We start from the raw sequence: 144,179 nt of genomic DNA on the forward strand, positions 1-144,179 counted from the left end.
TTTGCCCAGTATGTAGAAAATCCAACAAGAGAGGGAGCAGTTTTAGACTTAGTTTTAGGAAATGAAGATGGGCAGGTGGAAGGAGTGGCAGTGGGAGAGCATTTTGGTGATAGTGATCATCATTCAGTCAGTTTTAAAATAATTATGGAAAAGGACAAAGATAGAATAGGAGTTAGAGTTCTCAATTGGGGCAAGGCCAATTTTACTAAACTGAGGAGTGATTTAGAGAAAGTGGACTGGAAACAGCTACTTGAAGGTAAATCAGTGTCAGAACAGTGGGAGGCATTCAAAGGGGAGATTCAAGGGGTTCAGAGTAAACATGTTCCCACAAAGAAAAAGGCTGAAGCGGCCAAATCTAGAGCCCCAGGGATATCAAGGAGCTTACAGGGTAAGATAAGGCAGAAAAGGAAAGCTTATGTCCGACACCGAGAACTCAATACCACAGAAAGCCCAGAGGCATATAGAAAGTGCAGGGGTGAAATCAGAAAGGAAATTAGGAAAGCAAAGAGAGGGCATGAAAGAATATTGGTAAGCAAAATCAAGGTGAACCCAAAGATATTTTATCAATACATTAAGAGTAAGAGGATAACTAAGGAGAGAGTAGGGTCCATAAAAGACCAAAAAGGTAAATGAGGTGACCGGATCTGCTAACTACTGCAGCCTCAAAGGGAGCCTCAGAGCAGGGCAAGGATGGCATCACCAGTGGCTGTGAAGGTGATGGTGACCTTTTACCTATCTGGCTGCTTTCAAGCTGGAGCAGGCGACATTTCCAATATCTCCCAGTTTGCCATCCACTGTTACATACAAGAGGTCACTGAGGCTCTGTATGCAAAGAGAGATGAATACATTTCAGATTAGAGATGCAGGTGGAGCGAGCACATGGCTTCGTGAGGGTTGCAAGCTTCCCCATGGTGCAGGGTGCCATTGACTGCATGCACGTCACTTCGCAGGTGCACATGTCAGTTCTGAGATATACCACAACTGAATGGGATTCCACTTCCTCAAAACCCAGTTGGTGTACCACCATACACAACATAACCCACAGGTTGATTCCTGATATCCTGGCAGCAGTCCTGACACCTTCATTCTATGGCAGTCCGCTGTACCATCTGCATTTCACCATGACAAACCAAAGGGTGGCTACTTGACGACAAGGGCTATCTATTGGCCACCTGGCTCATAGCTCCAAGGCACAACCCACACACACGTGGGCAGTATGCATGTAACGAAACCCATGCTGCCAAACAAAATGTGACAAAGCAGATGATTGGTTTTCTTAAGAAATGCTTCCACTGCCTCCACCGTGCTGCAGGAGCCCTGCAGTACTCAGCAGAGCACCTGCCAAGATTCACGGTGGTCTGCAGCATGCTGCACAACCTCGCCATCATGAGGACACAACCCTTGCCATCAGCTATCTGGTGACCTCCAAGTGATCGGTGGTGGGGGGTGGGGGCGGGGTGGCCTGAGGGCAAAGAGTGGACAGTAGTTCGCCAATTAGTGGTGCTGCAGAGGTCCCAGAGAGAAATATTAAGAATGGCCCATGAGACTACAGTGGCTGTACATGTCAGTATATGAAAAACCAAAGCCCGCATAAGACAGCAGTTTGACCTGCCAAAACTCCATAAAGATGTCGTGGAGTACTGTAGGAGTTGCCACATGTGCCAGGTTGAGGAGAAGTCCCAACCTATAGTGATATCTCTACCCCTCATTGCTGTATCGGTTTTTGAGAAATTCTCCAGCAGAGGGCTGGTGAATTGTGAGGGACCCCTGCCGAGAACAAAAAGGGACAGACAGGCACAGGGCTGGCAAAAGGTTAGAGAGGCAAGGGGAAAAAGGGACAAGGAGGACAGGTTACAGGAGTCCGGTGGGATTCCCAAATAAAAACCCCTACTGTCCGGTCAGCCAACCCCGAAATGTTTGGAAAATTAGACCCCACATCCTCCTATGTAAATGCAGACATCAGAAGTACCCCACTAGGGTTGCTAACAGTATTTACAGAAACCTGCAGTGACAAAGAATGTCCTCAGAGGGCAGAGAAACCATGAGGGTGTTGCCTCACCTAGGCGAAGGGCCACAAAGGAGTGCAGTAGAATCTGGACAAATACCTGCAAGCAGGAATGTCCCAGAGGACAAAGGGAAGATTAGCAAAGAAGCCACCCCCACAGTCAGGAGAAAGGAAACCAATCATCCCCTAAAGTGAAAAGCACTTGCATGACTTATCAAAGCAATGAAAGAGAGATCAGAGTGGATCCACCCATTACCAACTCCCATGATCAGAACTCCAAACTGGGGCTAATTAAATCTAACCCTCCCACTGAAGACTCCAACAGGAACAAAGGCATCCTTGACAATCATGGAAATGTGCGAACAGCAAACCTCCCCAAAAAATCACATGTTTATTGGGATGCCCATTCCCAATGTATTTCAGGCTGATAGTGAAGAAACTTTAAACCCCTCAGGCAACACATAACTATCTCGGGCCCACATCAAGGGAAAAGGGCAGTGTAAAGCAGCACTGCTACAAAGGAAAGGCAGGCTGTAACAATGTTAAGATTTCTGCATGAATGAAAATGAATGAGAGAAATACATGTGTGTTTTCTTGTAGTTTCTCTTCTTTCTATTTTATAATGAAATGCTCCCTGAATGTCACATTTCATTTGCCCAGATTTGGAGGTGTGACGAAAACCACACCTGCCAAATGGAAACATATTAATTTTGTCATATGCAACATTATTTGAACATTGAAAATAACTTGTTTAAAAAGCCCACAGAACAGTGGCTGAAAACATGGCTGAATATTTGCATTCTGAGAGACAGTTGCACAGAGAGATGATGGAAGTGCTCCCTGAGTCAATTAGCCAGATGGGTTTTGTCAATAGTGATGATCAAAAGACATTGAGAGTCATTGTGTAAGAGCCAGCATTCCACCAATCACCACCCACCCCGCCCCCCCCCCACCCCCACCGCACCCTCCACCCCAACTGAGTGTGTCTAGTAAACTTTGAAGAATCAACAAAGCTCGTAAGCGATGCTGTCTCAAACAAAGAGCTAGTTACATGACTAACCTGCTGGCCAACCTGGAAATTGATTGAATTGTGCTCACAGTAATGTTTTGAGACAGACTGCAACTTTGAAGACCAAAGAAAAGCAAGGTGTCTTTCTCTCTCTGTCTCTCTCTCAAGCAAAGTTTCAGGGACCCATGGTAGTAACTTAAGCCTCAAGACAGAAGACCCCTGCAGCCTTCTGGCACGAGCATAATAAGTTTGAAAGTGTGCACTGGGTCCCAATGTGAAGTGCAAGACTTAACTTCGCTCAGAGATTTTACATCCAACCCAAAAACAGTAACTGAATTCCATCTAGTACTTCAAATCTTCCCCCTTTAATTATTTCTCCTCCTCTGTATCTATCTGTGTGTTACTCATAGTCAAAATATCCCTAAACCAACTGCTCAAAAGCATGAAAGGATTCAAATGCCTCTTGGCATTTCTTCACGGACGAAGATTTTGGGAAGTTTGTCGACATCAGTTGCAGGCCCGCTGGTGGCTAGTCAGGCCTAACCGTGACCAGCAGATTCTCCCACAGGAGGTACAAATGAAGGTGTAGTCACTGGTGGGGGGCAATTGGATCTATCCTTCTCCTCCTTTTCTCTTTCATGCTGGTTCTTCACTCAGTCTCAAATGTGGCTGTAGCCCTCCTGATGTAGCATCTCCAGGCAGCATGATCTATGGCCTGTGCTTCCCACTGGTGATGGTCGATGTGGCACATAGAGAGGGACTTCTTCAGGGAGTCCTTGAAACATTTGCATGGGGCCCCTCTGTTCCTTTCACTCGTGGTCAGCTTTCCATACAACATGATCTTGGGCAGGCGACTGTCGTCCATCCGGGCAACTTGACCCACCCAACGCAGTTGGCTTTGCAGGAGGATGGCCTCGATGCTGGTGATGTTGGCTGTTTCCAGGACTTCAATGTTTGTGATATGGTCCTGCCAGTGGATCTTGAGGATGCTGCGGAGGCAGCGCTGATGGAAGCACTCTAGAAGGCGTATATGACAGCGGTATTGGACCCATGACTCAGCGCCATACAGAAGGGTGGTGAGGACTATGGCTTCGTACACATTGAGTTTGGTCTGTGCTCTGAGGCTGTGGTTGCTCCACACTCGTTTGTAGAGTCTGTCGAATGTACTGTTTGCTTCTGAGAGCCTATTGCCCACTTCCTTGTCTATGGTGGCATCAAACAAGATGATGCTCCCCAAATAAGTAAATTGCTTGATAGCATTCAGCTCGGTTCCCTCGATGACAATGCTTGGTGGTCTATATTCTTCTTGGGGTGCAGGCTGATGCAGGACTTCAGTTTTCTTTAAACTGATTTTTAGTTCGAAGAGTTGTGCTGCCTTGGAAAAATGTGTTGTTATACGTTGCAGGTCTGAGTGACTGTGGGCCAGGAGAGCACAGTCATCGGCGAAAAGAAGTTCATGGATGAGTTTTTCTTGTGTCTTTGTGTGAGCCTGAAGATGCTCGAGGTTGAAAAGACCTCCATCAGTCCGGAAGCGTATGTAAACTCCCTCCTTAAGGTCTTCCATTGCCTGTTGCAGCATCATGCTGGAAAAGATGGGAATATGGTCGGGGCCAGCAAACATCCCTGCTTCACACCATTGGAGATTTGGAAGGGACTCGAGAGGTCACTGTTTTGCTTGGCTTGTCTGTACTGATTTTCATGAAACTACTTCACCATGGCCAGGAACCTGGGTGGGCATCCAGGTTTTTCAAGGATTTTCCAAAGTCCATCTCTGCTCACGGTGTCGAATGCCTTGGTGACGTCTCTGTTTTGCTCACAACACTTCTCTTGTAATTGTCTGAGTGCAAATACCATATCTGTGGTGCCTCTGTTTGCTCTGAAACCACACTGGTGCTCTGGGAGGTTTTCTTCCGCAATGGTAGGCACAAGTATTCTAGCCAGGATCTTCCCAGCAATTGAAAGGAGGGTGATCTGATTTTTCTCCTTTGTTTTTGTACAAGGTGATGATAACGGCAGCACGAAGATCCCGTGGAATCCTGCCCTGTTCCCAGCAGGCCGTGAAGCATTCATGGAGCTTGGTGTACAGGGCAGGGTCACCATGCTTTAAGGTTTCGTGTGGAATTCCATTGGCTCTGGAAGCTTTGTTGAGCTTCACCTGGTTGATGGCGGTCACAGTTTCCTCCAGAGTTGGGCTGTCATCCAGTTCTTCTTTGATGGACTGTTGTTGGATGTGATTGATGGCAGTATCATGCACTGTGCACTTGGTGCTGAAGGGAGTTTCAAAGTGCTCCGACCAGCGATCCAGGACTGACTCCTTGTCGGTTTGTAGGGTTTTGCCATCGGCGCTCCTCAGGGGGTTTTGGGTTTGACGTGCTGGTCCATAGACAGATTTTAGTGCTTCATAGAAACTTCTTATGTCGCCAGTATCAGCGTACAGTTGAGTTTTTTCCGCAAGTGCAATCCACCAGTCATTTTGGATGTTTCTCAGTTTACACTGAAGGGTGCTGCGTGCTTGACGGTCGGCTGTCTTTTTCTCCCGGCTGGTCGGCTGAGCCGGGTGAACCTGATGAACTGACCTTTTTATTTTTAGTAGATCTTGAATTTCCTTGTCATTTTTATCAAACCAGTCCCTATTCTTGTTGCTGGGTCCGATGACATCATTGGAAGTATCCAGTACTGCAGCTTTGATGCATTCCCAGAGTTCTTCTGGAGTGGAATCAGCAGTGAGATCAGGATGTTCCAGTCTAGTCTGTAAGGTTGCTTGATATCTATCTCTGCACGATGAGGTTTGCAGATTGCTGACTCAAAATTTCTTTGGTGGGTTGTCTCTAGGCTTGTTCCTGGGCTTAGGCTTGAAGTGGAAGTTCAGCTTTGAACGAATGAGCCAGTGGTCTGTATGACAGTCAGCACTGGGCATGACGCTAGTATGCAGGACGTCCTTTAGGTCACACTGGCGCACCAAGATGTAATCTATCGGGTGCCAGTGTTAAGAGCAGGGATGCATCCATGTGGTCTTGAAGCAATCTTTTTGTTGAAAGAAGGTGTTGGTTATGGACAGCTGCTTTTCTACACAGAGTTCCACGAGTAAACATCCATTTTCATTACAGTTTCCAACTCCATGGTTTCCGAGCACTCCCTTCCATGCCAGGCTGTCACGGCCCACTCTGGCGTTGAAATCGCCAAGGATGACAATTTTGTCCTTGGGAGGGTCATTCTGGATGAGTTCACGGAGATCTGTGTAGAACTTATCTTTGTTAGCTGGGTTAGCCTTCAGGGTTGGAGCATAAACGCTGATGAGAATTACATGCTGCTGGTCTTGGAGGGGCAGGCACAGGGACATGATGCGTTTGGAAAGGCCAATTGGCAGGCTTGAAAGTTCAGTGGTGATAGTCTTCACCATGAAGCCGACACCAAAGAGGTATTGTTCACCTTGAGGTCTACCTGACCAATAGAGGGCGCAGCCAGCGTTGTGTTCTGTTAGTCTGCCTTGCTCCGAGAAGCGGACCTCACTCAGGGCAGCAATATCAATGTCTAGTCTGGCTAGCTCATTGGCCACCAGGGCTGAGCCTTTGGGGGCGGCTGTTGTCACCAGAGTCGAGCATTGTTCTCACGTTCCAGCAGGCAAGTTTCAGAATTTTTCTTCTTTTCCTACCTTTTGAAGCGAGGTTAGGAGTTCGCGCTTGCTTCTCTGTCATAGTTTGACCGCATTAAGAGATGCCCATTGACCGCGGCAAGCCAACTGGGTGGTGGGGAGGCGAGCATTTGTTCAGGCCATCTTTTCTAGGGCCCTCTCCAATATCGGAGCAAGCAGTGCTGTCCTTCCGAAAGGATGCTTGGTCGCTCAGGGTGCTACCGGGTGATGATTTTGTCTCGGGGTCATCATCAAAATGAACAATATCCTGAGCCGCCTGCATGCAGGATTGGAACTGCGGCTGCCAGTGCCATCTTGCACCTGCCCTTTTCACCCATTTCCCGTCGCTACAGGACTTACTTGTTGAGTTATAATTGGGGTGGGTGGATTTCCTTCCTGCCTGTGCAGTGGTGCTTTAAGGTGGAGTACAGTTTGCACTGACTGACCCCACCCTTTAAGTCTGGAGCTCACCTATCATGGCCCAGTGAACTGGGATGGCAGCAGCGAGGTCTCCAAACCGTAGGTTTTGATTCAGAGTTTCCCTCTCCTGGGTGGGTTGCCGAGCAAGGCTTGAAGGGACCCTCCTTCCCTTGCTATTTTATCCAAAGCTGGTATACCAACAATCGTAGCCCATGCAATATGGCGTGGTACATCTTTGGTGCAGAACAGGGCAGCACAGTGGCGCAGTGGTTAGCACTGCAGCCTCACAGCTCCAGTGACCTGGGTTCGGTTCTGGGTACTGCCTGTGCGGATTTTGCAAGTTCTCCCTGTGACCGTGTGGGTTTCCGCCGGGTGCTCTGGTTTCCTCCCACAGCCAAAGACTTGCAGGTTATTAGGTAAATTGGCCATTGTAAATTTCCCCTAGTGTAGGTAGGTGGTAGGAGAATGGTGGGGATGTGGTAGGGAATATGGGGTTAATGTAGCATTAGTATAAAATGGATGGTTGTTGGTCGGCACAGACTCGGTGGGCCGAAGGGCCTGTTTCAGTGCTGTATCTCTAAATAAATTTTAAAAAACTAAGTAAAAATAAATGATGGTCACTTGAGCCACTTCCGCCCTGGCTGTTACCTTTATCAAGAAAGACATCTGCCCAGGTGGTGTCATGTTCATCATTTCTCCCCTCGCTATGTTTCGCCCGTCAGCTGAGACGGTGTACCGGGGTGTGGCACTTGGAGCCAGCAGTGAGAGCTGGGTGTCGATGATTTCTAGTGCATCCTACGAAATTGGATGCAGCTGACTGAAAATACAAAGGTACTACGTCAGTCTGAAAACTCCATACACACAGTAAAACTATATTAATAATCTACCAATTAGGAACTAATCTTGTAAAGCATTTACGATGTTAGCTTTCCATTTTGAGAGCTGACTCCCACTCTGAAATCATTCTGATATTTAGGGCTTGTATCTAACATTCACTGGGGATATATTGCATTTTGCTATGAGTCACAGGGCCAACAGGAAGTTGTCTGTTCTGCTGAACTTTCGTGAAATAGCAGTGTGCCAGTCTCTTTGGACTGATTACGTTCTGCATCAAAACAGTGCAGGGTGAAACTTTTTGCGAAAAAGATTGTCAGAATGGTGAAGGTTCAGGCAAGATGCATCAAATACTGTCTCATCATACTCAATCTGCTATTTTCAGTAAGTTGGACTTTGTTTATTCATTGTTCTATCTGCTTGCCAGTTAAATTGCTTTTTAATGATACAAATTTTAACAATTTCTAATTTGAATATTGGCTACAATTAGGTCATTGTTGATCCTGGGCTGTATTTTAAGTGTTGGGGATTTTTTTTTTGTTGCTTTTGTTTATTGTATGGTTAATTATATACCAATGTCTATTTCTTTTTATCAAGTTTCCAAACAAGTATGTATCTTGATCATGAACAAGTATGTTTCGTAAAAGCAATTTTTTTGTGTCTTAAAATGGGGATGAAAACAATACCCAATAAGATCTCTCCTTGTTATGGCTGATGCAGATATAGAGCAACAACTATTATTTTACATTTGGTGGTTAAGCCACCAATTGTGTCAAGGGTAACAGAGAGTATCACTGTGATGCCTCCTTCGTATTTGTGAATCGGGAACTGAGTTGTTACAATTTCCATGATCTGTTCTGGGTGATCACAGTTGCACACTAGAGTTTTTAATTCTCCATTTGTGCATCAGATAACCAGATCTGCTATAGTTTGTGCAGATGCAGTTTAGGGTTTACGGAACAATAGCACGGTTACAGCACATAAGGGAGCCATTCGGCTCGTTGTGTCCATGCTGGCTCTCTGCAACAACAATTCATCTAATCCTACGACCCTGCCTTTTCCCCTGAAAACTTTTTCTCTTCAGACAATTATCCAATTCCCTTTTGAAAGCCACGATTGAATCTGCCTCCACCACGCTCTCAGGCAGTGCATTCCAGATCCCAACCACTCGCTGCATAAAAAAAAGTTTTTCCTCATGTCGCCTCTGGTTCTTCCACCAATCATCTTAAATCTGTGCCCTCTGATTCTCAGCCTTTCTGCCAATGGGAACAGATCCTCCCGATCTTCTTTGTCCAGACCCCTCATGATTTTGAACACCTCGAACAAATCTCCTCTCAACCTTCCCTTCTCTAAGGTGAACAGCCCCAGCTTCTCCAATCTATCCCTGGAACCATTCTCAGCCTTCCTAAAGTGCGGTGCCCAGAGATGGACACAATACTCTAATTCAGGCCGAACCAGTGTTTTATGAAGGTTTATCATAACTTCCCTGCTTTTGCACTTTATTCTTCTATTTATAAGGCCCAGAATCCTAACTGCCACATTAATGATTCTCTCAACCTACCCTGCCACCTTTAATGATTTGTGCACATACACCCCCCAGGTCCCTGTAATGTAATGTAGTGGTGACTTCACCTTTAAGTAACTTCACCTTTAAGAGACCAGGCCATTGATGATGACATCATCAGGTATATATATAAAGAGGAGACACTATTTGGAGAGACACATTCAGCATGTGGATGGCAAAGAGCACATACTGACCAGCGAGGAAAAGACCTTTACTTGAGATCATGCAATATATATACGTAAGACAATAAATAGTGTTTGTGTTGAATCCAAATATAAAGCCTTTATCTTATCCTTTAATGAAGACTTAAAGAACACAGTACAACACCACACATTTCTGGTGACGTGTAGAAAATAGAAAAGAAAGGCATAGAAGGATGCAAGGACAGAAAACACAGGGAGAGAAAGTGAAGAGAAAACCAGGACTGTATCAGAGAGAAAACATGGACTGGAATACAGAAAAAAAAATGTTTTGTTCCAGATTTATGCTAAATCACTCACCATGTGTCTGCAACAACTGAAAGTCTTTCCAGCCTTTACAGAGACAGGCAGCAACCCAGGGACACAGTGTAGTAAATGGCTAGCACGATTCAAACACCTAACAGTGGCACTTGATAGCAAAACACCCCAAAGAAATAGAGCACTACTCCTACGCAATGCTGGACCAAACGTTGACAATATCTTCGATACACTCACTGACACTGGAACCGACGATGATTATGACAAAGCGAAGAATGCTCTAACAAGATATTTTCAACCAAAAAGCATATCCTCACTACAAAATCAATGTCTTCAGGCAAGCAAAACAAGATAAATGCAAGATCATTGACTACTGTGTAATGAAACTCAGAAGTCTGAGCCAGAATTGCAACTTCACAGACGTGGACAAAGAAATTATCTCTCAGATCATTATGACCTGCCAATCACCAAGACTAAGAAGGCAAGCTCTGAGAGAGGGCGAATCGTTAAACATGCAAAGGTTACTAGATATTGGCAGAATCCTGGAAGCTTGTGAAAGACAAGCCAAAGTCTTAGAAGGGAAAGAGGCAAATAAAATAAAATTTTAAAAAAATTGGGCCTGGCGGAAAACCCCGAATCGGTCCGAAGTTCAGAAACAACCGTTCCCACTCTCATGCACCTGTCAGCTGCTCTGCTCAGCTTTCCTGCTATCTGCAACTGTCAGAGAGAGAGAAAGAGCAACAGAGAAAGGGGGGTGGGGGAGGAACAGAGAGAGAGGGGAGAGAGAGAGGGGGGGGGGTGGGGGGACAGAGAGGGGGGGCTACAGAGAGTAAGGAAGACCACAGGAGGAATATCACATGGAGGAAGCAACACAGAGAGAAGTGAACACAGAAAGGGGGGAACAGAGAGAGAGATGGATAGACAGAGAGAGGGAGAGAGACTGATCAAGATCACTCCTTACAGATGGACATCTATCCTGAGTACTCCGTGTCTTGAATACAAGTGTACGGGCAAACATGACTACTTGTGCAAGCAAAACAATGCCAGGTATCTCACTAAATCATAGTGACGAGAAATTGTCAATAAACTAATCTTCTCATTTAAAGCTTCTTCACAAAAATGCACATTTGTTGTTGTTTTGATTAATAGTAAGATACATTTTTAATACCTTTATCTTTCTGAAATTGTCTCACCGGCCCCCCTATGTAAGACAAAAATTGTAATGTGCCCCCCACACAAAAACGTTGGACAATCCTGCTCTAAATCTACAGGACAAGTATGAATTTGCATGGACATGAAACAGGCTAACAAAGCGATAAAACAAGAAAGGCACCCAATGCCAATACTAGATGAGATAATTGAAGACGTGAATGGGTCAACAATCTTCAGTAGCCTAGACATTGACTATCTAAATTACATATGTGGTCATGCTGCGCCTAAGGCCATGATGTTTGGAAACGCCCTGATGTGAAAGTATACCAATCATGCAAGGATGAGTTTACAATGCATGACAGACTCATACTCAGAGGCAACAGACTTGTCCTCCGTACATCTTTAAGGAGAAAAGCAATTGAGATCACATATGCAACGCTTCAAGGGATCATAATGTCGAAAGCCTTCTGTGAGAGAAAATATGGTTTCCTGGAATTGACAAAATGGTAAAGTAGTAAGAGAATGCATACCATGCCAAGCAGCCATGAATGAAGGTACAGAGAAGCCTGAACCACCTAGGATGACACCCTTGCCCAAGAGTGAATCTGTGGAATTCTCCACCACAGAAGGCAGTGGAGGTCAAGTCATTAAATATATTCAAGAAGGAGATAGATATATTTCTTAATGCCAAAGGGATCAAGGGATATGGGGAGAAAGTAGGAACAGGGTACTGAATTAGATGATCAGCCATGATCTTTTTTGAACGGCCCCGAAGGGCCAAATAGCCTACTCCTGCTTCTATTTTCTATGTTTCTATGACGCCCTGGAAGGAAGTGTCAGCTGATGTTTTAGGACCTTGTCCCTCTGTTGAATACATTTTAGTCACAATAGATGACTACAGCAGGTATCCAGAGGTAGAAATAGTGACATCGACATCTGCAAGAGCAACTCTACCCAAATTTGATGCTGTCTTCACGAGACAAGGGATACTAGATACAGTAAGAACAGACAATGTGGCCCACCATTTAACAGTCATGAATTCGCCGAACTTGCTAACCATTTAGGATTCACCCATTGAAGAATTGTACCCTTATGGCTGAGAGCGAATGGAAACGTAGAAAGTTTTAATTGCTGAAGGAAAGAGCTGGAAACGACAACTCTTTAAATTTTTAAAGGAAAACCCCTCATTTGACCACAAATATATCACCAAGCTTCGCTGTAAACTGAAGGCAGATAAAGTGTGAACTGCCACAATTCACACTGACTCAACCCTACACACACTCATTGAAGGATAGAGACAATAGTCAAAAACAGAAGATAAAGACACATGCAGACCAACTGGATGCACACAAAAGATAGCGAGACAAAAGAGGGAGACAAAGTCCTGGTTCGGCAAGAGAAAAAATTAAAATCAAAAATTATTTCGCCATTTGACCCAAGTGTATTCATGGTAGTTCAGAGAAAAGGAAACATGATCATAGCAAAAAGAGGAAACTACATTGTGAAGAGAGATGTAACCTTCTTCAAAAGAGTCAATGCTAAAACAATTCCAGAAGGAAGTGACAAAGACGACTTCAATGACTTCACGCCTGCGATACCTCAAGAAGCAACACAGCCAAATTAATCGATACTACACGATCCATTTTGACCTAATTACCTGTCTGATTTAAAGATTATGTCATGCATTGATGATGAAGGGAGACAGGTGGAAAAAAAGTCTGATATTGAGGGTGATGTGCCTGAAACTTCTCCCCTCCCAGTTTTCAAACTTCAGTCCAACTGAGTTGTGTTCAATATAATTTTGCATGATTAAGCAGCTAGAGAGTAATTGTTAGTTTTTTAAAGAAAAGAGGCAACTTTAAATTTAAAAGAAGTGGGTAATGTAATATAGTGTGGTGGCAACTTCACCTTTAAGAGACCAGGCCACTGATGCAACTGATGACAACATTAGACATGTACAAGGCGGAGACACCATTTTGATAGATATACTCAGCACATGGCTTGCAAAGAGCATACACAGACCAGTGAGGAAAAGACCACGACCTGAGATCATGCAATGTAGATCAGTGAGACAATAAATAGTGTTTGTGTTGAATCTAAATATAAAGTCTGCAGTTATCACTTAATTAAGAGTTAAATAACACAGCACAACACTTTGGTCCCTTAGCTCCTGCAACCCCTTTAGAATTGTACCCTTTAATTTATATTGCCTCTCCTCGTACTTCCTACCAAACTGTATCACTTTACACATCTCTGCATTAAATTTCATCTGCCACGTGTCTGCCTATTACACCAGTCTGCAACTTGGTGTTGCAGTCTATCACTATCTTCCTCACAGTTCCAAGTTTTGTATCATCCACACATTTTGAAATTGTGTCCTGTACACCCCAGTCTAGGTCATTAATATAGATCAAGAAAAGTAATGGTCCTAATAAGATCCCTGGGGAACCCCACTATATGCATTCCTGGAGTCTGAAAAATAACTGTTCACCTTGTCTGTCCGTTTCCTGTCACTCACCCAACTTCATATCCATGCTGCCACTGTCCCTTTTATTCCATGGGCTTTAACTTTAACTATGTTGCCCAGGAACTTCACAGAAGAGAGAAGCTAGGTGTCTTCTGTGTCAGATCTTTGACAACTTTTTTTTGTGTGACTTCTTGAGAACTCCATTTGGTTTTTGAAGCTTCAGCGGGATTGAAGTTGCAATATCAAAGGTTACGTTCGTGGGTCCAAAAGGGCTGATGTGGATGCAAGTGGTTTTCAGGGAAGTTACTGAGGCCCTGGTGGATGGGGAGATGTTCATTTTCCTCGATTCGCTGGACTTCCCAGAAGTTTGTGACATCGCAGTGAATGAATGAGTGAGTGGTGTGCAACAGCATGGACAGCCAGGCTCGCTGGGTAGACTTGAGGGTTCCAGTGATACACCACATTTCAGTTGTTATAGCCCGGTGAGAAAGGGGTCTAGGGTTCTCTCTCAGACTTTACCTGGTCTTACCGCAACAGGGTTTAATTTTAAACACCGGGCTGAGTTTTACACCGCCCCAGTGGGTCGGTTGGTGGGGGGGGGCGGTGTAAAATTGAGCGGAGGGCTCTGGGAGGCCTACCCGCCCCGCTCCCACCTCTGGTCAATTTTACTGTGGTCGGGTGGGGTGGGGGGGAAATGGCCCGCCCGAGGCCAATCAAGGCCCTTAAGTGGCCACTTATGGCAGTCAGGGTGCCCAATTGAGGGCCGCCCCTGCCTCCCAACCCAACCCCGGGACCCAAGACACCTCCCTCCCCCCAAACGACCACTCTAGCCTCACCAGGGAAGGACCAATCTGCCTGGTGAGGCATGCCCAACTTACCTGAGGTCCTGGCTCCATGATGTCGGCTGGGCTGCAGTCCCAGCAGTGGCCACCGCTCCCAGTGGCGCTGCTTGGACTAAGAGCTGCCGGCCCACTGATTGACCGGCAGCTCACTGAGGTGGGACTTCCTCCCTCAAGCGGGTGGAGGTCCTGCCTCGGGACAATTAAAGCCTAGGGACCCATAATATATGGGACGTATCCCTGGACTAGGCGGAAGCAGCTTTTATGTCAGTGGTGAATTCCTGTTCGCCTAAGGTAAAATCCAGCCCACTATCTTTTTAGCTCTCCCTTAGTGAATCCTTGTTCACAAACTTCCAATTATAAGGCAAAGAAACTTAGCCAAACAGGTGTTCTTAGGTTTAAAGAAAAAAGGTTGAACTTTATTAAACTTAAACTCTAATTTGGTTAACGCCTACAGATACGCGACACATCCATGCTAGCTTGCATACACGATACACACATGCAGATAGAGACAAAAAAGAGCAGAAGAAATACAGTGGAAAAGTTTGAGGCAATATCTGCAGATGGTTTTGGTTACTGTTTGAGCTCACTGTAGAGTCCTTGATTGTAGGAAGGTCTTGCTTTTCGTTGGAGCCCAGTATCCTTCTGAAACCTTGTTCAGTGTAGGAGACTTTTCTCTCTTAGACGTTCACGTCTCTTCAGTGGGTCCAGAGGCTGGTGAGAAAGAGATGGAGCGCACAGGAGAGGTCTTCTTACTCCAGGAGCAAACTGCAGTTTCTCAGTTCAAACTCTTTGTACAATCCAGAAAAACCCAGGTCACCATGCAGATTAGTCAAGTGACTAGCTGGGCTGACCACATCTGTTTGTGGATTCTCTGGTCTTAGCCGACCCTGGAATGTCTCTTCTTACACACAATACCTGGTGCACAAAGTCCATTGTGAGTTAAATTGGAGCAGGGAATAGCCCCTTTGTCCCTCTAAGCATTATCTGGTAGTATGCAAATGTTTTTTTCCAGCCATGGCTGATCTGTTTAACCAGTCATTTCCTCGCTCCAGCAACAGTTTCAAATCAATATGACAAAATTAATATGCCTCATTCCTGGCAGGTGGGCGGTCTGCATGATACAGTGTTCATTTGGACCATTAGCCTTTTTAATTACTTTTTTGTACCTGTCCACTAGCTTTTGGTAATTTCTGTTCTTGGATTCCTAAATCACTCTGCCCCTTCAGTTCCTAGTTGCTCTCCATGTAGAAAGGATCAATACACCAAGATGTTAGCAGTTGCTTTATTACTGTGTTATTGTATTAACGATGAGTATCAAAATGCAACATAGAAACGAAGGGGACAAAGTTCTATAATATTCCCCTGATGGTCTTCCGTAACTTTGGGAAAAATTATGGAAACCCTATACATACAGCATGTACTAGGCCACACTGTTTTACTGAGATGTCCATGAATTTTCCTCTGAATTTCTGGTAGATGATCAGAAGGATTGAGGTGGATATTCATGCCCAAAGAGCTATAAATTAGTTTTCTTCTGTGTCTCTTTCCTTCCTTTCTATTCCTCTCCCTTTGTGTTTTCATGATTCTCCATTCTGCCCTGTACTTTCTATTATTTTTTAATTACTTTGTTTAAACTTACCTGTTTCCCATTGCCTTGACCAACGCATCATTCACATCACTTATTGTGCACCTCTGATTGGTCAAAAACTGGCTTCAAGGTCAATGTTTTCAGCCAATCAGCAGACTTATTTATAAATGACCTGAGCATATCAACAGAGGGACAATTATTTTATCTGCTTTTAGCAGGCAACTTGGCTGAGTGCAGGAACTAAAAATGTTTTGCTCTCAGGTTGTGGGCGTCACCAACAAGATTAGCGTTTACTGGCTGTGGCTCAGTGGGTAGCACTTTCACCTGAGTTGGAAGGTTGTGGGCTCAAATCCCAGCCCAGAGACTTGGGTATAAAATCCAGACCGACACACTCAGTGCAGCATTATCAGAGGTGCTGTCTTTTGGATGAGACATTAAGCTGAGTTCCCGCAATGCTATTTTGAAGAACAGCCGTGGAATTCATCCTGGTGTCCTGGTCAATATTTATCCCTCAATCAACATCATTAACAAAGCAGATGAACTGTTCATGATCACATTGCTGTTTGTGTGAACTTGCTGCGCGCAAATTGACAGCCGCTTTTCCTACATTACAGTAACTACTTTTAAGTTATTTCATTGGCTGTAAAGCATTTTGGAACATTCTGAGGCCAGGAAAGATACTGTGGAAATACAATTTCTTCCTTCTTTCCCTGAGCAGCTGGTTTTAAGCTTACACCTTGTAATGAAGGTTCTCCCACAAATGGTGTTAAATAGGAAATGCCGCAGTATTGATGCAGAGGTGGTGAAGGAGAAGATAATTGATCTGCCAGAATAGCTTGTCCCATCATTAACTATGGTTTAATAAGTATAACTATATTAACATCTGCCACTATTTCCCATAAAACGTTCAATGTTGACAATGTTGTGGCCTCAAGAATCATCCTTTTATTTGTTGCTTTCCAGTTGCTGGGCCTCATCATTTTGCTACTGGCATTTTGGTTTCGTTTTGATGAGAGAACAAAGAACCTTTATGAAGTTGCTGAACATGGGGAGAAATTCCTTATTGGTGAGTTATTGAAGAGACTTCCTATGTAGTCAGCTGTAATTAAATTCTGAACTCTGGCTGCTTAAAACCTTTGTTTCTCCCAAAATTTATTTCTTCCTCCCCCCCACCCACCCGCTCTCTCCAGGTCCCCCCACTGCTATAACACAAAACTCTGCTGCCCGAATCCCAACTCGCACCAAGTCCCGTTCACACATCACCGACTGTGCTCATTGATCTACATTGGCTCCATCTCTGGCAATATTGCAATTTTAAAATTCTTATCTTTTTCTTCAAACCTCTCCATGGCTTTTCCCTTCCAACCCTGGTAACCTGCTCTTGGTCTTGGGTGATGTGTGAACAGGACTTGGTGCGATTTAGGACATGAGGAGCAGAATTTTGGATGACTTTAAGTTTATATGGAATGGAAAATGGGAGGTGGGCCAGGAGAGCACTGGAATAGTCAAATCTAGAGGCAGGAAAGGCATGGATGAGGGTTTCAGCAACAGATGAACTGAGGTGGGGTAGAGATGGGGGTGCGTTATGGAGGTGGAAATAGGCAGTCTTAGTGATACCGTGGATATGTGGTCAGAAGTTCATTTCGGGATCAAATGTGATGCAAATTGGGGCTGTTCAAGAGGCCGTAATTGGAGGAGTGCAGAGATCTCACAGGGTTGTGGAGCTGGAGGAGATTACAGAAATAGGGAGAGGCGAGGCCATGGAGGGATTTGAAAACAATGAGGAATTTAAAGTTGAGATGTTGCTGGACTGGGAATTAATGTAGGTCAGCGAGCACAGGGGTTGATGGGTGAACAGACTTGGTACAGTTAGAACACAGGCAGCAGAGTTTCAGATACAAGACTTTTTTTGTAATTTATGGAACTACACACGCTATTGATTTATTTACTTATGTAACAGTCGGGTGGAACTAATCCATTTAGTTTTCTATAATAACTAACTTGATATCCTTCTATATTTAAAACTGTGGCAGAGGAAGTTCAAATGTGGGAAAGTGTGAGGTCATCACTTTGGACCGAAGAAAGAGAGAACAAAGTATTTTCTAAATAATAGATGGTAAAAAGCTAGGAACTGTGGAAAAGCAGACCAATTTAGGTGTTCATGTACAGAAATCACTAAACACTAGTGGACAATTACAAAAACATATTTAAAAGGCTAATGGGATCTCAAGGGGGCTGCAGTGCAAAGAGGTGCAAGTTAAGTTACAGATTATAAAGCTTCAGTTAGACTGCATCTGGAGTATTGTGTTCAGTTCTGGGCATTACACCCCAAAAAGGTGCAAACATTCACCAGAATGACACCAGGGTTAAAGGGCTAAGATTATGAGGTCAGGTTGCATAGAACAGGCTTGTATTCCTTTGAGTTTAGAATATTAAGAGTTGATCTAATTGAAGTGTTTAAGATGATTAAAGGATTTGATAGGATAGACAGAGAGAAATTATTTCCTCTGGTGGGGAGGGGGACGGAGGGGGAGAGGAGTCCGGAACAAGGGGGCAGAATCTTAAAATGAGAGCGAAGCTTGTGATGTTCCCGGGACTGGAGTGAGGTTTAGCTGAGTTTAGTAAGAGACATGAGACAGAAACAGAGACACCTTGCTGTTGAACAAAAATGGATTCTTCTTTATTTCTTTTACTTTCACTTTTCTGTTCCTCTGCTAGCATGGATGTGTATAGTGGCCTCAAGTGTACAAAATGCACAATGCAATTTTCAAAACACTACACCCCTTCCCTTCTTAGTAAATGAGAGACATAGTACGTTTCATCGGTTTGTTTCTAAAAGTGCAAACAACAAACTTAAACTTAAATAGTTCACTTCGTAACACAGTCAATTAAGTATGGTGGGTGTTTTCTGTCGCGAGTAGGATATCGTCTGACATCAGGTGTAATCTCATTTGATTCATTTTTCATCTGAGATTTCGATGTCGAAATCGGATTCGATGCTTACAAGTGGTGTTTCCAGTGCTTTGAAGGATGTTACATTTCCTGTGATGATTTGTGAACCGTGCTTAGCAGTGATCATTGATCCTTTTGTGTTGGTCATAACAAATGGTTGGATGTCTTAAGGGGTTGTTTGTTTTCCAACATGACCATTACGTTTCACAAGTACTTTATCTTCTGGCTTAAGCAGCATAGCTCAAAGTTTCATGTTTCGCTCTGCATGTACTTTCATTCGATCCTTCAGTTTTCGATCGTGTTCACCTACATGTTGATCATTAGCTCCACAGGGTAGCTCAGGAAGACTGTGCATAGGATGTGCAAAGATGAGTGTAGCTGGAGTTTTTCTGAAAGTCGAGTGAGGAGTCACTCTGTAATTACACAGCAAATGATATAACTCTTGCTTCCATGATTTGTTCTCAGCTACAGTGTACATTTATCACTTATTTCAAGGTATGCATAAATGTTTTAACTTTACCATTAGCTCTTGGCCAAAGGGGTGTGATTTTCCTATGAGTGAACCCGAGGTAGTTTGCAAATTTACTGAACTCATCGCTGTTGAATGGGGGCCCATTGTCACTTACTGTTTGAGGGATTACAAACAAGGTGAAGATCAGGTCAAACTTTGGGATGACGGCTTTCATTGAAGTTGACATAACTCATTCCACGATTGGGAACCTGCTGCAGTCGTCAGTGACAAAAAGTAGATGTTCACCTGTGGGTAAATCTATGAAGTCAACGCCAACTTCAATCCATGGTCTTGGAGGTAGTTTGGACATCTTGAAAGGATCATGAAGCTTTCACATTGTAGTTGCGTGACATGGCAAACACTGATTGATTTTGTGCTATACCATGCAGTCAATTCGTGGGAACCATATCTTTACCCCAAGGACTTGTTTGGTTTTCACAATTCCCTGGTGTCCTTCATGTGCTATATCAACAACACATTCCCTTAATGAGTGTGGAATGATAACACAATTGTTGCGTAACATGAGATCAGATGTGGTTGTAACCGTGAGCTCATTTTGAACAATGTGAAGACTTTATATGTGTGAACGATTTCATTTGAAGATGCTTTCTCAATCACATCTTTCCAGTTTTGTGATTCCATAGCCTTCATACATAATTGCAAAGCCTCATCTTGTTTTGTAGCTGCTTTGAAGTCAGCTACCTTTAGCAACTTTGGCACTGCATTTATGCTTACGCAGTTAAGATGTTGTTCAGCAACCTTTTCCTCATGACTAGTAGGACTGACTGTCAGTAATGGGTATCGTGAAAGATGGTCCACTGGGTTGAGCTTGCTTGGCTGATACTGAACCTGGAACTCATACTCTTGTAATCTGAGTATCCAACATTCTATTTGGGTGGGTAGTTTGCTAGGTGGATTGTTGAACGAGCTCACTAGTGGTTTATAATCGGTTATTACTTTAAACTCACTTCCATACAAGTAGAAATAAAACTGTAAGATACCCCATGTGATTGAGAATGCTTCACTCTCTGTTTGTGAATTACACTGCTCGACGGGCATTATCGATCTGCTTGCCATCATTGCAATGATTGATGGGTTACCTGTCTTCTTTCTGTATGAGAACTGCACCTAAGCCAACCAGGCTTGTATCCACGACTAGCTGGGTGGTTTTCTCAGCGTCGAAATAGGCACTTGTGCAACTTGCTAACAAATGTCATTTGATCTGGTGTACAGCCTGTTTGTGTGATTTAGTCCATTCCCACTAGGTGGTCTCTTTTGTCAGATCTCGTAGCGAGGTCAGGAATGAAACAACTACAGTACGTGATGAATCCAAGCAGACTCCAGACTTCTTGCACGTTTATAGCATCTATAGCTTTTGCAGTGGCTTCAACTTTCCATGGATCTGGTGATACTCCTTCACCACTGAACATATGACCGAAGAATTCAATTATTTCATTAAACAAGCACTTGCCTTAGTTCAAAGTTAGGTTACATTCTCTGAGACGTTGTCGGTGTGCATTTAGGCATGTCTCGAGTTCACTTTCAGTGCGACTGTAGATGAGAATATCATCACTGATGCTCAACACGCATTTAAGTCCTTGAAGTGCAGACTGAATTGTGCTGAAATACCTCAGCTGCTGAGTTGACTCCAAAGTTGAACATCTTGTATCGAAAATGTCTGATGTGAGTAGAGAATACAGTAAGCTAACTCGATTCTTCAGCAAGCTCGATTTGATGGTAACCTGCATTGAGGTCAAATTTAGCAAAGAGTTTAGCACCATTCACTTTCTCTATGATATCATCAATTGTCGGTGTCAAATGTCTTTCTATTTGTATGGTTTGGCTTGGTGATCGCATAACAACGTAGATTCTAATTTGGTTCTTGCTCTTGGGTTTCTTAACGACTTGTATGGGTGAGACCCAAGGAGTAGGCTCATCCCCAACTTTCTCAACAATGTCAAGGTCAAGTAGGTATTGAAGTTCCTTCTCTGTCTGTTTCCTAACAGGCAATGGTATTAGTCGCTGCTGATGCGCAACTAGGGGCACGTGCAGCTTGCATGTAACAACTTTCAGTTTGCCAATATCAGTGAAGTGAACAGCATACAGTTTGAGAATGTTTTTGTTTTGCAAAAGAATCACATATGTGACTGCAATCATGTGCAGATCTGTTGCTGTGTGGAAACTGATAAGCATGTCACATTCTCCAGATATGACGTGGAATACAGCATTCATTCTATTGTCTTTGAATGAGACTGGCATTTCAGAAGTCCCAAGAGTTTTCAATAGTTTGTCACTGTTGTAAGGGATAATTTTCAGGTTACCTGGTTTGCAGAGAATGAGGCAATCCTGAAATTTGTTGAATGTTTTGTCTCCCATGACATTGACAGAAGCTGCAGTGTCTATGAGAGCATCTACATCCAAGCAGCCAATGGTCACTGTCACACGTGGCTGTTTGCTATGTCTGAGAGAGAGCTCAAAAGTGTGTTCACGGTCATCTGCCTCTATGTTGGTCTTCTGTCGCCTTTTTGCTGTGGTACACATATGTGGCACCCTTCCGTTGGTATTGGTCTTCATAGTTGATTTTGCTGATGAGAGACATACAAGAGCAAAGTGGTCGGGTTTGCCACAGACTTTACACTGCTTGCCAGCAGCAGTACACTCTGTCCCGTGTGGGTAAGCACTGCTGCAGTGGAAATGTTCTTTCGACAAGTTGCAGCTCTGTTTGTGAGATGACTATTGCTGCTTTGGAGGCGGTTTCCTGGCATACGAACGATGAACAGTGTTCACAGGAGTTGAACTTGGATCATGGTTGTTGCTGTTAGCAGCCTCAACTTCATTGAAGGGAGGCGGTGGTGTAGTGATAATGTCACTGGACTAGTAATTGAGAGGCCCAGGTTAATGCCCTGGGGACACGGGTTCAAATCCCACCTTGGCAGCTGGTGGAATTTAACACCAATTAATTAACAAAATTCAATTAATTAGTTAAAAAAAATCTGGAATTGAAAACTAGTCTCAGTAATGGTGCCATAAAACTATCATCGATTGTTGTAAAAACCTATCTGTTTCATTAATGTCCTGTAGGGAAGGAAATCTGCTATCCTTACCTGGTCTGGCCTACATGTGACTCCAGACCCACAGCAATGTGGTTGACTCTTAACTGCCCTCTGAAATGGCCTAGCAAGCCACTCAGTTGTCAAGGGCAATTAGGGATGGGCAAAAAATGCTGGCCTTGCCAGTGGCACCCACATCTCATGAAAGAATAAAAAAAGGTCTGGACTCAGAGCGACAGTGATCTTGCTAACTCCAACAGCTCTGACAGCTTTCTGTCTTTCTCAAATGCTTTTTGGCATAGTTGACTAGAGAGACAGCCTTCGATTATTTGTGTTTTGATTTCCTGGTCGACATGGTCAACATCACCAAAGTCACATTTGGTTGTTAGTTGCCTCAAACATGTGCAATATTGTCAATGGTCTCGTTTGTTTCCTGCTTAGTGCATTGGAAGATAACAGTTTTGTATATAATATTTTTCTTGGTATAAAGTAGGTTGTCAGCACATTTTTTTGCTGAGTTGTAGTCATTTTGCTCAGGCAGAAATGTCTCAAAGATATCTTCTAATTCTTCACCTCCATAGTGAAAAAGTAGAGCCTTTTTCCTTTTGTCATCGGTGAGTGCAAACCCTGTCATCGCTCCTTTGAACCGTCGCAGCCACTTTTGCCAATGTGGGGATACAGATGATGTCTCTGAATGCACATCAAAGGGTGGTAGATTGGGCATAGACAACGCCAGACTGATCATCAATGCAGGGATTGTGCATGATCAAGGATCCGGGATCACGTTCCTTGCAGAGGAAAGTTCTCTGCAATGATCCGAGATTATATATTTCTTTTTAACTGGATGGTTATTTTGGAGAGACCAGTGTGTGTATCCATAAGCTTCCCATGTGTCACTAACATAGCCTCCAACTTAAAATGCTGTCTTCAGAGAGAAAACGAAAACCTTCCAAAATGTTCATAACTGAAAGCAATATTTCCTATTTTTCACCATCCTTCTCCTTTTTACCTTGTCTTCATTGTGATGTTCTCAGGATAGCAGTGAGGTTTAGATGAGTTTAGTAAGAGATATGAGACAGAGTTAGAGACAGCACACTGTTGAACAACAATGGATCCTTCTTTATTCTGTGTTACTTTCACTTTTCAGTTCCTCTGCCAGCATGGGTATGTATAGTGGCCTAAAGTGTACAAAATGCACGATGCAATTTTCAAATAGCGACAGGGCTGTTCAGGGGTGATGTCAGAAAGCACTTCTTCACACAAAGGGCAGTGGAAATCTGGAACTCTCTCCCCCCAAAAAGCTGTTCAGGCTAGAAGAGTCAATTGAAAATTCCAAAATTGAGATTGATAGAGTTTTGTTGAGTAAGGTTATTAAGGGTTATGGGAACAAAGGTGGATAAATGGAGTCAAGATACAGATCAGCCACGATCTAATTGAATTGTGGAACAAGTTCAAGAATCCATGTGTGAGACTTATGTTAGGACCAGTCCACAGGGCATAACACAATGAACCCCAACAGCTCCACCTCTATGCCCATATATCAAGGGTGATATGTGTGGTGATTATCCTTCCTTTTGCACATGCCGTAGACATAAAACTTACACATGTGAAATGAATAGAAAATGATGCAGTTCAGATTTGCAGGAGTCTTGATTGTCCAGGTCAGCTTGTGACTGCCCTAGCTTGAGACAAGCAAGTCAACAGGATGAGGCCACATCCTCTTCATCCTGTCTAAATCATTCACTGATAGTTTTTAAACAATTACAAGGACTTGCTGAGCTTGTACTTCTACCCCTGCCCTTCCTTCATTTGCTTAGCTCTCAGTGTGATTGATATTCACAATTTCTTATTCGTTCATGGGATGTGGGCATCGCTGGCTAGGCCAGCATTTATTGCCCATCCCTAATTGCCCTTGAGAATGTGGTGGTGAGCTGCCTTCTTGAACTGCTGCTGTCCTTGGGGTGTAGGTACATCCAGAGTGCTGTTAGGAAGGGAGTTCCAGGATTTTGACCCAGTGACAGTGAAGGAACGGCGATATAGTTCCAAGTCAGGATGGGTGTGTGGCTTGGAGGGGAAATTGCAGGTGGTGGTGTTCCCATGCGTCTGCTGTCCATGTCCTTTTTAGGTGGTTGAGGTCGTGGGTTTGGAAGGTGCTGTTGAAGGACCTTTGGTGAGTTGCTGCAGTGCATCTTGTAGATGGTACACACTGCTGCCACTGTGCATCAGTGGTGGAGGACATGAATGCTGAAGTTGGTGGATGGGAGTGCCAATCAAGTGGCTGCTTTGTCCTAAATGGTGTTGAGCTTCTTGAGCGTTATTGGAGCTGCACCCATCCAGGTAAGTGGAGAGTATTCCATCACACTCCTGACTTGTGCGTTGTAGATGTTGGGCAGGCTTTGGGGAGACAAGAAGTGAGTTACTTACCTCAGAATTTCCAGCCTCTGACCTGCTCTTGTAGCCACAGCATTTTATGCAAATGATCCAGTTAAATTTCTGATCAATGGCGACCCCCAGGATGTTGATAGTGGGTATTCAGCGATGGTCATGTCATTGAACATCAAGGGGAGGTGGTTAGATTCTCTCTTGTTTGAGATGGTCATTGCCTGTGTTATGACCATGTGAGAGAGGTCTTGGGTTCCCTTTCAGCCTTCACCTGGTCTTACTGTAACAGGGTTTAATTTTAAACACACTGTGTTTTTAGCTCCCACTTGGTGAATCCTTGTTCACCACTTTCCAATTATAAGGCAAAGAAACCAACACAAACAGGCTTTCTTAGGTTTAAAGAAGAAAAGTTGAAATTGATTAAACTTAAACTTAAACTCTAATTCAGTTAACGCCTACAGGTACACGACAAGCCCACACGAGCATGTATACACAATACACACCTGCAAATAGAGACAGAAAAGAGCAGAAGAAAAATAAAGTGGAAAAGTTTGAGGCAATATCTGAAGAGTTTTTGTTACGGTTCTTCAAGCTCACTGTAGATTCCTTGATTGTAGGTAGATTTTGCTTTTCGTTGGGGCCCAGTATTCTTCTTAAACCTTGTTTGCTCTAGGAGACTTCTCTCTCTTGGGGTTCATGTGTCTTCAATGGATTCAGAGGCTTGTGAGAAAGAGATGGGAGCAGACAGGAGATTCTCAGTCCAGGAACATTCTGCTTTCTACCCAAACTGTTTGTACAATTCACAAAAACTCAGGTTTCCCAGCAGGTTATTCATGTGACTAGCTGTAGCTGGTTTGATCATGTCCTTATGTGTATTCGGCCATCTTAACAGTCAACCTGGAATGCAAGCTCCCCCATCTTCAACATCTGGTGATCAAAAGTCAATTGTGGGTTGAATGTGTCAGGGAATGGCTGCTTTGTCCTTCCAAACACTGTCTGTTAATATGCAAATTTTTTTCCAAACACGATCTGGCAATTTTTTTAAAGCAAGTCCTTTCTTCACTTTAACAACAGTTTGAAATTTAATGTCCATGTGGCAAAATTAATATGCCTCATGCTTGGCAGGTGGAGGCCTGCATGACACCTGCTACTTGTGTGGCACAAATGTTACTTGCCACTTATCAGCCCAAGCCTGGATATTGTCCAGGTCTTGCTGCATATTGACATGGGCTGCTTCAGTATCTGAGGAGTCACAAATGGTGCTTAACATTGTGCAATCATCAGCAAACATCCCCACTTCTGACCTTATGATGGAGGGAAGATCATTGATGAAGCAGCTGAAGATGTTTGTTCTTAGGACACTACCCTGAGGAACACCTGCAGTGATGACCTGGAACTGAGATGATTGACCTCCAACAACCACAACCATCTTCCTTTATGTTAGGTATGACTCCAACCAGCGGAGAATTTTCCCCCGATTCTCATTGACTCCAGTTTTGCTAGGGCTCCATAATGCCATACCGGTCAAATGCTGCCTTGATGTCAAAGGCAGTCACTCTCACCTCACCTCACCTCTTGTGTTCAGTTGTTTTGTCCACGTTTAGACCAAGTCTGTTATGCGGTTAGAAGCTGAGTGGCCCTGGGACCCAAACTGAGCTTCACTGAGCAGATTATTGTTGAGCAACTGCCGTTTGATAGCACTGTTGACGGCCCCTTCCAAACTGGCCCCTTCATAATGGCCGAGGGAGTTACTACATCGCTGGTTCATCAGATTGATACTGGGGATAAAAGGTTTAAATTATGAGTACAGTTTGCATAAACTTGGCTTGTAATTCCTTGAGTTTAGAAAGTTGAGGGGTGATTTGTTTGCAGCGTCTAACGTGATTGAAGGATCTGATTTGGTACAGCCAAACTACTTCCTCTGGTAGGGAGAGTCCGGAACAAGGGAACTTAACCTTAATACTAGAACTAGGCCATTCAGGACAGATGCCAGGAAACACTTCTCCACACAAAGATTGTGGAAAGCTGGAACTCTCTTCTCCCAAAAAGCTTTGGATGCTGGGGTTCAATTGAAAATTTCAAGACTGAAATCGATAGGTTTTTGCTGGGTAAGGGGATGAAGGTAAATAGAGCTGAGGTATGAGTCGGCCATGATTGAATAGAATGACGGAACAGGCTTGATGGGATGAATGGCCTGCTCCTGCTCCAATGCTCTTATAAATCCTTCCATGCTTCCCCTGCTCTGCCCACCTCCCCACTGTGTCAACAACCACCCCTCCTGTAAGCTGTACCTGGGACTGTGAGAAACAGTAATAATGGGATGACTGTGAATACTTTCTGCTGATCTTGCGAATCCTTGGGAAATAACTTCCCCTGTTGTTTAGTGGCAATGATGACAGAGATGCATTAAACCTCAGTCCAAATAGAAGGGAGTGAAATGATTAATAATTCTTGTGAAAAAGCTGCTGTTGCTCATCAAGCTTTTGTTATCAGAGAACAATGTGACAATTTTGTGCACTCAGAAATGAAAATAATCTGTTAGGATTGCGCTCCCCTGCTCAGCTGGAGCTCAGATGCAACAAATGTTTATATAGAATATCCGTCCAGCTTGATTCATGCTGCTGTTGATCGCAGTCGGGCAATTAGATACTGAGTGTTGATCCCACTATCTACCATCAGCCTTTCTTCCATCATTCCTTGCCCTCCCATCCTTCCTTCTCTCTTCCCCTTTTCTCCTTCTTCCTTCCCTCCCTCTCTCCTTCCTTTTTCCTTCCCTCCTTCCTTCCTTCATTCCCTCCTTCCTTTCTCCCTTCTTCCTGCTATCGTTCCCTCACTTCTTCCTTCCCTCCCTCCCTCCTTCTTTTTCTCCTTTCCTCCTTCCCTCCCTCCCTCTTTCCTTTTTCACTCCCTGCTTCCTTCCTTCTTTCGTTCTCCTGTTCCTTCCTTTCTTTCTTCTTTCCCTCCTTCTTTCTTTCCTTCCTTCTACCTTTCCTTTCTTCCTTCACTCACTTCTTTCCTTTCTTTCATTCCTTTCTTCCACCCGTACCTTCTTCATTATATGATGAAGTTCGATGAAGAGGAGTGTGAGGAGCTCTGTGTGGAGCATAAACACCGGCATGGACCAGTAGGGCTGAATGTCCTATTTCTGTACTGTACATCCTATGTAATTCTATGTGGGGATGGAGATGAGATGGGGTGGGGTGGTCTGTGGGGGAAGTGGGTTGCGATTGTGGGACTGATCCAAGTGGTGGAGAGAGAGAGAGCTGGGTGCCATCAGTGTGCATATAGGTACAGAAGCTAGCCCATGTCTACAGATGATGTTGCCAAGGAAGAGCACCTACAGAAGGAATTACAAGTTGACCCAGGATGTGTCACATGAGACCCTGGAGATGAGAGTGCAGGAGATGGAGGATAACTGGAGTTATGCTTGCTTTGTCTGGACAGGTAGCAGTGGAATGATGCAAAGCCCGTCCCAAAGAACTGAACAACAGAGGAGAACTGGAGCGGGGGAGGGTTGGTACAGTCAACCTTTTCAAACACTGCGGAGGGATCAAGGAAGACAAGGAGAGAAAACACACCACAGTCCAAGCTGATGATGATGTTATGGACTGGAGCTGTTTCAGTGATGTGAGATGGGCTGGAATTTGAACGGAGAGATGGGCATGGGACGGGGAGGTAATAACACCCTGAAGGGGAAGGGGAGGTAAGGGATTGGAGCAATAATCAAACACAATGAAAGAAAAGATCCTGTGTTTTACAATTTTACAATTCCAATTTCTGCTTTCTCTCTAGCTATTTATGCCATGTGGACAGCGGGAGGCTTGTTGTTGGTTGCAGGTTGCACAGGATACTTTGCTGTAACTCGGGAATCAAAGTGTTTGCTTTGGGTTGTAAGTATTACCAGTTACACTTGAAGCCCTGGAAATGTTGTCAGTACTGGTGCAGGAATATCAATATGATTAAAAAAACAACTTTATTGAAACTTAATTATTCCAGTGAATGTGTAGTCTGGCATATTGACTATGTATATTGTCTGTGTGTACATTGAATGTGTGTGTGTATATTGTCTGTGTGTGTATATTGTCTGTGTGTGTACATTGACTGTGTGTGTGTATATTGTCTGTGTGTGTACATTGACTGTGTGTTTCTCTCTATCTACCCTATCCATTCCTTTCAGAGTCCTAAAAAACCTCAATCAAATCATCCCTTGACTCTCTATACTCCAGGGAATACAGGCCTAGTGTATGTAATCGCTTCTCATAATTTAACCCATGGAGCCCTGGTAACAATAATAAAATAAAAACAAGAAATGCTGGAAACACTCAGCAGGTCTGGCAGCATCTGTGGAGAGAGAAGCAGAGTTAACGTTTCAGGTCAGTGACCCTTCTTCAGCACTCCTGATAACAGTTTGCTGAATCTATGCTGCATTCTTTCCAAGGCCAATATATCCTTCCTAGTGTGCAGTGTCCAGAAATGTACACAGGTGTGGTCTAACCAGGGATTTGTAAAGCTGTAGCAAAACCTCCTCCCTTTTATGTTTTAGCCCTCGAATTATAAAGTCTAATATTTCATTAGCCTATTTGTTTTTTTTGTCCCCAATTACTGTATTTTAGTGATCATTGTACCTTGTAGCCTAAATCTTTTTAAACTAACTTTTCACTATATAAATAATACTTGGATCTTTCCTTTATTGGTCCAAAATGGAGGACCTCACACTTAACTACATTGAAAACTATCTCTCACTGTTTTGCCCATTCACCCAATCTATCAGTAGTTCCATATTTTTATGCCCTTATCTACACTACTTCCTATACTATTAATTTTCATGTCATCGGAAAGCTTGGATATGTGACTATATATTCTGTTATCTCAGTCACAAATAAATATGATGAATAGTTGAGGCCCCAGCGCAGAATAATGTGGGACACCACTGGTCACATCCTTCCAATTCAATTGCCAATTCATTATCTCAACTCTCTCTCCTATTGCCTAACTAATCACCTAATCAGGTTAATAATTCTCCCTTAATTCCATGTGCTTTAATTTTAGCTAACAGCCTCTTATGTGGAACCTTATCAAGTGCCTTCTTGTAGCCCATATAAATACATCCGTAGTCTACTACTTGAGATACTTCCTCAAAAGATTTTAATAGTTCGATATACATAGCCTATCCTTTACATGTTGGCTCTCTCTAATCAGTTTAAATTATCTAAATACTGAGTCACTCTGTCCTTAACTATAGATTCCAATAACGCCCTTGCAACAGACATTAGATTGACAGGTCTATAATTTTCTGGTTTCCCCCTCTCACCTTTCTTAACTAATTAACTCAATTAACATTTGTAACTTTCCAGTATAAAGAGACAATTCCTGAATTGAGAGAACTTTGGAAGATTATAGCTAAAGCATCTACAATTTCCTCACGTACTTGCTTTAAAACACTGCAGTACAAGCCATGAAGTGCTGGGCATTTAGAATCATAGAAAATAAAAGTACAGAAGGAGGCCATTCGGCCCCAGTGCCTGTGCTGGCTCTTTGAAAGAGCAGTCAGGCTTAGTTCCACATCTTCAGTTTTGTCCGTCTTTAGTGCCATTATTTTTTCTAATACCGCTTTCTTGCTTCTGTTAGCTTTAGTGAGTTCTAGTTGTTCATTCATTAGTTTCCCTGTCGTGTTATGCTATCCAATTTCTGTATTGTGAAGATTGACAGACTAATTATTCACAAGTCTTCCACTTCATTATTTTCATTTGCAATATTTTAAAGGGTCACATTACCCTTCACTACCTGTTACCTTCTAATACATTTGAAAAACCTCTTGTTTTAGTCTTGTTTTGGTAATTTTGTACACCTTTTTTGCAGCTCTATCCTCTTAGTCTTCCTTTGCTCTTTTTTAAGCCTCTCCCAGTTCCCAGAGTTGGGTTGAGTGTCCTGTTCTTGTGCTGTACATTTTATATAATTCTGTGTATCAGCAACTTGAGACTTGGCCATTATTTGTGTGTGTGTGCTGTACTATTACCAAACAACCCATCACTTCCTGTTCAGCTGTTCACATTGACTGATTAAAAAATTTATGGAAATATGGCAGATCTTATACAAAAGGGGAACTTATTTTAAAATAGAACCCAATCACGGGGCAGAATCTTACTGCCTTTAAAGGTTTTCAGAGGACAGGACCAAAAGCAGGTCCTGACCCTGCTGGTGATGCCCAGCCAGCTGCTTGCGCAATCTTATCGGAGGTGGCCAATTAAGAGGCCGCCTTCGGGGGTACCGTCCAACTAAAGATGGCTGGTGTGGCAGGCACGGGGCTGGTCCAATCACAGGTTCTGCGGAGGTAGAGGTGGGCGCTGCTGCGGCAGGTAGGAGACGATGAGGGCGCCCCAAGATGGAAGTGCCTTCCGGAGACCTGCAAACTATTTACAATTATTTGCGGCCACAGCTACCAGGGCGTCATTGTGGAGAGGGTCCCTCTCCAGGATGACCTGTGACCGCAGCTGTGGCCCTCTGGCAGAGATGGCTCTGGGAAGGTGGGGGTAGGGGGTTAAATGCACAGGGCCTCACTGGCTCCTCTGGCCTGCTGCCGGAGGCTGCCTGCAGGGTCTTTCCGGGCTTTGCCCTCAGCTGTTTGTCACCAGTAGGATCCCAGCAGCATCCCCACTATGGCCCCAAGTGGCCAGATAATTGCCACGAATTGACTATCCACCGCTGCTGGATGGGTAGCCACTTCTGTTACTCTTCCACCCCCGGCAACATTGGTCGGAGGCGGGAAAGTGTCAGGTGATCGACCTGATGCGATAAATACGGAATTTCCCTCCCTGCCCACCTTCAAAGCTGCCTCTGCACAGCTGGTATGATCCCGCCCAAGATTTCGTCTCAACAAACAGCGACACTGTACAAGAACAAACCTTTGTCTGTGGTTTTATTATAATCCGATGCTCGGTGACTCTCTCTTGAGGGAGTTACAGCTGTGGAACGTCTTATTATCTTCAGTGACAGTTGCTAAAACCTTTTGAACTTGTGAACTAAAAGTGTCAAGAAAAGGAACAATGAAACTGAATGAGTAATGACCCCAGTCCTAACTCATTTATTAGCAGTGCTTACGCGATGTAGTTCGTGGCATCGACTATTCATGACAGCAATACTAACTCTGTGAATACAAGTATTGAGATCACATGACCAATGACAGCGTCTATTACACTTCTTTGATTTGCTGGTCAGAAATGCAATTATCCACATCTGGATTCCCTATAGGCCACATGTGGCTAGTGACAATCACAATGGCCAACATTGGTTTGGTGAGTGGTGCTTTGCCCTTCCACTTGAGGGTTTTCCAGCCCCTTTGAGGCCAGTCTTCAGCTCCCACTGGAATCACTGCAATGCCAGAAAGATTAATTGATCCCCTCTACAGTTGATTACCTTGGTCTAGTAAAGGTTTGGTGATGGCATGAGTTCCATTGAAGCCTTTCAAGAGGATAGAGGAGGTAATTCCCTTAGAACTCCTGGAGACTCCCACCCCTGCCACACCCCCTGAGGGTTGCAGGGACTAAAAATCCTCCCTGTCTGGAATTTAACGATACAGTTTGAATGGCAGCGGAATTCTAGCAGACTTAAATTCCCCAGAATGATACTGGGACTCAAATGGTTAAATTATGAGGACAGGTTGTATAGATAAGGCTTGCATTCCCATAAAGATAGAAGATTAAGAACTGATTTAATTGAAGTATTTAAGATGATTAAAGATAGAAAGAAACTATTTCCTCTAGTGGGGGAATTCAGAACAAGGAGGCATAACTTTAAAATTTGAGCTCGGAGTGATGTCAGGAAGCACTTCTACACATAAGGGGTAGTGGAAATCTGGAACTATCTCCCCCAAAAAGCTGTTGAGCAGGGGATCAATTGAAAATTTCAGAACTGGGATTGATAGGTTTTTGTTGGGTAAGGGTATCAAAGGTTATAGCAGCAATGTAGGTAGATAGAGTTACGATACAGATCATCCACAATCTCATTGAATGGCACAGCATGCTTGAGGGGACGAATGGCCTCCTTCTGTTCCTATGTTTCAACCCAGGAGTTTCAGGACCTGTATCGTTATTACAATGAATTAGGTAAAATCGGACAAGTTATTATGGGGATCCTGGTTACGTGTATCTCACTCGTCCTTCCCTTTCTCTTTCAGTATCTTGCACTTATTGTGCTTTTATTTCTGATTGAAATGGCAGTCGCTATCTGGGCATTTGTACAAAAAGACGAGGTAAGTTTATTTTGTGTCTGACGTAGCATGTTTTTATTTCTGATTTTCTGGCTGTCAGTGTTGGCCATCGGCTGGGTATGAATTCATTTTGCCCAAATAATTGTTGAAAATCCTATCAAAATTTCAATCCTCTGATGGGGATCCCTGAGTGTTGTCTCAGAATATATGAAATGTTGGGATCTCATTGAGTTATGAACAGCAATGTGTCAAACTGATGATGCCACCATCAAGTGCGATATTTATTAAGATGAGATGAACTTACAAAGGATATCTGTTAGATTATGGTGCTGTAATGGGAGGTACTGACTATTTGCCAGTGACGCCCATGTACCGAGAATGAATAATTCATATAAGGGAATGTTTTCATTTGAATAGAAGGTAGGACAGAGAAGTGAGGAGGAGGTGTTGAAAATTGCAGCATGTGACATATTTGGCACGTTCCACAATCTGGACAGTTCACAAAGAATTCCCCATGGCATTCTGTTGGTTCTAGACTGCAACTCCAGCTGGGAATTCTAGCCTCTTGCTTTAGGACCCTCAATGTCACTGCAGGTAAATACTGAGGTGTTGCTAGTGTGTTGGGGATGTCCTGTATGGGGCTGCACCAAATGTGTCACCAACCCTACGGTGCAGTTATCTCCATGGAAGTTTCTCATCCATCACTCCGCATCTCATTGACGTACGTTGGCTTCCAATTATCCCGACACTTGGAATTTAAAATTCTCATCCATTTATTTGAATCATCCATGACCCTCTCCATGCTCTATCTCTGTAACCTCCTCCAGCCCTACAACCCTCACAAAACCTCCATCCCTCTGACTCTGTGTCTTTTATGCATCTCACTTCCTTTTGCCCCGCTATTGGTGGCCGTGCCTTCAGCTACCTAGGCCCCAATCTGAGGGCTGAATCTTTTGTGCCCGCTGCTGATGTCGGCGATGGGCGACAAAAATAAGGTGCCTGCCCATGCGGGCCCCATGTCGCGGAACCGCTGCAATCTTCCGTTCTGCGGCTCATTTAAATAGCCGGGACGGGCTGTCCCCCACCCCCGATCACGTGGAGAGGGCGGGCTGTCCGTCCCCGGCAATGGCTTCAGCTGCTGTGCCCAGGCACTGACGCCATTTTGAAAGGGCTGTCAGCCCTACCAGGAAATTTGAATATTTAAAGATAAAGTGAATACAAATAAATACATTTCTTTTGCCCCTCGCCCATCCCAAGAACAATTAAATTAATTATTTGACCTTTCCCCCCCCAAAACACTTACCTTTACCATCTGACCTCCCCCCCCCCCCCAACACTGCACAAACTTTCAGCTGCAACCCTTCCCACCATCCCCTACAGCCATGACGTTACTTTGACCCCTTCCTCCCCCCCCACCCCCGCACTGAGAAATTTACCTCCTCCCCCCTCCCCACTAGTGTGGCCTCTCATTGCCCCAGACAGGGATCCAAACGCGCGGGAGTGCCGGCCACTGGGCCGAAGATCACAGCGGGACATCAGGTGGTGCCGTTAAGTTTCATTAATTCATTCATTTACATTTTTTAAAATATTCAAATGTGGTTCCCATCACCGAGTGGCAGAGGGGCCGCCACGAAGCCTCGCTACCGCTGGCAATATTGGGCCGGACCCTCCCGGCATCGGAGCACGTGGTGGTCCTCTCCCAGAGGCATCTTCAGGCCCTCCCCACCACGGAACACAACGCCTGGGGGAGAACAAAATCCAGCCCTGAAATTCCATCCCTAAACGAACAGAAATTAGATAAGCAACCAAATAATCTCTTTCTTGTGACGTTGATTGAGGGGTAAATATTGGTCAGGACACTGGGGAGAACTTGAGTTAGTGCCATGGGATCCTTTATGCCCACTTGAGAGGGCAGACGGGGCCTTTGTTCAACATATCACCTGAAAGATAGAACCTTTTACAGTGCAGCACTCCCTCGGTACTACATTGGGAGTGTCAGCCTGGATTTCATGCTCTGGAGTGGGACTCGAACCCACAACCCCTGACTCAGGTGAGAATGCTTCCCACTGAGCTACGGCTGACAAAACTGTAGCAGGAGCAACAGTGCCCCTCCAGGAGGCACAGAAATACTGCCCCTTTAATGCGAACAAGGGTCCGAGGCCGAATTTTGATTGGGCCTCAACCCGCCTTCACTGCTTTGCCACCGATTTTGGGCACAAATCCAAATATGTTGCTACAGTGCTTGTGCTATGTGAAAGGAAATCTTTGCACCAACAGACCAGCAAACTGAGATTGTTTTTTTCCCTATTTCCCATCCAGGTCATTAAGCAGTTGCAGGATGCCTATGCTGGGACCGTTGATTTGAGCAAGGAAGATGATGTTGACTTTCAGTGCATGATCAAAGCACTGCACAAAACTGTAGGTTGAGTATGTTTGTGGGTTACCCTAGTGCAGTGGTTATGTTACTGGGCTAGTAATCCAGAGACTGGATTAATAATCCAGAGAACAAGAGCTTTGAATCCAACCATGACAATTTGAGATTTGAATTCAGTTTGAAAAGCGGCCAAACAATATTACAGCACAGGAGGAGACCATTCAGCTCATCGTGCTTGTGCAGGCTCTTTGCAAGTCCTGTTTAATTTAGTCCCACTCCCCAGCTTTCTCCCCATAGCCCTGGATATTAGTTCTCATCATAAGTGAATGTCCAGTTGCCTTTTGGAATTTCCTATTAATCTGATTCCAGCATCCTTTCAGGTAGTGCATTCCAGATCATAATAACTCTCTGTGACAAAATATTTTGAATCCAAATGGTTTACTTTAAACGAGCCAGCACAGGCACAATGGGTTGCATGGCCTCCTTCTGTGCTGTACCATTCTATAATTCTAATGTCCTTAACCAGTCTGGCCTATTTGTGACTCCGAACTCACACCAATGTGCCTCTTGCTTTAGGACCCTTATTGTCACTGCAGGTAAATACTGAGGTGTCGCTAGTGTGTTGGGGATGTCCTGTATGGGTCTACGCCAAATGTGTCACCAACCCTATGTGCAGTTATCTCCATGGTAACATTCCTGATTGGGTGGGAGAGGCTTGACCAGTGGTCCCTCTCCAGCCTTCAGTGCTCTGAAAGAAAGAACTTCCTTTTATAAAACACCTTTCACAACCTCAGGACCTCCCAAAGCACTTTATAGCCAATGAAACGCATTTTATTGCAATGAGGCAATCAATTAGTGCACAACAAGCTCCCACAGCAATATGATAAATGACCAGATAATCTGTTACAGTGATTGAGAAATGAATATTGGCCCAGGACACCAGCTCTTCTTGGAAATAGTGTCATGGGATATTTTATGGCCATCTCACAGGGCTGGTGCCTCAGTGTAAAGTCTCAACCAAAAGGCAGTACCTCTGACACTGCAGCTGTCCCTCAGTACTACACTGACAATATCCATATGGATTACACACTCAATTCTCTGTAGTAGTACTTGAACCCACAGCTTTCTGGTTTCAGACAAGAGAGAACTTCCCAGTGAGTCACAACCTCTCTATGTAAGTGGGAGACAATTGTGCATTGGATGGGGAATATCAGGCATTGTGCAACTTTGGCAGCAGCAAAACGCTTGTCGGATTTGTCAACTCATGGGCAAGATTTTAGAAAGAAATTTACGGTCTCATTGTCCAAATAGTGAAACATGTTGGTGGTCAGATATGTAAATAACTTCACACTGATTCCAGGATCCCAGATATGTAATTAACAGGAACCATTGGGGACAGAGAGCAGGATTGCTCCTTTATGGAACATAACATAAGAACATAAGAACTAGGAGCAGGAGTAGGCCATTCAGCCCCTCGAGCCTGCTCCGCCATTCAATACGATCATGGCTGATCTCATCTCAGCCTCAACCCCACTTTCCTGCCCGTTCTCCATAACCCTTCAACCCATTACTAATTAAAAATCTGTCCATCTCCTCCTTAAATTTACCCAATGTCCTGGCATCCCCCGCACTCTGGGGTAGTGAATTCCACAAACTCACGACCCTTTGAGAGATGTAATTTCTCCTCATCCCTGTTTTAAATCTGCTACCCCTTATCTTAAAACTATGACCTCTCGTTCTAGATTGCCCCACAAGAGGAAACATCCTCTCTATGTCTACTTTGTCAATCCCCTTAATTATCTTATATACCTCAATTAGATCTCCTCTCATTCTTCTAAACTCCAGAGAGTAAAATCACTGGATGATTTATCCTTAAGGTTATTAACCCTCCAGGATCATGCTGGTATCTCCAGGAATTAAAGATTAATCCCCTGGACACTACTCAGAGCAAAACCTGGGAGTAAAATCATAGTGGGCACAAAACAAAAGTGTGTTTTTTACATTTTCTTTGAACATTTTAATTTATTTTCTTTAGAAGTATTTGAGTTGGGGGGGAAATAAATGGTTGTTTCACTGACAATCAAGATTCATCCAATTGGGTTACAGAAGAGTTTGGTCCTTTCCAATTGGCTTAGAGGTGGGCCAATGGCGAGTGTGGGGGCCGGCTGGATCAAGATGGGAAGTCATGTGATGAAAAGTCCAGGAATACACCCAAACAGAATTGGCGACCCTTGTCAGCCTGGATTACTCAGAGTAACATATGAACAGTGTCAAGCAGGAGAAGACATTCGGTCCATCTAGTCCACCTACCTTCAGTACTCCCTTTGGCCCATCTAGCTCTTCTAGCCACAGTGTTCTGTTGGCGCATTTCTAATATCCCTGAATCTCATTTGTTGACAAGAACCCATCTAATTCCTTCTTGAAACCCATTAATGTTTCTTATTCTACCACCTGTGCTGGTAATCTGTTCCACATACCACCCTTATAATAAAGAAAATCCTCACAGAACCTCCCTGCAAGTCATCTGCTGGTTGACTGAGCAGGATGTTAAGAGATAGTTGGAGAACAGGTCACCTACCTGGACTTTCCACCATCTACAAGGCACAAGTCCGGAGTGTGATGGAATGCTCTCCACTTGCCTGGATGGGTGCAGCTCCAACAATACTCAAGAAACTCGACAACATCCAGGATAAAGCAACTCACTTGATCAGCACCCCATTCACCGACTTAAACATTCACTCCTTCCACCACAGGCATACAGTGGCAGCAGTGTGTACCATCTACAAGATGCACTGCAGCAACTCACCAAGGCTCCTTCAACAGTACCTTCCAAAGCTATGACCTCTACCACCTAGAATGTTAAGGGTAGCAGGCGCATGGGAACCCCACAACCTGCAACTTCCCTCCAAGCCACACACCATCTTGACTTAGGAATACATCGACCGTTCCTTCACTGTCGCTGGATCAAAATCCTAGAACTCACACCACATGGACTGCAATGGTTCAAGAAGGCAGCTCACCACCGCCTTCTCAAGGGCAATTAGGGATGGGCATTAAATTCTGCTGCACTCACATCCCGTTAATGAATAAAAATAATCCAATTAACAATTGGCACAGGATGACTTACAATCTTGTTTTATCTACCTCCCTTCTGGAATCAGCAGCTCCTGCCCCAGTTTTAAGATCTTTCTTTTGAAAATTGGATCTGTATCTGTGGGTCTAATAATGTTATTACCGAACTAAGTAGCCTGGGTACTTCTCTCAACAGGTCAACAGGTTCATGGCAGGTTAATCCCGAGTTAACTGACTCAATGATCCAGCCTCCACAATGGCAATAACTCCAGACTACATCAGGGACAACAAGTTGAAACATTAATGGCAAATTGAATATTTGTTTTGCCAATGGTTGTTAAGATTTCTCTTTTGTGTTGTATGGTGTAAATGTTTTCTTCTTTTGTGCTAACTAACAGAAATATTTTTGGGCTTTAGTTGGACTGCTGTGGTTACAAAGATAAATCGGGGAACACCAGGGGATGTAGCAAAGGTTCACAATATAAGGTAAGGTTCTAACCCTCAATATTGTCTTTGCAGGAGGTGAGATTAGTATATTGTTACGACCCGGTGAGAAAGGGGTCTAGGGTTCCCTCTTAGCCTTCACCTGGTCTTACCGTAACAGGGTTTTATTTTAAACACACCATGTTTTAGTTCCCCCTTGGTGAATCCTTGTTCACTGCTTTCCAATTAAAAGGCAAAGAAACCAGCACAAACAAGTTTTTTTAAGTTTAAAGAAGAAAGGTTGAACTTTATTAAACTTAAACTCTAATTCGGTTAATGCCTACTGATAAGTGACATGCCCATGCTAGCGTGCATACGCGATACGCCCATGCAGGTAGAGATAGAAAACAGCAGAAAAAATAAAGTGGATGAGTTTGAGGCAATATATGAAGATGCTTTAGGTTACTGTTCAAGCTCGCTGTAGAGTCCTTGATTATAGGTAGGTCTTGCTTTTTGTTGGGGCCCAATATTCTTCTTAAACCTTGTTCGATGTAGGACACTTATCTCTCTTGAGGTTTACGTCTTCAGTGGGTTTGGAGTTCTGTGAGGAAGAGATGGGAGCAGACAGGAGAGGCTCTGACGAGCCAGCCAGGAGAGGTCTTTACAGTCTAGGAGCAAACAGTCTCTCTCTCAAACTCTCTGTACAATTCAAAAAAACTCAGGTTGCCCAGCAGGTTAGTCATGTGACCAGCTGGTTTGACCACGTCTGTTTGTGGATTCGGCCATCTTAGCAGTCATCCTGGAATGTGAGCTTCCTCACCTTCTCTGTCTGGTGATCAAAGTCCATTGTGGGTTGAATGTGTCAGTGAATGGTCCTTTGTCTCCACAAGCACTGTCTGTTAGTATGTAAATGATTTTTCCAGCCAGTGCTGATCTGTTTATCAAGTCATTTCCTCACTCCAGCAACAGTTTAAAATCAATGTTTATATGACAAAATTAATATGCCTCAATCTTGGCAGGTGGGGGTCTGCATGGCAGTATAACGGAATAGGCCTGGAGACATACCGCTCACTCACTCCACATCTGTAGAGAAGAGATGGCAAACAATAAGGGGGAAAAATTTAATTAGACAGACTTCTCATTTCAGACCTTCCTTGAGATGTTTTATGTTAGACGTGTTCAATGTTAAAGCGTTCCTGTATCTGACGAGCTGATTTAACTTTGAGCTTGGGGGTGGGGGGGTGGGGGGCGCGGGCGGTGGCACGGTGCAGGGGGGAGGAATCAGGGGACTGAAGCAGGTGGTAAACCTTCTGTCGCTGCCTCCAAACTTCCCCGCCCCCAAAATTCCCCACCCCCCCCTCCCAACCCCCCAGCCCAAACTTTGAATCCCGCTTGAAATTGGCGGGAATGGCATTGCCATCAGCAGGCGGGAGTCAACATTTGTTGGGGTGGGGGGGTGGGTGGTGAAGGGGGTCAGGCTGCTAGGGAAATGCTCCCTTAATCAGGGAGGGGGATGGTGTCAGGCGAGGGAGCTAAAATATATCTGTGGGGCCAGACCTCCTACTCCTCCTGGCCTGAAACCTTGCCTTATTCTGACAGGCCGTTGTCAGCCTTCTGGTAAAACAGCGGGAATGTCTCGACAGAATCACAGGACATGACACTGCCATTTCAATTAGGCGCCCATTCCCATTCCTCTGGGTTAGGGCTGAAGACAGACAAGTAAAAATAGCAAGGGATGTGAACATGTTGGGAATCTGGGTTAAACCTCCCTCTCCACCGAGCCCCACCACCACCAACAACCACCCCCCCCCCAACCATCTTACCCTCTCCAGATGGGGGACAGGGAGATAGAATCAGGCCCTAAATGTCCAGTACTTATAAAAGACAATGATGGTGGATTTGAGCAGAATCGATAGCCCAGCTGAAAATCGCCCTTGAATAGGTTTGGGAGAAGTCCACTTGCAAATTCAAAATCATGAAGGACTTTAAAGGTACAGAGCAAAGTTTGTGCTCATTTTTCAGGGAAATTTGTGGGGTTTGATCACGAATGACCCTGGATAATAAACTACAGCAAAGTGCAGAGCTCAGATTGTTGGTATCATTAAAGAACAGGAAGATTCCCATTTAAACAGCAACCTTTCATGACCTCAAGATGTCCCAAAGCACCTGGCAGCCAATGAAGTACTTTTGAAGTGTAGTCGCTGTTGCAGTGTAGGAAACGCAGCAGCCAATTTGTACACAGCAAGATCCCACAGACAGCAATGTGATAATGAGCAGTTAACCTGTTTTCAGTTGTGCTGGTTGAGGGATAAATATTGTCCAGGATGCCAGGAAAAACTCCCCTCTGGGTTAGATTGTGAGGCCTTCTGCCCAGTGGAAAAGAGGTAGTAACACTCCGAAAATGGTGGGGAATGACTTACTGCCATAACCATGGCCCCTGCAAACCTCCGCCAGATCTACAGTTGTGTGGCTGGAGCTCTGGCCCTTATAACATGTGAATTAGGATCCTTTGATGTCTATAGGACTCAGTCTGCCATTCCAGGACAGTACTGGGTGGAGCGAGCATGCTGACTATCCAATCCAGGATGTTAGTTGTATATTAATTGGGTGTTTAATTGTATTCATGTGGTGGTCATTAACTGGGGATTTACTTGAGCCCCTATATACAGGAACAGACTGAAACTGTCGTTGTTCAGTCTCGAGATGCATGTTTGTAATGTGTGTCTCTGTAAATAAAAGCTTATAAATATTTAAAGTCTAGGTTCCAGTTCATTATTCTGGAGCTGGGAGATTTCACCCACCCACACATAAAGATATCCACTTGAGTGTCAGCTGAGGCTCAGTAGATAACACTCTTACCTCTCAGTCGGAAGGTTGTAAGTTCAAATCATACTCCATGACTTGAGCACAAAAATTGAAGATGACACTCTGATGCTGCACTGTTGAAGATGCTATCTCTCAGGTGAGACATTAAACTGAGGCCCATCTTCCTTCTTTGGTGGATGTAAAATGCCTCAAGATACTACTTTGCAGAAGATCAGGGCGGGTTTCCCCAGTGTCCCGATGCACAAGACCTGGACAACATCCAGCTTGGTCTGATAAGTGGCAAGCAACATTTGTGCCACACAAGTGCCAGGCAATGACCATATCAAACAAAAGAGAATCTAAAATAAAAACAAAATACTGCAGATGCTGGAAATCTGAAGAGAGAATCTAATCTCCCCTTGATGTGCAATGGCATTGCCATTGCTGAATCCCCCACTATCGACATCCTGGGGGGTTACCATTGACCAGAAACTGAACGGGACCAGCCACATAAATGCTGCTGTGTCTACAAGAGCAGGTCAGAGGCTGGGAATCCTGCTGCAAGTAACTCACCTCCTGATTCCCCAAAGCCTGTCCACCATCTACAAGGCACAAGTCAGGAGTGTGATGGAATACTCTCCACTTGCCTGGATGGATGCAGCTCCAACAATACTCAACAGGTTTGGCACCATCCAGGACAAAGCAGCCCACTTGACTGGCACCCCATCCACAAACATTCACTCCCTTCACCATCAACGCACAGTGGCAGCAGTGTGTACCATCTAAAAGGTGCACTGCAGCGAGGCTCCTTTGACAGCACCTTCCAAACCTGTGACCTCTACCACCGAGAAGGACAAGGGCAGTAAATACATGGGAACACCACCACCTGCAAGTTCCCCTCCAAGTCACACACCATCCTGACTTGGAACTATATCGCCGTTCCTTCACTGTCGCTGGGTCAAAATCCCGGAACTCCCTCCCTACCAGCACTGTGGGTGCACCTACGCCACATGGACTGCAGCGGGTCAAGAAGGCAGCTCACCACCACCTTCTCAAGGGCAATTAGGGATGGGCAACAAATGCTGGCCTGGCCAGCGACGCCCACATCCCATGAACAAAAAAGAAAAAGTTATCTGCTCATGATCAAACTGCTGGGAGCTAGTTGTGCACAAATTGGCTGCTGCATTTCCTACATTACAACAGCAACTACACTTCAAAAATACTTCATTGGCTGTAAAGTGCTTTGGGATGTCTGGTGGGTGTGAAGGGTGCTATATAAATGCAAACTTTTCTTTATTCCCCTCTCTCTCGAGTGCCCAGACAGTCCTCTGCAGTGCTGAGAGGTTTTGTTCTTTCATCTTTTCAGGCTAGGTTGATTGTGAAGGTGAAAGGACGGTATTCTGTTCTTTCACAACCCAGGAGATTGCGCTCTCAGTTTTCACCAGAACAAGGACTCTTTTAATGTAGACAGGACATTAGCCTGGCCAGGGTGGGCTGGGGGAGGGGGGACAGCTGGCTCAATGGTACTTGGGGGAGTCATCACTCTGCTTCCATTGGATGTGAGTACCCGACTAGATGTGAACCCAACATTCAAAGGCCAGAACTCTAGTCTTCTGCTTGTTATGACTGTCTGGTGTGGGTCTTGAACCCACAACCTTCCACCTCAGAGGTAAGGAGGCTACCAGTAAACCAAGGCTCACTCCCAAATGATCTCCTAAAGTGATAAAATCCAGGAACTATGTAAATGAATGTAGTCTTTCCTTACTGATTGCGAGCTAACTGTTAATTTCAATGTTCTGATGCAGGACTGTCTAGAAGCCATTGAACAAATCATCAACTCCAAACTTCACATCTTTGCAGCAATCGCCTTTAGCATCGCCCTCATTACAGTAAGGAGACCCTGTGATGTTTTGATTCAGGCCTTTGGTTCTGGTCTCTTGCATGTTGCTGACATCTGTTTGTTATATTTCAGGTTTTCGGGATAATCCTCACGATCCTGATGCAGCGATCTATCAAACCATCCGGTACCATCTAACAATTGGAATGTCAAACACCAGGAACATCAAAGTGCCATTTTGAAACTAAATCTATTTTCTTTTTATAATGCAGCTGCTTTTCTTTTTTTTAGAAAAGGTCAAGTAATAATTAATTTCCATTTTCTGTTTGTGACTTGTGTTTATTTTTGGTCAAAACTTAGTTGCATTATAAAAAATAAAAGTTCTGGGGGATTTTCATTCTGTTAATTTTACATGCTGAGGGTTATGTTACCAACCTTTGGAATTAGTAAGTAACTGGCTTGTGGCTGCAAGTTATTTAAGATTTAAGACTGAAATGTGGAATGAACACATCTGAGGCCCGAAGTCAGGAAGCGTGACTGCCAAAAAGGAGCCAAAATCAAACAAGGTCTATACTGCCACATTCTCACCCTGAGTTAAAGTTCCCACCCAGCTCTAGGATCTCTGCTGGCTATCCCTTCCCCTACTGACATGTGGAAATTTTAGCTAACAGTCTCTTATGTGGAACCTTATCAAAATCCTTCTGGAAGTCCATATAAGCTACATCCGTATGCATTCCCCTGTCTATGACTTTAGCTATTTTATCAAAAAGTTCAGTTTGATTCATTAGACATGGCCTATTCTTTGAGTTGAGGGGCAGGCTTGGGAATGGTTTCTTGTCCCCTTTATCTCCTGTACAGGGACAGGCTCTTCCCCTGCAATACCTGTTCCAAAAACAACAATTTGCATTCGTAGAGCACCTTTAATGTAGTAAAACATCCCAAGGTGCTTCACAGGAGGGTGAATCAGACAAAATTTGACACCGATCCACATAAGGAGATAGTAGAGCAGGTAACCAAGAGGTAGGTTTTAAGAAGCATCTTAAAGGATGAGAGAGAGGAAAAGAAGCAGAGAGGTTTAGGGAGGGAATTCCAGAGCTTGGGGCCTAGGCAACTGAAGGCATGGCCGCCAATGGTGGAGCGATTAAAATCGGGGATGCTCATGAGGCTAGAATTGAGGGGTACAGTGATCTCAGAGGGTTGTCTCTTTTCCTGTTACCTTTCCCAAACATACAACTCTTCCAGAATCTGCACTTATTCAAGTCTGGCCTCTTGTGCCTCTCTCCTTTTGTCCCCATTGGAGGCCATACCTTCAGCCATTTAGATGCCACCCTCTGGAATTTCCTCCCTAATTCCCTCTGCCTCTCCACCTCTTTCCCTTCCTTTAAGACCCTCATTAAAACCCAGCTTTTCCTACGATGTCTTTCTTTGGCTTGGTGGCCACTTTAGTTTCTCCAGGGCTAGAGGTTGATGATGTTGCAGAGACGGAAGTATGTCCTTTCTCTGCCTCTGTGAAACACATTGAAATTTCTTTTCTATATTAAAGACAATATAAAGTTGTTACACACTTTCCTCCAGACAGATAGACTCTGTCATTGTCCACACTCATACCTGCAGAATGACAACAGGCCACTTACATGGCATAGTGGAAAGAGGAGTGGATAGGTGAGGAGATGAACATTGGAAGAAAAGTGCAAGGGGAAAAATGAAGTTAACAGCCCTTGCTGTATAGAAGGACCTTTCCTCCACATGGCATTCATTACAATGGAATGACAAACCACAGGAGGAGGCCATTTGGCCCATCATTCCTGTGCCAGCTCTGTGAAAGAGCTATCCAATTAATCTCACTTCTCTGCTCTTTCCCCCACAGCCCTGCAATTTTTTTTCCTTCAAATATTTATCCAATCCCCTTTTGAAAATTACTATTGAATCTGCTTCCACTGTCCTTTCAAGCAGCACATTCCAGATCACAACAACTTGCTGTGTTAAAAAAAAAAATCCTCCTCATCTTCCCTTTGGTTCTTTTGCCAATCACCTGAAATCTGTGCCCTCTGATTATTGACGCCCCTGCCAGTGGAAGCAGTTTCCCCTTATGTACTCCATCTGAGCCCCTCATGACTGACTCATGATGTGAACTTTATCGTGTGGAGAATTGAGACAAAACCACATCTGGTATAATATAGTTATCGAAGAACATAAGAACTAGGAGCAAGAGTAGGCCATACAGCCCCTCGAGACTGCTTTGTCATTCAACACAACCATGGCTGATGTGATCTAGGCCTCAACTCCACTTTTCGGCCTACTCTCCATAACTCTTGACTCGCCCATAGTTCAAGAACCTGTCTATCTCTGATTTGAATATATTCAATGACTCAGCCTCCACTGCTCGCTGGGGTAGAGAATTCCAAAGATTAACGATCCTCTGTGAGAAGAAATTCCTCCTCATCTCCATTTAAATGGGTGACCCCATATTCTGAATCTATGCCCTGAGTTCCAGACTACCCCCTCAAGGGGCGGGGGATAAAGCACAGTTAACACTCTGCCATCTGAATCAAGAGGGTCAAGCAAATCATAAGTTATTGTTGTTGTAAATGGGTTAACTGTGGCTGAATTGGGCAGATCTTCCTGTGGCCAGGTAAGCTGGCTATGGTGAAAGACTTCACTCCTGCAATGGAACCCACCTGGGATTCCCATACTCGCTACTAACCAGTGTACCAGAAACTCTATCCCAGTAAATCAAATTCTATTGAAATTGCACATGATTTCTGTTGAGATTTTTGTGAATGGCGTTCTGTAACTCCATCCCATTTTGTCAGGAAGACTGCCATGACTAATACAATGGGAGATCTGTTGGTGATTCTACACTAGATTGAGCTTAACACAGTTAATAGCTTTGAATTCATCAATGGTTTAAGGTTGATTGCAGCACTAACTTTGCTGGTGATAAAATGCAGCTTTTCTTTGTTACGACTTTCATACAATATAGATTAATACTTTCAAAAATATAAAATAAATGTAAATGCTAATTATAAAAAAGTCAATAAAGATATTCCCTTGTGTTTTACAAAGCATTGCGAAGTATTTACAGCACAGTTCACACGAGCCTCCTCCCATTCCTCTTCATCTCACCCATCAACATATCCTTCTATTCCTGTCTCCCTAATGTATTTATCCAGCTTCCCATTCAATGCCTCTATGCTATTCGCCTCAACAACTCCCTGTGGTTGTGAGTTCCATATTCTAATCACTTTCTGGGTAGAAATGTAAGTTGCCATAAAATGCATGTATTTGTTCTCCTGGTTTAAGAATGTGTGAAAGGACATGTTGAGGCAACAGGAATTAGTCCACATGAAAATTAGCTGCCCTATTTTGACATTGCAACAATGACTGCACTTCGAAAAGTACTTAATTAGTTGTAAAGCACTTTGGGACATGCTGAGGTTGTGAAAGACCCTATATAAATGCACATTCTTTTTTCCTATTGATCAAAGGAGATGCATGTACCAAATGAAGCCCCTATCTAATATCAATCTCATATCCCATCCAAGGTGGGGGAGAATGATGAGCCCAGAACCTGCAGGGACCTGATCTGAGCACCCCTGATTGATGTTATTCTTGGTGGCAGAGGCACCTGCAGGAAAGACCCAAGAGGTAGACACCACTGAGGTAACTAGATGCCCCATGGTTGAAAAAGAAGAAACAAGACTTGCATTTATATATAGATAACAAGCATATAACTTTTGTGATAATTGCACCATTAGTTGGGCTCCCAATGGAATTTTCCCACATTGTAAAGTGCTGAGAAGAAAGAAAGACGGGGTGGCACAGTGGCGCAGTGGTTAGCACCGCAGCCTCACAGCTCCAGGGACCCGGGCTCGATTCTGGGTACTGTCTGTGCGGAGTTTGCAAGTTCTCCCTGTGACCACGTGGGTTTTCACCAGGTGCTCTGGTTTCCTCCCACAGCCAAAGACTTGCAGGTGATAGGTAAATTGGCCGTTGTAAATTGCCCCTAGTGTAGGTAGGTGATAGGGAATATGGGATTACTGTAGGGTTAGTATAAATGGGTGGTTGTTGGTCGGCACAGACTTGGTGGGCCGAAGGGCCTGTTTCAGTGCTGTATCTCTAAATAAAAATAAATAAATAAAATATAGCACATCCTCAGGATATCCCAAAATGCTTTACAAACAATTTAATTATGGACTCCTGCAAACTCATGTTGTGGAAACTCCCTGGCAGGTAGCCCAGTACACTCAGCAATCAATGGTGTACTGAAAGCATATGCCTATTCAAGACCAGGTTGTTAAGTCTGCATCTCTTTCCTCTTCAGCAGATTTGGGTTGTGAGCTCTCCCTTCAGTGAGTTTGTCCCTCAGCCATCTGCACTGGCTTCCCTGACTTGTATTCTGCTCGCAACTTTGGCATCTGATTCCACACTGAGCTAAGCTTCCGATCCTATATCCACTCCATCAGCAAGACTGCCTACTTCCACACTGTAACATCGCCTGTCTCTGCTCCTGCCTCAGCCCGTCTGCTGTTCAAACACCCATCCATGCCCTTGTTACCACCAGACTTAATGGGCTGAATTTTATAGTCCCATTGCTGGCAGGCAGAAAAAATGGTGGCCCGCACATGTGGGCTGCACACCTCTATGCCGCCGTGATCTTCCTCGCGGCGTCCAAGGATAATGAGCCGGTCAGGCCCCCCCCCCACAACAATCACATGGAGGGGGCAGGCGCTGCGATGTCAGCAATGGCCATTTTGAAAGGGCAGCCGGACCTGGCGGCTTATCTAAATTTGTAAAGTGCAATCCGCCTCCTCCTCAATGTACCGCTGAAAAACCTACCGCCCCTCCCCCCCCCCCCCCCACAAAAAATTACATTCAATATTTGTCCTCCCCCTCCCCCCAAAACACTTACTTTCAACACTTGGACGTCCCTCCCATAAACATCAAAGTATAGAGGTTCCCCCCTTCCCACCATCCCTTACACTAGGAATTTACATTTGACCCACCCCTCCCCAACACTGCACTGAAAATCATAAGCTCCCCCTTCCCCACCACTGTGGCGCCCGCTTTCCCTGGACGGGAAAGTGAAGGCACGTGAGTGCCAGCCACTGCTCGGAAGATCCCAGGTTGCAATGAATGCTATTTAAATTTATTCATTGCCTTTTTAAAAATATGTTAAGCCGGGTCCTGTCGTCTAGCAGTGGTGGGGGGGGGGGGGGGGGGGGGGAGTGGGTGGGGGGGGGTTGGTGCCGCCATGGAGCCTTGCCGGTGGCAGGAAGAATTGGCCTGGCACTCTCGGCGTCGGGCTCCGTGGCAGGCCACTGTCGCCACAGGGCCCAATGTCAGGAGCTCGGTAAAATCCCGGCCAACGACTCTACTGGCCTCTCCATAAACTCTGAGGTCATCCAATACTCTGTTCCCCATGTCTTTACTCACACCAAGTCCCATTCACCCATCACCCCTGTGCGCATGGACCTACATTGGCTATCAATCCAGCAACAGTTGGATTTTAAAATTCTCATCCTTGTATTCAAATCCCTCTATGGCCTTGCCCCTCCCTAACTCTACAATCTCCTCCAGCTCTACAACCCTCCAAGATATCTGCACTCCTCTAATTCTGGCCTCTTCCCCAATTTGAATTGCTCCACCATTGGCCAATCGTGCCTTCAGCTGCCTGGGCCCTAAGCTCTGGAATTCCCTCTTTAAAATGTCTCGCTACCTCTCTCTCCTTAAAGGTGCTCCTTAAAATCTATCCCTTTGACTAAGCTTTTGGTCATCTGTCCTAAGATTTCCTTATGTGGCTTGGTGTCAAATTTTGTTTGAAAACACTTGTGTGAAACACCTTGGGATGTTTTACTTTGTTGATAAAACCTGGAAGAAAAAGAGATGGACAGGGTTTGCACATAGTGCAGGGCACTGCCAGATTGTTCTGCGGAGTGTGTGGATGAGAGAGTTAAGTTGAAAGAGAAAAGGAAGGGAAAATGCCCAAAAATCCTGCTGTGCTTGTCCAGAACTCTGGCCACCTCTGCTGTTGCATTGCCCTCTCTCTACCCATATCACTGCAGCCTGGCCTTCACAGATGCTGCATTGCCCTCTCTCTCTCCTTTTTCTTCTTACTTGTGCCCAGGAGCTATGCGTACCTCAGATGCACTGGACAGGATAATTGTCAAATATATCCTCATTTCCATTTTCAATGCCCCAGTCCCCAGTAAAACCATTGCTCTCTCTCACCCTGGCCATTCCCACTGGTATGGTCCTCATCTCCATTCCCTTAAGCCCAAGGAATGCAGACTGGAAAGGATAGGGTGGACAACTGTTTAGCCATCCACTACCAGATCTGAGTGGACCACTTAAAACACTATCGAGTCCTACACTCGTCTGCTAAAACTGCTCACTGTTCCAGGATCATTCTGGAATGCAAAGATAACCCCTGCAAACTGTCTTCTTAAACCCTTTTTCCCTGTCTCCTCCTCTCTCACCTCCAACAATAAGTGATCATGGACTTCTTTATCATGACGATCGAGACCATCCAATCAGCTGCCTCTGTTGCATTCCTCCTTTCCACTCGCCCACCTGGCCAAACTTCCTCTAATTCCCTTCTCCCTGCCCTCGCCCTGAACTCACATCTTTCTCTCCTATCTCCCCGATGCCCTCTCCGAGCTCATCTTGTCCATGAGACCCACCTCCTGTTCCCTCGATCCTATTCCCACTAAACTGCTGATCACCCAACTTCCCCCACGTTAGCCGATATTGTTAACAGTTCTCTCTCTTCAGATGCTGTCCATATCTTCTCTAAATCAGCCGTCATCACACTCTTCTCAAAAAACCCAACCCTCGACCCCACCGTCCTTGCAAACTACCTCCCCAACTCCAAACTCCCTTTCCTCTCCAAAGTCCTTGAACATGTTGTCACCTCCAAAATCTTTGCCCATTTTCCCCAGAACTCCACGTTTGAATCCTTCCAATCGGGTTTCTGTCCCTGCCACAGGACAGAAACAGCACTTATCAAAGTCACAAATGACATCCTATGTGACTGTGACAAAGGTAAACTTTCCCTCCTTGTCCTTCTTGCCCTCTCTGCAGCCTTTGACACCATTGACCACATCCACCTCCTCCAATGTCTCTCCACTGTCGTCCAGCTGGTGGGACTACTCTCACCTGGTTCCCTTCTTATCTATCTAATCGTGGCCAGAGAATCACTTGCAATGGCTTCTCTTCCTGCTCCCGCACTGTTACCTCTGGTGTTGCCCAAGGATCTATCCTTGACGTCTCTTATTTCTCATCAACATGCTGCCCTTGGTGACATCATCCGGAAGCACAAAGTTAATTTTAATATGTATGCTGATGACATCAGCTCTATCTCACCACTACTTCTCTCAACTCTTCCACTCCTCCACTGTTGCTAAATTATGCGATTGTTTAACCAACATCCAGTACTGGATGAGCAGAAATTTTCTCCAATTAAATATTAGGAAGATTGAAGCCATTGTTTTCAGTCCCTATTCCAAACTCCGTTCCCTAGCACCGAATCTATCCCTGTCCCTGGCAACGATCTGAGACTAAACCAGTCTGTTTGCAACTTTGGTGTCACATGTGTCCCAGAATCTTTACAGCACAGAAGGAGGACATTCGGCCCTTCATGTCCGCATCAGTTCTCTGGAACAGCAACTCCCTCAATTCCATTCCCTTGCCTTCTCACGATAACCCAGCACATTCTTCCTTTTCATATAACTGTCTAGTTCCCTTTTGAATGCTTCCATTGACTCGATTGAGCTTCTGACCTCAGGTTCATGCCATCACTAAGACTGTCTATTTCCACTTCCGCCCGACTTAGCCCCTGTCTCAGCTGCTGAAACCTTCTTTCTTGCCTTTGTTATCTCTAGACTTGATTATTCCAATGTACTCTTGGCTGACCTCCCACATTCTTTAATGTATCGGTACAGACTCGATGGGCCGAAGAGCCTCTTCTGCGCTGTATTATTCTGTGATTCTGTGATTCTATCCTGCAGTGGCAAATGGAATATAATCCTGAGAAATGTCAGGTGATGCATTTTGGGAGGACTAACAAGGCAAGGGAATATACAATGGGTAGTAGGACCCTAGGAAGTACAGAGGGTCAGAGAGACCTTGGTGTACTTGTCCATAGATCACTGAAGGTAGCAGCACAGGTAGATAAGGTGGTTAGGATGGCATATGGGATACTTGCCTTTATTAGCTGAGGCATAGAATATAAGAACAGGGAGGTTATGATGGAGCTGTATAAAACACTAGTTAGGCTACAACTGGAGTACTGTGTACAGTTCTGATCGCCACAATATAGGAAGGATGTGGTTGCACTGAAGAGGGTGCAGAGGAGATTCACCAGGATGTTGCCTGGGCTGGAGCATTTCAGCTATGAAGAGAGACTGAAAAGGCTAGGGTTGTTTTCCTTCGAGCAGAGAAGGCTGAGGGGGGACATGATTGAGGTATATAAAATTATGAGGGGCATAGATAGGAAGAAACTTTTCCCTTTAGCGGAGGTGTCAATAACCAGGGGGCATAGATTTAAGGTAAGGGGCAGGAGGTTTAGAGGGGATTTGAGGAAAAACTTTTTCACCCAGAGGGTGGTTGGAATCTGGAACACACTACCTGAAGGGGTGATAGAGGCAGGAACCCTCACAACATTTAAGAAATATTTAGATGAGCACTTGAAACGCCATAGCATACAAGGCTACGGTCCAAGTGCTGGAAAATGGGATTAGAATAAGTCGGTACTTGATGGCCGGCGGGTATGCGATGGGCCGAAGGGCCTGTTTCTGTGCTGTATAACTCTATGACTCTATAAACCTGAGGTCATCCAAAACACGGCTGTGCATTTTTAGATTCACATCAAGTCCCATTCCCCATCACCCCTGTGCTCGCTGACCTACATTGCCTCCTGGTCAAGCAACGTCTTGATTTTAAAATTCTCATCCTTGCTTTCAAATCTCTCCATTGCCTCACCTCTCCCTATCTCTGCAATCCTCTCCAGCCCCACAACCCTCCAAGATCTCTGCACTCCTCTGTTTCTGGTCAATTGAGCATCCTTGATTTTAATCACTTCACCATTGGTGGCTGTGCCTTTGGTTACCTTGGCCCTGATCTCTGGTATACTCTGCCTATGCCTCCCTGCCTCTCTACCTCATTTTCCTCCTTTGAGATGCTCCTTAAAACCTACCTCTTTGACCAAGCTTTTAGTCATCTGACCTAATATCTCCTTTTGTGGCCCGGTGTCAGACTTTATTTTATAATGCTCCCAAGAAGTGCCTTGGGACACTTTATTACATTAAAGGCGCTACATAAATATAAGTTGTTGTTGTTGTTGTTGGCAAAAATACTTTGCTGTCTTGCTGAAATGGTCTTCATAAATCATCCACTGCATTTTTAAATAAAGCAGTTTGCTGGCCATGCAAATCATTTCACTCAGTCCTCTGATAGAAGTTGGGATTTCTCGCTGTTATTCACTTTCCCCCTTCCTTCTATTCAGTCTTTTGCTGGAGGATCACATATTTGACTTTCCAGTCCTGATGAAGGATACACATTCTAAACATAAAGCCCACATCTTCACTTTTTGGGGACCAGTGGAGCTGCTGCATATTTACAGCATTTGCTGTTGATATTTCTGGCTAAGGAACAGAAAGCAGAGAGTTGTGGTGAATAGTTATTTTTCAGATCAGAGGGAGGTATACAGTGGTGTTCCCCAAGGGTTGCTTATAGGACATGATATACATGAATGACCTGGACTTGGGTACACGCGGCATAATTTCAAAGTTTGCAGATGACACGAAACTCAGAAATCTTGTAAACAGTGAGCAGGATAATAGCAGATGCCAAGAGGACATAATGATGATGATAAAGGCAATGATCAAGGGAAGATTCGGCTCTACAGGTGCTGGAACACTCACTGGTGGCTAAATCAATTCTAGATTTGCAGCTCTTGAGCGTTTGGGGCACAGGAATTCTTGAGCTGGGGGAGCCCCGGGCAGAAGCAGTTTTCTTCTGTTTTTGACATTTCTCTCCTACAGCTTTGCGTCTTAAGGGCTCAAACCTATGTGTAGCATTCCTGATTTTTGAGTGGCAGTTGTTCCTGTTGGCAGCTTCCTGCTCCCACTCCTTTGTTCGATGTCAGCCAAGGAGAGATGTTTTTTCAACTGGTCTTTGAAACGTTTACATGGAGCACCTCAATTCCACTTCCCGAGGTACAGTTCTCCATATGGCACTACTTTAGGCATTCTGGTGTCCTCCACGTGTGCCACAGGCCCTGTCCTTGTAGGAGAATGCTCTCAATGCTGGGTAAATGCACTCTTCTAAGGACTTCAATATTTGTAATGTAGTCCTGCCATTTGATATTCATGATGGAGTGCAAGCAGCGTTGATAGAAGCATTCAAATAGCTTAATTTGTCTACTGTACAGGACCCAAGATTTTGAGCCATGCAAGAGAGCAGTGATAACAACAGCTCTGTACACCTGGATTTTTGTGGAAATGCACACAGAGTGATTTTTCCAGGCTCGATTAGAGAGGCTTTGGAGAATCAATTTTCAATGTCTTTACTGATGGAGGCATTGTTTGAAATAATGCTGCCCAGATATGTGATTTGATCAATAGTGTTGATACTTGTGTCATTGATACTGATCTGTGGTGGAAATTGGAAAAGCATTTCTGTTTTCTTCAGGCTGATGGTAAGGCTGAATGCCTTTACTGCTTCTGAGAAACAGTTTGCGATGAGCTGTAGTGCTTCCTGTGTGTGGGCCACAAGGATACAATCATCAGCAAAAAGAAGTTCCAGGATGTGCACTGCTGTGGTCCTTGTAAACACCAAGAGTCGTCGTAAATTGAAAAGACTGTCATCTGTTCAGAAAAGGATGTAAATGCCCTCTGTCAAATCGCTCTTGGCCTCCTGAAGCATCATGCTGAAGAAGATGGGTAGAGGGTCAGTGCAAGAACACATCCTTGTTTTACACCATTGCAGATAGCGAAGCTGTCAGAGAGCTCCATTCACTTTCACCTGACCTTTCTATCCTATATGCAGCTTTCAGAGTATCTCCAGGAACTTAGGTGGGCAACTCAGTCTAGACAGTATTTCACACAGCCCATCTCAGTTGACGGTATCAAAGGCCTTTGTGAGGTCCATGAAGGAAGCATATAGTCCCATGCTATGTTCCCTGAATTTTTCCTGGATCTGTCTCAGTACGAAGACCATATCAATGGTTCCTGTGCTTGGCCAAAATCTACAAGAGAGTTTCCTTGGCAATTGTTTGCACAAGTCTGTTTAGAAGTACTCTTGCTAAGATTTTGCCTGCAATGGAGAGCAAGGTAATCCCTCTGTAATTTGAGTAGTCCAACTTTTCCCCCGTGTTTTTGTAAAGGATGACAATCACTGCATCGCGAAGGTCCTGTGGCACTGTCTCTTTCTCCCAGCAAGCCGTAAACAGCTCTATGAGCTTTCTTTTTAGAGATACAGCACTGAAACAGGCCCTTCGGCCCACCGAGTCTGTGCCGACCATCAACCACCCATTTATACTAATCCTACATTAATCCCATATTCCTACCACATCCCCACCTGTCCCTATATTTCCCTACCACCTACCTATACTAGGGGCAGTTTATAATGGCCAATTTACCTATCAACCTGCAAGTCTTTGGCATGTGGGAGGAAACCGGAGCACCCGGAGGAAACCCACGCAGACACAGGGAGAACTTGCAAACTCCACACAGGCAGTACCCAGAATTGAACCCGGGTCTCTGGAGCTGTGAGGCTGCGGTGCTAACCACTGCGCCACTGTGCCACTTGTTGAGAAGTGTGCTATCTCCCTGCTTGCGCACCTCTGCTGGAATACCGTCGATACTTGGGGCCCTGTGGGATTTCAATAGTGCTATAGCACTCACAAGCACTTTGTGGATAAGGGGCTCATCCAATTCGAACTTTGTTTCTCTTTGTGGTATCCTCGCTATCGAAGCTTCCTGTACCATATTTACGTCCCCAAAGAGGGTCCCAAAGTGCTCTGACCCTTGAATCATGATGGCCTCTTTGTCAGTAAGTAAGGTTGTGCCGTCAGATGATTGCAGTGGTGCCTGTGTCAGGTGGAACGGTTCATAAATGGTCTTCAAGGACTTGTAGAAAGATCTCATGTCTCCACTATCTGTGTAACTTTGTCTTCTCTGCCATTGCTCGCCACCAGTTGATTTGAATGACTCGAAGCTCAGTTTGTAGGGCACTGCAGGCTTCCTTATAAGTGGCTTTTGCAGATTGGTCACCTGGTCTCACAAGCCGTTTCGTACAGCAGGAGTGTTTCTTTTGGAGCAAATCTTGGATTCCAGCGTTGTTTTCGGTGAACCAGTATCTGTTCTTCCTCAGTGAGTAACCGACCACTTTCTCTGTTGCTTCCTGAAGAACCAGTCACAGTTGCTTCCACTGTTCACCTGGGTCTGTTTCAGCATCTGGGAACATGCCATAGTCAAGCTTAATTACCAGTTTGCTCCAAGTTCTACTTTAACCTCCGGCAAACCTAGTTAGGTGAACTTGGAGTTTTTTTGTTACTGGGATCTTTCTCTTGAGAGGTGGCTTAATTTTGAGGGTGACCTTTGCTCAGACTAGTCTGTGGTCAGTGTAACAGTTGGCATTGGGCACAAACAGTGAGGAGTATAGTAACAGGTGCCAAGAGGACATAGTGCCAAGAGAAATGAGCAGACACATGGCAGATGAAGTTTAACACAGAGATTTGTGAAGTGATGCATTTTGGAAGAACAAATAAGGCAAAATATAAACTAACTGGTATAATTTTTAAGGAGGTGCAGAAACAGACTTAAGGGTGTATGTACACAAATCTTTGAAGGTTAAGGGAAGATTTAAGAGAGTAGTTCAATATTCTGAAGGGTTTTGATAGAGTAAATAAGAAGAACCTGTTTCCACTGGCAGGAGAGTTGGTAACAGAGGGTGGAGATTTAAGATAGTTGGCAAATGAACAGGAGTTGTGGGGGAAGGTGGCTGGTTGAAGAGAATATTTTCACACAGCGAGTTGTTGTGATTGGAATGTCCTACCTGAAAGGGTGGTGGAAGCAGATTCAAGAGTAACTTTCAAGTAGGAATTAGATAAATACTTGAAAAGAAAAAAAAATTGCAGAGCTATGGGGAAAGTGCAAGGGGAAGTGGGAATAAATGGACAGCTCTTTCAAAGAGCTGGCACAGGCACGGTGGGCTGAATGGCCTCTTCCTGTGCTGTAAGATTGTATGAAAGTCATGCACCTTTTGAAACAACTGAGGAACTAATGGAAGGAGCAGTCATAGGATGGCACAAATCATTAATTTGGGTTGAGGGTTAAGGTTAGGGTTGGGTTATGACAAGGCATTAAGCACATGACGGCAGCCTTTACAGATCTGATTTAGTAGAAAGCACATCCTGTTTTTCTGAATTTCACAATTGATGGAACAAGTTCATTTAATCAGCTTTGCTGAAAAATGAATATGCTGAGATTAAACATTGAAGAGTTTCCAGAAAGCTGTAAACATAGTAGTTCTGGGAATTTGCACCATATCCTGTGAATGCATTCTTCTACATACCATTAAAACAGCTGAAAATTGAGATAAAATTATTTTTCTTTGCCTGAATATACTGAACCTTACAAGCCAATGGTAAATCAGAAAACTTTGAGGCTCTGATAAGTTACAAGAACCGGGAAATAGGCCGAGAAATAATCTGTCAAAAAAAACAATAATTGATGAGGTGGAATTAAATTGTGATTCAGACAAGGATTTATTACATTGCGATCCTGGAGATAGGAAAGTTCAGTGTCACTGACAAGTGCAGAAGTTTGGAAGATTATTTTGTAAATAAAAACTGTTGTGGTTTAAGGGACAATTCCTGGAGAAACAGATGAACTTCTTTTTCTACAGCACCTTTCAGGATCACCCAAAGCAATTTGCCGCCACTGAAGCACTTTCAAAGTGTCAGCACCGTTGTAATGTGGCAATCAATTTACACACAGCAAGCTCCCACAAACAGCAATGTGATAATGACCACCTAATATGTTTCAATGATGTTGATTGAGGGATAAAATATTGGCCAGGAAACCAGGGATAACCACCACTACCACCCTCCTCCCCATTTCTTCAACAGAGTGCCATCAGTTACACAGAGTATCAGTTACACCCACCTGAGAGGGTCTAATTTTAACACTTCATCTGAAAGGCAACAGCTCTGACAGTACAGCACTCCAAAAGACCACAGTGTAAGGTCCTGCAGCCATAGTATAATGAGGGGCTGGAGCCTGCGTAAAACCCCTCGGGCTGCATGCATCAGAGAATGTTTTTTTGGCATGTAATGCAAATGTACATTGCAAATATTGCCTGGAATGTCAATAGTAATGAGGCACCTCATTGCTCACCACTTCAACACCCCCCCCCCCCCTGTTCTCATGCCCACATTCCTGTCCTTGGCCTGCTGCAGTGTTCCAGTGAACATCAACACAAGCTCGAGGAGCAGCACCTGATCTTTCGTTTAGGCACTCTACAGCCTTCTGGACTGAACATTGAGTTCAATAATTTCAGAGCATGGCTGGCCCTTTTTTTTATATTTTTGGAATTATTCTATTTTAATTTATTTTAAACCATGTGCCTGTTTTTCATATAGACAGAGCTGCTCATTATTCTGCCATTAACACTCTGGACTAATGCTTTGTCTTTCACCACAAACATTAACACACCCTTTGCCTTTGTCCCATGACAGCTTTGTTATTTAATCTCTCCTGCCTTCTGCCCTGTCACACACCTTCCTTTTTGTTCGCTTCCCCAGCAAACCACCACCACCCCCCACCCCCCACCCATCTAACCCCCACCCCCCAACCCTCACCCCCCACCCCCCCACCACCCCCCCCACCCCCGACTTCACTTGCTTAAAACCTAATTCTTTTCTAACCTTTACCAGTTCTGATGAAAGGTCACCGACCTGAAATGGTAACTCTGCGTCTCTCTCCACAGATGCTGCCTGACCAGCACTTTCTGTTTTTGTTTCAGATTTCCAGCATCTGCAGTATTTTACTTTTACCTCATGTTCTGCATTGAAAGAAACTGATTTCACTTTATGCCCAATTTGAATTGCTTTGTAATATATTTTTACAATTTTTTGTGAATAAAGTATATTTTTGGGAAAATAATACAACACTGGAGTGTCAGCCTTTGATTTTGGTGGCTAAAACCTGGATTTAGACTTGAACCCACAACTTTCCAAACTCCATCAACAGTCCTACCCACTAAGCCACAGCTGACACCCAGAGTAACACATTGTGTACTGAAGCACCAGAGGAAAAAAAAGTCAGAATCCCCACACAGTTCTATGTTCAATAAGAGACTAAAAAGTTTTGCAATGTGATTCACTTACATTCCCGATGTGAGAAATTCCATACTGAGGGATCAAACCTTTAAAATCAACACTTTATACTTTTTTTGATGTACTTAGTCCTATTACATCTGTGAATGTACTCACTGTTTTTGTTTACCTGGCTTATTCTAATGGTTAAGTGGTAGAAGCAATCACTATACACTATTAAATCTGAATTAAGCTGCCGACACACTTGGCTCCGATTGCATTCCCCTGGCCTGATCGTATAAGCTGGCTATCAGCTCACTTGAATAACTGAACAGATACATGACTTCTGTCGATTTCAAAAATTCCATGGTCCATGTTTCTGCCCATTTTCTGAGAATTTATTTGTCTCAGCAATTTGAGATTACATGGGTCTGCAGGAAAACATCTCCATTGTCTGCGGAACCAATCTCAAAATCTAATTCTCTCTGAGTTGTCTGCTTGCTTGAGATAACGATATTATTCACACTGAAGTAATCCAGAGCATTATTCGAGCACGCACTTTCACTGAAGTATTTAAATACAGATTCTGCGCTGAAACGAAAGCAGGGAAAATCTTTTACAATTTGCTGCTTTCCAGAGTGTTGAGTGAGGCGAGGGTATGTCAGGAATTTGGGGTGCGGAAGTCAGGGATCTGTTTCCTGCGGTTTGCTGGACACTAACGTTTCCTGAATTGATGATGCGCACCGCCTTTGCTTCAACTTTCCAAAGCCCTGCTCTCCTCAGCCTCCTGACAATCACACTTTCTGGGGGCACAAACACCTCTGCTGGAATATGGCACTGCGTCTTTGCAGTTTCCGGTGAATCTCTATCCTTCCCTTTCCAAAATAACATTTTGGAATATAGTATGAGTAATATGAGACATGACGTGTGGTGAGCGGATTGTATTTTGCACCTCTGCTTCCCAAAGCTCTCGACCACTGGGGGTTTTGCTCATGTCGTGTGGGTCTGCTGTAGACTCATTGATAGAGATTGATCGCTGTGATTGGTCAACAACTCCATTATCATTATATCATGTGATTACCAGGATGGTAGCAGGTGAACGAGATGGACCTTGGTCTTTTCTCATACAGCAATGCCTACATTCCTAAGGCAAGTGCATGTAGAGCCACAACTCCCTCTGGTAGGATTGGCTCATTCAGGTAATAAAAGCAAAATACTGTGGATGCTGGAAATCTGAAATAAAAACAGAAAGTGCTGGAAATTCTTAGCAGGTCTGGCAGCATCTGTGGAGGGAGAAGCAAAGTTACTGTTTCAAGTCAGTGACCTTTCATCAGAACTGGCAAAGGTTAGAAACGTGATAGGTTTTAAGCAAGTGAAGCGGGGGTGGGGAAAAGAACACAAAAGAGGTGTGTGATAGAACAGAGAGCCGGAGAGGTTATCTGACAACGAGGTCATGGGGCAACGGCAAAGGGAGTGTGCTAATGGCGTGGTGAAAGACAAAGCATTAGTGCAGAGGGAGTGTTAATGACAGAATAATGAGCAGCCCAGGCCAAAAGCACAAACATGGAAAAAAACAGTAGGCAAGTACATGGTTAAAAAATTATGAAACAAAACAAAATAAAAATAAAACAAGGCCAGTCATGCTCTGAAATTATTGAACTCAATGTTCAGTCCAGTAGGCTGTTGCTGTGGGGTGCTGTTCCTCGAGCTTGCGTTTATGTTCACTAGAACACTGGAGCAGGCCCAGGACAGAGATATGGGTATGAGAGCAGGGGGGGTGTGTTGAAATGGCAAGCAACCGGAAGCTCAGGGTCATGTTTTCGGACTGAGAGGAGGTGTTCCACAAAGTGGTCACCCAATCTGCGTTTGGTCTCCTCACTGTAGAGGAGACCACATTGTGAGCAGCGAATACAGTATACTAAATTGAAAGAAGTACAAGTAAATTGCTGCTTCTGTTGAAAGGAATGTTTGGGGCCTTGGATGGTGAGGAGAGAGGAGGTAAAAGGGCAGGTATTACACCTGCTGTGATTGCATGGGAAGGTGCCATAGGAAGGGGATGAGGTTGTGGGGGGTAATGGAGGAGTGGACAAGGGTGCCGTGGAGGGAATGATTCCTTTGGAATGCTGACAGGGGAGGGGAGGGGAAGATATGTTTGGTGGTGGCATCACGCTGGAGGTGGCGGAAATGGCGGAGGATGATCCTTTGGATGTGGAGGTTGGTGGGGTGGAAAGTGAGAACAAGGGGTACCCTGTCGCGGTTCTGGGAGGGAGGGGAAGGGGTGAAGGAAGAAGTGCGAGAAATTGGTCAGACATAGTTGAGGGCCCTGTCAACCACAGTGGGGCGGGGTGGGTGGGGGGGAATCTTCGGTTGAGGAAAAAGGAAGACATATCAGAAGTGCTGTTGTGGAAGGTTGCATCATCAGAGCAGATGCGGTTGGAGACGGAGAAATTGGGAAAATGGAATGGAGTCCTTATCGGAAGCAAGGTGTGATTAAATGTATTCAAGGTAGATGTGGGAGTTGGTGGGCTTATAATGAATATCAGTCTTCCACAACAAGCTTTCCAGAATTTAACATGGTAGCAGAGGATGGTTGCCTAAAGCTGAAGGTTGGAAATTAGGAAAATTCTTTTTACATAAAAAAACAAAATCTCTCTGGCTATTGAGGAAAATGGCAGAAAGCAAGTGTAAATTGTCAGGGTATGATTACCTTCCGATGCTGTCTGAGTCTGAATCATATGACCAGTGGAAGAATGAAGTGAATATGTGGACATGGGTTACATCTCTACCAAAGAGGAGGCAAGGTACGGCCTTGGTGTTGTCACTTCCTACGAAAAGTAAAATCAGAAGTAACGTGTTTTCTGAACTGGATGCTCATCAGTTGGATACTGATGAAGGGTTGGATCTCCTGTTAGAATTCGTGGAAGAAATTTACAAGAATGGTGACCTATTGAATGCCTAAGGGCATGGTCAGACTTTGATAGATTTTGGAAAACAGATGGTTATGCAATGGAGGAATATATCATGGGCTTTAACAGACTGTTTAGAAGATTGAGGAAATTCAATTTGGAGATCCCTCGTTCAGTGCTAGCATTTAAATTGCTAGATTGTGCTAGGGTGCTGCATATGGACAGACTCTTGGTTTTAACTGGAGCTTGGTTCTTGGACAAAGACTCCCTGTTGGATCAAATGTCTGCTGTCTTACAGAAATTCCTGGGGAAACAGTCATTTCCTGCAGCCCTGGTAGAACAAACAAGGCATTCTGCAGTGACACAAACTATGGAGGACTCAATGTTTACTGGATTTCAAAATGGTCCAGATACTGAAAGCAGGCATAAGTATAATGGAAGATTTAAAGACAGGAGGAAGGAGGATGAAAGTACCTTTAGCAGGTCTGACTATTACAGAATTGGAACAGCAATCATAGGCAAGTTAATCCCAGGAATGCCCAAGAAACAGTTAATAGGTGCCTCAGGTATGACTCAAAGTGTCATTATGCAATGAACTTCCCAAAGTGGAGGGGCAGAGTCCTTGAAATAACACAAGGCACAAAGAATTCTGAGGCAGAAGAGGAAGATACAGATGTATCTGATTGAATTGTAGTGGTCACAAGGCATTTTAGTCCTGTGATGAATGTGTTAGTTGCAGATTATTTCAACTGTGCTGTTTTAGATAGTGCTTGCACATCGACAGTATGTAGAACAGATTATTTACAATGTTATCTGGATTCACTCAGTATTGAGGATTGACCAAGGTTAAGGAGTATAAAAGTACCACTAGCTTTAGGTTTGGTGATGACAACACATTGAAGTCACTGAAGTCCATGTAAAATAGTTATCAGTACTGATGCAGTCTCTATTCAGATACTTTTACTGTTGAGTAAATCTACAATGAAAAAGGCACAAATGAAACTTGAAATCGATCATGGTAAGGCAATTGCTTTTGGAAAGACAATGAATTTGCAGTTTACCCAGTCAAAGCATTATTGCATCCCCTTAACAAAACCTGATGTTTCTACTAAGAGTGTTAAAGCATTATTAAGGGGATCAGGTGATAAGAAACAGAGAGATAAAAAGCAAATTGTCTGAAAGTTGCACAGAAAATTTGCTCATCCTTAAAAGCCTGCTAGAGGATGCAGGTGTGATTGATGAAGTGTATACGAGGATAATAGAAGAGATTAGTGAAAAGTGTGAAATCTGTAAAAAAGTATTGGAGAGCACCATAATGTTCTATTGTCAGCCTTCCATTGGCACATGGCTTTAACGAGATATTTGCCATGGATTTAAAGGTATGGGACAAAAACAAGAATATTTTCATTCTATATTTTATAGACCTAGCAACTAGATTTATTGTTTCTACAAAAATAAATAGCAAGGACAAAAGGGTGATTATCGATAAAATCATGGAGCATTGGATGGGAACTGGACTTGGGGCACCAGCTAAGTTTCTGACAGAGAATGGAGGGAAATTTTCCAATGATGAGTTCAGAGACATGTGTGAAGACATGAGCGTTATGGTTATGAGTACTGCAGCTGAAAGTCCTTTCGGCAATGGGCTCTGTGAAAGGAATCATGCAGTGGTTAATGAAATGCTGCATAAAATCTTAACTGACCAGCCAAACTACAAGTTGACAACTGCCCTGGTATGGGTACTTCCTGCGAAGAATTCACTTCAGATGATTGGAGGATATAGTCCTGATCAATTGGTCTATGGACAGAATCCCAAATTATCTTCTGTACTGTTCTTCTGCTCTAGAAGGTGCTACAATTAGTTCAATTTTTTCTGCTAATTTGAATGCTTTATATGCTGGGAGACGGGCTTAGATCAAGGGCTGAGTCTCTAAGAAAATTCAGAGAGCTTTGAGGCATTGTATAAAGCCATTTGAGGTAGAATTTAATTCAGGAGATTTGGTGTGTTATAAAAGAGAGGGTCATGGGGAACAGAAGGGCCCTGATAAGGTAATAGGTCGGGATGGTAAGACAGCAGTTATCAAGCATGGAAATCAAACTGTTAAGGTTCATTCCTCATGATTAATTGGGGTTGATTAGAAAATCTCTAAATCTGAGCAGCTGATAGAGGAAACAGAGGCACCTTGTACCTTAAATGATCATGTGTTTTGTGATGAAGGTCCTGAGGAACAGAATGATGTTGATCAAGGGTTGGATAGTAATGTGACCGATCATGACACTCAAGAATGAGCTATCGCATTCAAAGGACAATTGCCCTGAGTAGGTACTCCTGTGACTTATATTCCAGAGGGGTCTAATAGATGGAGGGATGCAGCAATTCTGGGATGTGCAGGAAAATCTACAGGCAGCTTTAAATATTGGTTAAATGTTCAAGATGATGGCCAAGAAGCCAGATCCATGGACTGGCAGCATGGGGTGAAAGAGTGGATGGTGAGAAAGCACAGTGCAAGTTCTAATAGTGGGCCTGGAAGTGACTCTTGTGTCAGGAAACGACCCTGTACTGGAGAAAGAGCCTCCGATAATGTGCGAGGGAGATCTTCTAGCAGCAGTCCCGAAAGACACCACAGTGCTAATAGAGGCCGTAGTTTGAACAGATTCCACAATGAAACAAAGGCTAGAGGGCAGTCTCAGAATTGAACTAGAAGCAGCAGTTCTCATGACCGTGAAGTTTTAGTGGCTGCCAATAAACTTGAGGATAAACTAATAAGCGAAGCAAAACATAAGGAATCAGAGGATTTGGTGTTTATTCTGAGGTACCAGATAGGGGACATAGATGGATTTGTACTGAAAAAGTCCTCCCCAATGGAATTTTATAAAGCTAAAGCAAGGCTAGTTGCGATGGGTTTTGAAGAGCGACTGGGTGATACCAATGTTAGAGTGGACTCTCCCATAGCTGGAGAATTAATCTTGAAAATGTTTTTTGGCTCTTTTGGCCACATATTCATGGGAGTGTAGATCCATTGACATAAAAGCCACATTTCTGTAGAGTGATACTTTTCAGAGAAAAGTGTTTCTGAAACCACCCAAAGAGGCAGCAGATGCTGAAGGAAAACTATGGAAACTGAACAAATGTGTCTATGGCCTTAATGATGCTTCCAGGGTGTGATATTTCTCAGTGAGATCTGTTTTGTTGAAAATTGTTTGTGTTCAATTAAAAGCAGATCCTGCAACATTTTATTGGCATCATAAAGGGAAACTTTTAGACATCTTCATGATGCATGTTGATGATTTCTTAAGGAGTGGTACTGCGGTTTTTGAGAAATATGTTATTAATAAGATTAGGGCAGAATTTAAGATTGGGAGTCAGGCTTGTGGGGCCTTTAAATATATTGGTTTAGATATTAAGCAGAATAAGAAGACCAATTCTGAAGAAGGGTCACTGACCTGAAACGTTAACTCTGCTTCTCTCTCCACAGATGCTGCCAGACCTGCTGAGTATTTCCAGCATTTCTTGTTTTTATTAAGCAGACTAAGTCTGGAATAACTTTAAATCAACAATCCTATTAGGAGAGTGTTACTCCCCTTCCCAGTTAATTGTGTTAGGTCATCACAGAAAGATGATGATGTATCGAAAGCAGAGACTGAGCAACGGCGAAGCTTGATTGGTCAATTAAATTGGTTGTGCACTCAGACTAAGCGTGATGCCAGATTTGATGTGCTGGAGCAAAGTATGATGATGAAACACCTGAAAGTTGAGAAAGTTTTAAGGGCGAATAAAACATTAAAAACATTAAAACTGGAGAAATGTATGCTGAAGTTCCCATCCTAGGTGATGCAAAGAACATGAAGCTAATCATTTTTAGTGATGCTTCACATGCTAATCTTCCTGATGGGGATTCGAGTGCAGCTGCTTTCATTATATTTATGATGGGTGCAAATGGGAAATGTTGTCCTTTAGTTTGGGAAGCTAAGAAAATAAAATGGGTCATTAAAAGCACGTTAGCTGCAGAAACACTGGGTCTTGTGGAGGAAGTGGGTATACGGTTCCATTTGTCAAATATTTTAGGTGAAATTCTGAACAAGTGACATCCTGAAGACAGGATAGCCATTGACTGTTATGTGGATAATTGTTCTTTGTGGGACAATGTACACTCTATAAAGAGTGTGAGTGAGAAAAGACCACGTATTAACATTGTTGGATTAAAACAAATGCTGGAGAGAAAGGAAATCTCCAAACTTAAATGGGTAGATGCAAGTCATCAGCTATCCGATTGTTTCACTAAAAGCAATGCCATTACAAAGAAATTATTAGGGTTAGTGGACGAGGGGCATCTCGCAATGAACCATAGAATCATAGAAAGTTTAAGGCACAGAAAGAAGCCACTTGGCCCATCGTGTCTGTGCTGGCTGAAAAACGATCCACCTATTCTAATCCCACTTTCCAGTATTTGGTCCGTGGCTCTGCAGATTACAGCACTTGAGGTGCATATCCAGACGCCTTTGAATGAGTTGAGGGTCTCTGTCTCACCTACCCTTTCAGGCAGTGAGTTCCAGACACCCACCACCCTCTGAGTAAAAATTGTTTTCTCATCTCCCCTCCAATTTTTCTGACAATCACTTTAAATCTATGCCCCTTCGTCACTGATCTCTCTGCTAAGGGAAATATGCTCATCACCTCCCCTCTATTCAGGCCCCTCAAAATTTTGTACATTTCAATCAAATCTCCCCTTAGCCTTCTCTGTTCTAAGGAGACCAACTCCAGCCTATCCAATCTTTCCTCTTGGCTGCATTTTGAATGAGTTGTGGGTCTCTGCCTCAGCTACCCTTTCAGGCTGTGAGTTCCACACCCCCACCACCTCTGGTGAAAAACTTTTCACAACTGCTGGCTGTTCACCCACCCCCTTCAGGGTGCTCTGCAGCCACTTGACATTCTTGACCTTGGCACCGGGGAGGAACCACATCATCCTGGATTCACGTCTGCGGTCACAGAAATGCCTAACTGTTCCCCTGACCATTGAATCACCTATCACTGTGGCCCTTCCAGTTTTCCCTGTACTCCACCGTGCATCTGAGCCACCAATGGTGCCATGAACTTGGCTCTGGCAGCACTCCCCAGGTGAAGCATAATTTTCCTCAGTAATCAGAACTGAATACCTGTTGGAGAGTGAGATGCAATCAGGGGTGTCCTGCACTACCTGCCTGGTGGTCACCCATTCCCTCTCTCCCTGCATACTCAAGCTGTGGGGCGACTACATCTATAAATGTGCTGTCCATGTAGCTCTCATTCTCATGAATGCACCGTAGTGTTGCCAGCTGCCGCTCAGGTTCCAAAACCCGGAGCTCAAGCTGCCGTAATTGACAACCAGTACAAATGGTTCTCCAGGATATGGGAAGCAGCCTGGAGCTCCCACATAGCACAGCAGGTGCACTCTCGAGGTTGAGGCACTCCTGTCACCCCTTTATTTATTAGTTTACCCTTTGTTGCTGCTAAAAGAAAACCTTAATAATAATATAACACCTTAGAATTATTAATAAAATCTTACTAGTACTAGATAAATCCGACAAAAAATCAATACAGGTCACTATTTAAAATAAACCTTGCTCAAAAAAATACTCACCAGCTACTCACTTGTTCCTTATTATTAATACTTAATTTTTTACTCATTTTTAGTCTGCCAGTTGTTGAGATGCTACAACTCAGCTATTTACACACCCACCCCATCTGTGGTGTACTAACCCAGCTATTTACTGATATTCCCTAACAGCAGTTACTCACCAACCAATCACCTTACAGCTTTCCTGTGATGTCACTGTTCACTTTGTTTTCAAACTCTGGTGCGCCTGGAGTCCTTTCCGCTGCTCTGCCGGAAGGTAAGTGCTGTAGGCTGCGATCCTCGGGCTGTATTTATTTATTCCCCGCTCCGTGTTCTTCCCACAGGTCCACTGCTCTCCCGGAAGGTAAGTGCTGTAGGCCGCGATGCTCAGCCTTTATATAACTGCTCTCTGCTCCATGTTGCTCCTGCGGCTCCACTCCTGTCTGCTGCCCGCCCGGAAGGTAAGACTTTGTACCTAATATGGAATTTATTTTGATTTATTTTGAAATGTTCTTTGAATGTTCTCCGGTGAGAAAGGTGTCTAGGGGTCCCTCTTAGCATTCACCTGGTCTTACCGTAACAGGGTTTAATTTTAAATACTGTGTTTTTAGCTCCTCCTTGGTGAATCCGTGTTCACCGCTTTCCAATTATAAGGCAAAGAAACCAGCACAAACAGGTTTTCTTAGGTTTAAAGAAGAAAAGTTGAAATTTATTAAACTTATACTCTAATTTGGTTAATGCCTAGGGATACACGACGCGCCCACGCTTGCATGCAAAAGCAATACACACATGCAAATAGAGACAGAAAAGAGCAGAAGAAAAATAAAGTGAAAAAGTTTGAGGCAATATCTGAAGAATTTTGTTACTGTTCTTCGAGCTCACTGTCGAGTCCTTGACTGTAGGCAGATCTTGCTTTTCGTTGGGGCCCAGTATTCTTCTTAAACCTTGTTCGCTGTAGGAGACTTTTCTCTCTTGGGGTTCATGTGTCTTCAAAGGATTCAGAGGCTTGTGAGAAAGAGATGGGAGCAGACAGGAGAGTTCTTCTCAGTCCAGGAGCCAACAGGCACACTCTGAGTTCAAACTCTCTGTGGCCAATTCAAAGGAAAACCCTGGAACAGCCAGTTAGTCATGTGAAAAGCTGATCTAACCAGTCCTGGTCCTTGTGGATTGTATGCTCCTTAGCAGGCCCTGGAATGTACTTCCTCATCTTCAATGTTAATATGTAAATGTTTTTTTCCAGCCACGGCTGATCTGTTTAACAAGTCATTTTTTCGCTCCAACAACAGTTAAAAATTAATGTTCATGACAAAATTGATGTGCCTCATTCTTGGCAGGTGGGGGCCTAGCATGACACCTCCACACAAAGCAGAAGGAAATGCGATTTGAGAAAAGCACATTTCATTAAAAGGGTCAAGACAAAATATAAGATACAGAAAAAAACATGCATTCCTCTCATTCATTCCCATTCATTCATAAATCCTAAAACTTATTATAGCCTGTCTTATCTTGGTGCCAGTGCTGCCTTAATTGCCCCCTTTTTGGCATCCCGGTAAACATGTGGTTCTTTGGGGATGTTTTTCTTCAGTTTGCCCATTTCCATGACTGCCGAGGTTCTTTGAGATGGTTAGGTTTAATTAGCCCTGAGTTAAAAAAAAAATTTCAGGAGAGTCAGTAGCGGGCGGGTCTATCCGGAACTCTCTTTCAGTGCTTTGCTGAGTCATGCAAAGGCTTTGGACTTCAGGGGATGGGTTGTTCCCTTTATTCTGACTGCGGGGCAGGATTCTTTGCTAATCTCCCCTTTGTCATCTGGGACACTCCTGCCTGCAGGTATTTGTGCAGACTCTACTGCACTCCCCTGTGGCATCTCGGCTAGGTGAGACATCACCCTCATGGTTTCTCAGCCCCCTAGAGATCTTTCTTTCTCTCTGCAGGTTCCTGTAAACAAGCAACTCTGGTGGTCTGCTTCTAGTGTCCAGAAGGAGGATGTGGGTCTAACCTTTCACATTTTCCAGGGTTGGCTGACCGGACAGTAGGGGTTTTCATAAAGGATTCCTCCCGGACTTCCTTTAACCTGCCCTCTTGGTCACGTTTTCCCCTTCCCTGTCTAACCTTTTGCCAGCCTTGTGCCTGCCTGTTCCTTTTTGTTCTCGGCGGGGGTCCCTTACAGTTCACCAGCCCTCTGCTGAAGGGTCCTCCTAATAGGACTTAAGGGTGTAGGTTTCACTGTAGGTTGGGGTTTCCCCTCAACTTGGCACATGTGGCAACTCTTGCAGTACTCCACCACATCTTTGTGGCGTTTTGGCCAGTCAAACTGCTGTCTTATGCAGGCTTTGGTCTTTTGTATACCGGCATGTACAGCCACTGTAGTCTTGTGGACCTTTCTTAATATTTCTCTCCGGTACCTCTGCAGCACCACTAACTGGTGAACTACCACTCCTTGCCCTCAGGTCTGTGAGGAGAACTCCATTTCCTCATCAGTACCTCATTCTTTAAATAGTAGCAATCAGGAACTCCCTCTGCTTCACTTTCAGACTGGGCAGCCTGTGCTAACTCTCACAATACTGGATTGGATCACAGAGCCTCAGCGATGGAAAATCCATTTAATTCTCTCCCTGGGTGTCCTAACTTTCCAAAGAAAGTCTCAGACAGACAGACCTGGTCATCTGCCTGCAGTGCCAATTCAGTCTCCTCTGGGGGAGCTGGTTTGATCATGGACTGATCCACTACACATTCAGGGAAACTGCAGGGGTCGGTCTCCTGCCACGGCCCTGTCTCTCTGACCTGCTGCCGTCTTTCTTTCAGTACTCGGAGGACTACCACCTTTATCCCCGCCAGATCATTATCTAGGAGCAGGGCAACCCTGTCTACAGACAAACTAGGGACAATCCCTATGGTCACCGGTCCCAAAACTAGGACGCACTCTAGGTGTACCCGGTGTACAGGTACAGGCATACACTGCCCTCCAATACCATTCACCACCATTCTGGTGTTCACTGCACTCTCTGGGGGAAAGATCAGGCCTTTCACCAGTAAAAGGGATCTAGTGGCCCCTGTGTCCCTGAGAATTACTATGGGCTTGCTTAAGGGGTATGGAGTTACTTTCCCTTCAGACACAAAACCTTGATAACCCTCAGGAATCCTATTAAATTTTCCTGCACTTGCAGCCGTAAGTTTCCTGGGTCTCACTCTTACTGCAGTTAAAGCCACAGCTTGCTCTGCTGTGCTTTCCATAATTGTCCCGTCTTCACTGAGCAGGTGTGCCCTGATTAACCCTACCGGCTTTCCCTTTAGTTTCCAGCAGTCAGCTTTTAAATGCCCTGCTTTATTACAATGGAAGCACACAGGTCTCCGGGCCTCACCCTTGCTCACAGCACCTTCCTTTTTGACGAGAGAAGGGCCCCTAGTGTCTCTTGCTTTCCTTTCTCTCCCAAGACTGCTTGGGCTCCTATCACCTTCCCACCCTTTGTCCTTTTCGGATTTGTGGGGGTGATTAAGAAAGATTCTCCCCTGGGAAACCGACTTATAAATTAAAGCAAACTCATCAGCTAGAACGGCCGCTTGCCGGGCTCTCTGGACCCGCTGCTCCTCTACATGGGTCTTTATGGAGAGAGGGAGAGAGTGTTTAAATTCCTCTAACAGAATTACTTCTCTGAGATTCTCGTAGCTGAGCTGTACTTTAAGAGCCCTCAGCCACTGGTCAAAAGCCAGCTACTTCTTTCAAACTCCAGATAAGTTTGATTAGCTTGCTTCTTGAGAGTTCTAAACTTTTGGTGATAGGCTTCGGGTACTAATTCATATGCCCCCAAGGACAGTATTTTTGGTCAGTTCATAATTTGATGAACTCTCATCTGGCAACAGGGAATAAACCTCATGGGCTTTTCCAGTTAGTTTGCTTTGTAGTAAAAGAGGCCAGGTCTCAGCTGGCCATTTTGGCTCCCTTGCCATTTTCTCAAAGGACACAAAAAATGTTTCTACATCCTCCTCATTGAATTTTGGAATTAGTTGAGCTAGTTTTAACAATTTTGTACCCAGCCCTGAATTATGCTCATTTATATTGGCCAGGCTTTCTTTGGGGTTACTCTGTTGCCCCCTAGTTAACTCAGGCCACTTCAGCTCTCTTTCTTCACAATCTTTCTGGAATATTCCTTCTCTCTCTTTCTCCTCTCTTTCTTTCTCTTCACATTCCTTCTGGAAGTCTCTCTTTTTCTCCCTCCCCTGTCTCTCTCTTTGTTTTTCTATTTCCCGGTCTTATAATTCAAGTTTCCTCTGTTCCAATTGTATCTTAGCTAGCAATACCCTGTTGGGGTCTACCTCTAAATCTGTTCCAGCTTCTTCAGATTCAAGGGAAAAATGGTTGGCCACTAGTCTTAGGAGTTCCGACTTCCTAGCCTTGCCCCGTACAGTGATCCCACACTGTTCAGCCATTTTCCTCAACTCATCCATAGACAGTGCTTTTAACTTATCCCAAGTACTTCATCCTGACTCGGAGAGCTACTAACTTCAGTCACAGACATGTTAGTATTCAAGCACACACAACCACAAGAAAACCTGTATTGAAATCTTCCTCTTTTTTGATTGGGAACAGTTTGGCTTCCCAATTCCAATTTCTCTCATTTGTCTGTGGGTCAATTCCGGAAGCTAGCTCCCAAATTTCTCTTACGACCCAGTGAGAAAGGTGTCTAGGAGTCCCTCTCAGCTTTCACCTGGTCTTACTGTAACAGTGTTTAATTTTAAACACTGTATTTTTAGCTCCTCCTTGGTGAATCCTTGTTCCAATTATCAGGCAAAGAAACCAGCACAAACAGGTTTTCTTAGGTTTAAAGAAGAAACGTTTAAATTTAAGCTCTAATTTGGTTCATGCCTAGGGATACATGACGTGCCCATGCTCACATGTATACGCGACACACACCTGCAAATAGAGACAGAAAAGAGCAGAAGAAAAGTAAAGTGGAAAGGTTTGAGGCAATATCTGAAGAGTTGTTGTTAGGGTTCTTCGAGCTCACTGTAGAGTCCTTGATTTTCTTTTTGTTGGGGCCCAGTATTCTTCTTAAACCTTGTTCGCTGTTGGAGACTTTTCTCTCTTGGGGTTCATGTGTCTTCAGTGGATTCAAAGGCTTGAGAGAAAGACAGGAGAGATATCTTCTCAGTCCAGGAGCAAACAGGCTTTCTGAGTTCAAACTCTCTGTGGCCAGTTCAAAAGAAAACCCAGGAACAGCTAAAGTGACCAGCTGGTTTAACCAGTCCTGGCCCTTGTGGATTGTATCCTCCTTAGCAGACCCTGGAATGCGCTTCCTCACCTTCGATGTCTGTTAGTATGTAAATGTTTTTTTCCAGCCACGGCTGATCAGTTTAACAACTCATTTCCTCCCTCCAACAACAGTTTAAAGTCAATGTTCATGACAAAATTGATGTGCCTCATTCTTGGCAGGTGGGGGCCTAGAATGACAATATTAATACTTTGTACATAATATGGAATTTATTTTGAAATGTTGTTTGAGCTTATTAATCTAAGTTTTATTCTAAAAGAAAGAAGGGAATCTGTTAAATGCATATCAATTGCTTAATTATATGCAGGTGGGAGGGTGTTAACTGGGGTCTTACTTGAGCACTTATAAGGGGACTTTTACTGATACTTGTGGAGGGTTTGAGTGAGGAGTTTCATGTTTGTAATGCTTTTACTTTGTACAATAAATGTGAAACTGGGTAAAGATAGGCTCCAGCATCATCCTTCCACAACCAGGTTTCCTGGAATTTAACAATTGTCACCCCATCCACTACCTTAAACCTTCACTCCCTCCACAACCGACGCACAGTGGCAGCAGTGTGTACCATCTACAAGATGCACTGCAGCAACGCACCAAGGCTCCTTCAACAGCACCTCCCAAACCCACAACCTCTACCACCTAGAAGGACAAGGGCAGCAAATGCATGGGAACACCACCAGCTGCAAGTTTCTCTCCAAGTCACACACCATCCTAACATGTAAGAATATCGCCGTTTCTTCACTGTCGCTGGGTCAAAATTCTAGAACTCCCTTCCTAACAGCAGTGTGGGCATATCTACACCCCAAGGACTTCAGAGGTTCAAGAAGGCAGCTCACTACCACCTTCTCAAGGGCAATTAAGGATGGGCAGTAAATGCTGGCCTGGCCAGTGACACTCACATCCCATGAAAAAAAAATTAAATTCACTCATGTGATGGTTTAGTGTCATTCCATTGTTCTGTTTCCATTATGTAAACCCATTCAGGTTAATAACTCTCTTAAAGTAGCACAGAGAGGCACTGGGGAAGAGTGTGTCATGGGGTGATCTGATCAAAGTGTTTAAATGATAAAGGGACCCAATAGGGCTGATACAGAGAAACTATTTTCTCTGGTGGGGAAACAAGAACAAAGAGGCATTACCTTAAAATTAAAACTATCCCATTCAAGGGTGATGTCAGGAAGCTCTTCTTTGTATAAAGCATAGTGGAAACCTGGAACTCTCTCCCCAGAAGATTGTGGATGGTGGAAGGCAATTGGAGATTTCAAGACTGCGATCAAGAGATTTTATTGCCTAAGGATATCAATGGATATGGAGCAAATACAGGGAAATGGAGTTGAGGTACAGATCATCCAAGATCCAGTTGAATGGTGGAACAAGTTTGAGGGGCTGAATGGCCTCTTCCTGTTCCTATGTTTCTATATTCGTATTTGCAGAAGGTTGGCACTGATTCTCTCTTTTGCCCTAGTTATTGTCTTCAGTGTTCAACATTCGTCGCTCACAGGTGTAAGGATCAGGCTGTGTTTCGTTCCCAGAAGGTTGATTGTCAGGGATCTCCACCTCTGTCTGTCCTGTGTTGTCCTTACACATTCCACATAGGTCAACTGCATCCAGTCTATTATATCCGTCATCCATTTTCTCCTCTGCTTCCCTCTCTTACGATTTCCATCGATCTTTCCTTCCAATAATTGTCTCTATCCACCTTCTGCTCTAATGATGTGACTGAAATATTGTATCTTTCTCTCTTTGATGTTATGCAGTAATTTCCTCTTTACTCCAGCCATTTCCAGCACATTCTCATTAGCCTTTTTGTCTGTGTAGGATATGTGGTACATTCTCCAATATGTCCACATCTCGAATGTATACAGCTAATCAATAGTAACTTTGTTTGTTGTCCACGTGTCCGAGGTATGTAGCATAGATGACAAAATGTAGCACCTCAGCATTCTTTTCCTAAGATTCGGGTTCAGTTTCTTTGATATTAACACGTCCTTCATTCTGACAAAGGCTGTGTAGCGTCTCTGATGAGAGGAAAATAATGCAGGGATCATGAGTTCAAATCCCTACAATAAATCTGGTAATTTATGTCTTAACATTTGAAAAATGTTTACCAAAACTGTGGATTGCTGCAAGACCCCAACTGCTTCCTTGATGTCCCTCAGGGAAGGGAACCTGCTATCCTTACCCTGCCTGAATCTATATGTGATTCCAGTCCCAGAATGTAGTTGACTTTCAATGCCTGCTGCAGTGACTTAACAACAGTTCAAGAAAGCTGTCCACATCCACCTTCACAGAGAATCTCGGGATGAATGATGAATGACAATCTCACCAGCGACAGCTGCATCCCGACAATAAATGTTAAGAGTTTGTTAGTTAATTAAACTCCACTAATTATAATGTAATCGTATTTCTGAAGGTCACTGCAGATTATGTTCTTTAAAGTTAAGTCTTGAAGTACGCCCAACTACATTCAAGTTAATCTTCCCTTGTGTATATAAAGATAAAGCACATTATGGAACAAGTTGTAATCTGAAGCATTGTTCCATGTGAAAAGATGGGCCAGACTGCAATACTTCCTCCAAGGAGGAAGGACACTTATGTTATGGAACTTCACGTATGGTACAGGTAACCTTTCTTATCATTCCATTAGCAAACTGTACTTGCTCATGTAGTTATTTTCTGGGTAATATATTAAAGCAGAATCCCAATTGATATAGTGGGACAAGAGGCAGGATGTATTTCCTCTGGCTTTTAACAATTAGCAGGAAATTAGAGCACTCTGATAACTGCAGTGTGCAGGAAATATCGGAATAGGGAGCTATAATTAGGGGGAATTCTGCATGGGTAATTGCTTCCGTATAACATGGTTCAGTATTTCAGTAATAGATACAGAAAATACTGAAAATACTCAGCAGGGCTGGCAGCATTAGTGGAGAGAGAGAAGCAGAATTAACGTTTCAGGTCAATGACCGTTCGTCAGAGCTTAGAGTACTTTACAGATGTAAGTTTTTGAGCAAGGCAGGGAAAGGAGGAAGGAACTAAAGGGACGGTCTGTGATCAGGTGGAAGACATGAGGGATTAAATGACAAAAAGGGTTCATGGTGAAAGACAAAAGCAGAAGGTAATGGGACAAGTTGTAGTGGATTATAATCCTAGCCCTTTTCTGGGGCTACCCCGAATCAGGCATACTTCTCAGATGATCACTCCCAACTTAAAGTTGAAAGAGACAGATCCCAAAGACCCTTGAATGGGTCTGAAGAACTGATCTAAATATTCCTAAAGGAAAGGAACCAGTTGAGAATATTACTATCCTCCAGATAGCATTTAACAGTTTCAGGCAGATTTAATAACCCAGACATTATGAGGGTCGAGGAATCTGACCTCAGTAATGTACCTCCCCAACAAAGAGTGTACAGAGACAGGTTCACGAGTTAGCAATGCAGAAGACTATGTGGGACAATATAAGTTCTAAATTATATAAAAGTTTTTTAAAGAATCGAACATGCAATTCGCAGTTGGTGAGGCAGTCAATTGCAACGTTAATAGTTCTGGGAATAGATAGAAAGTACAATCTTGTTTCTAGTAGAGATTCCAATTTTTAAATCTAAATATTGTTACAGTAAAATATTTACCTCAATCCCAGAGCAGAAGACTATAGAGTTAGAGAGATACCTCTGTCCCAGTAAAGGGGAGAACTATCATCACCCTACTCCAATAGCCATACCTTTACCCTGAGAGATGTTGAAGCATATCTAATGAATCTAAAAATTCAAGGTGAGCTTCCAATATTTGTACTGTTTTTCAAGGTGTATAAATCATTTCTTACATATGGTGGTGTTACCTCAACTCCAAATAAATTCATCCTTCATTATTTCCTAAATAAGGCTGTATAACTGTTAATTTCTAGGTGAGGCCCACCCTCTGATTCTGAGAAAGATTATATAACTATTAAGTTCAAGGTACGATACAAGCCTCTTCGGTTTCTAAGAAAGCCAAGCTGCGAGCTTTGTGATGGTCAGTTTTTCATTAGTCATCTAACTGTGCTTCAAGATTATAATTCAGTTTTTGGCTTTGGTTAGCTTTGTCAAAAATTCGTTTGATGTTGGTTTAGAGCTATCATCTTATCAACTCTTACACTGTGGTGGTTTTTATTGCAGTTTACAAAACTATTTTATCAATGTTTTACCATGTGGTGAGGTTTGTGACATTAGGAGCAGATCCCTTTTATCAGAAACTGCCTTTACAGTTCTAAGATGAGGCAAGCTTTTTAACACAGAGATGTGTTCATTTAATATTATAGAGATCAACTTTTTTAACCACTTAGGAAGATGGACACTTTTATTTATTTAGAGATACAGCACTGAAACAGGCCCTTCGGCCCACCAAGTCTGTGCTGACCATCAAACACCCATTTATACTAATCCTACATTAATCCCATATTCCTACCACACCCCCACAATTCCCCTACCTATACTAGGAGCAATTTACAATGGCCAACTTACCTATCAACCTGCAAGTCTTTGGCGGTGGGAGGAAACCGGAGCACCCGGAGGAAACCCACACGGTCACAGGGAGAACTTGCAAACTCCGCACAGGCAGTACCCAGAGTTGAACCCAGGTCACTGGAACTGTGTAGCTACGGTGCAAACCACTGTGCCACTGTGCTGCCCCAACCACTGCGCCACTTTTTAAAAACCTTTTTAAACCCTCGTTCATTGGAACATTACTCTTTTAATCTTAAAGCACCTCATTATGGCCAGATTCCTTCACAAAGTTAAGAAACAAGAGATGGGGTTGGAGGAGGTGTAAATGTGAAAAGCAGAATCATAACCAACATCTGCCATCCGAAAACCAAAAAAGAAAATGGGGACAGAGATTTTGATCTGAAATTGTTGAACTTAATGTTGAGTCCTGAGGATTGTAAAGTGCCCAGACAAAAGATGAGGTGCTGTTCCTTGAACTTATGTTGAGCTTCATTCGAACAGTGTAGGAGACTGAGGACAGGGAGGTCAGAGTGGGAGTGGAGTGGAGAATTAAAGTGACAGGCGATGAGAAGCTCGAAAGCTTGGGTCTCACCATCATAGAGGAGACCATATTGTGAGCAGCAAAAACAGTATACTAAATTGAACAAAGTAAAAGCAAATAATTGTTTCACCGGGAAGGAATGTTTAGGGCCTTGGATAGTTGGGAGGGAGGAGGTAAATGGGCAGGTGTTACATCTCCTGCACTTGCGTGGAAAGGTATTATGGGAAGGGGAGATGGTATTGGGGGTGATGGAGGTGCCGGAGTTGTGGACAAAGGTGTTGCAATGGGAACAGTCCCTTTGGAATGCTGAAAGGGGATGAGAAGGGTGAGTATTTTTTTGAGTAAGGTTTATTTTAACTAGTGAAATGTATTGATTTTTAGTAGGATTTTCAGTACTAGTAAGGTTTTATTAATAATTCTAAGGTGTGTGTAGTATTGGTAAGGTTTCTTTTTTCTGAGCAGTAGAAAAGGGTCAACTAATAAATAAAAGAATGGCAGGGTTGCTTCAACCTCGAGAGTGTGGTAGCTCCAGGATGCTTCCTGTATCCTGGAGAACCATTTGTGCAGGAAATGTTGTCAATTGAAGCAGCTTGAGCTCCCGGTTTTGGAACTTGAGCTGCAGCTGGCGACACTGCGGTGCATTCATGAGGATGAGAGCTACGTGGATAGCTTGTTTATAGATGTGGTCACCCCACAGCTTAAGGGTATGCAGGGAGAGAGGGAATGGGTGACCGCCAGACAGTCAAAAAGAATCAGGCAGGTAGTGCAGGAGACCGCTGAGTGTATATTACTATCCAACAGATATTCAGTTCTGAATACTGAGGAAAATGATGCTTCACCTGGGGAGTGTAGCCAGAACCAAGTCCATGGCACCACGGGTGGCTCAGCTGCACAGTGGGGTACAGGGAAGACTGGAAGAGCCATTGTGATAGGTGATTCAATAGTCAGGCGAACAGACAGGCGTTTCTGTGGCCGCAGACATGATGGTATGTTCCCTCCCTGGTGCCAGGGTCAAGGATGTCACTGAGCGGCTGCAAAGCATCCTGAAGGGGGAGGGTGAACAGCCAGCAGTCATGGTCCAAATTGGAACCAATGACATAGGCAGGAAAAGGGATGTGGTCCTGCAGTCAGAATTTAGGGAGTTAGGTAAGAAATTAGCAAGCAGGACCTCAGAAGTAGTCACCTCCGGATTACTCCCAGTGCCACGCGCAAGTGAGTATAGAAATAGAAGGATAAGACAGATGAATGCATGGTTGGAAAGATGGTGCAGAAGGGAGGGCTTTAGATTCCTGGGACATTGGGACTGACTCTGGGGGATATGGGACCTGTACAGGCCGGACAGTTTACACCTGAACAGAACTGGGACCGAGTTCCTTGTGGGATGTTTTGCTAGTGCTGTTGGGGATGGTTTAAACTAGTTTGGCAGGGGGATGGGGACCTCAGGGTAGACTCAGTTGGGCAAAATCAGAAATGAAAATGGAAGGCATAAAATTAATGGATGAGTCTGGAAGACAGAGCAAACAAAGGTTAGAAAATTAAAAAAAGAGTTTGGCAGTGCTCAAGGGTATCTATTTCAATGCAAGGAGTATAGCAAATAAAGCAGATGAGCTGAGGGCACAGATAGGCACATGACAGTATGATATCATAGCTATTACGGAAACATGGCTTAAGGAGGGACAGGAATGGCAGCTCAACGTTTCTAGTTACAGGGTTTTCAGACGTGATAGGGAGGGGGTAAGAAAGGAGGGGGAGTGGCAATTTTGGTTAAAGAAACTATTACAGCTGTGAGGAGGGATGACATGGTGGAAGGTTCATCAAATGAGGCCATATGGATTGAGCTAAGGGACAAAAAAGGGGCAATCACACTGCTGGGAATGTGCTATAGACCCCCAAACAGTCAGAGAGAGATAGAAGAACAGATATGTAGGCAAATCTCAGAGAAGTGCAAGAAAAATAGGGCAGTAATAGTAGAGGATTTTAACTACCCCAATATTAACTGGGATAGTTTTAGTGTGAAAGGAATTGAGGGAGCAGAATTCTTGAGGTGCATTCAGGAGAACTTTTTTGGCCAGTATGTCGCAAGTCCAACAAGAGAGGGAGCAGTTTTAGACTTAGTTTTAGGAAATGAAGATGGGCAGGTGGGAGAGCATTTTGGTGGCAGTGATCATAATTCAGTCAGTTTTAACATAATTATAGAAAAGGACAGAGATAGAACAGGAGTTAGAGTTCTCAATTGGGGCAAGGCCAATTGTACTAAATTGAGGAGTGATTTAGTGAAAGTGGACTGGAAACAGCTACTTGAAGCTAACAGAAGAGCCACGGATGTAGGTGGGAAGAGTCTGGACAAGGGAGAAAAAAAATAGAGTCGCGATAGGAAGAATCTGTTTCAGTGCTGTATGTCTAAATAAAAATAAAAATAAATAAAACATTTTGAGGGGCCTGGATAGAGTGGAGATGAAGGGCCTATTCACCTTAGCAGAGAGGTCAGTGACTACGGGGCATAGATTTAAAGTGATTGGTAGAAAAATTAGAGGGGAGATGAGGAAAAGGTTTTTCACCCAGAGGGTGGTGCGGGTCTGGAACACACTGCCTGAAAGGGTAGTTGAGGCAGAAACCCTCAACTCATTCAAAAGGAGTCTGGATATGCACCTCAAGTGCCGAAATCTGCAGGGCTACAGACCAAATGCTGGAAGGTGGGATTAGAATGGGTGGATTGTTTTTTGGCCAGCACAGACACGATGGGTCAAGTGGCCTCTTTCTGTGCCTTAAACTTTCTATGATTCTATGATTCTAAGGGGAAGATGGCATCACACTGGAGGTAGCAGAAGATGATGCCTTGAATCTGAAGGCTGGTAGGGTGGAAGATGAGGGCAAGGGGAAATCATAGAATGGTTTTGCAGGGGAAAGGGATGAGAGCAGAAGGGCAGGAAATGGGTTGGACATGGTCAAGGGCCCTGTCAACCATGGTGGGAGGAGTCCTTGGTTGAGGAAAAAGAAAGACATATTGGAAACACTGATACAGAAGGTAGTATCATCAGAACAGATGCTTTGAAGATGAAGACACTTCGAGAATGGAATAGAATTGTACTGGAAGAAGGGTGTGAGGAAACATACTCCAGGAAGCTGTGGGTGTCAGTGGTCTTATAGTGGATATTGGGTGATAACCTATCCCCAGAAATGGAGATAAAGAAGTCGAGGAAGGAAAGGGAAGAGTCAGAGATGGACCATGTGAAGGTGAGGGAAGAGTAGAAATTAGAAGCAAAGGTGATGAACTATTCCAGTTCAGGGTGAGAGCAGGAAACAGCCTGATACAGCCATCAATACAATGGAAAAAGAGGTGGCCTGAATAGGACTGGAAGAAGGAATGTTCGACATATCCCACAAAGAGGCAGGCATAGCTAGGACCCATGTGGGTATCCATAGCAACACCTTCTATTTGGAAGAAGCGAGTGGAGTTAAAGGAGAAGTTGTTCAATATAAGAACAAGTTCAGCCAGGCGGAGGAGGGTGGTGGTGGATGGGGACTGGTTGGGCCTCTGTTCGAGGAAGAAGCGGAGAGTTCTCAGATCTTCCTGGCAGTGGAGGGGAATGGAGGTGCAGAAAGATTGGCTGTTTATGGTGAATAGGAGACAGGTAGGGCCAGGAAACTAGAAACTGTTAAAGTGATGGAGGGCAACAGAAGAGTCAGGGATGTAGGTGGGAAGAGTCTGGACAAGGGGAGAAAAAAAAGAGTCGCGATAGGAAGAAATCAGTTCAGTGTGACAGTAACAGGTTGAAACGATGGTTCTACCAGGGCAGTCCTGTTTGTAGATCTTGGAAAGGGGGTAGAAGTGGAATGTTCAGGGTTGAGGGACTATGAGTTTGGAAACTGTGGAGGGACAACCTCCAGAGGAGATGAGGTCAGTGAGAGTCTTGGAAACGATGGCTTGATGTTTAGTGGTGGGATCATGGTCCAGGAGAAGGTAAGAGGAAGTGTCAATGTATTGGTGTTCAATCTCTGCAAGGCAGTCTCCACAGGCAGCGGTGGGCTCCCCAGAAGCAGGTAAAATGCCAGCGGAGGCAGGAAGAGGCCCTAAATTGGCCACTAAAGTGACTCAATTGGGCTCCAGGCGGGTGAGCTGTCTGCCAGCTTTCCTGCTGCTGCCAAAATGGCATGGCAGAGGATGACGTTGGGCACCCCACCTGAAGCCTCCCTGTGCCATTTTGCCAGCATTCCACCTCCCAGCCCCTCTCCAAAGGGCAGGTAAAATGCAGCCTGTTAATTCTGTTTCTCTCTCCACTAATGCTGCCAGACTTGCTGAGCATTTCCAGCATTTTCACTTCTTATTGCAGATTTCCAGCATCCACAGTACTTTGTTCTTGTATAGTGTCTCAGTGTTGTGGTGCTTTATCAGATGGCTACAGTGTTGGCGCAGAACTGATTATTTTAAAAAAACTTCATAAGCATCTGGGGGACTTCAAATTGGCGAAATGTTCAAATAGCAGCTGCAAATACTACAAGCATTCTTATACTCATCTATGGAGATAAAAGATTAGATAACATCTCCGTCCAGTGGAAGTATTAACCTATCTATTCCCTCCACACAGGCTGCCTTGGCCAGTCAAGTGCATCCGGCACTTTCTGTTCCACTTTTAGATTTCCAGCTACAGTTTTTTTTTGTTGCAGTTTTTGAGCACAGTGACACACAGGATCTACAGTCTCACGGCACAATGGGGCTGCCTTTCAAAACTCAGCAGTCAGAAGGACAAAGCATCGCACAAAGAAAGAAAGACCTGCATTTATATAGCGCCTTTCACATCCTCAGTACATCCCAAAGCGATTCACACCCAATGAATTACTTTTGAAGTGTAGTCACTGTTGTGATGCAGGAAATGTGGCAGCCAATTTGTGCACAGGAAGCTCCCACAAACAGCAATGTGATAAGGACCGGATAGCCTGTTTTTATATGATATTGGTCGAAGGTTAAATATTGACCAGGAAACTGGGGAGAACTCCCCTCCTCTTCATCAAAATAGCATCTTGCAATCCTTTCCACCCACCTGCAAGATTAGATGGGGGCCTCAGTTTAATATCTCATCTGAAAGACAACACTCCCTTAGGACTACACTGGGAGTGGTAGCCTGTATTTTGTGCTCAAGCTGTTGGAGTAGGATTTGAACACAGAGTCATAGAGGCAAGAGGGAGTGCTGCTCATGGCACCACAGCTGATAACTATGGACACACACGCATCAGCTTAACAACCATTTTAACCATCAATTCTGCTGAAACATGGATTATTTCAGTAGAATGAACTTGTGAACTTTGCTAAACACGGTTTAAAAAAGTGGATCATCTCGGTCCCCAGCTTTAGCCAATGACTACATTTGTTTGGACACCCATTCCACCGAGACCCACATGTTGGGAGTCGGAGGCAATAGCATCGGCTGCCTGTATCCTAATTCACAACAAATCATGCCTGTGCTGCTGACCGACATCGGCTAACGGTTAAGCAACGCCTCGATTTTATCATTTTCATCCTCATTTTCAATTCCTTCCATAGCCTCGCCCCCCCCCCCCACCCCCACACTCCACCCCACCCCACTATCTCCCAAATCCCCTCCAGCCACACAACCCTCTGAGATATCTGCACACCTCTAATTTTGGTCTCTTGGGCATCTCCGATTTTAATCGCTCCACCATTAGTAGCTGTGCCTTCAGTTGCCTAAGCCCTAAGCTCTGGAATACCCTCCCTACACCTCTACACCTCTCTACCTTGCTTTCCTTCTTCAAGATGCTCCTTAAAACCTACCACTTTGACCAAGCTTTTGGTCATCTGCCCTAATATCGTCTTATATCAGGATCATATGTTTTATAATACTCCTGTGAAGCGTCTTGGGTCATTTTATTAAGTTAAGGATGCTATATAAATACAAATTGCTGTTGTTGTTGTAACTCTGAACCAAACACCAAAGCCACTCATCCAGGGATGGTGTAGAGCAAGGTTAGAGATACCCCTATAGATGGTCAGAGTTCAGTGGCATTGCTATAAGAAGGTTTCGGCCAGTCTGATGGTGGGCAGTTAACTAACTTCTGAAATTGGTTCAATTAATTTAATTTTTATTGGACTTTTGCATTTTATTTTTTGCTAATCAACAGAACTTCACAATCCCTCAGAGCCCATTAATAAGCAGCTGTGCTGTGTACAATGGAATTGAAAGAATGAAATGGGTGGAAAAGATTGGGAGTCAAACTTCCTCAAGCAAGTTGGTCTGACGCACTCAGAATATGTTTCTGCACACTGATATGTGAAAAGAAAGTGCTGCATTTATATAGTGCCTTTCGTGACCATGGGATTTCTCAATGTACTTTTGAGGTGTGTTGGAAAAATCAAATTAAGTACTTTAGAAGTAAGGTCACTATTGTTATTTAGGAAGCATGACACACACACCAAGATGTGCACACACCAAGATTCCACAAACAATGAGATAAACAATCCATTTGGGTGTTGGTTGAGGAATGAATGTTGACCCAGGACACCAGGGAGAACTCCGCTTCCCTTCTTTCAAAGAGTGCCAGGGAGTCCTGTGCAACCATCTGAATGGGCAGACGGGGCCTCAGTTTGACATCTTACCCAAAAGACAGCGTCTCCAACACTGCAGCGTTCCCTTAATACTGCACAGGGATTGTCAGCCTAGATTATCTGTATTGTGTTAAACTCTGGTATGAGATCTCAGTTTGCAACCTTGGTGTCATAGTTGATGCTATGATGAGAACCTACCACGTACCCACACCATCACTAAGACTTTCTATTGATCTAACTTCGATCAACTCCTCTCTTGTCTCTGCTCACCTACTGCTGAAACCCTCATCCATACCTCTAGACTTGGCTATTTCAATGCACTCCTGGATGGACTCCCATGTTCTAACTCTCTGTAAACTTGAGGTCATCCAAAACACTTCTGCCCACGCCCTTACTCTCACCAAGTCCCATACGCCCCATGCTCGCTGACCTACACTGGCCTCAGGTCAAGCACCGACTTAATTTAAAAATTCTCATTGCTGCTTCAAATCCCTCCATGGTCTTGCTCCTCCTTATCCCTCAAATCTCCTCCATCCCCATCACCCTCCAAGATATCTGTGCTCATCTAATTTTGACCTCTTGAGCACCCCCCGATTTTAATCACTCCACCATTGGTGGCCATACTTTCAGTTGCCTACGGCCTAAACTCTGGCATTCCCTCTCCAAACCTCTCCGCCTCTCTACCTCTCTTTCCTTGTTTAAGACACTCCTTAAAACCTATCTCTTTAACCAAGCTTTTGGCCATCTGCCCTAATATCTCCTTATGTGGCTCGGTGTCAAATGTTGTTTTATAGTTCTCCTGTGAAGTGCCTTGGGTCATTTTATTACATTGAAGACACTATACAATTCCAAGTTGTTGTTGTTATGAAGTCACAGCATTCTGACTCAGAAAAAAGACTACCCACTGAGCCACAGATGAATACTGCAAAGTACTGTGATTGTTAGCTTAAAACTATTATCTTATTGCAGAAAATTTATCAAGGAATGTCCCAGTGGGCTGATCACCCTTCATGAATTCAGGCGACACTTTTGTGATGGGACCGTGGGTCCCAAGTCTTCTGAATATGCTGAGCAAATCTTCAGGACTCTGGATGATAACAGGGTAACACAAACTAACATCAACAGCTATGATGTTTCTCCTCTAGTTCTGTTTCAAACCGCTTGTTGAATACACTAGACTGTGTATCGTGTGTTGATATTGCAAAGAGTTTAACACATTACAACTTTTTCCAATGGGATGCTTAACAGAGATAAGTAACGTTACCCATTTCCCCCCCCCCACCTCACCTTATCTGCTGCTGAAACCCTCTTCCATGCTTTTGATACCACCAGACTCGATTATTCCAACGATCTCCTGGCTGGCCTCACAATTCCCAGCCTCCATAAATGTGAGCTCATCCAAAACTCTGCTGCTCGTATCCTAATTCAACCATCGCCCCTGTGCTCGATGACCTACCCTGGATCCTGATCAAGCTACCTCTTGATTTTAAAATTCTCATCCTCGTGTTCAAATCCTTCCATGGACCCGCCCCGCCCTATCTTTGTACTCTTCTCCAGCCCCACAAACCTCCGAGATCTTTGCATTCCTCCGACTTTGGTCTCTTGTGCATCTTGTACTGCGTTCTCCTTACCATTGGCTGCACCTCTGAAATTCCCTCCCTAAACCTCTCCCCCTCACCACCTCTCCAGCTCTCTCTCCCTCTTTAAATTGCTCATTAAAACATACCTCTCTGACCAAGCTTTTGGTGATCTGTCCTAATATCTCCTTATGTGGCTTGGTGTCAAACTTTGGCAGATAACCTTCCCGCAAATTGCCTTGGAATGTTTTACTACATTAAATACACAAGTTTGTATTGTTGATATTATTTTGCATTTATACCAGACCTATGATGAATTGTTCCTAATTTAAGATTATTTTGAATCACCTTGACACGAGGCTTTTATTCCTATAAATGTTTTTTCATCACAACTAAACATACTGACCTCACCTTATGCCATGCCTTTAAGGTGGTCCCACTCAGCTCTTCTGTTCGCTGCCCCCCCCCACCCCGACACTATCTTTCCTAAGTTGCCCTGTATTTCCAAACCAGTTTCCACTCTCTTAATCTCTTTCTTTTTGTTGCATTAGCCTCAAAATGATTATTGATTATAAGAGACCGAATGCTGAACGCCTTTGGATGAAGTTCTTTAATTTTGCTATTTTAGTGGAGTCACCAGCCTATTTAAAGTTAATAATTCACACTGGGATTAAAATAACAGACTAAGGAGCACCACTCAAATGTATCATGCATTTGTTCATTAATGTTAGCAACAATAATTTCTGGGTTGTTGCTTTACTCACTGGGATCTCTGCTTTGAGTGCTAAGGTTTCAATCTAAGCAATTGGCCTAATCCTGCTCCTATTTCTTATGTTCTTATGTTCTATTCACACACTTGCAACAAATCCCTCAGGATGCCTTTTAACACCATTTAATTTAATTGACTTAATGTCTGCATTAACATGAAGCATACGGAGGCATTTAGTATGAAAAATTAAAATGTTCATTTGGGAATAATGCAAGTCCTGAAGAGTACTCAATTAAAGATTTCCCTTCTGTAGAGAAGGGCTGAAAAAGATTTTGGTCTTATTCCTTCTGTCTTTTACGCAGAATTACATAAAACTTACATCACAGAAAGAGGCCATTCGGCCCAACTGGTCCATGCTACTGTTGGGCTGAATTTTATGCAGGTGGCAAGGGTCCCGACTCCAGGCCAGAAAGGCAAGAGGAACCCCCACCTCAGCAGTTTTGGGGGCATTTTATGGTGCTCAGGCAGTTAATGGCCTGGCGCCCTGGTCCCTTCTGATTGGCCAGCAGCTCAGCAGTCGAAGCAACGCCACTTGGAGCAGTGGCCACTGCAGTTACTGCAATAGGCCCAAGACCAGGAGCAGCGCTGGAGCCCCAGACTGCAGGTCAGTGGGGGCTGGTTCGCCAGGGCCTCTCAGGCAGGCCCCAGAGAGGGGTGGGGATGTTGGTTGTTGAGAGTAGGGAGTAGATTTTGATGCAAGGGCAGCCTTTGCCACCAGGGGCCCTCTGTGAGCCATTGATTGCCTAAGCAGGAGGCCCCGCTTCTCCACCCAGCCGGCAGGGAGGCTGCCTGGTTCTACTGGGCAACCTCCCCATGTGGTGGGGCTACCACCAGCTGCTGGTAATGTACCAGTGGTGGCGGGAAGAGGCCCTTTCATTTGTTCATTCATTTTTTCATTGGTGTCATCTTCTTCCCTGAAGGTTGACTGTTAGGGATCTCCACCTCTGTCTGTCCTGTGCTGTCCTTACACATTCTGAATAGGTCAACTGCATCCAGTCCATTATAACCATCATCCATTTTCTCCTCTGCTTCCCTCTCCTACATTTCCCGTCGAACTTTCCATCCAATAATTGTCTCTGTCTACCTTCTGCTCTAATGATGTGACTGAAATATTGTATTTTTCTCTCTTTGATATTATGCGGTAATTTCCTCTTTACTCCAGCCATTTCCAGCACTTCCACATTAGTCCTTCAGTCTGTGTAGGATATGTGGAACATCCTCCTATATGTCCACATCGCAAATGCATTCAGTTTATCAATAGTCTCTTTGTTTGTTGTCCATGTCTGTGAGGCATTAAACATAGATGAAATACTGTAGCACCTCAGCATTAGTTTTCAGGTTCAGGCTCTTAAGTGGCCATTAATTTGTCATTTAAGATTTTCAATTGGCCACTGAGTTGCAAGGCTGTCCTCAGCCATCACTGTCCCTGACAAAATTGAATGGTATTGGGAAGGCAAAGGCACTCCACCCCCACCATGCCTCCCACACCCTGTCTTCCCTCACTATTTTATGGGCGCCTCCCTGCCCGTCCCTAGAGGGCTGATGAAATCCAGCCCTTTCATGTCCACATGAGCCTTCTCCTACGCTATTGCATCTCACCCAATCAGCATATACTTTCTCCCTCATGTGTTTACCTAGCTTCCCCATAAATGCATCTGTGTGATTTGCCTCAGCCACCCTCTGTGGTAGTGTGGTAGTGGAACTCCCTCCTAACAGAACTATGGGTGTACCTACCCCACATGGACTGCAACGGTTCAAGAAGGCAGCTCACAACCACCTTCTCAAGGACAATTAGGGATGGGCAATAAATGCTGGCCTTGCCAGTGACGTCCACATCCCTCGAACAAATAAAAAAAGAGATTGACTGCCGCGTTTCCTAGATTACGACAGTGACTACCCTTCAAAAAATATTTCATTGGGATGTGAAAGGTGCTATATTAATGAAAAATGCTTTCTTTTCTTATATCTGGGTTGTTTGAAAGTATGTGGCAGGACTAAGAGCAGAGCGTGTTGTGTTTGTGTTTGAAGGATGGGATGGTCGATTACCATGAATATGCGACTGCTGTCAGTCTGCTGATACAGGGCACTCCGGAAGAAAAGCTGAAGTGGTCATTTAAACTATACGACAAGGATAAGGATGGAGCAATTAGCCGTTTAGAGATGCTGGAGATTATGCAGGTCGGCTTCTGTTCTGTTACTCACAGGTTAACAGGGGTGTAATTGGTCTTTGGCCGTTAGCATGTAAAGAGACCACCAGCCCCTGAATCAGGGAGCTCAATGCCTCAAACCTCTAACTCCTGGGTGCTCACCATCATATTATCATCATATTATCACCCTTATTTATTCTCTCCTTACCTGTCTGGTGGGAGACTGATGGGATTGGTTCAACCGCCTGATTGACACCCTGCCCAATGGACACCTCACCCAATGGACACCTCATTCAATGAACACCTCGTTCAATGAACACCTCACCCCGTGGACACCTCGCCCAATGGACACTTCGCCCAATAGACACCTCGTCCAATGAACACCCTGCCTGGTTTTGCTTTCATTTGAAGTCAGGGGATAGTAAAATCAGTCAAGGTTTTAAAATGGGCATTCAATCCAGTAAGTTTCTTACCAAGTGGGTTTGCATAAAATAATCATAGTCTCAGAGGATCTTTCATTATCCAGCTGAGCAGATAGACAGGAGCTACCGTTTTAACATCTACTTCTGCAGGGCTCCACCTCCATTAGTGTTCAAGTCCTGGACTGAAATTTGAACCAGGAACTATTCGGATACAGAGACAAGAATTGCTGCCACCTGAGTCAAGGTAACAACATTTAAGAACAGCACCAGAATCCTGCAGAAAACAGACAGAAAATATTCCAAGGCTTTGGTTATAATAATAGAGCAAACTCTGGGGCTCAGGAAACTTTCTTTAAAAAATAATGTTTCATATATGTTTATTTAGTTGCTGTGTTGATCGTAATGTTTTTAACTCACTTTTATAAAGTTTTCTCTCTATTCAGACTATATATAAAATGAGTTTGGCCGCTTCACTCACTAAAGTTGACCCCCAAACTGCAGAAGAATGTACCAACAGAGTATTCATTCGACTGGACAAAGACAGAGATGGTGAGTGAAGCAGATGTGTACAAAGTTGAAGTTAGCCCATTACTTTTCTAAGGACCGTACAGCACAGACGGAGGCCATTTCACCCATCATGGCTGTCCTAGCTCTATGAAGGAACTATCCAATTAGTCCCAATCCCTGTCTCTTCCTCAATAGCTCTGCCTGTAACCTTGTTACTCTGCCATTGAGTAAATTAAAATTGTGGCAGACTTTACTAATGATGAATTATCTTGATCCTTAAGAACAAAAGAACCTAAGAAGCAGGAGCAGGCCATTCAGCCCTTTGAGCCCACTCCACCATTCAGTGAGATCATGGCTGATGTTCTACTTCAACACAGTTTTCCTGCACTATCCCATATCCCTTGATCTTTTTAATATGTAGAAATCTATAGATCTCACTATTGAACATACTCAATGACTGAGCCTCCACCGCCCTATGGGGCAGAGAATTCCAAAGATTCACCACCCTCTGAATGAAGAAATTCCTCCTCGTCACAGTCCTAGATGGCCTACCCCCTATTCTGAGACTGTGTCCCCTGTGGCTCTGGGCTCCGTAGCCAGGGGAAACATCCTTCTTGCATCAACTCTGTCGAGCCCTGTAAAAATGTTGTATGTTTGAATGAGATCACCTCTCATTCTTTTAAATTCCAGAGAATAAAGGCCCAGTCTCGTCAATCTTTCCTCATAGGACAATCCCTCCATCCCAGGAATTAGTTTGGTGAACCTTGATAGATTTGAGACTCGTTTGGATCATTCAAGGGGGTGGGGGTGGGGTTACAGGCTAAAGGAAGCTTTCTATAAACAATGCTTTGTTCACACTAATTTCTGAAAACAGTTAATTCTTTTCACATTTTTTACCAATACCCTTAGCTCTGCTTTTGTCACCTCCAGAATCAATTATTCCAATGCTCTCCTGATTGGCCTCCCACCTTCAACTTCTGCCCATATTCAGACCATTGATGCAAAGGGAGTGAATAGAAGGGGTGATTCACAGTGGCAGAAGGTTGGGAGATGTGTTTTACAAGGATCAGTGCTGAGACAACTGTTGTACACAATTTATATCAACAATTTAGAATCAAAAACACTATTTCTAAATTTGTGGACTATTTTAAATTGGAGGGATAGTCAACATTGAAGAGGATTGCAATAATTTGCAAGAAGGTATTAATCAATTTGCAGAATGGGTACATAATTGGAAAATGAATTTCAACATAGGTGTTACATTTTGGTAAGAAAAATAAAGATGTCACATGTTACTTGGAAAATAAGAATCTAAATGGGGTAGAAGAGCAAAGATATCTGAGAGAACAAATACACAAATCACTAAAGGTAGTGACACAGATTAATAAGGTCATTTAATAAAAAACAAAGAAAGCACTAGGGTTTTTTTCTAGACCAATAGAATTGAAAAGTAGAGAAGTTACATCAAAGTTGTGTCAACCCTTGATGAGACCACATTTAAACTATTGTGTACAGTTCTGGTTGCTGTATTATAATTGTGGATAAGGTACAAAAAAGATTTACAAGGATGATACCAGACATGAGATGAATAGGCTGGGTCCCTTTCTCTTGAAAAGAGAAGGCTCAGGGGTGGCATTTTTTAAACTTATGAAAGGGTTTGATAGGATAGACATAGAGATGTTTCCGCTTGTGGGGGAGACCAGAACTCGGGGCCATCAATATAAGACAGTCACTAATAAATCCAATAGGGAATTCAGAAAAAACGTCTTTATCCAGAGAGTGGTGAGAATGTGGAACTCGCTACTACAGGGAGTGGTTGAAGCGAATAGTATAGATCATCTAAGGGGAAGCTAAACAAGCATATAAGGGAGAAGTGAATAGAAGGATATGCTGATAGAGTTAAATGAGGAAGAGAGAGCCTCATATGGAACATAAACACCAGCATGGACTGTTTGGGGCAAATTACCTGTTTCTGTACTGTATATTCTATGTAATTCTATGTAAAAACTCAGTATTGTGGGACTTCCACACATGGTCAGACTCACAAGTATTAGTATTCCGAATGAGAAGAGTATCATGCACCTGAAGGGCCCCAGTGTGGAGGAGGCGATGGAGAGGTATGGGAGGGTTCGGGGTGGGCCTCGATTGTGGGCCTGGCTACCTTAGAAATCTCGGGATGTGGGTGTCGCTGGCAAGGCTGGCACTTATTGCCCTCTTCATGAACTGCTGTGGTCATAGACTCATACAGCATAGGAGGAGGCCATTCGGCTTATCATGCCAGTGTCGGCTCTTTGAAACAGTTTGTGCGGTGAAGGTATTTCCACAATGCTGCTAGGTTGGCGTTTCTAGGATTTTGATCCAGCGACGATGTAGGAATAAGTCCAAGCCAGGATGGCGTGTGTGACTTGAAGGGGAACTCGGAGTGATGGTGGAATCATAGAATGGTTACAGTACAAAAAGGGCCACTTGGCCCGCTGAGCCCATGCTGGGACTCTGCAAGAGCAATTACCTAGTCCTACTTACCCGCTCTTTCGCTGTAGCTCTGCATTTTTTTCCCTTCAGGTGTTTTTGAAAGCCGTGATTGAATCCGCCTCCACCACCCATGGTGTTCCCATCTATCTACTGCCCGTGTACTTCTAGGCATTAGAGGTTGTACGTTTGGAAGTTGTTATTGAAGGAGTCTTGGTGAATTGCTCCAGTACATCTTGTAGATGGAACACACTGCAGCCATTGTGGTGGAGGGAGGTAATGTTTCAGGTAATGAATGGGATGCTGATCAAGTGGGCTGCTTTGTCCTGGATAGTGTAGAGCTTCTTGATTGTTATTGGAGCAGCATTCATCCAGGCAAGTGAAGTAATTTAACCGCAGTGCTCTTACACTTGGGGGTGGGCAACTTGGGGGGGAATCCTTATGCCTGAAATGGGCAAGCTGTGTCAGACGTTCTAGGCTTGTGGAGCAAGGCAGGTGCCTGAGATGCGCCCCTAGTGGCCAGCCACATGCAGATCAGGTGCTCTCCCTTCAGCACTGCATACGCCGGGAGGATCAATGCCTTAGGTACCAGTGAATAGGATCCTGGCACTAGGGCCAGGATTGCGACCCATGGAATTTAAGGAGTCATTGGGGCAGAAATTTGTCCAGTAGTGCAAAACACATGGTTACCACACAGACTGCCCTTTAGACACTGAAGTCAATGGGACTGAATATTAGGTGTGGTGTATAAGGGCCAGCCAATGAGATACCACTTGTATCATGATGCCATTCAGGACCAATTTCTTCCCCTTTGTGCCCATTGAGTTGGGATTTGGAATCACAAATCTCAAAGACACAGTATTTATTGTGGGGCGTCACTGCCATTTCTCTGTATATTTCTCCAGATGTTGGGACAGATTGAGTGACACAGACCGGCTTTATCTTTTCAGCAGTTATCAGCCAGCAGGAATTTATTGAGGGAGCTCTGGGAGATGAGTGGATCCGTGCAATGCTGGAGTGTGATCCCAAAACAGTCGATGTTCCAGGATTCCCTTAGCCATGGACGTTTCGCATTGAAAGCTCAACCAAACAATGGGACTGATCTGAAGCAAAAGACTCAATGGATTTACACTAGAGATGCTGTGGTGAACTCCTGTTGGTTGACTGAGATCAGAACCACAAGGAGGGAGCAAGACCGAGAATAAAAGTAACATTCTGAATTAAACGTCCGAGGGCAGAATTTGTGATTCGCGATTTTGTCGCACAAAACACTCAGCACATTTATGCCATATGACTGTGTTAAAATAATACAGAGAGGAACTTGGGGAAAGCAAGATAAGCAATTCTGTGAGAACATCAAGGATCATGGGGTAAAGATTCTCTGTGCCCTGTCCTTGCAGGTCCCAGAATCACACATCATTAAATGACCAAATACCCAGCCTTTCATAATCCATCATTAAAGGTAAGATGTGCCACCCCTGGCTCAATGGGTTGCACTTTCACCTCTGAGGCAGAAAGAATTGGTTCAAGCCCCCACTCCAGAGATTTGGGCACATAATGTAGGCCAATGGTCATTATAATATTGATGGAGTGCTGCATTGTCAGAGGTGTCGTCATTTGGATGAAACTGATGCCTTGTTCAATCAAGTGAACATAAAGGAGCCTATGGCACTGCTTCGAAGAGCAGGGGAGTTCTCCTCAGTGTCCTGGCCTGTATTTATCCCTCAACCAATATCACTAGAACAGATAATCTAGTCATTGCTGTTTGCGGGAGCTTGCTGTGCACAAATTGGCTGCCGCATTTCCTACAACAGTGACTACACTTCAGAAGTACTTCATTGACTGTGAAGTGCTTTGGTACCTGAGGAGGAGGTGAAAGGCGCTATTGAAATGCAAGTTCTTTCTCTTTTACCCTTTTTAATGAATTCTAGGAAGTGAAATGGAATTTTTTACTTCACATTTCCTACTGTTTTTCCCAGCTGTAAAGTTATATAATACGTTCTTCAACTGAAATATTCTTGCAGACCAATAACAGTTTAGTAGAAGAACCTTAATGTTCCAGACTGAGGAGATGCAGCCCCTGATTGCATTTGTTAGTTACTATGGTACCGTGCGTGGTTCTATTACTCGATCTGAATTAGACTGTATGAAGCACATTGGTATCTGATCACCTTTAATAAATATAAATTAATTGGAATTCTTTGATCTGCCCTAGCTGAGTGTACACAAACCATTTGATTTACTTCCTACTGCACCCTGCCACATTGAGGCCTTGTCTCCTGATTTGTGCTTCTAATCAGGATTCATCAGGATGTTGCCTGGGCAGGAGCATTTCAGCTGTGAAGAGAGACTGGGTAGGCTTGGGTTGTTTTCCTTAGAGCAGTGAAGGCTGAGGGGGGACCTGATTGAGGTATACAAAATTATGAGGGGCATTGATAGGGTAGATAGGAAGAAACTTTTTCCCTTAGCGGAGGGGTCAATAACCAGAGGGCATAGATTTAAGGTAAGGGGCAGGAGGTTTAGAGGGGATTTGAGGAAAACATTTTTCACCCAGAGGGTGGTTGGTATCTGGAACACACTGCTTGAATTGAGTGGTAGAGGCAGGAGCTCTCACAACATTTAAGAAGTATTTAGATGAGTATTTGAAACGCCATAGCATACAAGGCTACAGGCCAAGTGCTGGAAAATGGGATTAGAATAGATAGGTGCTTGATGGCCGGCACAGACACGATGGGCCGAGCGGCCTGTTTTTGTACTGTATAACTCTATGACTCTATGACTAAACGAATACTAAATAATGGAGTAATGAGAATCAGTTGGGGAGATGATTTGCGTGACAAAGATTTCAGTGTGGAGTTACACTCACGGGACAGCACATTGGAGAATCGGTGTTGATGTTAGTGCGATATAATCACGGCACTCCTTGGCGGTCAATTTTGACATTTGTTGCTGGAGTGCATTGGTGAGCTGCATCACGATGTAAACTGCATTTATCATAGTAAAATGACCCAAGCGGTTTCATAGGAGCATAATTAGACAATATTTGATACTGAGCCACATTAGGAGATATTAGGACATGTGACTGGAAGCTTGGTCAAAGTGGCAGCCTTTAAGGGTCTAATGAGAGTGAGTAATCCAGAGGCCCAGGCTAATACCTTGGGGATACGGGTTCAAATTCCACGGCAGTTGGTGGAATTTAAATTCAATTAATTAATAAAAATCTGGAATTGAAAGCTAGTCTCAGTAATGGTGCCATGAAACTATCATCGATTGTCGTAAAAACCTATCTGTTTCACTAATATTGTCCAGGGAAGGAAATCTGCCATCCTTACCCGGTCTGACCTTCATGTGACTCCAGACCCACAGCAATGTGGTTGACTCTTAACTGCCCTCTGAAATGGCCTAGCAAGCCACTCAGGCATCAAGTGATGGGCAACAAATGCTGGACTTGCCAGCAATGCCCACATCCCATGGAAGAATGAAAAATATGAAAGAAATTAGTAATTAATATCAGTAAAGAAAAGGTAGAGCAGAAATTAATGGAACTGGAATCCAACACATTCCTTGGATCTGACGACATACGTCCTCGGGTTCTAAAAGAAGTAGCTGCAGAGATAGTGTATACACTGATTTTGATCTTTCGGAATTCCCTAGATTCTCAAAACAATCTTCGTGGATTGGAAGGTAGCAAATGTAATCCCACTGTTCAAGAAAGGAGGCAGAGAGAAAACAGGGAACTACAGGCCAGTTAGCCTGACATCAGTCGTCGGGAAAATGTTGGAATCTATTATTAAGGATGTGACAAAGGGCACTTGGAAAATCACAACATGATTAAACAAATTAAACACACTTTTAACGAAGAGAAATTATGTTTGAGAAAGGTTTTTTTAGGGTATAACTAGTAGGGTAGATAAGGGGGAACAAAGGGATGTAGTATATTTGGATTTTCAGAAGGCATTTGATAATGTGCCATGAAATAGATTGTTACACAAGATTTGGGCCCATGGGAATGGGGGCGTGGGGCAGTAATATGTTAGCATGAATTGAGAATTGGTTAATGGATAAGAAACAGAGAGGAGCAATAAATGGGTCATTTTCAGGATGGCAAGGTATAACTGTTGGAGTGTCACAAGGATCAGTGCTTGGGCCTCAGCTATTTTCAATGTACATCAACAATGTTCTGGGGATTACCATTGACCAGAAACTGAACTGGAGCAGCCACATAAATACTGTGGCTACAAAAGCAGGTCAGAGGCTGGGAATTCTGCAGCAAGCAACTCACCTCCTGACTCCCCAAAGCCTGTCCACCATCTACAAGGCACAAGTCAGGAGTGTGATGGAATACTTTTCTCTTGTCTGGATGGGTGCAGCTCCAACAACACTCAAGAAGCCAGACACCATCCAGGACAAAGCAGCCCGCTTGATTGGCCCCCCCATCCAACATCTCCAACATTCACTCCCTTCACCACTGACACACAGTAGCAGCAGTGTGTACCATTTACAAGATGCACTGCAGCAACTCACCAAGGCTCCTTCGACAGCACCTTCCAAACCTGCAACATCTACCACCTAGAAGGACAAGGGCAGTAGATGCATGAGAACACCACCACATGCAAGTTCCCCCCCAAGTCACACACCATCCTGACTTGGAACTATATCGCCGTTCCTTCACTGTCACTGGGTCAAAAGCCTGGAACTCTCTTCCTAACAGCACTGTGGGTGCACCTACCCAACGTGGACTGCAGCAGCTCAAGAAGGCAGTTCACCACCACATTCTCAAGGGCAATTAGGGATGGGCAATAAATGCTGGCCTAGCCAGCGACGCCCACATCCCATGAATGAATATTTTAAAAAATCAATGACTTAGATGACGGGCCCAAGTGCAATATAGCGACGTTTGCTGATGATACAAAGCTAGGTGGGAAAGTAAGCTGTGAGAGAGGCTTGAGAGGCTATATGACCTAACCCACTCCTATTTCTCACGTCCTTATGTTCTTAAGGGAGGACAGAGAGGTGGAGAGGTTTAGGGAGGGAATTCCAGAGCTTTGGGCCCAGGCAGCTGAAGGTACAGCCGCCAATGGTGGAGCAATGGAAACTAGGTATGCACAAAAGGCCACATTTTGTGAAGCACTGAGATCATGGAGGACTGTAGAGCTGGAGGAAGTTACAGAGATAGGGAGGGGTAAGGCCATGGAGAGTTCTGAAATTAGGATGAGAATTTTAAATTGAGGTGCTGCTAAATGGAGTTCCAATGTAGGTCAGCGAGCACAGGGGTGATGGGTGAATGGGACTTGGTGTGAGTTAGGATATGATGGGGAGGATTTTGCATTTTTAAGACACCTCTTTGACTAGGCTTATGATCACCTGTCCTAATATCCCTTTATGCGGCTCGGTGTCAAATTTTGTTTGATAATGCTCCTGTGAAGCACTTTGGGATATTCTAGTATGTTAAAGGCGCTATATAAATGCAAGCTGTTGTTGTGAACAGGAGTCCATGTAGTACCTCTCAATTTTTATTTTACTCACTCTGCATCTCTTGGGCTTTGATCTCTCCAGTGAACAGACGCTCATCCAGAGGTCTGAATACAGCTGGCCTCAAATTTCCTCCCATGCTACTAGTACCTGGCCCTGCCATTAGGCAGACCTGTGACCTGGGATGGGATGCACTAGTGTTCCAGGACATGGAGAAGGGAAGGGACAGGAAAATCAGCATCTGTCTTTCCCCAGTCACCCTATCAAAACCCTTCATAATTTTAGGGAAACAATAGAAGATATAATTTAACAGCCTCAATCACACAATAAGCAAGCAGAAAATGTAATGTACTGACAGCTACAGATTGAGTGCAATGAGAAAGTATGATGTTTCCACTTGTGGGTTAGTCCAAAACTAGGGACCATAACATAAGATAGTCACCAACAGGGAATTTAGGAGAAATTTCTTTATCCAAATACTGTTGAGAATGTGGAACTCAGCCAGGAGTGATTGAGGTGAACAGCATAGATGCATTTAATGGGAAGCTAGGTAAACACATGAGGGAGAAAGGAATAGAAAGTTAAGCTAATGTGGTGAGACAAAGAAGGATGAGAGAAGTCTCATGTGGAGCATAACCGCTGGCAAAGAGAGGTTGGGCAGATTGGCCTGTTTCCGTTCTGTAAATTCTGTGTAAAGCACTTGAATCACTTTCCTTGAACTTCCACCATCCTGAGAGAATCTTTTGACAAATAGTTTCATGCTGCATTGCTCAAATAGAGAACCAGTCCAAAGTGAGTGACACCCTGGTATTTAAATAAAGATCAGCAGAGCAGTTAGCTTCCTGTTGACCTTGTGGCTCGCTGCAAGCTGTGGTACTTTCTTAGTGAATGTGAGACACAAGCCTTAAGTATCAAAAATATTTCACAGTGGGTGTCAGCTCTACGTTAGCACACAAGATGAAAAACTAAAAGTGTAAACGTTGAATCAAATTAGTTTCTCATTTGTCAATTTATTAATATGTTGTCATATTTTTATATGCTTTGGGAAGCTGATTTGAGTTTTTGGCAATACATTAAGTACATAAGAATCAGGAGCAGGAATAGGCCATAGGGCCTTTTGAGCCTGCTCTACCATTCAATAAGTTCATGGCTAAACTTCCACATCAACTCCACTTTCCTGTACTATCCCCATATCCATTAATTCCCTTAATATTCAAAAATCTATCGATCTCTTACCTGAATATACTCAACGATTGATCATCCACAGCCTTCTGGGGAGAGAATTCCAAAGGTGGCTTCAAAGGTTTAATGAGCAGAAAACATTTCAGACTAAAAGTATAAGAGGATAAGATGGGCCGAATGGCCTCCTTCTGTGCTGCAAATATTTCTATGTTTCTGTGAATGTTATTGGGAACAACCATTATTTGCATAGAGGTGGTTTCATCGAGGCCAGGCCAACACTACAGATGCCAAATAAGGAGAACGTTTTAAAAAATGAGCACAGATACTATATAAGAAAATTTACATTGATCAGAGTTCTATACACAAACTAAAACCCCTAGAAGCAGCTCTTGCATTATCCAGGTTTTTCAATTCTAGAAATAGTTTTAAAGCACATTTGGCCTCACAATTGCTTCTCTGCTCCCTTCATACCAAAGAGCCGAATACGCAGCTCAAAGCAAAACTGGTGCAACTTGTAACACATTTCAAGACTTTAACCTGGAGGAAGCCTGAGTATATCAGCCTCCCCTACAGGTAGACAATGAACAGGGTGATCATAAGGTTATACGTAAGTCAGGACCTAAAACCAAAAAGACAACAGGAGTTTAAGCTACCTGCAGCTATGATGTGCTCATGGGGAAAAGCGTGAATACCGTGCTCAATGGCAGGGTGAAAGATAGTGGGTGACAATGTGTGAAAGAGGAATAGGGTGTGACATAGGATGAAAGAGAAGATAAAATTAGAGTGACATATTTAATCTTGCACAACAGAAACATAGAAAATCTTAAGGCCAGGACATTTTAAGGGGCGGATTTTTAGTCATCTCGTGGAAGTTGTGTCTACAAAATGGGGCTAAATCCTCCTGAGCTGATGTACCAGGAGCAGTTCAATTTCCAGGGTCAGCTTGTTTGCATCTCCATGCACTGACTGGATGTGTGTAGGGAGACTGGGTGTGAGACTGTGTGACTGGGTGTGTGTAGGGAGTTAACAGGTGGGAGGAGAGGAAATTTGTGTACAGGTGAAACCAAAAGACGAGGAGACAATGAAAGGGCACTGGTGTAATCAGGGAGAGATATTTTCAAAGTCTTTAGAAAGTTTCTAAATGCTCAACTGATATGAAACATAGATTCATAGAATGGTTACAGGAGAGAAGGAGGCCATTCAGTCAGTGCCAGGTCTCTGAAAAAGCAACTCAGCTAGTCTCACTCCCCCGCCCTTTCCCTGTAGCTCTGCAATTCTTTTCTCTTCAGATAATTCTCCAATTACTTTTTGAAAGCCACAATTGAATCTGCCTCCACCACACTATCAGGCAGTGCATCCCAGATCCTAACCACTCACTGCGTAAAAAAGTTTTTCCTCATTTCATCTCTGGTTCTTTTGCCATTCACCTTAAATCAGTGCCTTCTGGTTCTCGATCCTTCTGCCAATAGGAACAGTTTCCCTTTTCTACTCTTTCCAGAACCCTCTTGGTTTTGAACACTTCTATCAAGTCTCCAAAGTAGTAGTCTCTCCAATGAGATAGTTGAGGCAAATGTAGAGGTTAAAGCAAGCAAGTCCAGTAGGCAGGCCAGGCAGGAGCAGAACAGGGAGCGCGGAAGATCTGGTAGACTAAACTGCATTTACTTTAATGCAAGAAGCCTTACAGGTAAGGCAGATGAACTCAGAGCACGGATTGGTACACGGGATTGTGATATTACAGCTATTACGGAAACATGGTTGAGGGATGGGCAGGACTGGCAGCTCAATGTTCCAGGGTACCGATGCTTCCGGCGTGACAGAGGTGGAGGTAAGAGAGGAGGGGAGTTGCACTATTGATTAGGAAGGACATCACGGCAGTACTTAGAGAGGATATCCCGGGGGGGAACGTCCAGCGAGGCCATATGGGTAGAACTTAGAAATAAGAAAGGGGTGATCACTTTGATGGGATTATACTATAGGTCCCCTAATAGTCAGAGGGAATTGGAGGAGCAGAAATGTAGGGAAATCACAGATAGGTGTAGGAATTTTAGGGTTATAATAGTAGGTGATTTTAACTTCCCTAATATTGATTGGGACTGCCTTAGTGCTAAGGGATCAGATGGCGAAGAATTTTTTAAGTGTTTCTGGATAGTTTTCTGGATAGCAGTATGTGGATGGCCCGACTAGAGAAGGGGCTACACTCAACCTCCTCTTAGGAAATGAGGATGGGTAGGTGGTTGATGTGTCAGTGGGGGAGCACTTTGGGACCAGTGACCATAACTCTATTAGCTTCAAGATAGTTATTGAAAAGGATAGGACTGTTCCTCAAGTTGAAGTACTAAATTGGTGGAAGGCTAATTTCGATGGCATAAGACAGGAACTCTCAAAAGTTGAATGGGAGAGGCTGTTTACTGGTAAAAGGACATCTGGCAAGTGGGAGGCTATTAAAAGTGAGATAGGAAGAGTTCAGGGCCGGCATGTTCCTGTTAGATTAAAGGGCAAGTCTGGCAGGTTTAGGGAAGGTTGGTTGATGAGGGATATTGAGGGTCTGGTCAGGACAAAGCAGGAGGCATATGTCAAGTATAGGCAGCTGGGATCAAGCGAGTCCCTCGAGGAGTATAGGGGATGTAGGAGTACACTTAAGAAGGAAATTAGGAGGGCAAAAAGGGGCCATGAGATTTCCCTGGCAGATAAGATAAAGGAGAATCCTGAAAGATTCTATAAGTATATTAAGAGTAAAAGGGTAGCTAGGGAGAGAGTAGGTCCCCTTAAGGATCAGTATGGTAACCTATGTGAGGAACCACGGAAAATGGGCGAGGTCTTAAATGAATACTTGTCATCTGTATTTACCGTGGAGAAGGTCATGGAAGCTAATGAGTTCAAGGGAGGGAACAGCAATATTCTGGAGCATATCAACATTACAAAGGAGGAGGTGTTGGAGGTTTTGAAGCACATTAAGGTGGATAAATCCCCAGGGCCTGACCAAGTGTATCCTTGGATGCTATGGGAAGCAAGGGAGGAGATTGCTGGAGCCCTAGCAGAGATTTTTGTATCATCGTTAGCCACGGATGAGGTACCGGAAGACTGGAGGATAGCTAATGTTGTGCCTTTATTTAAGAAGGACAGCAGGGATAAGCCAGGGAACTACAGGCTGGTGAGCCTTACATCAGTGGTGGGAAAGTTATTGGTAGGGATTCTGAGAGATAGGATTTATATGTATTTGGAAAGGCAAGGTCTGAATAGGGATAGTCAGCATGGCTTTGTGCGTGGGAAATCATGTCTCACGAATTTGATTGAGTTTTTCGAGGAGGTGACCAAGAGGATTGACGAGGGCAGGGCGATGGACGTTGTCATCATGGACTTTAGCAAGGCCTTTGACAAGGTCCCGCATGGTTAGCTGGTCCAGAAGGTTCGAACACATGGGATCCAGGGAGAGCTAGCCAATTGGATACAAAATTGGCTTGGTGACAGGAGGCAGAGGGTGGTAGTGGAGGGTTGTTTTTCAGATTGGAGGCCGGTGACCAGTGGTGTGGCGCAGGGATCGGTGCTGGGCCCTCTGTTGTTTGTCATATATATTAATGACTTGGATGTGAATGTAGGGGGCATGATTAGTAAGTTTGCAGATGACACTAAAATTGGTGGTATAGTGGACAGTGAAGAGGCTGTCTAAGGTTACAACAGGATATAGATAAACTGGGAAAGTGGGCAAGGGATTGACAAATGGAATTTAATGCAGACAAGTACGAAGTGATGCATTTTGGGAAGTTAAACCAGGGCAGGACATATACAGTGAATGGCAGGGCCCTGGAGAGTGTTGTTGAGCAGAGAGACCTTGGGGTGCAAGTATATAGTTCCCTGAAAGTGGCAACACAGGTAGATAGGGTGGTGAAGAAGGCATATGGCATGCTTGCCTTCATCGGCCGAGGCCTTGAGTACAAGAGCTGGGACATCATGTTACAGTTGTACATAACGTTGTTTAGCCCGCATCTGGAGTACTCTGTGCAGTTCTGGTTGCCGCACTACAGGAAAGATGTGATTAAGCTTGAGAGGGTGCAGAAAAGATTCACAAGGATGTTGTCTGGTTTGGAGGGCTTGAGTTATAAAGAAAAATTGGATAGGCTAAGTCTGTTTTCCCTGGAGCGAAGGAGGCTGAGAGGGGACATGATAGAGGTACATAAAATTATTAGAGGCATAGATAGGGTAGATAGCCAGAGTCTGTTTCCCATGGTAGGGATGACTAAAACTGGAGGGAATAGATTTAAGGTGAGAGGGAGGAGGTTTAAAGGGGATCAAAGGGGTAAATTTTTCACACAAAGAATAGTGGGTATCTGGAAGGAGGTGGTGGAGGCAGGAACAGTAGCAACATTTAAGAGGCATCTGGACTGTTGCTTGAATGAGCAAGGCAAAGAGGGATATGGAATTAATGCAGGCAGGTGGGATTAGTATAGATAGGCATTATGGTTGGCATGGACGCGGTGGGCCGAAGGGCCTGTTTCTATGCTGTACAACTCTATGGCCGGAATTTTACCCTGAGCGGACGGGAGCCGGACTCCGACGTAGATGTCGGAGCCGATCCCGCTCCCGCCCAGCATGGGGATCCGTCCCATATTTTACGGATCCCCAGGCTTTAATTGGCCCGAGGCGGGACTTCCATCCAATTGAGGGAGGAGGTCCCGCCTCAGTGAGCTGACGGCCAATCAGCAGGCCGGCAGCTCTTAGTCTCAGCAGCGCCACCGGGTGCGGTGGCCACTGCTGAGACTGCAGCCCAGCCGACTGCCAGGCCCAGCCCCTCCCCGGGGTACGGAAAGGCCGGCAGCTATAGCTGGGCGGCCTTTCACGTCCCCGGCACACCCGCTTACCACGGGTAAAATACCTGTGGAGGCGGGCGAGGGCCCTTAAGTGGCTGTTAAGTGGCCACTTAAGGGTCTTGATTGGCTTTGGGTGGGCGGGCCGCTTCTCACCACCCCCCCCCCCCCCCGCGCCGCCCCCCGCCAGACCTCCGTAAACTTGGTCAGAGGCGCAATCGGGGCGGTTAGGCCTCCCGGAGCCTGCCGCTCAATTTTACGCCGCCCCCCCATGCCACCATCCGACCCGCTGGGGTGGTGTAAAATTCCGGCCAATGACTCTATGGCTCTATGACTCCTCTTAACCTTCTCTTCTCTAAGGAGAACAGCCCCAACTTCGACAATCTATCCACGTAACTGAAGTCTCTCATGCCTGGAACCACCCTCGTAAATCTTTTCTGCACCCTCTCCAATGCTTTCTCATCCTTCCTAAAGTGTGATTCCCAGCATTGAACACAATATTCCAGTTGAGGCTGAACCAGTGTTTTATAAAGGTTCAGCATAACTTGCTTACTTTTGTACTCTATGCCTCTATTTATAAAGTCCCGGATACAGTATGCATTATTAACTACTTTTTCAACCTGCCATGCCAACTTCACCGATTTGTGCACATACACTCCCCAGTCTCTCTGCTCCTGCACCCCATTTAGAATTGTATCCTGTATTTTATATTACTTCTCTTCATGCTTCCTACCAAAATGTATCACTTCACACTTTTCTGCATTAAGTTTCAACAGCCACGTGTCTGACCATTTCACCAGCCGTTCTACTTCCTCCTGAAGTTTATCACTATCCTCCTCACGGTTCACTTTACTTCCAAGGTTGGGGTCATAAGCAAATTTTGAAATTGTGCCCTGCACGCCCAAGTCTCAGTCATTAACATAGTTGAAGAAAAGCAGTGGTCCTAGTACAGCCCCTGGGAAACCCCAATGTAAACCTTCCCCCAGTATAAAAAACAACCATGCTCCCACTGAAATAAAAACAGGAAGTGCTGGAAATACTCAGCAGGTCTGGCAGCTTCTGTGGAGAAAGAAGCAGAGTTAACGTTTCAGGTCAGTGACCTTTCATCAGAACAGACCTTTCATACTGCCACTGTCCCTTTCTTCCCATGGGCTTTGAATTTGCTGACAGGCCTGTTTTGTGGCACTTTATCAAATGCCTTTTGGAATTCCATGTACACCACATCAACCGTATTACCCTCATCAACTCTCTCTTTTACATCATCAAAAAACTCAATCAAGTTAGTTAAACACAATTTGCCTTTAACAAATGCTGGCTTTCCTTAATTAATTCACATTCATCCAAGTGACTGTTAATTTTCTCAGATTATCATTTCTAAAAGCGATCTGACTGCCGAGGTTATACTGACTGGCCTGTAATTGCTGGTGTTGTGATATCACTTTAACAGTTTGAGTACTTTACACATCATCACAGGAAGTGATGACAACCAACATGTGATAGAACAGTTGGAGTCGTGTTAGTCACCTAGTCACACTTGTTACTTCACAATAAAGAGCCCACAGTTTAATTACCATTCAGTTCAAGTTTGTTTGGTAACTTAATGCTGAAGAAAGCAATAACACGACAGCTAGGCTTATCCTTTTTTGAACAAGGGTGTAACATTTGCAATTCTCCAGTCCTCTGGCAGCACTCCTGTATCTAAGGAGGGTTGGAAGACTATGGCCAGTGTCTCCACAATTTCCAACCTTACTTCCCTCAGTATCCTCGGATGCATCTCATCTGGTCCTGGTGACTTACCAACTTTAAATACAGCTAGCCTTTCTAATATCTCCTCTTTATTAATATTAACCCATCCAGTGTCTCAACTACCTCCTCTTTCACTATGCCTTTGGCAACGTCTTCTTATTGGTAAAGACAGATGCAAAGTATTCATTTAATACCTCAGCCATGCCCTCTATGTGTAAATCCACTTTTTGCTCTCTAATCTGCTCCACCCTCCTTTTATCACCCTTTTAATAATTATATGCCTATAGAAGACTTTTGATTCCCTTTTAAGTTAGCTGCTAGTCTCTTCACATACTTTGCTTCTCTTATTAGTTTTTTCACTTCCTCTCTCAACTTTCTATATTCAGCCTGGTTCTCACTTGTATTATCAACAATGACATCTGCCATCTGCACCCTTTTTCTGCTTTATCTTACTCTCTATCTCTTTCATCATCCAGGGAGTTATGTCTTTGTTTGTCCTATCTTTCCCCATCATGGGAATGTAACTCAACTGTACCTGACCCATGTCCTCTTAAAAAGCAGCCCATTGTTCCATTACAGTTTTGCCTGGCAATCTTTGATTCCAAGTTACCTGGGCCAGATCCATTCTTGCCCCATTGGAATTGGCCCTCCACCAATTATTTTTGCTCTGAATTGCTCCTTGTCCTTTTTCATAGCCAATCTAAAACTTATGATGTTATGATCACTGTCCGCTAAATATTCCCCTCCTGACATTTGATCCACTTGACCCACCTCATTCCTCAGAACCAGATCCAGCAATGCCTCCTTCCTCGATGAGCCAGAGACATACTGACCTGGAAAACTCTCCTGAACACACTTCAGAAACTCTTCTGCCTCTCTGCCGTTTATACTATTACTTTCCCTGTTTATATTAGGATAATTAGAGTCTCCCATTATAACTATTCTATAATTCTTGCACCTCTCTGTAATTTCCTTGTAAATGTGTTCCTCTATATCTTTCCCACTTAGTAGTAGCCTGTAGAATACAAGCAGTAGTAGAATAACAACTCCATTGTTTCTTGGATGTAACCAAGTAGATTCTGTCCCTGACCCCTCTAGGACATCCTCTGTCTCCAGCACTGTAACATTCTCCTGAATCAATACTCCCACCCATACTCCTTTCTTTCCTTCCCTATCTTCCCTGAACACCCTGTATCCAGGAATATTTAGTACCCAGTCCTGCCCTTCCCTGTGTCAAGTCTCCATTATTGCCACAACATCTTATTTACTGGTGTCTATCTGCACCTGCAGTTCACCAACCTTATTTAACACTCTCTGTGCAGATTCAGATATCTCCTGTAAACCTAATTTAGGCCTTATTACATTTCCTCTCACTCTGACATGACCTAATGCCTTACTATTTCTTACTCTGGTGCCATCTGTCCCTCCCAATCTTTTGCGCACCTTGTTTCTCCTTTCTAATGTTACATCCTGGCTCCCATCCCTCTGCCGCATTAGTCTGAACCCTCCCCAATAGCACTAGCAAACTATCCCGTAAGGACATTGGTCCTGGCCTGTGCAGGTCTCACCTACTCCAGAACCGGTCCCAAAGTCTCAAGAATCTATAGCCCTCGATCCTGCACCATCTCTCCAGGCACGCATTCTTCTGTTCTATCCTCCTATTTCCATACTCACAGGTGCGTAGCACAGGAAGTCATCTGAAGATTATTACCTTTGAGATACTGCTTGGTTGTTTCCTTCCCAGTTCACTAAAATTTGACTGCAGGACCTCATCGGCCTTTTGACCTTTTTTAAAATTCTTTCACGGGATGTGGATGCCGCTGACAAGGCCAGCATTTGTTGCCCATTCCTAATTGCCCTTGACAACTGAGAGGTTTGCTAGGCCATTTCAGAGAGCAGTTAAGAGTCAACCACATTGCTGTGTGTCTGGAGTCACATGTAGGCCAGACCAGGTAAGGAGGGCAGATTTCCTTCCCTAAAGGACAGATGGGTTTTTACAACAATCAATAATAGTTTCATGGTACATTACTGAGACTAGCTTTCAATTCCAGATTTTTATTAATTAGTGGAATTTAAAATTGTTGGGATTTGAACCCATGTCCCTGGGGTAGTAGCCCGAGCCTCTGGATTACTAGTTCAGTGATTATACCCACTACACCACCGACCTATGTTGTTGCTGCCAATATGGAAAATGGTCATTGGCTTAGGAGCTCAAGTCTCTAGAGTGGGGTTTACTGCCAGTGTACTGCCCACTGAGCCACAGCTGACAGACAAAAGTGAAAGGGAAAGACGTCCCAATGTGTGAGTTTAAGGGCACAGCTGCCCATCATATGGTCCATATTACCATCAGACAGCACAGCTCTGCATCTTATTCTAATGACCTACAATCATTGCCAATTTGATTTTATCTGAATGGTGATAGATTGGGAAAGGGGGAGGTGCAACGAGACCTGGGTGTCCTTGTACACCAGTCACTGAAAGCAAGCATTCAGGTGCAGCAAGCAGTTAGGAAGGCGAATGGTATGTTGGCCTTCATTGCAAGAGGATTTGAGTACAGGAGCAAGGATGCCTTACTGCACTTACACAGGGCCTTGGTGAGACCAGATCTGGAGTATTGTGTGCAGTTTTGGTCTCCTTACCTGAGGATGAATGTTCTTGCCTTGGAGGGAGTGCAAAGAAGATTTACTAGGCTGATTCCTGGGATGGCAGGATTGATGTATGAGGAGAGATTGGGTTGACTAGGCCTATATTCACTAGAGTTTTGAAGAATGAGAGGGGATCTCATCGAAACCTATAAAATTCTAACAGGACTAGACAGGCTAGATGGAGGGAGGATGTTCCCAATGGCTGGGGAGTCCAGAACCAGGGGTCACAGTCTCAGGATACTGGTTATGCCATTTAGAACCGAGATGAGGAGAAATTTCTTCACTCAGAGGGTGGTAAACCTGTGGAATTCTCTACTGCAGAAGACAGTGGAGGCCAAGTTATTAAGTATATTCAAGAAGGAGATAGATATATTTCTTAATGCCAAAGGGATCAAGGGGTATGGGGAGAAAGCGGGAACAGGGTACTGAATTAGACGATCAGCCATGATCATTTTTGAATGGCGGAGCAGGCCCGAAGGGCCGAATGGCCTACTCCTGCTCCTATTTTCTATGTTTCTATAATTTGACTGGTTGGTGGGACCTTGGCGGATGCAGCCAATCAGGCTTCACTAGTTGTTAGTCACCATGTCACACCTTCTTGCTTCCATTGCCATGTGAAGCATAAAATTGTTGAGGCATTAAACCTTTCTGCCTTCTCAGGTGGATGTAAAAGCTCCCAAGACACAAAGAACAGGGGAGTTTTCCCCAGTATCCTGAACAATATTTAACCCACTACCGTCATCACTGAAGCAGGTTATCTTATCATTATACGACACCATTTGTGGGAGATTGGCTACTGCATTTCCAACATTACAACAATGACGACTATTGTGATTCCCATGGAGACCACCAACAAACGAAAAGAATTGAATCCACCCATTGAATCCAATTTAGGAAACCAAACCAAATGGACAAGATTTCATTTTTATCAATATTACTTTAACACGCAAACTAAAACCAGCATAAATTAAACATGAAGGAACAGACAGATCACAGTCAATATAGACTACAAATTACGCTTTAACTATCAGATGCAACAGAGATGGCTCTCATGGTTTTACCGGGCAGTCCACCCAGCATATATGGCAACAATTTCAGTCGCACAGTTCTTCACAACTCTAAAGTTCTGCAGGTAGATTTTCAGCTCGTTTCTTCATGGATCTAGCCACTGCTCTTCTTCCAACAGCAGTTCCCTCTCAACCTGAACTCCACGGGTATGGTCTTCACCACAAGACGCACTTCTCCAGAACAACTCTGCTTACGACAGTCTTGATGACATGGATTTACCAGTCTTCCCTTTATCCGAGTCCTTCAGTGACAACCAGTACACTGTATGGCCGGGTCTGATTAGTCGGCTACTTTAAGTAACAGAAACAGCTCTTGGATTCAGTCTTCACTTTCTTCTGCTTGCCGGTGCTCAACTCTGCCTGGTCTGGGGAGGACTCTGTCTCCTTTTATCTGGTTCCAGCTGGTATCAGTTTCCCTGGAGACCTGAAGTTATTTTTCCAGCTTGTTTCAGTTTTGGTTTCTGTTTCAGTTCTGGTTTCTGTTTCAGTTTTAGTTTCCCTCTCAGTTAGGGTCTAAAGCAAAACAGGCTTTGCAAACACGGATTCCACCACACTTCCCCCCCCCCCCTTGGGGAGAAGAAAACTTTTTTGTGATAAAATGTCCTTTACAAGAGTTTAGAAATACAGAAAGTTCTAACATCATAAACATTTTAACAAATAGCTTATTACATTCTGTACAGGCAACATTTTCATATTCCACAATTATACATATCGTATTTACAAAATCATAAGGGCTTAACCAATAACAAGACCCAAGTAAATGTGACACTTAGGATTCAAACATCATAGAATTATCTTAACTCAGAGCCTTCTTTCTCTTTTACTCCCCTTCTTTAAACTCTGGATAGAGCATCAACAATTATGTTGCTTTGCACTACAATGTGTATAATTTTTGGTGTAAGTGGCTGTAACATCAAACTCCAATTGATCAGACACAGGTTCTTTGTTTGGAACTTTGCTAGAAACACACGTGGATTTTGATCTGTACAAACAAATATTTCTCCCTGACTATTGGCCACATAATATCTCAAACTGTTGTAAAGCCAGTACAAGACTTAAAGCTTCTTTCCCGATGGTCTAATGCTTTGTTTGATGTTTGTTGAGCTTCCTGGAGAAGGAGCTAATGGGCCGTTCCATACCAGTATCATCATCTTGGAGCATTACTGCTCCTAACCCTACATCACTGGTGTAGATAGCCGATTTGAATGGTTTATTATAGTCTAAGGCTGCAAGAACTGGTTCTTTTATTAAAATGGCCTTTAACTTCTCAAATGCAGTTTGGCATGACTCTTCATGTTCTATTTTAACAGATTTGTCAATGGGGTGACTACTGTGCTGAAATTAGGGAGAAATTTCCAGTAGTACCCACACATCTCCAGAAACCGTAACACTTCTCTCTTTGTCTTGGGTACAGGAAAATCTAATATCGCCTGAACCTTGGCCCCTCGTGGTGATACTGGACCTTGACCTACGATATGTCCAAAGTAAGTGACCTTGACCTTGGCAAACTCGCTCTTTGCCAGGTTTATGACAAGGTTAGCCTTGGCCAGCCTGTCAAATAGACTTCTTAAATATTGGACATGATCACTCCATGTGTCGCTATACACCTAAGGATCATCAAAGTACACAACACAATTACTCAATTCGGCAATCAGTTTCTGTTTCAACTCTAGTTTCCCTCTCAGTTAGGGTCTAAAAAAAAAACAAGCTTTGCAACCATGGATTTCATCACACGACACTTCAAAAGTGTTTCATTAGCTGTAAAATGCTTTGAGCCATCCCAAGGTCGTGAAAGGTGCTATAGAATTGCAATCTTTTTTTCTTGGATTATTTTTATCATGGGCCTTTTCTCCAGTGGTAATATTCTCAGTTGCATGAGACTTTCTTTGCAACTCAACCCCTATTCACAGCACATTACAATGGGGGTAATTCCACTGGGAACCCAATTCATGGCGCAATTATCACAGATGCTCCTGAGAATCAAAAGCCCCAATAGTGTTGGACACTCATTTTACTCTATTAAAATCAACAAGGAATAAATCAGGTGGGGTGTAAAATGGGCATTTCTCAGATTGAAGCATTCAAAATGATGAAGGGTTTTGCTGGACTAATTAAGGAGAAACTCTTTCTAGTGGCAAAAGGGTCGGTAATTAGAGGAAACAGTATTAAGGTCATTGCCAAAAGAACCAGACGAAGAGAGCCAATAGTTGTTGTGATCTGAAATACAATGCCCAAAAGGGCAACAGAAGCAGTTTTACTGGCAATTTTCAAAAGGGAATAATACTTAATGTGGAAAAATTTTCAGGGCTATGGGGAAGGAACAAGGGAGTGAGACTAATTGGACAGCTCTTTCAATGAGCCAGCACAGGCTCGATGGACCAAATGGTCTCCTTCTGTGCTGCATCATTCTATGTTGGTACTGGAAAATCTAGGTTGTGGCATGTGAAAGACTTATTGGAGTGGAAAGGAAGCCTGATGGATATATAAATAGAAAGCTTACTTCTGTTTCTCTGAAAAGTGAATTATATATAACAGTAAGATGTAAGGAAGTCGGCTGTGTTCATAAGCCTGGATTCCATAAAGCAGAGAAACAGACCAGCCTAGCAGAGGGTTACACCATAGACGGTGTTAGATGTGCTTTTCTGTTTTAACATGTCACTGGAGGTTGTCCTTGTCAATATTCATCCCCCAACTAACACCACCAAATATGGTCATTGATATTATGTTCTATTGAAGACAATGGAACTGGATATTGGGCATGCAGTATTACAGGCCTCCCATGTGATAACACCCAATATGAATTTATACATTTGTGCCTCGTTTTTTACCTATCATAATGAACAGTTCCCATTTTAATTGTACGTAGATCCCACGAATTAGTGTTTCCGGTGTATAACTTTGTAAACAATTCAGGAACTTGGAGCCAGAATCAAGTTTTTCCTCTTTTCTACTCTGCAATGCACATCTGCTTGTAGCTGAGTTTCAGAATGTGGCAATCCTTTGTAAGTGGCTGTCTAACATCTGGGTGCCTCAACGGCAACTCCCCACAGGATCTATATCATCTTGTGGCTGACCTTGAACTGTCTGTGGTCTCTGCCTCTCTTCCTCAGCTCAACATAAGTCTACACTGGTAACTTGTTCCCTTTCCATTTTTAGCAGATGTTGTTTGGGGAGTCAGGGGTTGTAGCAGAATGGATAGCAAGCTGGCTACAGAACAAAGTAGGGGTTAAAGGTAGTTACTCAGATTGGCAAATGGTGGGAAGTGAATTAGGGTTAGGGAAGGGTATTCGGGCAGCAGAGTGGGGGGAATCCTCCCCTCTACAGTTTATATTTCATTTTGTTAGGGTTAGGACCACCACTGTTCAACATTTACTTAAATGCTTGGACTTGGGAATCGAAAATAGAGTTTCAAAATATGCAGATTGCACCAGACTGAGGGGCATAGCTGAGGAGGACTGTGATAACACAGGAAGACATTAATAAACCTGCAGAATGGGCATGTAATTGGCAAATAAAATTCAACATAGATAAGTGTGAGGTAGTGTATTTTAGTAAGAAGAGTAGGATGTCACATATTTCTTGAAAAATAAATATCTAAATGGAGTAAAGGAACAAAGGCATGTAGGGGTACAGATACACAAATCACTAAAAGTAGCGAAGCAGGTTATTCAGGTAATTTTAAAAAAGCAAACAAAGCACTGGTGTTAATTTCTAGATGGATAAAAAGCAGAGAGTTATTGAAACATATACGATCCTGAGGGGACTTGATAGGGTGGATGCTGAAAGATTGTTTCCCCTTGTGAGAGAGACTAGAACTAGGGGACACAGTTTAAAAGTAAGGGGTCACCTATTTAAGACAGAGATGAGGAGAAATGTTTTCTCTCAGAGGGTTGTGAATCTTTGGAACTCTCTTCCCCATAGAACAGTGGAGGCAGGGTCATTGAATTTGTTTTAAGGCAGCGGTAGTTAGATTCTTGACTGACAAAGGAGTCAAAGATTATTGGGGGTAGGCGGGAAAGTGGAGTTGAGGCCACAGATCTTATTAAATGGTGGAGCAAGCATGAAGGGGCCGAATGGCCTACTCCTGTTCCTAATTCGTATGTTAGACTTTATGTTAAACCTGCATAGAACATTGGGTGGACTAAACTTGGAGTATTATGTACAGTTCTGGCCTGCATATTATAAAAAGAATATAGAGGCACTGGAGATGGTGCAAAAAAAGATTTACTAGAATTGAACCAGAGCTCAGAGTTTATGGCTGGAATTTTACTTTGTGGCAGTAGACCCGCCCACTGGCAAAAGAGTCAGGGGAAAGCCCCCCTTCGCCAGGCCTGGAAGCCATGCTGCAACTTTTTGTGGCTCAGGCCCTGAATAGGCCTAGGTTAGGATTCCGCCCCTCTGAGGCAGGAAGTCCTGCCTCCAAGAGCTTCTGGCCAATCAGAGGATCGGCAGCTCCTCAATCCCAGCAGCTCCATCGGGAGTGGTGGCCACTGCTGGGACTGCAGCCAGCTAAAGGTGAGTCGAGGTTGGGCCTCACCAGTTACAATTGGCTGGGCCCCAGCAAAGGGGATGGGGATTGGAATGTAGGGTAAGGGGGTTTGTTTCGGGGTAGTAGCCTTCCATTGGGTACAGGGTTCCCGATCAGGAGCTCCTCCCTGCGCCCACAAGCAGGCTTCCAGCTATTAATGGACAGCCTCCTCAGCTGCCGAAGTGCCCATCCGCCACGGGTAATATACCAGCAATGGCGGGAGGAGGCCCTTAAGTAGCAATTAATTGGCCACTTAAGGGCCTCAATAGGCCTTGGGCCGACGGGCCATTTGTCACCTCCTCTGCTGCTGGTTAAATAGCAGCGGGGTGGGGTAGGCGATGGGAACAGCACCAGCCCTGCCTCTCACTCGATTTTATGCACCCCCACCTCCCAGCCTGTTCCTGGGGGTGGGCAGCATATAACTGCAGCCTATGACTATCAGAAAAGATCGCACATGCTGGGGCTCTTTTCTCTAGAAAACAGAAGACTGAGGGGTGACCTGATGGAGGTCTTGAAAACTGTGAAAGCGTTTGATAGGATAGATATCTAATGGCTATAATTATAAGATAGACATCAATAAGTCTAACAGGAAAATCAGGGGAAACTTCTTTATCCAGAGAGTGGTGAGAATGTGGAACTCACTACCACAGGGAGTAACTGAGATGGATGGCATAGGTGCTGTAGGATTATGGCTGGGATTTTATGGGCCCCCTGAGGTGGGGTCAAAGGCGGTGGGGGATGGGGGGGGTGGTCTTGGAGAATCGCGACTGGGGAACAGGGGGGTGGGTGGTGGGGTGGAGGGCCCGTTGCCTCCCCATCGCCCAGAGATCTTTCCAGGGGGCGGGATAAAGCCAACAAAGGCCTTCACGCCCAGAGGCCTATTGAGGCCCTTAAGTGGCGTATTAAGGGCTAATTAAGGGCCTCTTCCCACTGCCACTGGGATCTTACCAGCGGCTGAGGCGGGAGGGGGGGTGCCTCTCCACGCGGGGAGGACACCTTGCAACACGAGGCACCCTCCCTGCACGTTTGGGTGGGCGGGTCCTTCCTTCGTTTGCAATTTGTTGCCCATGGAGGACCCACACTGGGAACTACTTTACCCCGGGAACCCCCTCACCCTGGACTAAACGACCACCCCACCAACCCCCACTCACCGGGGCCTTGGGGACTGGCCCTGGTGACCCCGCCTCATCTCCCTCTGGTTTGGGGTTCCAACGCTGGGCCTGTGTCCAAGGCCTCTGCAGTAATGGCAGTGGCCACCGCTCCCAGTGGTGCTGCCGATACTGCTGAGCTGCTGGCCCTCTGATTGGGACAGGGGATCCCTCCTCTTAAAACTTTGACTCAAAAAGACCGGAGAATCACTTCGGATGTGGGGGGTGGGCACGAAAAGGCAGAGGCGGGGGACCCCCTGCCTTTTTGGCCCAGCACCATGAGTCCCACCTCCAGCACAAAATCCAGCCCTATTAAACATTTAACCCTATTAAAGAACTTTTGTAGTATGGTATAGGAGAAACAAACGGCATAATATAAAAAGATCTCAAGGTAGAGGGGCTGTGGGCAGTTGAAGCAAAAGGTCCTTGGAAACTGTTTGAGACTGTCTGTGTACTGTCTACCAGGAATGCAGGGGACTCTCTCAAGTAAATAAGAAACCTTGAGATAAGGAAAAAATAAGACAATGGTGAATATACAGGGCAAAGTTGGTGACAGCTACATGAACAAATACCTGATTGGTCAAGAAAAGCATGCACAGGGCATGATAGCCACGGGGATGAGCATGATTGGAGACGGGGATTGGGTGGGGGTCGGGTTAATTGGATAAGAACCAGGATAAAGGAGACCGTCTTGGTCAGGTCTGTATGGTGGAGAGACCCAGAAACAAGAAGACAAAGAGGGAAGAGGCTTATTTATACAAAGCTTCTCACATGGTCAATCACCTCAAAATTGATCAAGCGTCCATTTCTGAAAATTCAGTTAGGCAGGATGTAAGTTGCACAAACGGAAAACAAGACCTGTTCTCTCCTTGTGGTATTGGCAAGTTTCCAGTGATTTGAGTTAATGTCAGTAGCCATTATGTTCCATCTCAATGGTTGGTTGATCTTACAGAAAATAGGCCACTCAAAACATTAGCTGCCTTGGCAATAGATTGTGCTTGATTGATTCAATCCAAGAGAAGGAACTGTCACGTTTCCTTGAAGAAACCACAGGAAGGAAGAAGGATGACAAGCTCCATATCTGGTAAGAAAACACAAAGGGAGGATCAGTTAGCTGTGCTGTTCATAAATTCACCGTTCCCCAACTCCCAAATGGGAGCCATGCTCGACGGAGCACAGGTCGGAGGTAGAGCTACAACACTAAGGCCCCAATTGTCTCCCTCATGTTCCCTTTGAGTCTCAGAGCATAGCAACAGGAGGAGGCCATTCAGCATCTCAAGCCTGTTCTACCATTCTATTAGACCATGGCTGTTCGTACCTTCGTACCCGTATATGCTCCTTTAACACCCTTACGCAACAAATCTATCAATCTCAGCCTTGAACATTCCAATTGGCTCCCAGAATCCACAGCTTTTTGGGGGAGAGAGTTCCAGATTTTCACTGCCCTTTGTGTGAAGAAATGCTTCCTGATTTCACTCCTGAACGGCCTGGCTCTAATTTTAAGGTTGTACCTCCTTGTTCTGGACTCCCCGAACAGACAAGACAGTTTCTCTATCTACCCTATCAAATCCCTTCATCATTTCCAACACTTTTATTAGATCATCCCCTCAATCTTCTAAAACCCAGGAAAAACAAGCCTAGTCTGTGCAACCTGTCCTCATAATTTAACCCTTTAAGCCACAGCATCATTCTAGTGAATCTGGTCACTATAGGCAGCACTGGACCATTGAATTTACCCCATTTACCAATTCATGGTGGCTGTGAACTTCCTCAGGACGCCAAGGAAATTCTCAACCTAGATCCAAGAGGAGGAGAAATCTCCGCTGTGCTGAACAATGTAAGGGTTTGGACTGAGGGTTAATGTTCAAATTACTGCAACACTCAACCTCATCACGGTGGAATGTAGCTAGTGTGCAGGGTATTGTTCTCTGTGCTGGAGTACATCCAATATTGGGCTTTGTGCTGAGTATGGGGCTAGATTTGAATTTTGGGCCACTACATTGCCAGTAACAGCCCTCAGGTAGATCTGAGGCTGGGTGCAATGGGGGGGGGGGGGGGGGGGTGGGGGAGGTGGGGGGGAGGGAAGGGGGGGAGAAGGTGATCAGGGAGAGAATCTCAGAGGGGGTGAGAGGGGGTGCGAGGGGGCTCAGCAATGGTCTTTAGCAGAACTCCCGGCTCTACATTCAGCTAAGTACTTTATTAAAAGAAAAGATTTCAATGGAGGTCTCCAGCAGTCCTTTTAAGGAACCACAGAGTAAATCTAGTTTCCCCGAGTGCCGGAGGCCAACATCGGCAGTGTTCAGGGCAGCTGGTTTCAGTAAGACACCCTCAGATAAGTTTGGGCCCTCGTATTTGCACATGCAAAGTGCCTCATGGCTGTTTAAGGCATGGCCCTGGATGCTGATACTGCGGCCTTTAGCAATATTGCAACATTCCACATTCTACCTAACCTGGAAACCAAATGCATCAATCTTTGCATAGACTGAATTTCAGAATGCTAATTACTAAGACACTTACTATAAAGTTTCACATTTGATTGCAAGCGAAAATATTTCATAGCATCCAGTGAAAGCGTAAGCTGTGTTCTATTTGGCTGCTATTATTTTTATTCATTTTTGGGATGTGGGCATTGCTGGTAAGGCAGGCGTTGGTCGCCCATCCTTAGTAGCTCTGAACTAAGTAGCTTGCTACGCCACTACCCAGGGCAGGTAAGGGTCAACCACGACGTGTGGAACTGGAGTCATATCTCAGCCCAGACTGGGTACGGACAGCTGGTTTCCTTCCCTAAAGGACATTAGTAAACCAGTTGGATTTTTACAATGGGAAGTGGAAACTGTTTACATGGAGAATTTGGATGTAGATGAGCGTATCGAAATCAATATATACATGTCTAAATGATTAAACTTTATTTCAAATTATGTGATTTAGAAATCTGCAGATCAAGTAGATGAGTTGCCTTGTGTGTCTGGCTCTGTGTCAGTAGGTGTGTATCTGTCTGTGTGTGTATATCCTTGTCTGTGTGTATGTCCCTCTGTTTATTTATTTATTTAGAGATACAGCACTGAAACAGGCCCTTCGGCCCACCGAGTCTGTGCCGACCAACAACCACCCATTTATACTAATCCTACGTTAATCCCATATTCCCTACCACATCCCCACCATTCTCCTACCACCTACCTACACTAGGGGCAATTTACAATGGCCAATTTACCTATAAACCTGCAAGTCTTTGGCTGTGGGAGGAAACCGGAGCACCCGACGGAAAACCACGCGGTCACAGGGAGAACTTGCAAACTCCGCACAGGCAGTACCCAGAACTGAACCCGGCTCGCTGGAGCTGTGAGGCTGCGGTGCTAACCACTGCGCCACTGAGCCGCCCCTGTGTCTCTATGTGTGTCCCTGGCTGTGTGTATGTCCCTATCTGTATGTGTGTCACTGTCTGTCTGTGTGTTCCTGTCCGTCTGTGTGTGTATATTCGTGTCTGTGTGTCTCTGTCTGTGTGTGTATATGTCCCTGTTGTGTGTGTCCTTGTCTGTGGCTGTGTGTCCTTGTGTGTGTGGGTGTGTGTGGGTGTGTCTCTGTACATGTCCCTGTCTGTGTGCATCTGTGTGTCTGCCTGTGTGTGTGTGTGTGTGTGTGTGCGCGTGCATGTGTCTGTGCATGTCCCTGCCTGCCAATGTGCACCCTGTCTCTGTGCATTTGTGTGTCCGTTTGTGTTTCTGCCTCCACTTGTATGTGTGTGTGTGTGTCTGTGCATGTCTCTGTCTGTGTCCCTGTCTCTTTGCGTCTCTATGTATGTGTGTGTATGTGTGTCCATTCCTGGCTGTGTGAGTGTGCATTTGTGCCTGAACTGAGTGGCTTGCTAGGCCAATTCAGAGGGCAGTGGGTCTGTTGTGGGTCTGGAGTCACCTATAGGCCCAGACCAGGTAAGGACGGCAGATTTCCTTCCCTAAAGGACATTAGTGAACCAGATGGGTTTTTATGACAATTTGACAGCATCATGATGATTTTTACTGATCCCAGCTGTTTATTTCCAGATTTTGTTTTTCAACTGAATACAAAACTCTCAAAACCCCGCATGGTATTTATGACATTCACTCAGAAATCTTCAGTTAGTATGTGAAGCTTCCTGGTGAAGCAGAATCATTGAAACGGAGTTTCTTTATAGAGCTTTCTGTCTGTTCCACTGGAGGGCCCTCTTGAACTGGAGAAACACATGTTCACCCATGCACAGCTACAGGAGAATGTAACACAGACAAATAACAGGGCTGAAATTAATTTTTGGCAGTTGTGTGAAAGGTCTCCTCGGGGATCGGCAACCTGTTAACACCACTTCCAATTTCCCTTTCCACTGACTTCACTGGAAACTCTGCTGCTAATTTGCTAGGAGCCCATTCCAGTTTGAAGAAGGGCAGCGGATTTCTCCCAGTGTCCACTCAACCAAAATCGCTAAAAAAATGATTATCTGGCCATTATTACATTGCTGGTGGTGGGAGCTTGCTGTGTGCAAATTGAGTGCTGCGTTTCCTACATTCCAACAGTGAATACACTTCAAAAGCATTTCATTTGGTTGTAAAGAATTTTGGGATGTCCTGAGGACGTGAAAGGTGCTATATAAATGCAATTTTTACCTTGCTTCCTTTCTTCCACCGCAGCAACGTATTCCCCAGAACACAGATATTAATGCAAGAGTGTAATAGAACAGTTCAGACCCGCACGCATAAAATTACAGTAGACCAGAAAAGTGCAACATTCCCCACATAATTCCCAAGCAATTCTGGAGGTCGGGAGTCAGGAATCAGCGCAGAACCTGGATCTGCTGAATCCCCACTCCATTCATAAATCTCCAAGAAATTTGCAAGCACGGTGCATCCTGGAGAGTGTGTGATGAGGAAGTGTCCTTCCTGTATCATATTTTATACAGGTGTAAAATATGATTAAAATAAGCAGATTAGCCTCAGACTTGCTTCAAAGTAGCAGGCAGAGGAACATTATGCCAATGCATTCATCTTTTTTCCAGTAATATTGGACTCCTGAACCTCCTGAGGCCACAACTGAAGTATGTAAATTAGAAGTAAACAATGTGACTGGGTCATGCAAATATCATTAGCCCGGAATTTGATGAAGGAATAACGGTGAGGCTACCAGCTTTCATTGTTATTAGGAAGTAAATCAGACGGCAACAACCGAAGTCCGCACATGCACGCAAATCAGGAAGTTTCTGTCCAAGATGCCCTGCTCCTTCACAAGCTTTGCTCCACCAGTATCTCACCAAGAGACTCGGCATTGCAATCCATGAAGGGTATGAAGTTGTGGTACTGACCCACTAAACATGGCAGAAAATGATAGGGCTGGTGCTTTCAAGTGCAAGTAAATTATTAACCGTGTGGTAGGTCTTAATTACTGCCAAACAACCTCTCTGACACTGAAAATTTACTTTTTAAAGTATGGTGTCTCATTTCTTCATGTTTTATTCAATATTTGAAATAGTTAAAAATTAAAAAGAAACTTTGTTTTTACTTTTTCTTTCTGTCTCTTTTACCTCCCTCTCTTAATCCCGTCTTTCTTTCCCACTCTTTGTTTCACTTCCTGTGTCCAATTTGACATTGAATTCAATATTTGAACTGACACTTCTGGCTTCAGACTCTGCAGCCGAAATCTTACTAAGTCTTACTCAGAAGTTCCACTGCCTGGACCAAAAGCGGGTCCCGAGTACGTGCAAACGAGCGGCAGGACCCTGGGTGGGAGGGATTTTACCGGCGGAAGCTGCCGGCCCAATCCGAGGGCATGTTGAGGTGCCCTGAAAGGTCAGGTAAGTAATTTTATCATGTGCCGAGGCCAAGGAGGCAGGCCCTAGCGATTGGAAGGGGTGAAGCCTCCAGTGGCAGGGTGGGGCCGTTGCCACTCAGGGGGGCCCATCCGTGCGCCATTGAGTGGCCACAAAGGAAGGTCCCCACACCAACACCCCCCCCACCTCCATTCCGCGTACCCACTGGGAGGCAGCCATGGTTTGCCTGGCAGTCTCTCCACGTGGCGGGGGCCCGTCCTGACGCTGGTAAAATGCCGTTGGGAGTAGGAAGTGGCTGTCAATTGGACAATCAATTGAATTAATTGTCCGCCGACCTCTGCCGTCATTTTACGAGGCTTTCCCCTCCCCCCACCTCCCAGCCTGTCTCCAGAAGACTGGTAAAATCCAGCCCTTCATGTCTCAGTAAGGATTCTTCAATCCAATTGTTTAAGGGGACAGACCACTGCTTGCCCTTCAGACCCTTCCCAGATCCTTGGTAGAGGGCGCTGAGCTGTTTCTGATTTCTGATGACTGCAAGTTCCAGTGTTAAAGCTCAGAGCGAGTCCATGAGAAAGTGTAAGTTTGATGATTAGTGGCCGCCATTCCTTCACCACCGAGTCCAAAGTCCAGGCCTTTGGTTTTTTATTGGTCAAACGTGATTTTGTTGGAAATGAGAGAATTCAAAATGAGAAAACAAAACATTATTTTTTCTCGTCTCTAATTTTATAATATGGAGTAAAGAATGAAATTTAAAATGTATAGGTTAATCATTTCCAAATATTTATACATCAAGGACTGTCAATTCTCTGAAACATGAAGCAAAATCTGGACAGGTTTTAGATGCTCTGTTTCCTGATTTTTCAAACTGTTTTAACACATCCTGATAATTTCAGCGTTTCCCTTTGCATCTTAATGATTAAACAGTTAGAAGAACTTCTCTAGCTAATTAAATGTCACAGTGCACTGTGCATGACCGTGGAATGTAAATGAATGTAATTAAGACACATAATTAAAGCAGGATTCAATTTTATGAATAGGCAAGTAAAAGAAACTAATAAACTATGCAAGTTTGTGCAACATTTCCAAATGATACTTTAACATTGGCCAACCCTCCAAACTGAATCATGAGTCATAAACATTTTGATCTATGTATTCTCACATATAGTTTGACACTTGGTATCTGTTAATCATTCATTGCGAGCTATTCTGAGTCTAATAGTTACATTTCTAGATGTTGGAGTAAAATGTAAGCAACTTGTAGAGACTTTGTAGAGACTGGGCCTGTATTCCCCAGAGCAACCCCAGCTTCTCCAACCTAACCTTGTAACTAAAATCTTCCATCCCTGGAGCCATTCTGGTAAATAGGAGGGTCAGTGTCCAATTGGATAAAAATTGGCTTCAGGACAGAAAACAGCAAGTCCTGGTAAATGGTTGTTTTTCAAAACTAAAGGATGGTTGTCATGTTCCCCAAGAGTCAGTGTTAAGACGACTGCTTTTTTTGATTTATACAAATGACTTGTATCTTGGAATACAGAGTAAAATTTCAAAGTTTGCCAATGGCACCAAACCTGGAGGTGTGGCAAACAGTGAGGATGATTTGAACGGTCTGTAACAGGGCATAGATAGAACAGCAGAATAGGCAGACAAGTGGCGATGGAATTTTATACAAGCAAGTGTGAGGTGATACATTTTAGCAGAAGGGATAGGGTGAGGCAATATAGACTTAATGGCACAGTTCTAAAGAGTGTGCAGGAACAGAGGGACCTGGGGATGCATGTGGCAGGACATATTGAGAGAATGGTTAGCAAAGCATATGGGATCTTGGTCTTCATAAGTAGAGGCATAGAGCACAAAAGCAGGGACGTTATGCTGAACCTTTATAAAGCTCTGGTCAGGCCCCAACTGGAGTATTGCATCCAGTTCTGGTCACCACACTTTAGGAAGGATGTGAGGGTCTTTGAGAGGGTGCAGAGGAGATTTACCACAATGGTTCCAGGGATGGAGGATTTTCGTTACAAGGTCAACTTTTCTGCCCGTTCTCCATAACCCTTCAACCCATTACTAATTAAAAATCTCCTTCTTAAATTTACTCAATGTCCCGGCATCCACCGCACTCTGGGGTAGTGAATTCCACAGACTCACGACCCTATGAGAGAAGTAATTTCTCCTCATTTCTGTTTTAAATCTGCTACCTCTTATCCTAAAACTATGACCTAAATTGCCCCACAAGAGGAAACATCCTCTCAATTCTACTTTGTCAATCCCCTTAATTATCTTATATACCTCAATTAGATCTCCTCTCATTCTTCTAAACTTTAGAGAGTAAAGGCCTAAACTGCTCAATCTCTCTTCATAAGACAAACCCCTCATCTCTGGAATCAATCTAGTGAACCTCCTCTGAACTGCCTCAAATGCAACTAAATCCCTCCTCAAGTAAGGGGACTAAAACTGTACGCAATACTCCAGGTGTGGTCTCACTAATGCCTTGTACAGTTGCAGCAACACTTCCCTACTTTTATACTCTATTCCTTTAGCAATAAATGCCAAAATTCCATTTGCCTTCCTTATTACCTGCTGCATCTGCATACTAGTTTTCTGTGATTTATGCACGAGGACACCCAGATCCCTCTGCACTGAAGCACTCTGAAGTTTCTCTCCATTTAGATAATAATTTGCCTTTCTATTCTTCCGACCAAAATGGATAACCTCACACTTATCCACGTTAAACTCCATCTGCCAAATTTTGGCCCATTTACCTAACCTATCATATCCATTTGTAAATTTCTTATTTCTTTATTGCAACTTACTATTCCACCTATTTTAGTGTCATCTGCAAACTTGGCTATAGTACCTTCTATCCCTGCATCCAAATCATTAATATAGATTGTAAATGGTTGGGGCCCGAGGACCGAACCCTGTGGCACCCCACTAGTTACATCTTGCCACCAGAAAAAGACCCATTTATCCCAACTCTTTGTTTTCTGTTGGTTAGCCAATCCTCTATCCGAGCTAATAAATTGCCCCTAACCCCATGTGATCTTACCTTGTGTTTTAACCTTTTGTGCGGCACCTTATCAAAAGCTTCTTGGAAGTCCAGATATACTACATCTACAGGATCCCCATTATCTACTTTGCTTGTTACAGCTTCGAAGAAATCTAGCAGATTAGTCAAACACGATTTACCCTTCATAAAACCATGCTGACTCTGATGGATTGCATTTTGACTTTCTAAATGTCCTGTTATCACTTCCTTAATAATGGATTCTAACAATTTCCCCACGACAGATGTTAAACTAACTGGTTTATAGTTTCCTACTTTCTGCCTCCCTCCCTTTTTGAATAAGGGCATTATATTAGCTTTTTTCCAATCCACTGAAACCTTTCCCGCATCCAAAGAATTTTGGAATATTATAACCAATGGATCCACTATCTCCACTGCCACTTCCTTTAAGACCCTAGGATGTAGGAAATCAGGCCTTGGGGACTTGTCTGCCTTCAATCCCAATAGTTTGCTTAGTACTTTTTCCCTAGTGATGATGGTTGTTCTAGGTTCCTCCCTTTCTATAACCTCTGCATTACCTGTTACTATTGGGATGGTACTACTGTCCTCCACCATGCAAACTGAGGCAAAATACTGATTTAGTGTCTCTGCCATTTCTGTGTTCCCCTCTATTAACTCCCCAGTCTCATCCTCCAAAGGACCAACATTCACTTTAGCTACTCTCTTCCCTTTTATATACTTATAGAAGCTTATGCTATCTGTTTTTATATTTCGCGCTAGTTTTCTTTCATAATTTACCTTTGCTCTTTTAATTACTTTTTTTTAGTAATCCTTTGTTGATCTTTAAAAGTTTCCCAATCTTCCAGCCTTCCACTGGCCTTTGCAATATGGCATGCCTTAGTTTTTGTCTTTATGTTATCCTTAACTTCCTTGCTTAGCTTTGGATATTCTTTCCCCCTCTTACAATCTTTCTTCCTCTCTGGAATATATTTTAGTTGGGAGGAATTGAATATCTCCTTAAACATCTGCCACTGCTCATCAACTGTCCTACCTTTTAGTCTTCCTGCCCAGTCCACTAGGGCCATATCTGTCCTCATGTTTATGTAATTACCTTTGTTTAACTCCAGAATGCTAGTGTGGGGCTCTAGTTTCTCGTTCTCAAACTGAATTTGAAATTCTAGCATGTTATGATCACTCTTCCCTAGAGGATCTTTAGCTATGAGATCATTAATTAATCCCACCTCATTACACAATACCAAATCTCGAATAGCCTGCTCCCTGGTTGGTTCCCCAACATATTGCTCCAAAAAACAATCTCTAATGCATTCAATGAACTCTCCCTCGAGGCAACCCTTGCCAATTTGATTAATCCAGTCTATATGCACATCAAAATCATCCATGATTATTGCCGTATCTTTCTTAGAAGCCTCCAGTATTTCCTGGTTTATACTGTGCCCCACTGCGGAACTACTGTTTGGGGACCTATAAATGACTCCCACCAGGGACTTCGTTCCCTTGCTATTTCTTATTTTTACCCAGACTAATTCGACATCTTGATCTCCAGTGCCTGTATCATTTCTCACTACAGCACTGATCTCTTCCTTTACTAACAAATCTACACCAGCTCCTTTTCCTTCCTGCCTATCCTTCCGAAATACTGAGTACCCTTGGATATTCAATTCCCAAACCTGATTTCCCTGCAACTACGTCTCAGTAATCGCCACTAAATCATACCCATTCATCTCTATTTGCGCTGTTAACTCATATATTATATTCTGAATGCTTTGTGCATTCAGATACAAAGCCTTTAAGTTTGTTCTATTATCAAATTTCCCTACTCTTGTACAATTCCTTGGTGCAATATGACAATCACACGTTCTGTCCCTTTTATTTTCTGGCAACAATCAGCCTCATCACTAACCTGCACTTCTACCTTCTCCTTTAACTTTGACTTCCTAATTTTCCATGCAACTGAACCCTTCCACCCACTATTTAGTTTAAAGCCCTATCTACAGGCCTAGTTATGTGATTCACCAGGACTCTGGTCCCAGCATGATTCAGGTGCAGCCCGTCCCATCGGAACAGCTCCCTCCTTCCCCAGTACTGGTGCCAATGTCCCATGAATTCAAACCTATTTCTCCCACACCAATCTTTGAGCCATGCATTTACCTCTTTAATCTTATTGACCCTGTGCCAATTAGCTCGTGGCTCAGGTAGCAATCCGGAGATTATTCACTTTTTTGTTCTGCTTTTTAATTTAGTCCCTAGCTGCTCATATTCCCTCAGCAGAACCTCTAACCTCGTTCTACCTGTATCGTCAGTACCTGCGTGGACCACGACAACTGGATCTTTCCCCTCCCACTCCAAGTTGCTCTGCAGCCCAGATGAGATATCCCGAACCCTGGCACCAGGTAGGCACCAGAGCCTTCGGGATTCTCGATCCTGGCCACAGAGAACAGTGTCTATGCCCCTAACTATACTATCCCTGATTATGACTACATTTCTCTTTTCTCCCCCCACTTGAATGCCTCCCTGTACCACGGTGCTGTGGTCACTTTGCTCATCCTCCCTACAGTCTCTGCTCTCGTCCACACAGGGAGCAAGAATCTCGAACCTGTTGGACAAGGACAATGGCTGAGGCTCCTGCAGCACTACCTCCTGGATCCCTCTACCTGCCTCACTCGTAGTCACACCCTCCTGTCCCTAACCATTGGCCGAATTCACGGTAGTTAATCTAAGAGGTGTGATTGTCTCCTGAAACACAGCATCCAGGTAACTCTCCCCCTCCCTGATGTGTTGCAGTGTCCGAAGCTCAGTCTCCAGCTCATCAACTCTGAGCCGGAGTTCCTCAAGCAGCCAACACTTGCTATAGATGTGTTCACTAGGAACCACAATGAGGTCCACCAGCTCCCACATCATGCAGCTACAACACATCGCCTGGCCCTGCATCTCTATTTTATTTAATTAGATTTTAATTTGTTTTTAAAATTTCCGACTGCTCTTTAGTTTTTTAATCTGCTTTAGTTTTTAGTTTATATACAAATAAATCGATCAAGTCTTACTCTATATTTGATTTCAATTAAATTAAATTAAAAGCTTACCTGAATACTGACCCCAGCGACTCTCTGTTTCCCTGCTCTCACTGTCGTATGTGACGTCACTCTGATGTCACTTTTCGATTTTTTCCGGCTCTGCTCCTGCTGCTCCCGCTGTGTTCCTCTCTCTCTCTCTCTCTCTGACTCCGCTCCTCCCGCTGTGCTCCTCTCTCTCTCTCTCTCTCTGACTCTCCGCTCCTCGGGCTGTGCTCCTCTCTCTCTCTCTGACTCTCCGCTCCTCCCGCTGTGCTCCTCTCTCTCTCTCTCTCTCTGACTCTCCGCTCCTCGGGCTGTGTTCCTCTCTCTCTCTCTCTCTCTCTGACTCTCCGCTCCTCCCGCTGTGCTCCTCTCTCTCTCTCTCTCTCTGACTCTCCGCTCCTCGGGCTGTGCTCCTCTCTCTCTCTCTCTCTCTGACTCTCCGCTCCTCCCGCTGTGCTCCTCTCTCTCTCTCTCTCTCTGACTCTCCGCTCCTCGGGCTGTGCTCCTCTCTCTCTCTCTGACTCTCCGCTCCTCGGGCTGTGCTCCTCTCTCTCTCTCTCTCTGACTCTCCGCTCCTCCCGCTGTGCTCCTCTCTCTCTCTCTCTCTCTCTCTCTCTCTGACTCTCCGCTCCTCGGGCTGTGCTCCTCTCTCTCTCTCTCTCTCTGACTCTCCGCTCCTCGGGCTGTGCTCCTCTCTCTCTCTCTCCAACTCTGATGGAGGGAAGGTCATTGATGAAGCAGCTGAAGATGGTTGGGCCTAGGACACTATTCTGAGGAACTCCTGCAGTGATGCCCTGGGACTGAGATGATTGATCTCCAATAACCACAAGCATCTTCCTTTGTGCTAGGTATGACTCCAACCAGTGAAGAACTTTACCCCGATTCCCATTGACTCCAGTTTTGCTAAGGCCCCTTGATGGCAAACTCAGTCAAATGCTGCCTTGATGTCAAGGGCAGTCACTCTCACCTCACCTCTTAAGTTCAGCTCTTTTGTCCACATTTGAAACAGGGCTGTAATGAGGTCACGAGCCGAGTGGCCCTGGGGAAACCCAAACTGAGCGTCAGTGAGCAGGTTATTGCTAAGCACGTGCCGCTTGATAGCACTGTCGACGATATCTTTCATCACTCTGCTGATGATCGGGAGTAGGCTGATGGGGCAGCAATTGGCCGGGTTGGAGTTGTCCTGCTTTTTGTGTACAGGACATACCTGGGCAATTTTCCACATTGCTGGGTAGATCCCAGTGTTGTAGCTGTACTGGAACAGCTTGGCTAGGGGCGCGGCAGGTTCTGGAGTGCAGGTCTTCAGTACTATTGACAGAATGTTGCGAGGGCCTGTAGCCTTTGCAGTATCCAGTGCCTTCAGCCATTTCTTGATATCGCATGGAGTGAATTGGATTGGCTGAAGACCGAAATCTGTGATGCCGGGGACCTGAGGAGGAGGCTGAGATGTTCCACCATTCAATTAAGTTATGATTACTTGGTCATTATGCATTATATTTCTTAACTTTGTAAAGTGTACCTTGGCTTCTGCATCCACAATCATTACAACAAATGGAGGCATTCCAGAAATAATCCATTTGCAAAGTGCTTTAGGATAATCTGAGGAAGTGAAAGGTGCCGTGAGTTTAAAAATGAGCCATCGATTGAAATCCCACCAGGGTGAGTCATTAAATTGGTAATTTATGGGCTGACCCTGGGGAAATATCTATGAAAGCTGCCGGATTGTTGTAAAAACCCAACTGGTTTATTCATGCCACCAACACCTGGCCTGCCCCCACCTGTAACTCCTGTCATTCCTGTTGTAAGTTCCATTACTAGTTTGAGGTTATATTTATAACACCCAATGGAACTATTGCATGATGAAGATGATTCACATTTGCCTTGAGGAAATTGAATATTTCCCTTTATTTATTATTCAAAGCTAACATTTTAGACACTCTAACAGTTATTCCTCATCTTGTTGTTAGTTTTGGATCGGTACAGAATTTAAACATTAATAAATGATGCTTCAATCAGTCATGTTTCTATGGAACAGTTTATGGGATGGATTTCCCCGACAGGCCCTTCAAGTAGCAAGCTCACTGCCCGTCCGATAGTCCAGGCCGGAAAACACCTCCATTTCAAGAGCTAAGTCTCATTAAGGTGCAGGGCAGCAAATAAAAGCCTGGGAGGCTGTCGGCCTGGGGACTGTCTGAATGGTCTCTGGACTGGGGCAGTATGGGACAGTCTGGATGGTCTCTGGACTGGGGCAGTATGGGACTGTCTGGATGGTCTCTGTAATGGGGCAGTATGGGACAGTCTAGATAGTCTCTGGAATGGGGCAGTATGGGACAGTCTAGACAGTCTCTGGAATGGGGCAGTATGGGACACTCTGGATGGTCTCTGGACTGGGGCAGTATGGGACTGTCTGGATGGTCTCTGGAATGGGGCAGTATGGGACTGTCTGGATGGTCTCTGTAATGGGGCAGTATGGGACAGTCTAGATAGTCTCTGGAATGGGGCAGTATGGGACAGTCTAGACAGTCTCTGGAATGGGGCAGTATGGGACAGTCTAGACAGTCTCTGGAATGGGGCAGTCTGGGACTGTCTGGATGGTCTCTGGACTGGGGAAGTATGGGACTGTCTGAATGGTCTCTGGAATGGGGCAGTATGGGACTGTCTGGATGGTCTCTGGACTGGGGAAGTATGGGACTGTCTGAATGGTCTCTGGAATGGGGCAGTATGGGACAGTCTAGACAGTCTCTGGAATGGGACAGTATGGGACAGTCTGGATGGTCTCTGGACTGGGGCAGTATGGGACTGTCTGGACGGTCTCTGGAATGGGGCAGTATGGGACAGTCTAGACAGTCTCTGGACTGGGGCAGTATGGGACTGTCTGAACGGTCTCTGGACTGGGGCAGTATGGGACAGTCTGGATGGTCTCTGGACTGGGGCAGTATGGGACACTCTGGATGGTCTCTGGACTGGGGCAGTATGGGACTGTCTGGACGGTCTCTGGACTGGGACAGTATGGGACAGTCTGGATGGTCTCTGGACTGGGGCAGTATGGGACAGTCTGGATGGTCTCTGGACTGGGCAGTATGGGACACTCTGGATGGTCTCTGGACTGGGGCAGTATGGGACTGTCTGGATGGTCTCTGGACTGGGGCAGTATGGGACACTCTGGATGGTCTCTGGACTGGGGCAGTATGGGACAGTCTGTATGGTCTCTGGACTGGGGCAGTATGGGACTGTCTGGATGGTCTCTGGACTGGGGCAGTATGGGACTGTCTGGATGGTCTCTGGACTGGGGCAGTATGGGACAGTCTGGACGGTCTCTGGACTGGGGCAGTATGGGACAGTCTGGATGGTCTCTGGAATGGGGCTGTATGGGACTGTCTGGATGGTCTCTGGACTGGGGCAGTATGGGACTGTCTGGACGGTCTCTGGACTGGGGCAGTATGGGACAGTCTAGACAGTCTCTGGAATGGGGCAGTATGGGACAGTCTAGACAGTCTCTGGAATGGGGCAGTCTGGGACTGTCCGGACAGCCACTGAACTGGGGCAGTCTGGGACAGTCTGGATGGTCACTGGAATGGGGCCGTATGGGACTGTCTGGACAGCCTCTGGACTGTGGCAGTATGGGATTGTCTGGACAGTTTTCAGACTGGGGCAGTATGGGACAGTCTAGAAAGTCTCTGGAATGGGGCAGTATGGGACAGTCTAGACAGTCTCTGGAATGGGGCAGTCTGGGACTGTCCGGACAGTCACTGAACTGGGCCAGTCTGGGACAGTCTGGATGGTCACTGGAATGGGGCCGTATGGGACTGTCTGGACGGCCTCTGGACTGTGGCAGTATGGGACTGTCTGGACAGTTTTCAGACTAGGGCAGTATGGGACTGTCTGGATGGTCTCTGGGATGGGGCAGTATGGGTGAGTCTGGACAGTTTCTGGATTGGGGCAGTGTTAGACAGTCTGGACAGTTTCTGGACTGGGGCAGTTTTGGACAGTCTGGATGGACTCTGAACTGGGGCAGTATAAGACAGTCCGGACAGTTTTTGGACTGGGACAGTAAGGGATTGTTTGGATGGTCTCTGGACCTGGGCAGTATGTGACTGTCTGGACAGTTTCTGGTTTGGGGCAGTATGGGACAGTCTGGACAGTTTCTGGACTGGGGCAGTCTGGGACAGTGTGGATGGTCTGTGGAATGTCAGTTCATGGAAATGATTCAATCTCAGAGAAGAGGGATGGGAACCCAATGAGCCTGTGGCCCAGGCTGGTTATGGTGTGGTATTTTTGTTATCTGTGTTGTATTTTCATGGAGATACAGTAACACTGACCTGTCAGCTATCTTAGGATCTCCCACTCTGGTTGAACATTTTATCACACATGACCTCCCGTCTTCAAATGCCTCATCCACACTTGCCCACTGTTGGTTGCCCATAACGTCCATTTGCGCAGTGTCCTGCCTTCCTCAGCCAATTGGAAGACAAAGACTCTTCGTAATCCAGTTGGTTGATTTTTGATTTGACTGTTGGTCAGTCTTTTTCCCAATCACCAATATTTTAATAACTATTAAAGTAGCAGACTTCATTGAATACATAAAGAAAACAAAAGTAAAGAAATGTTGGTAAAAGGTAGGAAATGGGGTAATGAGGAAGCAGCAAAGTAATGCAGTATGTGTGGCCGAGTGAGGCACTGGAGGGAAATCCCCCAACCAAAGGAGTGGAGTGTTTCATATGCAAAAAGAGGGAACACTTTCAATCAGTCTCTCGCATTAAAAACCAGCACTGCAAATAAAGGGAAATCCAAAGAAAATAAAAAAGTTAACAAAGTTCAGGATGTACAATGTGCTGAAATGCAAGGGGAATCCAAGACACCGTTGAGAGTTGCTGGACGGCAGAAATTCTTGTAGAAGACAACAAGACTAAACTTAAACTGGACACAGGAGCAGCAGTTCCAGTGCTATCAGACACAGAACTGTGACTGAAGATGAAAAGTCTAAAGCCATCAGGTAAAATATTATATGGGCCTAGAGGCATCGCATTGAAGGCAATAAGAGAGCTGAAAACAATCTTGAGTTGGGGGGGAAAATAAATTCCTGAGACCTTATATGTAATCAAGAATCAGAGTTGTTCACTCCTGAGCAGAAAGGCTTGCAGCTAATATGTAGAGTGAAAGAGCTTAAAGGTACGGAAGGACAGCCTAGGAACTTTAGAGCTGTATTTTATCAATTGTTCAAAGGATTGGGAACATTAAAAACAGCATACTGCATCGCTCTGAGAAAGAATGCAGAGCCAGTGTGTTTGTATACAACCTGAAAAGTTTCACATCCACTCTTAGAGACAAAACCGAATTAATGAAAAAACAGGGAGTCTTTTTACCTGTAGAAAAACCTACAGGTTGATGCTCAGGTATGGTTCCAGTGAAGAAACCTAATGGGTTCATTTGAATTTGTGTTGACCTCACACAATTGAATAAGGGAGTGGAAAAAGAAATACATCCAATGTCATCAGTAGATGAGAGTTTGGTAAAGCTAGGGAAATGCAGACTTTTCACCCAATTAGACGCTAACAGAGAAATTTGACAATTACCGTTGGATGAGCAATCTAAACTCTTGACAATGTTTATAACTCCATTTGGAAGATTCTGTTTTAACAGATTACCATTCAGAATAATATCAGCACCAGAGATCTTTCAAAAGACGATGTCGAGAATCCTGGAAGGATTAGATGGGATCACCTATAGGTAGGTGGTAGGAGAATTGAGGGAAGGTGGGGATGTGGTAGGGAATATGGGATTAATGTAGGATTAGTGTAAATGGATGTTTGATGTTCGGCACAGACTCGGTGGGCCGAAGGGCCTGTTTCAGTGCTGTATCTCTCTATGACTCCATGACTTGCCATATGGACGACATGTAAATCCATGGAGTGAATCAGCAGGCACAGGATACTAGAGTAAGAGCAGTATTCCAGAAATGGAAAGAAGCAGGTCTCACATTGAATGAGAAATGTGTTTTTTCACAGCCAATGGTAAGAGTTTTTGAAGATATGATAGGTGGGTTCGATATTAGAGCAGATCCACAAGAGACAAAAGTGATAAAGGACTTCCCAGAGCCTAAAAATATTGAAGAGCTTCAATAGTTTATGGGAATGGTCAACCAAGTAGGGAAATTTCTACCGAATTTAGTCATGATCAATGAGCCATTATAACCGTTGTTAAAAAATGGCAATGTCTGATGTTGGAGAAGAACACAACAACAATCCTTTCAGAAAATCAGGAACATGCCAGAATCATCAGAAATGTTGGCACATTATGACCGAAAGTCAGCAACCATCATCGCATTGGATGCATCATCAAATGTATTTTCTTTTGGGCCTCCTTCTCTCGAGAGACAATGGATACGCGCCTGGAGGTGGTCAGTGGTTTGTGAAGCAGCGCCTGGAGTGGCTATAAAGGCCAATTCTGGAGTGACAGGCTCTTCCACAGGTGCTGCAGAGAAATGTGTTTGTTGGGGCTGTTGCACAGTTGGCTCTCCCCTTGCGCCTCTGTCTTTTTTCCTGCCAACTACTAAGTCTCTTCCACTCGCCACAATTTAGCCCTGTCTTTATGGCTGCCCGCCAGCTCTGGCGAATGCTGGCAACTGACTCCCACGACTTGTGATCAATGTCACACGATTTCATGTCGCGTTTGCAGACGTCTTTATAACGGAGACATGGACGGCCGGTGGGTCTGATACCAGTGGCGAGCTCGCTGTACAATGTGTCTTTGGGGATCCTGCCATCTTCCATGCGGCTCACATGGCCAAGCCATCTCAAGCGCCGCTGACTCAGTAGTGTGTATAAGCTGGGGATGTTGGCCGCTTCAAGGACTTCTGTGTTGGAGATATAGTCCTGCCACCTGATGCCAAGTATTCTCCGAAGGCAGCGAAGATGGAATGAATTGAGACGTCGCTCTTGGCTGGCATACGTTGTCCAGGCCTCGCTGCCGTAGAGCAAGGTACTGAGGACACAGGCCTGATACACTCGGACTTTTGTGTTCCGTGTCAGTGCGCCATTTTCCCACACTCTCTTGGCCAGTCTGAACATAGCAGTGGAAGCCTTACCCATGCGCTTGTTGATTTCTGCATCTAGAGACAGGTTACTGGTGATAGTTGAGCCTAGGTAGGTGAACTCTTGAACCACTTCCAGAGCGTGGTCGCCAATATTGATGGATGGAGCATTTCTGACATCCTGCCCCATGATGTTCGTTTTCTTGAGGCTGATGGTTAGGCCAAATTCATTGCAGGCAGACGCAAACCTGTCGATGAGACTCTGCAGGCATTCTTCAGTGTGAGATGTTAAAGCAGCATCGTCAGCAAAGAGGAGTTCTCTGATGAGGACTTTCCGTACTTTGGACTTCGCTCTTAGACGGGCAAGGTTGAACAACCTGCCCCCTGATCTTGTGTGGAGGAAAATTCCTTCTTCAGAGGATTTGAACGCATGTGAAAGCAGCAGGGAGAAGAAAATCCCAAAAAGTGTGGGTGCGAGAACACAGCCCTGTTTCACACCACTCAGGATAGGAAAGGGCTCTGATGAGGAGCCACCATGTTGAATTGTGCCTTTCATATTGTCATGGAATGAGGTGATGATACTTAGTAGCTTTGGTGGACATCCGATCTTTTCTAGTAGTCTGAAGAGACCACGTCTGCTGACGAGGTCAAAGGCTTTGGTGAGATCAATGAAAGCAATGTAGAGGGGCATCTGTTGTTCACGGCATTTCTCCTGTATCTGACGAAGGGAGAACAGCATGTCAATAGTCGATCTCTCTGCACGAAAGCCACACTGTGCCTCAGGGTAGACGCGCTCGGCCAGCTTCTGGAGCCTGTTCAGAGCGACTCGAGCAAAGACTTTCCCCACTATGCTGAGCAGGGAGATTCCACGGTAGTTGTTGCAGTCACCGCGGTCACCTTTGTTTTTATAGAGGGTGATGATGTTGGCATCGCGCATGTCCTGGGGTACTGCTCCCTCGTCCCAGCACAGGCATAGCAGTTCATGTAGTGCTGAGAGTATAGCAGGCTTGGCACTCTTGATTATTTCAGGGGTAATGCTGTCCTTCCCAGGGGCTTTTCCGCTGGCTAGGGAATCAATGGCATCACTGAGTTCCGATTTGGTTGGCTGTATGTCCAGCTCATCCATGACTGGTAGAGGCTGGGCTGCATTGAGGGCAGTCTCAGTGACAGCATTCTCCCTGGAGTACAGTTCTAGGTAGTGCTCAACCCAGCGGTCCATCTGTTTGCGTTGGTCAGTGATTATGTCCCCCGATTTAGATTTGAGGGGGGTGATCTTCTTGATGGTTGGCCCAAGAGCTCTCTTCATGCCATCATACATTCCTCTGATGTTTCCGGTGTCTGAGGCCAGCTGAATATGACTGCATAGGTGTTGCCAGTAGTCGTTTGCGCAACGCCTAGCTGTTCTTTGTGCAGTACTTCTGGCTGCTTTAAGTGCTGCGGATGTTATGCATCATCAAATGTATTAGGAGCTTCCTATTTCAGGAGCAGAGGAGTGGGAGATGCAGACCTGTATATTTTGCTACTCGTTCATTAACAAAAACAGAGCAGGGATATACAGTAATGGAAAAGGAAGCTTTGGCAGCAACTTGGGCATGTGAAAAATTTTCAGATTATGTCCTAGGTCTTCAATTTAAAATTGAAACAGATCATAAACTGTTAGTTACTCAATTAAACAGAAAGGAGCTAGTGAAATTACCTACAAGAGTACAGAGGCTAAGGTTACGATTAATGAGATTCGATGCAAAAAACAAATATGTTCCAGGGAAACTGCAGATCATAGCAGAGGCTTTATCAGGTATTTCATCAGCAGGACCTGAAGGTGGTGATATTTTATTTCTTGAAGTAGAAGTTTTTGCTTTGATGACAACAACAACTTTACCTGCTACAGCTGAGAAACTGAGTGAGATCAGGAATGCCTGAGAAACAGATGAAGTATGTGCGGCAATCAGGGAATATTGCTTGCATGGATGGCCAGCGTACATGCCACATAACCCAGTTTTAAGGCAGTATTTTGAATAGAGGGGGTCATCTAAGCATTGTTGATGATTTATTGATCTACAATGAGCGATTAGTTATCCCTAAAGTACTGGGATTCGAGATGTTTAGTTTAGTTTAGTTTAGTTTAGAGATACAGCACTGAAACAGGCCCTTCGGCCCACCGAGTCTGTGCCGACCATCAACCACCCATTTATACTAATCCTACACTAATCCCATATTCCTACCACATCCCCACCTGTCCCTATATTTCCCGACCACCTGCCTATACTAGGGGCAATTTATAATGGCCAATTTACCTACCAACATGCAAGTCTTTTGGCCTGTGGGAGGAAACAGGAGCACGCGGAGGAAACCCACGCAGACACAGGGAGAACTTGCAAACTCCACACAGGCAGTGCCCAGAATTGAACCCGGGTCGCTGGAGCTGTGAGGCGGCGGTGCTAACCACTGCGCCGCCCTTGGAGAGATCTTCGAGAGTTCACAGCAAGGACATTTGGGAATTACATAGTGCAGAGCCAGGGCAAGACAATCAGTATACTGGCCTGGCATATCGAAAGAAATTGAAGAGATGATAGCGAGATGATAGCGAGATGTATCACGTGTGTTATCAATTGTTATGAGACAAAGAAAAACACATCTTTTCCATTCTACAGCATGACAGCATCTAAGTATGGATCTTTTCGAGCACAAAAGTAAAATATTCCTCATAATAGCTGATTATTATTAGAGGTGGATTGAAGTTAAACAACTACAAGTTCAAAGTTCAGAAGCTGTAATCACATCCTTGAGAGAAATTTTTGCTACGCATGGAATTCCAGATATTGTAATATCTGACAATGGACCGCAATTTGCGAATGAATGCTTCAGAGAGTTTACAGAAGTATACGGCTTTGTCCATATCATTAATTTGCTGAGGTCCCCTCAGGCTAATGGTGAAAGAGAGAGAGGTGCAAGGAGTGTGAAGGCATTGTTAAAAAAAGAATGAGGATCTTCAATTAGCACTTCTCATAGACTCATAGAGTCGTACAGCATAGAAACAGGCCCTTCAGCCCACTGCGTCCATGCCGACCATAATGCCTATCTATACTAATCCCACCTGCCTGCATTAATTCCATATCTCTCTATGCCTTGCTCATTCAAGTACCTGTCCAGATGCCTCTTAAATGTTGCTACTGTTCCTGCCTCCACCACCTCCTCAGGCAGCTCATTCCAGATACCCACTATTCTTTGTGTGAAAAATTTACCCCTTTGATCCCCTTTAAACCTCCTCCCTCTCACCTTAAATCTATGCCCTCTAGTTTTAGTCACCCCTACCATGGGAAACAGACGCTGGCTATCTATGCCTCTCATATTTTATATACCTCTATCATGTTCCCTCTCAGCCTCCTCCGCTCCAGGGAAAACAGACCCAGCCTATCCAATCTCTCTTCATAACTCAAGCCCTCCAAACCAGGCAACATCCTTGTGAATCTTTTCTGCACCCTCTCAAGCTTAATCACATCTTTCCTGTAGTACGGTGCCCAGAACTGCACACAGTACTCCAAGTGCGGCCTAACCAACGTTATGTACAACAGTAACATGACGTCCCAACTCTTGTACTCAAGGCCTCGGACGATGAAGGCAAGAATGCCATATGCCTTCTTCACCACCCTGTCTACCTGTGTTGCCACTTTCAGGGAATTATGTACTTGCACCCCAAGGTCTCTCTGCTCAACAACACTCCCCAGGGCCCTGCCATTCACTGTATATGTCCTGCCCTGGTTTAACTTCCCAAAATGCATCACTTCGCACCTGTCTGCATTAAATTCCATTTGCCACTCCCTTGCCCACTTTTCCAGTTTATCTATATCCTGTTGTAACCTTAGACAACCTCTTCACTGTCCACTATACCACCAATTTTAGTGTCATCTGCAAACTTACACATCATGCCCCTACATTCACATCCAAGTCATTAATATATATGACAAACAACAGAGGGCCCAGCACCGAACCCTGCAGCACACCACTGGTCACAGGCCTCCAATCTGAAAAACAACCCTCCACTACCACCCTCTGCCTCCTATCACCAAGCCAATTTTGTATCCAATTGACTAGCTCACCCTGGATCCCATGTGTTCAAACCTTCTGGACAGCCTACCAAGCTGGACCTTGTCAACGGCCTTGCTAAAGTCCATGCAGACAACGTCCATCGCCCTGCCCTCGTCAATCCTCTTGGTCACCTCCTCGAAAAACTCAATCAAATTCATGAGACATGATTTCCCACGCACAAAGCCATGCTGACTATCCCTATTCAGACCTTGCCTTTCCAAATACATATAAATCCTGTCTCTCAGAATCCCCTCCAATAACTTTCCCACCACTGATGTAAGGCTCACCGGCCTGTAGTTCCCTGGCTTATCCCTGCTGTCCTTCTTAAATAAAGGCACAACATTAGCTATCCTCCAGTCTTCCAGTTCCACACCCGTGGCTAACGATGACACAAAAATCTCTGCCAGGGCCCCAGCAGTCGCCTCCCTTGCTTCTCATAGCATCCTAGGATACACCTAGTCAGGCCCTGGGGATTTATCCACCTTAATGCGCTTCAAAACCTCCAACACCTCCTCTTTTGTAATGTTGATTTGCTCCAGGATATCGCTGTTCACTCCCTTGAACTCACTAGCTTCCATGACCTTCTCCACGGTAAATACAGATGAGAAGTATTCATTTAAGACCTCGCCCATTTCCTGTGGCTCCACACATAGATTACCACACTGATCCTTAAGGGGACCTACTCTCTCCCTAGCTACCCTTTTATTCTTAATATACTTATGGAATCTTTTAGGATTCTCCTTTATCTTGTCTGCCAGGGAAATCTCATGGCACCTTTACGCCCTCCTAATTTCCTTCTTAAGTGTACTCCTACAACCCCTATACTCCTCGAGGGACTCGCTTGATCTCAGCTGCCTATACCTGACATATGCCTCCTTCTTTGTCCTGACCAGACCCTCAATATCCCTCGTCAACCAAGGTTCCCTAAACTTGCCAGCCTTGCCCTTCAATCTAACAGGAACATGCCGGCCCTGAACTCTTCCTATCTCACTTTTAAAAGCCTCCCACTTGCCAGATGTCCCATTACCTGTAAACAGCCCCTCCCGTTCAACTATTGAGCGTTCCTGTCTTATGCCATGGAAATTAGCCTTCCCCCAAATTAGGACTTCAACATGAGAACCAGTCCTATCCTTTTCCATAACTATCTTGAAGCTAATAGAGTTATGGTCACTGGTCCCAAAGTGCTTCCCCACTGACACATCAACCACCTGCCCATCCTCATTTCCTAAGAGGAGTTCGAGTGTAGCCTCTTCTCTAGTAGGGCCATCCACATACTGCTTCAGAAAACTATCCTAAACACACTTAACAAATTCTTCCCCATCTGATCCCTTAGCACTAAGGCAGTCCCAGTCAATATTAGGGAAGTTAAAATCACCTACTATTACAACCCTATAATTCCTACACCTATCTGTGATTTCCCTCTGACTATTGGGGGCCTATAGTATAATCCCATCAAAGTGATCACCCCTTTCTTATTTCTAGGTTCTACCCATATGGCCTCGCTGGACGTTCCCCCCGGGATATCCTCTCTAAGTACTGCTGTGATGTCCTCCCTAATCAATAGTGCAACTCCCCCTCCTCTCTTACCTCCACCTCTGTCACGCCGGAAGCATCGGTAGCCCGGAACATTGAGCTGCCAGTCCTGCCCATCCCTCAACCACGTTTCCGTAATAGCTTTAATATCACAATCCCATGTACCGATCCATGCTCTGAGTTCATCTGCCTTACCTGTAAGGCTTCTTGCATTAAAGTAAATGCAGTTTAGCCAACCAGACCATCCACGCTCCCTGTCCTGCCCCTGCCCAGCCTGCCTACTGGACTTGCTTGCTTTAACCTCTACATTTGCCTCAACTATCTCATTGGAGAGACTACTACTTTTGGGTCCCACCCCCCCGCAGGACTAGTTTAAACCCTCCCGAGTAGTACTCGCAAACCTCCCCGCAAGGATATTGGTCCCCTTCCAGTTCAGATGCAACCCGTTCCTCTTGTACTGGTCACCTCTGCACCAGAAGAGATCTCAATGATCCAAGTAGCTGAAGCCCTCCCGCCTACACCAGCTCTTCAGCCACGCATTCATTTGCCTGATCCTCCTATTCCTACCCTCACTAGCACATGGCACACGGAGTAATCCTGAGATTACAACCCTAGAGGTCCTGCTTTTTAACCTTCTGCCTAACTCCCTATATTCACTTTGCAGGACCTCATCTCTCTTCCTGCCTATGTCGTTAGTACCAATTTGGACCACGACCTCTGACTGCTCACCCTCCCCTTTCAGAATGTCCTCCAGCCGCTCCGAGACATCCTTGACCTTAGCACCAGGGAGGCAACATACCATCCTGGAGTCTCGTTTGTGGCCACAGAAACGCCTATCTGCACCCCTTACGATAGAATCCCCTTTCACTATAGCTCTTCCACCCCTTTTCCTCCCCTGCTGTGCAGCAGAGCCCTCCGTGGTGCCACGAGCCTGGCTGTTGCTGCTTTCCCCTGGGAAGTCATCCCCCCCAACAGTATCCAAAGCGGTATATCTGTTTGAGAGGGGGCTGGCCACAGGGGACTCCTGCACTACCTGCCTGCACCTACTACTCTGTCTGGTGGTCACCCATTCCTTTTCTGCCTGTTCAGCCATTACCTGTGGTGTGACCACCTCACTAAACGTGTTATCCATGACGTCCTCAACATCGTGGATATTCCACAGTGATTCCACCCGCAGCTCCAGCTCTGTAATGTGGGTAGCCAGTAGCTGCAGATGGATACACTTCCTGCACACATGGTCACCAGGGACACTGGAAGCGTCCCTGATTTCCCACATAGCGCAGGAGGAGCATCTCACGGGGCTGAGCTTCCCTGTCATGACTTACCCTTAGATTAATTAGTTACTCCCTTAATTAAAAAATACTAATTACACTCGGGGCCTTGTTCTACCCATTCCAATCGAAAGTCCTTAATAAGCTACACTGAATGAAAAAAAACACTTTAGTAGTACTCACCTTATCACTAGAGGTTTTCTTTTCAACAAAAAAAACTTTCCCCTTATTTTTTAAAGCTATTTTAATGCACTAACAGCAGTGACTCACCCAATCAATCACCTTGCAGCTCTCCTCTGATGTCACTGTTGGCTTTTTTTTTCAAATCTCCGGCGCGCAGGAAGAGCTCTTCTCCGCTCTGCTCCCAGAAGGTAAGATAACACCACTTCAGAATGGTTTAGCCCCATGCGAATTGTTTATGGGAAGAAGGTTGAAGACCCAACTTCCTATATTTCCAAGAACATGCAAACCGCAAATGAGTGCAGAAGACTTGGAAAAAGTGAGGGAGAGAGAGGATAGAGAGAGATTGAATTAATCAGAAAATTATGACAGATGTCACAGAATCAAAAAGTTTGTCAGACATCTAATCTGGGGAATCAGTTTAGGTTGGAGACCAAAATCGGCATGGAGCAGTGATTCAGCAATCACCATATCCACAATCATACATTGTCCAAACTGACCAAGGGATGATCAGAACAAACAGAACATTGGTGGCGATACCAAAGAATCAGCAAATACAAGAGGACCAATCACCACAAGAGCTTGCTGAACTGGTGATGCTGCAATCAGCCATCAACCCAGAGGACAACGCGAATGAAGGACTTGAATCAACCAATAGTTCTACTGAAGCACAGCAGAGTCAGAAGGAGGAAATAGAAGACTCAAAACCTCAAACCCCTTTGAAAGAAAGGAGCACACATTATGGCAGACTTATAAAAATGCCAAAGCAGTTAACAAACTGAGAAGAGAGATCAGAGACATGGGGGGAGATGTAGTATAATATAATATAGGGTTGTTACTGGACAGAATATGTAAATAGTTTGTGAGAACCATCACAGGAAAAGATATAACAGAATGTGTATAGAACCTCGTGTAGAGTGTAAATGGTAGCCATAGATGCAAGACATGTGTAAATAAACTCCTGTTATCCTAACAGACAGTCTCTTAGATATTCTGTAATAAGCCTAATAGTGATCAGAATAATACACTACCCACTGAGCCACAGCTGGCACCATAGTGGATTTATCTCCACCACATTCTGGGTGCTGCTGCCCCATTTCCTGCCTGTTGAGAGGGCTGAAGTCTGCTCCTCTGTCTCAGTGCATTTCTATCAGTTTGGGGCCATGAGGAGATGGGAAGCCCAGGCAACCACAATTGAAAGATTATAAAGCCAATGCTACAAATGATGAACATTGAGAAAAAGATATTCTTGGTGAATCTATTGATCTAGTGATTCATTTTTTTGACACCCTGTGGTAATGTGAGTAGCTCCCGTGCTGGTGATCAGTATCCTGCCCATTTATTGCACCTTAAACAGCATCATCAAGCACTCCCATACCGAGCTAGAGTGGGGTTTAATTGCAGTTGATGGTCTCTTTACAACATGACATTTCTCCACAGGAGCCAAACACTGGTGGAGAATTAGAGGCAATTTTGTACTGTAGTCTCACGCCCACTAGAGAGTGGATTGAATGTGCTGAAAGATATTTCACCAAGGATCTTATAATCAGCGGTGAGAGAGAACTTTCATCCCCTTAGTCAGAGCTGGCTTCAAACCTTAGCTGCCAAATGTTGAAAGGAGTCTATCTAATACCACACAACATTCCTGCTGTGTGGAGCTGAGACCTATTTGTGCAGTGGCCCTTTCATCTTTGTTGCTCTGTTGCCATTTTAAAAATCTTTCAATCAGTTCATCTTGCAGCTCGTGAGAATTCAACACTGTTTGTGCAGATATTCTAAATTCTGATGAAAGGTCACCGACCTGAAATGTTAACTGTGCTTCTCTCTCCACAGATGCTGCCAGACCTGCTGAGTATTTCCAGCACATTTTGGTTTTATTTCAGGTTTCCAGCATCTGCAGTATTTTGCTTTTATTATTATTATTATAAATTATTGTCCGCTGTACCAAGGGTGGAATAAATAGTCAAGTATTTATTCTCGGGTTCTGATGAAAGGTCACCGACCTGAAATGTTAACTCTGTTTTTCTCTCCACGGATGCTACCTGACCTGCTGAGTATTTCCAGTAATTGTAGTTTTTATTTTTGAATAAATACCCATTGCAGAGGGATTATTGGCAGGACATGTTATAGAAACAATGAGAGGAGTGCATGTGTGCCAGTAGCACTTGCCACTTGTATCATAATATTCAAATGGATTACAGTGATGTTGTATTGTTTGTTCGTAGTAATGTTAATATCCTCATTATTTAAATACATACCATGTGGGGAATGCTAATTTCTGCCCTGTCTAGATAAATATCTTCCTTTCTTCTGGCTTTAGAATGCAGTTTCAAAATGTTTTGAATATTTAACAATTCCATAGCCTTGATAAACGATGCAACAATTCCCAAAGTGATCATTGAAAGTCTCTCAATGGCTATGAAAGGATACACAGTGTATGTAAGTAATGCAGCAGCTGACACTATTTTGTTTCCATTCTGTTATTTCTTAATAAATATTTCACAAAGATCTGTCTGTCTCCAGGCTGTTATCAAGGGGCCATTTCCCGTTAAATTTTTCCACCACAGGTTACATTAATTTGGACATATTTTGTTTGTGCATGGAATTCACTGAATACATGTGGCATCGTGAAGCATACATTGAATGGAGAAAGAAGGATATATTGGTCTTGGAGGGGATGCAGTGTAGATGCACCAGAATAATACCAGGGTTAAAAGGCTTACATTATTAAACACAGACTGGGGACTGGATTTTGCCTTAGGCAGACGGGAATTCGCCACAGATGTGAAAGTCGGTGGCGAACCCGCTTTTGCCTAGCCTGGGGATTCGTCCCGTATATTACGGGTCCCCGGGCTTTAATTGTCCCGGGGCGGGACTTCCACCTGCTTAAGGGAGGAAGTCCCGCCTCAGTGAGCTGCTGGCCAATCAGCGGACAAGCAGCTCTTAGTCCCAGCAGCGCCATTGGTGGCCATTGCTGGGACTGCAGGCCAGCCGACGCCTTGGATCCTGGATAGTGCATAAGTTGGGCATGCCTCACCAGGGGGGTCGGTTGTGCCCTGGTGAGACTAGAGTGGTCGTTTGGGGGGAGGGAGGCGTCTTGGGTCCCGGGGGTGGGTTGGGAGGCGGAGGTGGCCCCCAATCGGGAACCCTGTGCCCGACGGCAATGCTCCCCCAGCGTGTGGATACCCGTGGAGGTGGGCGCGGTCCCTTAAGTGGCCACTTAATGGCCACTTAAGGGCCTTGATTGGCCTCGGGTGAGCGGGCCCTCTCCTGCAAACCCCCCCCCACCACCCCCAACCCGACCACTGTAAAGTCGACCGGAGGCGGGAACGGGGTGGGTAGGCCTTCCAGAGCCTCCCGCTCAATTTTACACTGCCCCCACACCACCAAATGACCCACTGGGGCAGAGTAAAATTCAGCCCTAGAATTGTATTCCCTCAAGTTATAGAAGATTAAGGGTTCATCTAATTGAAGTGTTTCCTGTGG

The 144,179-nt window shown here is 44.5% G+C and overlaps 2 protein-coding genes across 2 annotated transcripts; both read left to right on the top strand.

Annotated features, from left to right (window-relative positions):
* The first annotated feature begins 8,101 nt into the window (after positions 1-8,101).
* On the top strand, positions 8,102-46,647 carry LOC137379417 (CD9 antigen-like). The gene is made up of 8 exons (XM_068050199.1): positions 8,102-8,283; positions 16,934-17,036; positions 28,658-28,755; positions 33,039-33,113; positions 35,391-35,489; positions 38,935-39,003; positions 43,551-43,634; positions 43,718-46,647. The coding sequence occupies exons 1-8, from the start codon at positions 8,221-8,223 to the stop codon at positions 43,778-43,780; spliced, it is 654 nt and encodes a 217-aa protein (XP_067906300.1). The 5' UTR covers positions 8,102-8,220; the 3' UTR covers positions 43,781-46,647.
* Positions 46,648-75,209: 28,562 nt separating this feature from the next.
* Positions 75,210-93,200, top strand: LOC137379780 (guanylyl cyclase inhibitory protein-like). The gene is made up of 5 exons (XM_068051148.1): positions 75,210-75,290; positions 85,219-85,351; positions 88,624-88,773; positions 89,608-89,713; positions 93,091-93,200. The coding sequence occupies exons 1-5, from the start codon at positions 75,220-75,222 to the stop codon at positions 93,195-93,197; spliced, it is 567 nt and encodes a 188-aa protein (XP_067907249.1). The 5' UTR covers positions 75,210-75,219; the 3' UTR covers positions 93,198-93,200.
* Positions 93,201-144,179: the final 50,979 nt, after the last annotated feature.

This window comes from Heterodontus francisci, chromosome 18, assembly GCF_036365525.1.
Source record: "Heterodontus francisci isolate sHetFra1 chromosome 18, sHetFra1.hap1, whole genome shotgun sequence".
Taxonomy (NCBI): domain Eukaryota; kingdom Metazoa; phylum Chordata; class Chondrichthyes; order Heterodontiformes; family Heterodontidae; genus Heterodontus; species Heterodontus francisci.

Excerpts from the sequence above, each read along its gene's own strand:
- LOC137379780 (XM_068051148.1), top strand. The coding sequence starts at position 75,220 with ATGGGCCAGACTGCAATACTTCCTCCAAGGAGGAAGGACACTTATGTT. Across the intron at positions 75,291-85,218 it reads GAACTTCACGTATGGTACAG|AAAATTTATCAAGGAATGTC; the intron begins GTAACCTTTCTT and ends ATCTTATTGCAG. Across the intron at positions 88,774-89,607 it reads AGATGCTGGAGATTATGCAG|ACTATATATAAAATGAGTTT; the intron begins GTCGGCTTCTGT and ends CTCTCTATTCAG.
- LOC137379417 (XM_068050199.1), top strand. The coding sequence starts at position 8,221 with ATGGTGAAGGTTCAGGCAAGATGCATCAAATACTGTCTCATCATACTC. Across the intron at positions 8,284-16,933 it reads TACTCAATCTGCTATTTTCA|TTGCTGGGCCTCATCATTTT; the intron begins GTAAGTTGGACT and ends GTTGCTTTCCAG. Across the intron at positions 28,756-33,038 it reads CAAAGTGTTTGCTTTGGGTT|TATCTTGCACTTATTGTGCT; the intron begins GTAAGTATTACC and ends TTTCTCTTTCAG.